This window comes from Zootoca vivipara, chromosome 7 (genome assembly GCF_965207765.1).
Source record: "Zootoca vivipara chromosome 7, rZooViv2.hap1.1, whole genome shotgun sequence".
Lineage (NCBI taxonomy): Eukaryota > Metazoa > Chordata > Lepidosauria > Squamata > Lacertidae > Zootoca > Zootoca vivipara.
This window is the reverse complement of record NC_142590.1, coordinates 8537477-8677700: the sequence shown is the minus strand read 5'-3', so window position 1 is coordinate 8677700 and position 140224 is coordinate 8537477. Positions and strand designations below refer to the sequence as shown.

Sequence of the window (140224 nt, the reverse complement as noted above, 5' to 3'; positions counted from 1 at the left end):
GCTGCCTTCAGATGTCTTCTAAAAGTCTGGTGGTAGTTTTCTTTTTTGACATCTGTTGGGAGGGCGTTCCACAGGGCAGGCGCCACCACCGAGAAGGCCCTCTGCCTAGTTCCCTGCAACTTGGCTTCTCGCAATGAGGGAACCGCCAGAAGGCCCTCGGTGCTGGACCTCGGTGTCCGGGCAGAATGATGGAGGTGGAGACGCTCTTTCAGGTATACTGGACCGAGGCCATTTAGGGCTTTAAAGGTCAGCACCAACACTTTGAATTGTGCTCGGAAACGTACTGGGAGCCAATGTAGATCTTTCAAGACCGGTGTTATGTGGTCTTGGCGGCCGCTCCCAGTCACCAGTCTAGCTGCCGCATTCTGGATTAGTTGTAGTTTCCGAGTCACCTTCAAAGGTAGCCCCATGTAGAGCACATTGCAGTAGTCCAAGCGGGAGATAACTAGAGCATGCACCACTCTGGCTAGACAGTCTGCAGGCAGGTAGGGTCTCAGCCTGCGTACCAGACATCAAAGGTATCTTCACAACACAGAACAAGGGATGCTTGAGGGATGTGATCTCTGCGAATTCCAACACACCTGGTCCTGACCTGACCCACATCTCACAGACTAGTGGTGAATGGGTGGGTGGATCAAAACATACCCATCCGTTGAATTTTGCACTTCTTGGGATGTTGTGACGTAGTTCGTGATTTAAAATACGCAGGAATATATGCGCACCTTGAGAGAAGATGCAGTTAAATAATATGCATTTTGAAAGAAAAGGCAATGAGGGCGCAATTGTTGGAGGAACTGAATGTGGCTCAGCTGCCATACCCAAAGTCAACTTTGCATTCCTTCATCCAGCTGTTGCTGTTGCTTTAATTTATTTTGTGATTAGTATTATTTTTTTATTTGCTTGGTTGTGCATAGAGCAACCCAAAGCAACTTGCAACCAAACAGACAATAAACCTTACAGAAAGGTAAAGGTAAAGGGACCCCTGACCATTAGGTCCAGTCGTGACAGACTCTGGGGTTGCGCGCTCATCTCGCATTATTGGCCGAGGGAGCCGGCGTATAGCTTCCAGGTCATGTGGCCAGCATGACAAAGCCGCTTCTGGCAAACCAGAGCAGCACATGGAAACGCCATTTACCTTCCCGCTGTAGTGGTTCCTATTTATCTACTTGCATTTTGATGTGCTTTCAAACTGCTAGGTTGGCAGGAGCTGGGACCGAGCAACGGGAGCTCATCCCGTCATAGGGATTTGAACCGCCGACCTTCTGATCAGCAAGCCCTAGGCTCTGTGGTTTAACTCACAGTGCCACCTGGGTCCCTTACATAGGTACAACCAATAATAATAATAATAAATAAATAAATAATAATAATAATAATAATAATAATAATAATATATTTTTATTTATACCCCGCCCTCCCCAGTCCACAGACCAGGCTCAGGGCAGCTGACAAGAAATATAAAATATTGATTAAAACAACTTAAAAACAGCTTAAAAGCAACATAAAGTACAACATAAATATCGCATCACCAGGGCTAACTAGCCAAGTTAGTCGTGCTAAGGCCAGCAAGGAGACCAGGGAAGTATTTAAGTGTGGGTACCCAGAAAGGTTTCTGCATAGAAAAAGGGAAAGGAAAAAGGGAATGGAGGATCAGGCTAAATTGAAGGCCAGGCAGAATAGCTCTGTCTTACAGGCCCTGCGGAAGGAGAAAGAAAAGTGCATTTAAAAATGTCCCACCCACTTCTACAAGGCCACAGTTAATTTGCATTATTTTCCTTCCTATTCAAGACCATGGTAGGGAAAGGAGAGGGAGAGATTTAGGCATATTGAGGACACATCTCAATTCCTCCTTATCCTTTTTAGAGGGAGGAGTGTCGGGTCACTGCGGAAATTGTGGTCCTCCTGTACCATATCGGCAAACCACCCTTGACACGCTCTTTTTGGGCCATTGATGTCAAAACACCAACATCTGTTGGCAAGGGAGGCTTCAGCGGTGGTGGGGAGGGGAGTTCTGATATCAGATCTGACATAGGACTGCACCATTAGGAATTCATATTACGAGAGACAATGAATTCAGAAATGCATTTTAAGATTATGTGTTTTATGCAGATTAAAAATGCAGATTAATGTGGAATTGGAATGAAAGGGATTCATTAGTGAATACATATAAAAGTGACATGGATTGGAAATTATTATTATTATTATTATTATTATTATTATTATCATCATCATCATACCCTGACCATCTGGCTGGGTTTCCCCAGCCACTCTGGGCTGCTCACAGCATATATCAGAACATACTAAAACATCAAACATTAAAAACTTCCCAATACAGGGCTGCCTTCAGATTCAGATGTCTTCTAAAAGTTAGTTGTTTATTTCCTTGACATCTGATGGGAGGGCGTTCCACAGGGCAGGTGCCACTACCGAGAAGGTCCTCTGCCTGGTTCTCTGTAACCTCACTTCTCACAGTGAGTGAACAGCCCTCAGCACTGGACCTCAGTGTCCGGGCTGAATGATGGGGGTGGAGACGCTCCTTCAGGTATACTGGACCGAGGCCGCTTAGGGCTTTAAAGGTCAGCACCTACACTTTGAATTGTGCTCGGAAAGGTACTGGGAGCCAATGTAGGTCTTTCAGAGCCAGTGTTATATTGTCTTGGCGGCCATTCCCAGTCACCAGTCTAGCTGCCACATTCTGGATTAGTTGTAGTTTCCAGGTCACCTTCAAAGGCAGCCCCACATAGAGGGCATTGCAGTAGTCCAAGCGGGAGATAACCAGAGCATGCACCACTCTGGTGAGACAGTCCGCAGGCAGGTAGGGTCTCAGCTGGCATACCAGGTGGAGGTAACTCATCTGCCCATCCTTACACTGAGATACGTCTCCGAAATCTCTAAGCTGTCCTATCAACATAAAACAACAAAGAACGTGTCCCATTGTTGAAGGCTCCTCAAAATGAATGCTCACAGGAAAAGAAAATAAATCTTAAGGTCAGGTAGTAATCTTCAACCTCTGTTGTTCCAGGTTTCGTAGCATCCAGAAAGACAAAATGAACTCCCTATGTAGAGCCAGGATCTTTTCCTTCTTGCACAGTGGGGAAACAGGAAGAGAAGCATCTTTTATCATTCTCTTAGGTGTATAGTAGAGGAGCTATACCTTCAAACGTAAAGCTGTGTTTTGCAATCTTTACACGATATGTGGCCTAAAGAAATCACACAAATGTGCACAAATACAAAACAAGTGAATAAACAAAAGAAAACACTCTTGCGTTGAAAAGCAATTTGCCTTTGATAGCAAGATGTCTTTAATAGCAAGAGGATACACAGGTATTGGTTCAGATTTCGGGGCATAGAATACCAAGGATATAATTGTGCATTTGGATGTAATTCTAGCTTCCTCTAGTGGCCCAAGAGCAGAACTGACACCGTTCTATTGCACTCTGTCCAAATCTTCGACACACCAGGCACATTCAGAATTAGGCCACAAGTGCTTCCTGGTGGAAGTGTTTGCACATGTCCTGAGCTGGTCCTCCAGATGATTGTTTTTGCTCCCAATGGCCTGGCCAGGTCAGCACAGGGGGCAGAGGAACCATGGGTCTAACTCAGTGACAGTAATGCTAAACCCCTGGGTTCCTAGGTGCCACTTTTTTTGAGGCATTCCATTTTTTGGTTGTTGCCATTACTGGGTACCCATGGATTCTCTTCTGATCTGTGCCCAAGCTGGACTGTCCCTTTGTGCTGTTTAGAGACACAAAGTCTCCAAAGATCATGATCCTTCCAGTCTGCTGCTAGTGTCGCTTCAAAGCAGCGAGAAGCATTCACAAGAGAGTGACTTCGACAAATACGCCCTTGTGAGAGCCTAACTGCTGGGTTTTGCCTTTTCAGAGGGTTAGGGTTTACTGCCGAAGAATAGATTCTTTTGAATTATGGTGCTGGAGGAGACTCTTGAGAGTCCCATGGACTGCAAGAAGATCAAACCTCTCCATTCTGAAGGAAATCAGCCCTGAGTGCTCACTGGAAGGACAGATCCTGAAGCTGAGGCTCCAATACTTTGGCCTACCTCATGAGAAGAGAAGACTCCCTGGAAAAGATCCTGATGTTGGGAAAGATTGAGGGCACAAGGAGAAGGGGATGACAGAGGACGAGATGGTTGGACAGCGTTCTCGAAGCTACGAACATGAGTTTGACCAAACTGCAGGAGGCAGTGGAGGACAGGAAGGAAGTGGGGTCACGAAGAGTCGGACACGACTAAACAACTAAACAACAACAACAACAACAAGGGTTTGCTGCTCTGATTTCTTTTGTTAATAGATCGCTTTCGCAATGCACAAATTCTCATTTGATTATGGTGCTTTCACTCGGCGGGGGGGGGGGGGGATTAATTTGCAAATGGATTGTTGAGATGTCACAAGTGCGATGTTGGCAACAGGTTTTGTTTTTTACTTATTGGATCCTCCCTGAAAATTGGCAGATGTGAAGTTAATGGGGGAGGGATACAGAGAACAATTGGATGCCATTGTCTTGCCTGCATGAGGAGTGCTCATCTCACAATAAACACCTATCTGGAAGCACCCTAAGCGTGTAAGAACTTCATCTGAAGACTGGAAGAAACTGAAGGAAGCAGAACACCCTTTCTTCCAGGAAGATGATCATTCCAGGGATACAAGTGTGTATAGCCACTAATTGGGGGGGGGGTTAAAATGGGGGGGTACCTAAATGACAGTGGGGGTTTTTTTAAGAAGAGTGGTGAGAAAGGCAAAGGAATGAGCCACCCTATGCCCTGATGGTATCCCTCTCCCTCAAACAATTTTTGTGATACTCAGTTCAAAATATTCATTTTGGTGCAATTTGGAATACACGTTAACAGCACAATATTGTATATGTCTACTCAGAAGTTGGCCCCATTCAGTTCAGTGGGACTTCGGTAGGCAATTGTAGCCTTGAGGAGTGATCCTGTGCTCTTTTGGGGATGGTGGGTGAGGAGTCATTGGATGATGTGGACCTCCTGCCCTGCAGTCAGAGAGGGAGGGCCACCATAGGCTACCCCTCAGTGGGGCTGAAAAGTCTCCATTGCTATCTCTATTGATCCACTGGCAGTGTTCTGGAAAGGGGCATGTGAAGGGTCTTAAGACTCCATGTTATACTGACAAACCCCTCCCCTCAAAAAAGTCCGGAAAACCATGCCAGTCCTGAAGCTCATGAAGTTAATTCTCCACCCCATCAGTGTCATCGGGAGGGAAGATCTTTAAAAATGGAAAGGGTGGGAGGAAGAAAAGCTACCCCCACCTCCTGGCCTAGCTGCAACTAGCCAGCAGAGCACAAGAAGTGGCAGTAGTTCTGCCACAGATTCTCCCACCATGAATTCCTCTCCCAACCAGCCATCTTCATTGGATTGCTCTGTAAGAAATTTACATCTCGGAATTTAAATATGATCGTCCAGAAAGTGGCGGAGAGCAGACGTGCGGCCGCAGGGCGCATTCTGGGGGCGGGGCGGCCATGTGCAGGGGCAGGGCGCATGTTCTGTGGGTGGGGCGTGTTGCATGCAGGGGCGGGGCACATGTTTTGGGGGCGGGGCACACTGCACACAGGGGCGGGACGCGCATTTGAGGATGCGGGGGGCAGCCGCGATGGCGCCCCTGGGATCGCGCTGCCTGGGGTGGCACGCCCTCACCGCCCCCATCTTCCTACGCTACTGCGTCCAGAATATCAAAGTGTGCCCTAGCAAAGTTGTGAGAGCATCAGTCCCTGCAATTGATGTTTTTGCCACATGGGGGTGCTTTTACACAATTTTAAATGACAAAAATGCTGGCTGCTGAAGGTCATGATTGAATGAACTGGAGTATGAACTGGGTATGGGGTTGGCAACCTCAACAGTTTTCACCTTACTTTGTCCTCTTCCTTACAAGTGCTTGTTTAATCAATGAAATATTTCAGGTTTTGTCTACCGTGTTTCTCCAAAAATAAGACACCATCTTATATTTATTTTTCCTCAAAAAAAAACACGGTGGCTTATTTTCAGGTGATTTTATTAAGGTTTTATTTATTAGGTTTTTTTTATTAAGTATGGCACAAGGTTAAACTGCCTATCACTATGGCTTATTTTCGGGGTATGGCTTATTTTCGGGGTATGGCTTATTTTCGGAGAACGGTAGTACATTAACTACACACTGCCAGCCGAAACATACCCTTGCCGCCAATAATTATTCAGTGACTACGGCCAGATATAGGCAAAATTTAGCACAGAAGTATAAATTTACTATTTAGCTTGGATCTACTTGTTTTATACTGTACATGTTGTTATTATTTATTGTTTGTAAGCCGCTTGGGGATTCATTTGAATGAAAAGTTGTATAGAAATATAATGCATAAATAAATCAAATTCAATCATTGCTGCAAGTCTGACAGCAGCAAAGCATTGGAAAACTCTCTCCGGTGATAAGCCAATGGAACGGACATCTCAAATCCAGCATCTCGCGCTGGTGGAAAAATGGATTCAGGAAATTAGAGCAAGAAGCACAAAACAACACAGCAAATGGCTTTTACAAAGTTTGGGAGGACTTTATTTCACACACAATGTCAGCAGAACGTGGCTTTCAACCAACTGCCAATCATGGAAATGTATGGAAAAGTACTTTGGAATATGAGTTTGAACAAACTGCGGGAGGCAGTGGAAGACAGGAGTGCCTGGCGTGTTTTGATCCATGGGGTCATGAAGAGTTGGACACGACTAAATGACTAAACAACAACAACAACAACACCACTTTGGAATAAGAGAATAATAATATAAAAATAATAATTTATTATTTATACCCCGCCCATCCGGCTGGGTTTCCCCAGCCACTCTGGGCAGCTTCCAACAGAAATATTAAAATACACTAATTTCTTAAAGATTAAAAGCTTCCCTAAACAGGGCTGCCTTCAGATGTCCTCTAAACGTCTGGTAATTATTTTTCTTTTTGACATCTGGTGGCAGGGCAGGTGCCACTACTTTCTGTCCCGAGCTTGGGAAGACAACTTAGGGGACAAATATATTTGTATTGTTTTGGATATTAATGAAAACATTGTGGCAGGAGAACAATGATGCTTCTGTGCTCTACAAAAATTTGGCCCGCAAATCTTAAATTTGCTCAGTTTGACAAGGAATGTATGAAACAGTCCTTGGGTATCCCTCCCATCCACGGCTGAATCTACTTGCCTTGTCTATTTCTTAGTATCAGTATCTTTGGTTGTCTGTGATGCATAGCAGGCAGACTCTTTCTTCTTTCCACTTTGCTGGCAAACGAGATCTTGTTTGTGCTGGAGAGACAATCTCAGCTACCTCAGCATAGCTTTGTGCATTATCCCCCCTGACAGATCATTGCGCTTCTGCTCGCAATGCCTTTTGTCAGTCACCTTGCTTGTTTCCGCCTTGGATCTTGCCATTATCCAAGGAGACTTTCCCTCCTCTGTCCCTTCCACCTCTCCACAAGTGCAATGACATCCACTGGCAGTCTCTGGGACACTCCTCCGATGGCCAAGGCTTTTGTGAGCTATCTCTTTTATGACATGACACCCAGCATCAGGGCAGTCATTAAGCATAAGCTTTCTGGATACGCTTCTTAACAAGGCTGATACAAAGTGATCACTGGTGTCCAATATGCAGACAAACAGAAAATTGGATAACATGGCAAACAATAGGATAATGGCTGTGGTGAGGATGCCCAGAAATATACCATGGCTTTATATACTGATCAGTGCTTATCCTTAGTTGCTCAGAGACACACAAATGGCAGTCACCAGCTGCACCAGAAATCTGTGCCAACTGGGCAAGTTGGCAGTAAATATAATGTCAGAATGGGAGATCAGCAATCTATGGCACAGACCTACCAGAAAGGTGCTATTGTTTATATGATTAATTTATTGCATTCCTTGCTTAGGCTGAGAGGCAGTTTTCAGAACCACACTCACAGAATCTCACAGAGTCTCTTTAGATAGTCATATGATGGGAGGGACCTCAAATGTCATCAACCCCGTGCAACACAGGAATCTCAACGAAAGCATCCATGACAGATGGCCATCCAACCTTTGCCTGGAAACCTCCATGGAAGGAGAGTCCGCCAGCTCCTAACGGAGACCGTTCTACTGTCAAACAGCTCTTACTGTCAGAAAGGTATTCCTGATGTTCGGTCAGAATCTCCTTTCTTGTAACTTGAAGCCATTGGTTCGAGTCCTACTCTCCAGGTGCCCCCCCCCTCAAACTTATATTTGTGCAGCTGGTTTTTCCATTCTAAGTGCAGGACCAACTATATTGACTAGTCTACAGTTTTCATTTTTGGGTAGAGTCATGCCATTGTGGGGAGACTCCCCCGCAGCAAAAAAACCCCATCAATGTGTGCAATTATTCACCTTTTTTATTTTGCTAACTCCCATTATTTCCCCATTGGTGAGCCTACCCAATCAAGGATCATGTAATGAATGGGATGAAAGGCTGAAACAGCTGCATAGCCAATTAGAGTTGGCTTTGTGATGACATCGCTGAGGGCCATTAGGAGGACAACTGAGGTCTTACTCAAACAAATGTGGAAAAATGTATAGGAAAATGTTTGTGAGACTGGAATAATTAAAGCTCAATCCCGCTTTTGACTGAACTATGCCCTTGTGAGGAACTTAAATCCGCAGAATTAATATACGGCATTTGTGTATTTCATTGACAAATAGAAGTTACATGCCTTCTATATTTAAAATTAACTAGCTGCCTCCTATCCGTCATTGCCTGGGAATTACTATTTTTTAATAAAAAAAGACCAGTGCAGTTTTGTAAGGTCCAGTCCACCATTTTGATTCAAAATGGCATCCAATTGTATCCAAACATAGATCCAAGCATAGATGTCCCTTGATCCCAGGAACCATTATACAAAATGTTGTTAAAATTAGTGCAGTTTTGAAAGATTCAGTCCACCCTCTTCTTTCAAAAGGCTCTTCGGTTCTATCTAGACACAGGCAAAAATATGCTTATTTACCCCTGTGTTGCCCACTACTTTTCATTGCTGCTGCTGGTAAAGGTAAAGGTAAAGGTAAAGGTAAAGGGACCCCTGACCATTAGGTCCAGTCGTGACCGACTCTGGGGTTGCACACTCATCTCGCATTATTGGCCGAGGGAGCCGGCGTACAGCTTCCAGGTCATGTGGCCAGCATGACAAAGCTGCTTCTGGCAAACCAGAGCAGCACATGGAAACGCCGTTTACCTTCCCGCTGTAGCGGTTCCTATTTATCTACTTGCATTTACAAGCAACGGGAGCTCACCCCGTCACAGGGATTCGAACCGCCGACCTTCTGATCAGCAAGCCCTAGGCTCAGTGGTTTAACCACAGCACCACCTGGGTCCCTATACTGCTGGTGGTACCTAATACAGAAAGACATCTGCCTCCTGTCCTGCATGCTATCTTCATGAGGAATGAATGAGGATACTTTTTTAAAAAATAAATAAATTATAGAACCACCATGCAATATTTGGCTATCTTTGGACACCTGCTGTGTTCAGATGCATAGTGAATAGATAGCAATAACAACTTTCCAAAATATAATATAGTACAGGGAGTCCCAAACTGTGACAGCTAGCCCCAAACTCCGATCTGTGGACCAACAGCAGCAGTCCACAAACTTGATTCAGGAGGTCTGCACTATGTCTTCGGATTTGTGGTTGAAGACAGGAGATGGCACTTCCATTGCATCAATTCATTGACAGTGGAACCTCGGTTTATGAACACCTCAGTTTACGAATTTTCGGTTTACGAATGCCGCGGACCCATCTGGAATGGATTAATTCCCTTTCCATTACTTTCAATGGGAAGGTTCGCTTCAGTTTATGAACGCTTCAGTTTATGAACAGACTTCCGGAACCAATTACACCCATGCTTCGGGTTAAGTACGCTTCAGGCTGAGTACTCCGTGGACCCGTCTGGAACGGATTAATCCACTTTCCATTACTTTCAATGGGAAAGTTTGCTTCAGTTTATGAACGCTTCAGTTTATGAACAGACTTCCGGAATCAATTACACCAGGCATCCCCAAACCTCGGCCCTCCAGATGTTTTGGACTACATTTCCCATCATTCCCGACCATTGGTCCTGTTAGCTAGGGATCATGGGAGTTGTAGGCCAAAACATCTGGAGGGCCGCAGTTTGGGGATGCCTGAATTACACCCATGCTTCAGGTTAAGTACACTTCAGGTTGAGTACTCCGTGGACCTGTCTGGAACAGATTAATCCACTTTCCATTACTTTCAATGGGAAAGTTCCCTTCAGTTTATGAACGCTTCAGTTTATGAACAGACTTCCGGAACCAATTGTGTTCATAAACCGAGGTACAGTGGTACCTCTACTTACGAATAACTCTACTTACGAATGTTTCTACTTACGAATGGAGCTCCGTCCGCCATCTTGGATGCGGTTTAGATAGGATTTTTTCTACTTACGAATTTTTAGATAGGGTTGCTTCAACTTACGATTTTTTTCTCCCAATGCATTCCTATGGGATTAGACTTACAAATGTGCGTTCGGAACGCATTAAATTCGTAAGTAGAGGTACCACTGTACTTCTTTCATCAGTCATATTTTATTGTATTGCAATTTGAATTCTGTGGAATTAAAACTGCAAAACAATAAAGTGCAATGTACAGGGTGGCGCTGTGGGTTAAACTACAGAGCCTGGAGCTTGCCGATCAGAAGGTCGGCGGTTCAAATCCCCGCAGCAGCTCCTGCCAACCTAGCAGTTCGAAAGCACAAAGTGCAAGTAGATAAATAGGTACTGCTCCAGCGGGAAGGTAAACGGCGTTTCCGTGTGATGCTCTGGTTCGCCAGAAGCGGCTTAGTCATGCTGGCCACATGACCCAGAAGCTGTACGCCAGCTCCCTTGGCCAGCAAAGCGAGATGAGCGCTGCAACCCCAGAGTCGTCCACGACAGGACCTAACGGTCAGGGGTCCCTTTACCTTTAAAGGAACTAAAAGAAGCAGCAAATTGCATTTAAACCCATAAAACCATCTAGCATGTTGCGTTCCAATCACGATAAAGGGGCCTGCCGAGATCCTCAGCAATTTTCAAGCTCTCTGCAGCCCGGGGAGGGGTAGTTTGGGAACCGCTTACCTAGTACTGTAGATGAAATTTGGTTCACAATTAGATATTGGAGCTGCTGTTCATGTATTGGCCTCTAGATGGAGGCTTCTCCATTGAAACCAGAAAGCTTACTCTATTCTGGGAGGGGGAAATAGTTTCTGCTTCTGAAGGTGACTTTTGCTATGAGGAAAGGTACCAGTGTGTTTTCCAGCGAAAATGCAGGCAGCCATACATTACTTCTCCCCCTGCAAGGCTACAAAAGGACCGTATTTGGGTGTGATTTTGCCATAATTTTCTGAAAGCAGGTTAGCATTTCCTTATCAAATTCTCAATATCTGCACAGAGAACATTTTTTTGGTGGGGAGGGGGGTTGTAATTCTTGGGAAATCTGGACAGCAAATGCCCATGAAAATAGCTGCTGACATAATTGCTGTAGTTTCTATAGGTTAAGGAGACGACACTTAAGTTGCACAGCTTTCTCTTATTTGAAATAGAGATGTGTCAAAAATTTCTCTTTCATCTCTCATAGGGTTGCCATGTTTCAAAAAGTGAAAATCCGGACACAAAGGTTGTTGCAAAATCTTGAGTTATTTTTTAGGAGATTCGCCTGGGCTGCTAGACGTCTGGGTTTTCCTCTACATTTTTACCGATTTTAGGAAATTCCACCTGGATGCTGTTTGCGATGGAGGAATCCTGGATATATCAGGGAAATTTATTTTATTATATATTTACAAAAGCTCAACAACTTTGGGGTAAAAAAAAAAAAGCCCAACAAGTTCAATTCTAAAAAAAGTGTCAACAACTTTGGTCACTTCATCAAATCTGGCCCTCTTTGGAAAAAGTTTGGACACCACTGCATTAGAGGGAGAATTTTCTCTGAAATTTTAAAGCAGTCATTGCCGCTCACTTAACTCAACCTTATGAAATAGCCAATGAAATCTCCCCTTTTTTCCTTGCCTTTTTAACTTCTGGGGACAGGTGTGTCCCACACCACTCACAATGGCTCAAGGCTCACCACTCACAATGGCTCAAGGCTCACTCCGCTGCTTCTCACCGGTCGCAACTTCCTGAAGTGCCTTAGGATTGATGCCTCGTCACATTGGACAGCATTGAACCCCTGACATTTATGGAAGTGTGCAGCTTCCCCCACAGCTTCCTAACTTTCTGCAATTCCTGGTATCCCATTAGATTCAGCGACAACCCTATTCCCAAAACATCTGAAAAATCTTCCCCTTCTCAGGAAGCTGGGTTAGCCCAGACTTATTTAAACTTGACTATATCTCTGGGAGAAGAAAATGCTCAGGAGTAAACCCTACACAAATCTGGAGTGGAGTCCCTGTGGAAATGTTCAGCGTGGCAGGGGAGGATATATTGTTTATTAATATCCTTCCTTACTTGCGCTAGCAAGTTCCTTTATGTAGCAGAGTTACATTCCCCCTTTTTATATGCGCAGCAGATAGCTGGTTGCAGGCTCGTGTGAGCCTCTCACTATTATACGACTCAATCTGTCTCAGATTGACTTGTACATTCCTGGCAAGTTCCCTTGAATCCCTCTTAAAAGAATAAAGATGTGACAATCTTATTCAAAGTCAAGAAAATAACTTTACTCACATCACTTCACACTTGGATTCCTGAAGGCAGACTTAGTTACAAATATGTACATGTGGATCTACCCCATATGGGGGAATAATCCCAGTGCTTCTGCTAGCTGAGAGCTAACAGAGCAGTCCTGGCTAAAAGCTGGTCAAACGAAGAAGGAAATCAAAAAGAGAGAGGTGTGCTGCGGGACTCGTCCTTTTGTTACCTGAACAGGTTAAGTCACGCCCATCTTCTATCATATGCAAAAGGAAGGATGACCAGCCAGGAGGAACAGGAAGTTTCATGTCTTCTCTAGCATTACAAGGAATGTTGTACTTGACTGCCTGTCATGGATCACATCCCATAGTCCTTAAGATGGTTGGATGGCATCTTGTATTCCTCCTTCCAGCAACTCCTGCAGCCAAGCTGGTGCCCAACGTCTTTCCTTTGGGCCACACCAGTGACACTGACAGTGGGTTGATTCTTATTGTTTGAGCAGCCCAGATTCCATACACACTGCCCGGGTTTGCACCCCGGAGAGGCCACTTTGGCGCTGCTAACGCAACAAAAACAGCACAGGAGCATAGCTGCCAAGTCTCCCGTATTCCCCGGGAAACCCCCATTTTTCCAGCTGTCCCCAGCCGAAAAATGATTTTTTTGTTTTTCCCCGGTTTATTCTGGCGCGACGGCCATTTTGGAACTGGGCAGAGCATGCTCAGAAGTGACTTTTGATGCTGCTCTGCCCAGTTCCAAAATGGCTGCAGCGCGACTTCTGGTGCAGTGGCCATTTTGGAACCGGGCACAGCAGCATCAAAAGTCACTTCTGAGCATGCTCCGCCCAGTTCCAAAATGGCGACAGCGCTACTTCCGGTATGCTACTTCCGGTCCGGTCCCTTATTTTTCAGAGAGGAACTTGGCAGGTATGCACAGGAGGCAGGCAGCAGTTACGAGTTATCCGTCTCTGCAGACACAGTGGGTGCTGTGATTCTCCCGCGATTCTTTCGAGACAGATGGATGCAGACAACAATAATATCCACGAGCTGATCTTTGAACATTGTTTAAATCTTGCCCCTCGCTGGTCTCATAGACTTCTCCACGGAGAGAAGCCTGTTTGGTTTTCCTGCCACGCAGTGAAATTTCCCATACAAATGGAAGGGAAATCCAATTCGCATGGGCCAAACCGGACATGCATGTGACCTAAAATATTTTTCCTCAGACATTTTATTAGAAAGGCATTTTGAAGCTGCAAGCTCCAATGGAGGAAGGGGAAAGGAGGCTGCAAAACGCTTTTGGCAATTTTCCCGCTAAAGGACACATGCGCTGTGGACAGGGCCAGATTTAGGTTTGATGAGGCCCCAAGCTACTGAAGGTAACGGGGCCCTTTATATGTCCAGCTGTCCTTTGTCAACAACAAATTGTCACTGTGTGTGTGTGTGTGTGTGTTGAATATATGCTACATGGTAATTTATGGACCTAAGGTAAAGGTAAAGGGACCCCTGAACATTAGGTCCAGTCGTGACCGACTCTGGGGTTGCGCGCTCATCTCGCATTATTGGCCGAGGGAGCCGGCGTATAACTTCCAGGTCATGTGGCCAGCATGACAAAGCCGCTTCTGGCAAACCAGAGCAGCACATGGAAACGCCGTTTACCTTCCCGTTGTAGCGGTACCTATTTATCTACTTGCACTTCGACGTGCTTTCGAACTGCTAGGTTGGCAGGAGCTGGGACCAAGCATCGGGAGCTCACCCCATCACAGGGATTCGAACCACCGACCTTCTGATCAGCAAGCCCTAGGCTCAGTGGTTTAACCCACAGCGCCACCTGGGTCCCTTAATTTATGGACCTAATAGGTATCTAAAGCCATAATGGGATCAAAATAAATAAATTATGTATTCCATGAAATCAATCATTAGGCATAAGACTGATATCCTTAGTCGATGTTGCCCGACCATCAGTCTACAATCACTCTTTAATATTAGATAACAGGTACAACAGCTTGACCTACAGTCAACTGGGCTGTACTGCAGTCTGCAGCTGTATGCTACTTGTTGCCATGCAACCTGTCCATGCAGAATGTAGGCACCCTATATATAGATATGAGCAAACCAAATATTTTAGGAAGCAGGCTAGCAGGCGGTGTCCATTACTTACATCATAGGCACCTACACAGCACACAAACAGTGTTGCTGTATGTAGGTTTTGTTTTATTTGTTTTTTTATCTTATATTTTGGAAATGTACATCCATGTATTTTTTCCTTTAAATTTTTTGGGGGCGCCCAAGAGGGTGGGGACCTAAGCTATAGTTTGTTTAGCTTGTACATAAATCCGGCACTGGCTGGGGGAGTGGTGAAAGGCTTGTGGTGGGAAAGCAGTCGTGTGTTACATGCTTTGGGCCTTACCTCCCAACTTTGCCTCTGCTGCTTCTGCTGGTACAACTGCATGGGTGTCTGCAAGGAAAACTCAACGCGCAATCTGCTAGTTGCATGTCAGGGCTCCGCAAAATCAGAGTACCTGCATAAACAAGACAACCAATCACGTGGAGCCCCTATATGTGAGCATGAGCTTGTGGGCTGGGGTTTCTTTAACCTATATTCTGTGAAACATAAAGCCAAGGGCCCCATATAGTGGGTCTAAGATTGTCATGCTTTGTGTTATATGGCATGTGTGAAAGAGATACCGTGATACCTTGGTTTATGAACACAATTGGTTCCGGAAGTCTGTTCATAAACTGAAGCGTCCATAAACTGAAGCGAACTTTCCCATTGAAAGTAATGGAAAGTGGATTAATCCGTTCCAGACGGGTCCGTGGAGTACTCAACCTGAAGCGTACTTAACCCGAAGCATGGGTGTAATTGGTTCCGGAAGTCTGTTCATAAACTGAAGCGTTCATAAACTGAAGCGAACCTTCCTGTTGAAAGTAATGGAAAGTGAATTAATCCATTCCAGATGGGTCCGCGGCGTTCGTAAACCGAATATTCGTAAACCGAGGTGTTCATAAACCGAGGTTCCACTGTAAATGTACGGGGGTTAGTGTACATGTATGTGCATGAGAAGTGTGCAAGGTGTGAACTTTTGTATTTTGTTGTCACATTCACTGTTCATGGGCACTCTACGATATTGCAGTGATTGCTGCTGGAGGACTTACAACTACAAGGCCTCACAGCCCGCTACATGGCTCTACATATAATTGCTCCAATGTGCTCTTGTTGCATTTGATGTGCCGTGGCTGAGCCTTTGCTCTGAACACAGCCCTGGGGGATTCGTAGTACCATGTTCAAATTGAACCCAGTTCCTACGACCTGAGGTCAGTAGTTCTATGTTTCTGCTGGGCACAGGTTGGCTAACAAGCTTGGTCAATAGATAGGCCATCCTAAAACAGAAATAATGCCAAGAAGGACTTTAGTCTTGCATGGTGCTATACGCTATTTTTGATAGCGCATGTTGAGAATGTGCGTGCTGACATTTCATGGCACAGCCTCGTTCTCCGGTCTACCTTTGTCCTTTCTTGGAATCGGCTTGGTCCCAGATAACCGCAGCCATTTCAGAGCAGACCCTGGCTGCTGCCTCAGCTTAGTCAGACCACATAGAAAGAGATGGGGGAGCAATAACCTTACCGACTAGAGGAAGCTAAGGCTACTTCAACGTACAGGCAGATGGAGGGACGGTGCTCCATGTTGAGAGAGACAAAAGCCAGCTCAGATCTTCTTTCCTGTCCAAGTCTCTGACTCGCCTTCTGCTCCTTTGCCTTGTGACGCTCCTCGCTTTAGGTGAGAGATTGTCACGACTTTGTGGCTGAGGTGATTAATTAGAGGCATCATAGGGTTGGGGAACATGTGTCGGACTCCACATCTGCCCCACGACAGCAGGGCTCAATAAGTGAAGTGTCATATTCTCCTACTCTCCACTTTGCCACTCTAATCAGCTGTGACACATAGACCAGCTGTTCAGAGATGCAACCCCCCCTCCCCTGTTCCCAAAACTGTTCCAGAGAGGGAAAGATGGGGCCATGCCAAAATATGGACATAAGATATTGCCATCATACCAACAAGGCTTGAAAGATCAAATGGAACGCATAGGGGCGTATTCCACGAAATAAGGGCATTTAAGCCTGCAACCTTGGTTTACCTATTGTCCCTTGCAAATAGATCAACAAATTGCATAAATCTGCTTAGTTTATGCAAGATGAGTAGATATATCTACAGTGGTACCTCTACTTATGAATTTAATGCGTTCCGAATGCACATTCGTATGTCGAAAAAAATTGTAAGTCGAATCCCATAGGAATGCATTGGGAGAAAAAAATTCATAAGTAGAAGCAACCCTATCTAAAAATTCGTAAGTAGAAAAAGCCTATCTAAACCGCAACCAAGATGGCGGACGGAGCTCCATTCGTAAGTAGAAACATTCGTAAGTAGAGTTATTCGTAAGTAGAGGTACCACTGTATATCCTTATTGGGGGTTGGGAACCTAAATATCTTCGGGTGATATTCTATTCTTCGGATGATATTCTATTATTTATTTATTTTGTTGTAGAGTACAAATACTTTGAGCTTTGTGCACAGGGCTGGAGTGATTTATTAGCTCCTCGGTAAAACTGTGTGGACGATGCTGCTTCGATTGCTCCTGTTCATTGTTTTATTGGCTCTTATGGGGGGTGGGGTGGGTAAAAAGAGCTTCAACCTTTGAACAACTTTGTGAACTTATGTGTGAGGAGGAGTAATCGTCTAATATGTGGCCTACGATAGTAATGAGTTGCTGGTAGGAGTATAGCATCTAGATCAAGGGAAGTAATAGTATCACTGTATTCTGCTCTGGTCAGACCTCACCTGGAGTACTGTGTCCAGTTCTGGGCACCACAGTTCAAGAAGGATACTGACAGGCTGGAACGTGTCCAGAAGAGGGCAACCAAAATGGTCAAAAGCCTGGAAACGATGCCTTATGAGGAACGGCTTAGGGAGCTAGGTATGTTTAGCCTGGAAAAGAGAAGGTTAAGGGCTGATATGATAGCCATGTTCAAATATATAAAAGGATGTCATCTAGAGGAGGGAGAAAGGTTGTTTTCTGCTGCTCCAGAGAAGCGGACACGGAGCAATGGATTCAAACTACAAGAAAGAAGATTAAACCTAAACATTAGGAAGAACTTCCTGACAGTAATAGCTGTTCGGCAGTGGAATTTGCTACCAAGGAGTGGGGTGGAGTCTCCTTCTTTGGAGGTCTTTAAGCAGAGGCTTGACAGGCATATGTCAACAAGAGTGGCAACAGAGACTGGCATGGACGAGAAGACCTTCACCACCAAAGCTTCAGAAGCTGCAAATAGACGTCCTGTCGCAGGAGAGGAAGGCTTCCACCTTAGTCCAGAGGTTGTAACAGATCCTAGGGCAGACATACTCTGTGTTGGGCTGTCATCACAGGGTCAATAATGTTCATTTAAAACCCCTCTCATTCCCTTTGAACCTGGGCACCATGGGAGTAATAGATTTGGAGAGCAGCATTCATATCTATACAGTGGAACCTCGGTTTATGAACACCTGGGTTTACGAATTTTCGGTTTACGAACGCCGCAGACCCATCTGGAATAGATTAATTACCTTTCCATTACTTTCAATGGGAAAGTTCGCTTCAGTTTATGAACGCTTCAGTTTATGAACAGACTACCGGAACCAATTACACCCATGCTTTGGGTTAAGTACGCTTCAGGTTGAGTACTCCGCGGACCCGTCTGGAACGGATTAATCCACTTTCTATTACTTTCAATGGGAAAGTTCGCTTCAGTTCATGAACGCTTCAGTTTAAGTACTCTGCGGACCGTCTGGAACAGATTAATCCACTTTCCATTACTTTCAATGGGAAAGTTTGCTTCAGTTTATGAACACTTCAGTTTATGAACAGACTTCCGGAACCAATTGTGTCCATAAACCGAGGTACCACTGTAGTTACATAGCTATCGATTGTATATTGGAATTCAGACTTAAACAATGCTATTGCGAGGAGGGTGTGCCACACATAATTGGCGTGTGTCAGGTCACTAGTTCAGTCCCTGGCCTCTCCAAGTTGGGGGGAGATTTATTAGGACAGTTGCAGCCCCTGTAGAAAATGCTGGTCTTGACAAATCTTTGGTCTGCCTCAATAAAGGGTACTTGCTCCTATTCAGTGGTGATGGTTGCTGAATAGTTATAACTAGTTTTTCTTTTCTTAAGTATTCCATACTCTTAGCCATAAACTAACTTCTTCTTTTTCGTCCTCCTCCTCTTCCTTTTCTAACTACTCTCAAACCCTGGGGATATTATAGGTAAAGATAAACAAGGATAAAGGATCCCTGGATGGTTAAATCCGGTCAATGGGGTTGCAGCGCTCGTCTTGCTTCCAGGCCGAGGGAGCCGTCGTTTGTCCACAGACGGCTTTCCGGGTCATGTGGCCAGGGGGACTAAACTGCTTTTGGCACAATGGGACACTGTGACAGAAACCAGAGAGCACGCAAATCAGGGGCGTACCCAGGATCAAAATTAGGGGGACAAGGGGAGGGGCCACAGTGGGAATGTGGGCGGGGCTACGTGGCCTGCGCCCTCCCAGCTCTTCCGAGGAGGCGGCCCCACGCGCCGGGAGCAGAGCTCCAGAGGCGTGCGGGAAACGCGAGCCTATGGCTGCCTCCTCCGCGCCTCCCAGGTCTTCTGAAGAGGCAGCCCCAGGCTCCCGTTCCCGGCGCGAAGCTCCAGAGGCGCGCAGGGAACGCAAGCCTGGGGCTGCCTCCTCCGCTTATGCTCCCCGCTCCCGCTTAGCACTCCTCCGCTTACGCTCCCCGCGCGCCTCTGGAGCTTCGCGCCGGGAGCGGGAGCCTGGGGCTGCCACGCTGCGCCCCTCAGCCTTTTGCTTCTAGGGGGGGCAATTGCCCCCTCCTGCCCCCCTGCCTACGCCCATGACGAAAATGCTGTTTACTTTTCCACCACAGCGGTACCCATTTATCTACTTGCACTGGCGTGCTTTTGAACTGCTAGGTTGGCAGGAGCTGGGACAGAGCAACGGGGGCTCACCCCGTCACGGGGATTCGAACCGCCGACCTTCCGATCGGCAAGCCCAACAGGCTCAGTGGTTTAGAGTCTAGACCACAGTGTCGCCCACTGAGGGATATTATATACCTAACAGTAAAACCAAACACAAAAAACCCTCCCCACCAAATTGGTTAGTCATCTTTTAATAGGGCAAGGTTAAACGAATCAAGAGATAATATATATTCATTTATGGGATGTGGGTGGCACTGTGGTTCACTGAGCCTCTTGGGCTTGCCGGTTGGAAGGTCGGTGGTTCGAATTCCCATAACGGGTTGAGCTCCCATGGCTCTGTCCCAGCTCCTGCCAACCTAGCAGTTCGAAAGCATGCCAGTGCATGTAGGTAAATAGGTACCATTGTGGCAGGAAGATAAACTGCATTTCTGTGCGCTCTGGTTTCCGTCACGGTGTCCTTTTGCACCAGAAGCTCACTTCATCTTCCCCTACATTCAAATCTCTGTTTTTTCTGTTCAAATCTCTGAATTTTCTGTTCAAAGGCAGGGATGACTGGCACCAGTGCGGACAGTTTCAGAACACTGGGGGCTATGTCATAAGCCACGCTACACGTTACAGGGGATGTGCCTTTCCAGCTCAAAGGGATGGAGTTGGAGTATAACATTGATCCTGAAGTTTAATAGTTAAGAGCATTTCTAAGTTACATATAGTCTCCAACACGGGCATTGTACAGGGCCTTCCTGTCAGTTTGCATTTCTTGCTACAGAAAGTATTGATTTGATGTGTAGAGATCTTTCCTATTCTAATTAAATCAAGAGAAGCTTCTCTGTGTGAAAGAAACAAGCAGAAGGTTCATGATGTTTGGGTTATACTTTCAGAGAAGCTGAGCACAGCTGGGTTTAAACTGGTTCTGTTATCTCTTTCTGTCAAGGTCATGATGACTATAATAGTAAGGCCAGAAGGAGCCCGTGTTTCACTCTTTTCCTTCTCTCTGCATTTGGTGTTCTGGCTGCGAGTTAAACCACAGAGTCTAGGGCTTGCTGATCAGAAGGTCGGCGGTTCAAATCCCTGCAATGGGGTGAGCTCCCGTTGCTCTGTCCCAGCTCCTGCCCACCTAGCAGTTCGAAAGCACATCAAAGTGCAAGTAGATAAATACCTTCCAGCGGGAAGGTAAACGGCGTTTCCGTGCGCTGCTCTGGTTCACCAGAAGCAGCCTTGTCATGCTGGCCACATGACCCGGAAGCTGTCTGCGGACAAACACCGGCTCCCTCGGCCTATAGAGCGAGATGAGCGCCGCAACTCCAGAGTCGGACACGACTGGACCTGATGGTCAGGGGCCCCTTTACCTTTACCTTTATAAAGTTTGCTCAGTGTTAAGGTTTTGACTTACTGTATTATAAGTGATTGTAAGTTTAAGCTAAGTCTGCTGCAACTGGATTTCTTAGGGACAGTGCCAATCCTGAACGAATCGGATTTGTGACCATGATGCTCATTTGCCTTCAGGAGCAGTAAAGCTCTGCTGGATGAAATACAATTGCCCCTGGTCAATTTTTGGGGAATCCTGCAACATGTTTAAGTATTTACTCCGCTAACTATACATTGGAATCTACTCTGGATCAATGCTGAGTAGAATACATGACCCTTCCTTCCTGAAAACAAAGCAATGTGTCTGCATCCATTAAACAGCACCCTGTGACAGCTGTTGGCAGACCATCCTTTGTAGAGTTGATTCCTTACTTGTAGTCCAGAACGTTTGGCTGATTGCCTCGTCAGTCAACGACCAAGTCTCCAGATTGCTCAGAATAATTTTCCAGCTTTTGGAATCAGACTGGAGAAGGTGACAACCTCCAGCTAAAGGGCCGAAGCAGAGAAACAGGAAAAAGCAGTCTGAATTGAGATAAAATAATAATAATAATAATAATAATAATAATAATAATAATAATTTATTTATACCCCGCCCATCTGGCTGGGTTTCCCCACCCACTCTGGGCGGCTTGCAACAGAAAAATAAAACACAATAATCTATTAAACATTAAAAGCCTCCCTGAACAGGGCTGCCTTCAGATGTCTTCTAAAAGTCTGGTAGTTGTTTTCCTCTTTGACATCTGTTGGGAGGGCGTTCCACAGGGCAGGCGCCACCACCGAGAAGGCCCTCCGCCTAGTTCCCTGCAACTTGGCTTCTCGCAATGAGGGAACCGCCAGAAGGCCCTCGGTGCTGGACCTCAGTGTCCGGGCAGAATGATGGAGGTGGAGACGCTCCTTCAGGTATACTGGACCGAGGCCATTTAGGGCTTTAAAGGTCAGCACCAACACTTTGAATTGTGCTCAGAAACGTACTGGGAGTCCATGTAGATCTTTCACAGACCGAAACGGAGAGCTTCTAGCTTCTAGGTGCTTGCTCCCTCCCTGCTGGAGGGAAGCCTAAATTGGTCTTGCGAGGGGCTGTTGCCCTGCTTGCCTCCACTTAGGTTCCCTTGTATTTATTTCTTTAAATACAATAATTTGTGGCAAAGTGCAGCGCTAGCCCTGGAATGTCTCACCAGCACTTGGAAGTAGGAAGCATCTAAGAATACTTACCGAGAATCTTTCCCACCAAAGTCAAGAGGACTTTCTGAGAGAGAGAGAGAGAGAGAGAGAGAGAGAGAGAGAGAGAGAGAGAGAGAGAGAGAGAGAGAGAGAGAGAGAGAGAAGGTTTCTGCCACCCAACCTCTGTGTAGGAACTGGGAAATGAGTAAGCTGAGGCTGGTGTTGGCTGTCAAACAGCAGGGCAGTAATATCCTCATTATTACCTCAGAGATGCCAGGGCTGCCGACACAGCAGCCCTTCTGCTGACCACACTCAGCTGCTTGACAGTTTGCAATGCCTGTAATTGCAAGAGAGGCTCCGGCTTCACACCTTGCTTCTCATTAGCTCCCTGCTGCTCTGCCACATGGGCAGATGAGGAGGAGGGCTTGTTGAGCCCCTGCCCACCCCTACCCCCTTCCCTCCCGCCCCCCACATAGTGCCGAGAACTGGTCCAAGGCAAGCATGACGGTGAACCTCAATGCAATGCCCAGATTGGTAGCCATGCACCAGCAGGTGCCACAAGATCCTTTGTTATTGTTACTGCTAGGAACTATCCTAGCAGCAAAAATAACAAAGGATCTTGTGGCACCTGGAAAGCTTATTTATAATGTAGTTTTCATGGTTTACCAGTTGCTGCAAACGGCAGGAGGGGAGAGTGCTGATCTGCTTAGGTCAGCCATCCCCAAACTGCGGCCCTCCAGATGTTTTGGCCTACAACTCCCATGATCCCTAGCTAACAGGACCAGAGGTCGGGGAAGATGGGAATCGTAGTCCAAAACATCTGGAGGGCCGAAGTTTGGGGATGCCTGGATTAAGGTCTTGTTTGTAGGATTCCCATGGACATCAGGTTAGCTAATGTGAGAACAGGATGCTGGACCATAGTGGACTTAATGTTCATAAGTTCTTTAAGGTGCCACGAGGCTTTTTGCTCAGTTTAATCTTCTGTGTTTGTCTCTAAAGCGGCAGCCTGGTGCTGTTACAAGCAAAAGCAGCTCTCAGTTTACTATATATTACCTTGGCTTACAAGGCTCAGCAAACTTTTTCAGTAGGGGACAGGTCAGCAGGTAATACTATATATTATCTTGGCTTACAAGGCTCAGCAAACTTTTTCAGACCTTGTGGGGGGCACTGATCCTGATGCAGCTCCTTGAGGAATTCACTAATTCTTACTGTTATGTACTAAGCTTGGATCCTAGAACAATATGCAAGTAGGATTCTAGAATGCAACAACTGATTGGCTTGTAGGGGAAGCCCAATCAGGCTCCAGGAAGAAGTTAATCAGCCTATTAGGCTGGTAGGATCATAGAATGCAACAACAGATTGGCCTGCAGGAAAAGACCAATCAGGCTCCAGGAGGGAAGCAGAATCAGCCAATCAGACGGGACTCATTGTGTAAATAATGTACCTGTATATAAAAGCATGAGGTTGGGGGGGGGGCATCTCATTCACTGTTTTACAAGTTGCAATAAAGAGTGTGAAGTCGCTACAGGACTCCGAGTATATTTCACTTACCTTTCACTATTTTCTTCCTAATTTCTGCATTGTATTCTTTAATCAGTTACTGATCGACAAGAAGGCCTGTCCTGCTACCTGATGTCTGCTAAATTGATTCAGGACAGGATCCAGATTTGTTTTACCAAATTCAGGAGGTGGTTGTGCAGAAAGTGCTTCAAACCTGCTCCCATACGTGATGAATGGTCATTAGTTAAATGTCAAGGAAGATGTCATTGTGTGACGTACGAAACCAGAAGCCTCGTCAGCAGGTAAAATAACAAACCACGAATGTAGTGACAAACCAAGAGCTTTTTCCATATAGCAAGACCCTTGGCTGAATCCCTCCTCTCCAGGCCACTATTTAGTTCCACATTTTTCCTCCCAAAAAGCCTTCAGGGTTTTTTTATCTCTGTTTTCTGCAGCACGTGGTATATTAAGAATCAAGTGGTTTAGAGACCCAGCAGTTTGCAGTAGCCTGCAGGCAAGTCAGCCTCTTCCCTTGTTAGGAATAATTTAGCAGAGTTTAATATGCTTGTGGAAACACCCCAAAGTCCTATAACAACTATGGCATTTGTTTCCTGTTTATGTCACAGCCTCCAAAGGAAGAGAAATCAGCAGATGATGAGCTTTGATAGGTGCAGTGGTGCCTCGCTAGACGAAATTAATTCGTTCCACGGGTCTTTTCTTATAGCGAAAAAATTCGTCTAGTGAATTCCATAGGAATGCATTGAATTATTATTTTTTTGCCCATAGGAACGCATTAATTGAATTTCAATGCATTCCTATGGAAAACCGCAATTCACTAGATGAATTTTTCGTAAAACGCATTCGTCTAGCGAGGCAAGCTCCGCTTGAAAAATCCTTTCGTTAAGCAGAATTTTCGTTAAGCAGGGCATTCGTTAAGCGAGGCACCACTGTAGTGTGTAAGAGACAGAGCTTTACTTTAAAAATAATTCATGGCTGGAGGCTTCGCACGTGACAAAGAGGAATGGATTTCTTTAAATAAAATGTTGCAACAACACGAGAACACATATCCCATGTTTTCAGGAATGCATGCATATGCGTTTTGGGATTTCAAAAAATGTTTTAACACTCTTCAGCATGGGAGCATATAGCATAGCCTCAGTAATTAAAATTGTTCACTCAGATATTAGTTGTCACATTGTGTTAAAGGAATCTCCAGCATATTCCCTTGAAAGGGTTGGGCTGCCCGCCGGCCTGTCATCTGTTCATGTGCCTTGAATATACCCAGCCAGAATGCCTCATTGGCAGGTTTTGTGGAGTTTCAACTGCTTTGTTACCCCCCAACCCTTAAAACACACACACACACACACACACACACACACAACTTCCCTTGGTGAGAAAGATGAGTGCTGGCTGGGGTGGGGAGATGGAAGCCAGCTATAGGACATAGATAGACTAGTATATTTTCCAGGGTGGTGAGAGGGAGACATTCAAAACTGGTTTGGGTGTGGTTTGCTGAGTAAAAAAAAGAAAGAAAAGGAAAGAATTGAACTGAACTCAACAACGAAAACAAGGTCAAGGACACCAGTTGTAAGAACAGCAGACGATGCTCTACTGGTGATTCCTCCAATTATTATTTATTTATTTATTTATTTATACTCCTCCCCAGTTTAAAAACCGGGCTCAGGCTGGCTAACAGCAAATATAAAACATTGATTAAAATGTGACTTAAAAACAGCATAAACACAACATAAAATGCAGCATCAATATCAATAAACTTCAAAAATTCAGGGGTCATTGGGGGTGGGGGGAATCAGTCAGTAGACATCAAATCTATGTCACCAGGACTAACTGGCCAAGTTGGTCCTACTAGGGCCACCAAGGAGACCAGGGAAGAATTTAAATGTGGGCTCCCAGAAAGGGTTTCTTCATAGAAGAGGAAAGGGGAAACGGAATAGAGGATCAGGCTAATTCAAATTGAAGGCCAGGCAGAATAGCTCTGTCTTACAGGCCCTGCGGAAGGAGATCAAGTCTTGCAGGGCTCTAGTCTCGTGGGACAGAGCATTCCACCAGGTTGGAGCCATCACTGAAAAGGCCCTGGCCCTGGTGGAGGATAGTCTGGCTTCCTTAGGGCCCGGGACCTTTAAGCTATTATTATTCATGGACCTTAGGGTCCTCTGCGGGACATACCAGGAGAGGCGGTCCCGTAATTACGAGGGTCCTAGGCCGCATAGGGTTTGGTTTGGGGCCCCAGGAAAGGACTTTCCCATGGTATTTCCTCATGTGTTGAATTCCTTCCCTACTGAGGTATGTCCGGCCTCAACCCTTAATGTTTTCCTGCAGGTGTCTGAGGGAGTGAGGACCTGACTACTGTACTGCTACTATTAGTAACTGGGCTGGTTGCTTTTGTTTCTTTTTAAGCAATTCGTTATGTGTTTTTAAGGATTGTGTTATTTTATGGATTTTTAAAAATCTATCTGCCTGTTGTGCACTACCCTGTGGGCTGTGCAAAAGGCAATACAGTGGTACCTCTACTTATGAATTTAATGCGTTCCAAACGCACATTCATAAGTCGAAAAAATTTGTAAGTCGAAGCAACCCTATCTAAAAATTCGCAAGTAGAAAAAATCCTATCTAAACCGCATCCAAGATGGCGGATGGAGCTCCGTTTGTAAGTAGAAACATTCATAAGAAGAGTTATAAGTAGAGATATTCGTAGGTAACGTAGAGGTACCACTGTATATAAAAATTATCTTAAAAATTGTTCCTTTAAGTTGTCTCTTTGAAGCTACTTAATGCACAAGTCCCTTTGAGTCTCCTTTCTTTGGGAATCCCATATCCGGTCAACGGTCAATATAAGTGCCTCTGCTATTTAGCTTATATAGCTGCAGACTCATTTCCACAGCGCAAACAGGACTGACACAATCCCAAACCCCAGCCTTTTAACACTGGTTGCAAACTTAGAAGAGGAGCTCACTCTACAGATTTATAATGGTTTATGCCAGATGAAGCTAATGGAATATATGGAACTGTCTGAACTGACTGGGAGAATCCATGACCAGGGAAAGAAGACGGTGGAGGAAGAATGGAGGAAGTTTAAGAAATATTTGGAAAAGAACTATAAGATTAAAAATGGATAATAAGGGAAGTGGAAGTACAAAGAGGCTATAGATGCAATAGTTTATAATGAGAAAGGAATTAGTTTTAAAGATCGAAAAATATTAGATTTATAGTTTATTATTATAGACTTAATATAAGTATTTTGTTATTAATAATGATAATGAGTTTTGTTTTAGAGAAAGTGAAGAGTTAAGAAGGAGAAAGTGCTGTATTAGTTATTAATAGAAGCGTGGAAGGGGGGGGGAGGGAGGAAGTCACCAGATTAAGAATTATATTAGTAAATGGCTAAAGAATGTTTTTTTTCTTTTTGTATCTTTTTTATCTTTGTTAATCTTTGTTTCTGTTTTGTATTTTTCCTTTTTGTAATTTTTTTGTATTTACTATAAAATTAATAAAAAATAATTTAAAAAATAATAATGGTTTATGCCAGCTGTCGTGGCTTCCTGCAAGGAATCCTGGGAATTGTTTAGTGGCAACCGTAAAAGCTCAAAGCAACGTTCATGGAATTTAGTTGCAAGACCTCAGAAAGATGTAATTACTATTAAGACAGTTTAAAAACATAGCACCGTTTAATTTATTCACTTGGAGAACCCTGAACAATACTTTCTGATAAGAGGGGTTCTTGGGCATTCCCCTTTAATTCGTCCTCGTACTTCAAGGAATTTGATGAAGGGTCAGAACAGACACTATTTGGGCTTGAGAATACCACAGGCTGTGTGTTGGTATGAGTTATTAGAATTGCGAAAACTGGGCTCCCAGCTACCAGGCCTCTTAAAGCTACATCTTCAAGTGAGAAATGGATTTATCTCAGACCCTCCAAGTGTCCCTATTTTTCAGGGACAGTCCCGGATTTATAGAAGCCGTCCCGGTTTCTGATTTGATCACGGAATGTCCCGCTTTTCCTTGGGGCATCACTCTTTTCATTGGATAAATGTTGGAGGGTATGAATTTCTGTGACTCCCCCAGCCAAGGAGATAAGCATATAACCTTTAGAAGACATCTGAAGGCAGCCTTGTATGGGGAATTTTAAAAATGCTTAATGTTTTTATATGTTGGAAGCTGACCAGAGTGGTTGGGGCAACCCAATCAGATGGGCGGGGTATAAATATTATTATTAAGGACATCCCTATTTTCATTGGAGAAATGTTGGAGGGTCTTTTATCATCTATTTAATCTACAAGTGTATCAATGAAAAAGCATAAATATTAACAGCACTATCTGAAATATGCCTAATTAGTAGTAAGTTCCCTTGAGTTCAACATTACACAACATTACACAGTCTACCGCAAGAGTTCTGTAGAAAGTAGGAGACCGCTGTCTATATGAGCAGTGCTCAGCCATTGATTCTTCTTGTGGGAAGAGTTGGGGGGGGCAAACATTGGAGCCCCCCAATAAAATATTTGAGGGGACCAGGTCCCCCCAAGCTGATGGGAATTGCCATTCTAATAATGTGTGCATGCCACGTCATGTGATCAATTATGTGGGGCGGGGCTTACTTGGGCTCCCCAATATTTTATTCAAGTTGGCACCCCTGGGTGCAAAAATTGTGTCTCTATTGTCTCTATTTTCACATGGGAAACAGTGGGGGGGGGGGCAGGGAGTATGCCATCTCACCCCCATCGTTCAGCCCGGACGCTGAGATCCAGCGCCGAGGGCCTTCTGGCACTTCCCTCACTGCAAGAAGCAAAGCTACAGGGAACCAGGCAGAGGGCCTTCTCGGTAGTGGCACCCGCCCTGTGGAACACCCTCCCATCAGAGGTCAGAGAGATAAACAACTACCTGACATTTAGAAAATACCTAAAGGCAGCCCTGTTTAGGGAAGTTTTTAGTCTGTGATATTTTAATGTATTTTGATGTGTGTTGGAAGCCGCCCAGAGTGGCAGGGGAGACCCGGCCAGATGGGCGGGGTATAAATAATAAATATATTATTATTATTATTATTATTATTATTATTATTATTATTATTATTATATTATATCTCCTTCCTATAGCAGAGGGGTTGTACGCTTCCCATTCATTTTGGAAAAGTGGCTTTATCTGTCTTATTTATTGTATTTTTATGTTGTACCTGGCTAGGATATTTGATAACCTTTAGTAGTGCATACGAGACCCAGGTGGCGCTGTGGGTTAAACCACAGAGTCTAGGGCTTACTGATCAGAAGGTCAAGTAGATAAAGTAGATAAATAGGGACCGCTCCGGCAGGAAGGTAAACGGCGTTTCCGTGCACTGCTCTGGTTCGCCAGAAGCAGCTTTGTCATGCTGGCCACATGACCCGGAAGCTGTCTGTGGAGCTTTACCTTTAGTAGTGCAAACATTTCTCGAATAAATATATAACCATCAATGCAGCTTATGCCGAAGAATCTTATGGTAAAGCAAGGCAACACACACACACACAAACCTGATATTGGTGTGCATTAAATTCCTCACACAGACAAGGCCTCTCTCTGTTTTGTGATTCTTGCAAATCCCTCTCTCTATCCAGAGATATCTGTTCCTTTCAGTGTGTGCCCAACTCTCTTCCCTCATGCGCCGCAGAAAAATGCGAGGCATGAGTTGGCCAGAGCTTTCAGTGGGCAGGAGTCCATAGCAAAGCACTTGGACTATGCATGGTATTTTCCAACCTGTGCCAAGGCAAGAGATTCACCTGCGTGGGGCAGACAGTGAGGAATTGTTCAAAGCAAAACACTGTGCAATCAAGTGGAGATAGTGGAGGCAATGGGGTCAGGCAGGCTGCCCAGGACGTCTTTCATCTCGGACTTATATTGGTGGCTTGTAAAGGGTGTTCTCGATGGCCTGGTGGGCAGGTGAAAGGCAGGCTTGTTTCTGCTGTCTATCTGCCATCTCACTGAGGTCACAGGTTTCGTTCAGGTAACTCACTTCAAAGACACTTTGGTGGGGCTTGATTTTTTTTTTAAGTTGGAGGATAATAGCAAAGCTTTTCAGAAGCATTTTGCTGCGCAATAAAATCAAATATGTTTAAATGCAGCAAGGGAGGGCTGACCCTGTTCGAGCAAAGCAGCTTTACAACGGAAGCCAGGAGGGAGATTTGGAGGCAAATCTGCAGGGGAGCCGTGGGGTATAAACTTCTCTCTGTGTAGCGCTCATTAGGCTGCAAGATGTTGACCAGGGAGGGAAGGGAAAATTGATTTAAAGGTGAATCTACCAAGTTTGCACTTTCTGAAACAAAAGTGGACCAAAACACACCCATCCTTTGAAATCTGCACTTATCTGAATTTTGTGGCGCGATTCTCCTACCACGCCACGTTTACAAAAGTGCATGTGTTAGTTAAAATAGCATGCAAAAATATTCTACCACCACATCATACTGCTGATTCTTGTTTAGCTTGTGGTGTAGATCCTTTTCTACTGTACTACTGTCAAGTCAGGTGTCTCCCATACTTTATTTGTGCATCTGATTCTTCCTGCCTAAAATGCAGAGCTTTACCTCTGTTGAAATTTATTTTGTTAGTGTTGGCCAAGTGCTCTACCCTGTCTAGGTCATATTGAATCCTGTTTCTGTCTTCTAAGGTATTAGCTACCCCACACAATCTGGAATCATCTGCATAGTTGATGGGCATCCTTAATCAAAGTCATTTATAAATATGTCAAACAATGGCAGCCCCAGGACACTATGCCCAGGACGTTCTTCTCCAGACTGAGAACCAGGCAGAGGGCCTTCTCGGTAGTGGCCCCCACCTGTGGAACACCCTCCCATCAGATGTCAAGGAAATAAACAACTACCTGACTTTTAGAAGACATCTGAAGGCAGCCCTGTTTAGGGAAGTTTTTAATGTTTGATGTTTTATTGTGTTTTTAATATATTTTGTTGGGAGCCGCCCAGAGAGGCTGGGGAAACCCAGCCAGATGGGTGGGGTATAAATGTTGTTGTTGTTGTTGTTGTTGTCGTCATCATCATCATCATCATCATCACTCTTTAGTTGAATGGACCATCAACCAGCTACACGTTCACCGGACAGAAGCATCATCTAGACCACATTTTACTAGCTTGCTAATAAGAATATTGCATGAGAAATTGTCAAAAGCCTGGCTGATACCATGATGTTCTATGTCCACAGCATTCCTCCGATCTGCATTGATACGGTTCTTTAAAAGTGTTTCTCCCCCCCCCCAAAGAAAGCAGATACCAGATTTTTTTAATTTCCATGTCTGCGTACAGCCACATTTCACATGAGCATTTATGACACAAACACACATTTGAATAAGGTGCATTTGAAACGCTGGTCCAAGCTTTATAAAAGTGCATTTGTCTGTCTGCCTGCCTGTCAGTCTTTTCCAACAGGTGGACCAGAGTTTAAAGGGGAACCAACTCAGTGCACCTGTGCTCGCTTGAGCAGAGGTAAAAATGTTCTGCGCTTTCCAGTAGTTGTCCACTAGCGATGAAAGAGGTTGAGGCGATACGGCTTTGATGCAGAATTTTCCCCTTATCCTTCTGTACAATAATTTGAGTTCTGCTAGCTAGTTTCCATAGAAACTTCTCATCCACAAGCCTCTGTAATCTAAACACATCCAGTACAACTAGTTAGATGAATTTTGTATTTAAAAAACAGCACACCATGGCCCGCATTAAGCATGAATTCTTCCTATTCGTACCTAGACTAACAACACTAACAAGAAGGTCTTCATTTGAACTTGCTGCGTCCCAGCTTTGAATGATTCAAGGAAAAACCAGGGAAACCCCTTTTCATCAGGAATTGCAAAGAACTTGATGAGTAATAAATCTTTCTGGGTCTGTTCCTCTCATATCATTGCTTTGGAAGCTTACTTTATCAAAAAGATTCTTAATTTAATTGAAGATTGTTCCATTATTAAATCATAGAATTGTAGAGTTGGAAGGGATCCTAAAGGTCATCTAGTCCAACCCCTGCAAAGCACGGAAGCATCCATGACAGATGGCCATCCAACCTCCAACAAAGGAGAGTTCACAACCTTCCGAGAGAGACCATTCCACTATCAACCAGCTCTGACCAACAGAAAGTTCTCCATGATGTTTAGTTAAAATCTCCTTTCTTGTATCTTGAAGCCTTGGTCCGAGTCTCCAGAGCAGGAGAAAACCATTTTGCTCCATCTTCCTTGTGACAGCCCTTGAGATATTTGAAGGTGGCTATCAAATCTCCTCTCACTTTCCTCTCTTCCAGGTTAAACATACCCACCTCCTTCAATCGTTCCTCATAAGGCTTGGTTTCCAGACGCTACATCATCTTGGCTGCAAACGTTCCAGCTTATCAGTATTCTACTTGAATTGTGGCACCCAGAACGGGACAGGGTATTCCAGCTGTGATCACAGAATAGAGTAGTACTATTACTTCCCTTGATCTGCACACTATACTTCTATTGATGCAGCCTAGAATAGCAACCTGCCAACCTAGCAGTTCGAAAGCACGTCAAAGTGCAAGTAGATAAATAGGTACCGCTACAGCGGGAAGGTAAACGGCGTTTCCATGTGCTGCTCTGGTTCGCCAGAAGAGGCTTTGTCATGCTGGCCACATGACCTGGAAGCTGTACGCCGGCTCCCTCGGCCAATAACGAGAGATGAGCACCGCAACCCCAGATTCAGTCACGACTGGACCTAATGGTCAGGGGTCCCTTTACCTTTACCTAGAATAGCATTAGGTTTTTTGCTGCTGCATCACACTGTTGACATGTGAAGTTTGTGGTCTACTGAGACCCCTAGATCCTTTTCACATGTTCTACTGGCAAGCCAGGTGTTCCCCATCTTATATTTATGCAGTTGGTCCTTCCTGTATAGAAGCTTACATATGTCCCTATTGGAATTTACTTTGCTAGTTTGGGCCAGTACTCCAATCTGTTACGGTCATCTTGAATCCCGATTCTGTCTTCTGCGGAATTAGCTACTCCTCCCAGTGTGGTGTCATCTGCAAATTTGATGAACATCCCCTCAATTCCTTCATCCAAGTGATTTATAAAGACGTTGAACAACAACGGGCCCACGGCAGAACCCTGTCGCCTTTTTCCAGGATGATGAGAAACCATTAATGAGCACTCTTTGGGCTTGGTCAGTCAACCAGTTACAAATCCACCTAACAGTTGCTTATGCAGCCCACATTTCACCAGCTTCCTCACAACAATATCATGGGGGACTTTGTCAAAAGCCTTACAGAAAGGGAAAAAAAACATCAAAAAAAGAAATGAGATTTTTCCTGACATAACTTGCTTTTGAGAAACCCATGCTGGGTCTTGGTAATCACAGCATCCTTATTTAAGGATTGTTGAATTATACGTTCTAGGACCTTTCTAGGTATTGATGTCAAGCTCATTGGGTGGTAGTTACCTGATTCTTCTTCTTTCCCCCCATTTTGAAGATGGGGACAACATTTGCCCACCTCCAGTCTGCAGGGACCTGTGTTCTCCAAGAATTCTCAAAGATCATAGGCAAAGGCTCTGAGATTCCATCCACAAGCCCCTTGAGTGCATCTCATCAGGCCATGGAGATTTGAATTCATTTAAAGTAGCTAGGTGACCTCTTTTCCTATCTCGGACTGTAGCTCTCTCCTTGCATCATTTATTTTGTTATCACCAGGTTGGGCATGGCTTTCCTTTTGGGTGAAGACAGAGGCATATTAGGTGTTAAGTAGTTCCGCCTTCTCTCTGTGGCGCTGTGGGCTAAACCACTGAGCCTAGGGCTTGCTGATCAGAAGGTCGGCGGTTCGAATCCCTGTGACGGGGTGAGCTCCCGTTGCTTGGTCCCAGCTCCTGCCAACCTAGCAGTTCGAAAGCACGTCAAAATGCAAGTAGATAAATAGGAACCACTACAGCGGGAAGGTAAACGGCGTTTCCATGTGCTGCTCTGGTTTGCCAGAAGCGGCTTTGTCATGCTGGCCACATGACCTGGAAGCTATACGCCGGCTCCCTCGGCCAATAATGCGAGATGAACGTGCAACCCCAGAGTCGGTCACGACTGGACCTAATGGTCAGGGGTCCCTTTACCTTTACCTTAGTTCCGCCTTCTCTCTGTCACCCAATAGCATTTCTCTGTCTTCTCCACGTAGAGGACCTACCACTTGCTTGTTCTTCCTCTTGCTTTAAACATAACCAAATAAACCTTTATTTATTATTATTATTAAACCTCTCTTGCAAGCCTGAGCTCATTCTGCCCTGCAACTGCTGGCTACTTGTGTATATTCCTCCTTTGTGATTTCCCTGTTCTTCCAATTCTTATACATGCCCTTTTTAAAATCTCAGCTCATCTGCAAGCCCCTTATGTAGTCATACCAGTTTCCTTAGATGCCTGTTCTTTCCTGTTGGAATTGTCTGCATTTGGGCCTTCAATATTTCTCCTTGAAGAAACTCCCATCCATCTCGGACTCCCTTTTCTTCGTGTGTGTCATTGAGAGTGCTTTATGTATCAAATTGGCTATATTCGTGAATCTATATTCATGAATCTCAGCAGTTAGTATATACAGTATATACATATGTAAAATATTGTTTCGTTTTACAAATTCTTTCCCTTGTTTTATTTGTTATTATTTGTGCATGTGGACCTGGTGGTGCATTGCAATTAAAGGTCACCACTGAAAAATAGTAAAGAGAGTTGGCCTGTTGATTCCATTGCATCTTAAATTAATTTTATAAAAATTATTATCAGACCACAGGTAATCTGCGGAACAAATCCTCCAGTTTGGTTGGACTCTGCTTGGGCTGCAGTTGACCCCTGGCTTCCACCCAGTGTGGCCAGGGACTGAGAGAGCACACTTAAGAGAAAGGAACAATTTCCACGCCCGGTGTGTCAACCTTCTGCGGACAGAAGCCTTGAACCACCCAGGAGGGAGACTTTGAAATCAATTGGGCACTAGGACACTGGCTAAGGACTGGGCATGATGGCTAGGAATCACTGCAAGGACAAGTGACGAAAGAGGCATATAAGATTTCGAGTCCATTCTTATTTAATGCGGTCTTTACTTACCCCTTGCTTTGTTCTTGCCATTTTGCACTCTGCCTCCGCTGACATTTTCCCAAGAAACAGGATCCTCGCAGACATACAATGCTTCTTCTGTACCGGGGGATGATGTTATCGGAGCGAGCTTGGCCTGGAGCACACAGTCAGACAGCCGCTAAGCTGGGGTGGCCAAGGCTGACAGACTGAAACAGGACTCCTGATCCCCCGTCTAATACACTCTGGGCTTTGTGAGGTCTTTTGGGAGCCAAACACATTTCTGCTTGTGTGTTGTTGGTATTTAGGGTCACCAGCTCGCCCCAGAGAGAGTAAAATATTTTTTTTGTTCGGTGTGTGTGTGTATACATACATGTGTGATAACCACTAATGGCTGCACTGCGCATGTTGATCAATTTAAGCCTTTGCACATGGAACAGGGGCCATTGCCCCCAAATTAAGCTACTCCACACACTCCACTGGGGGGGGGGAACCACTAGCGAGATTAATATAGCATTAGTCAATTTCATTTAGTCGTTAAAGCTCTTTTGTTCTAGATCCCCGCCCCCCAATCTGTTTGTGTTACATATATTGCATTTTATCACCCATCAGCAGACAAATGTTAACACTGGCGGAGGAAGAGGGGGGTGGGGCAAGTGCACCGCCCCCGGCACCACAATCCCGGTGGGGTGCCATCGCGGCTGGGGGGCCCCCTGCGCTGGGTGCCACAACCCCGCAGACGGCACATCATGCCCCCAGGATGCGTGCCACACCCCCAGGACGCATGCAATGCCCCCAGGATGCGCGCCAGCCATGCCCCCGCCTGCTCTCTGCCCCCAGTGCCGGAACATGAAGCTCCGCCACTGAACGTTAAATCTGTCTTTTTCCTCACTTACTACACATGCTCGATAAACGCAATTACTTCTGTTTACACCATCTCAATCCTCTCTGTGTTTTCTGTTTCTCATTGGCCCGGCTCAGATATAAAGGGAAGCCAAGACTTCTCATTCCCCTCCTTTGTACATGCGAAGTAAGGATAAGAGCTGTTTAGACTGTGGAATATTTGGTGCTTTTTTCTGCTTCTAGAGAAGGGTTTCCCATAGTGCTCAATATTGACCCCCTGAGGTCTATGGGACTGTGCAGGGAGTGAATAAAGACCTAGGGACTGAATGGGGGTTGAAAACAGCCTGGAGGTAAAAAGAAGTTTACGAGGTACGGCGTGAAAAATGTAATTAGGTACTATGAGATTCAGAAATTAAGGGCATTCGCAGGTACTGAATGGACCTCTTTTTCCAATGAAGAACATCTGTAATTAATAAGAAGATTCCACAATACAACAGTATCCTTATTTTTTATGATTCCTAGTTATGGCAACTGATGATTAATAAATGTTGATTGTACATGGATTTTTCTTGATTATTTTACTATTTCATTTTAAAGGCTACTCAGCTTGGTTTGTCTGCTCCTTTGGCAAAATCAAAGCGATGCTAGCTTGTAGCTCCATTTGTAGCAAAAACGTTAAATAATAAATTTAATTATTGACTGAATAACCTGTACTTTTAATACAGCTGACATTATAATTTAATGCAAAAGCAAACGTAATGCATTTCCCCCAAAGTAAATTTTCTGGAATAATTGCTTCTCTGCATCAGAGATTAGTTTTTAGGATTGACACCTAGGCTTTATTGAATTGTGTATTGAATTATGGGCAAGGAAACAATCACACACACACACACACACACACACACACCACAACTGAGAATTATGAGAATTAATACAACAACAACAACAACAAAACCGTTTATTGTGAGGACCATGCCTGTACACAAATATCAACACCACAATAATTAAAAATCTTAAAATTCATTACATACTATCCCAACAAAACCTTCATCCCACAAAACAGGAAGAGAAGGAAAACAAGCAACGAGTTAAACAGACAATGAAGGGGTCTTTACTTTATCATCCATAAATCTTTCCCTGGCTTTCATGGCCTTCATCACAAAGACCGCTACCACATGGGTTAATTCGTGGGTTAGCATCAACTAACAAAAATGTTACTCTATCTTCAGGATTGATTATAGAGTTGGGTATAATTTGCAGCATCGCGTCTCTAAAGCCCGAGTAAATGGGGCAATACAGGAGGTAATGTATAAGAACCTATTTAATTTTCATGAAGCAAGGGCATAAACGGTGTTCTGCTGGGATTTTTCTAAATCTACCGGTCAGGTATGCAGTTGGCAATGTTTGAAACCGGGCCATAGTGAAAGCTCTCCGAAGGGTGGGATCAGTGATATCCACCTGGTAGTTGGCACAGATTTTGACTGCTTTTACTCTGGGAAAACCATCACAACTGATATGTTAATTCAGAATTGTTGATCCCATTCACACCTGAAGACAGAATTTTACCTGTTTTGAAAATGAACTTCTCTTGCTGTAAGCCACCCAGAGTGGTTGGGGAAGCGCAGTCAGATGGGGGGGATATAAATAATAAAGAATATATTTACTATTATTATTAAGATTTCTAAGAATTTGGAGTCAATGATGACATATAAGCTCATCAAAGGGACCCAGGTGGCGCTGTAGGTTAAACCACTGAGCCTAGGGCTTGCTGATCAGAAGGTCGGCGGTTCGAATCCCTGTGACGGGGTGAGCTCCCGTTGCTTGGTCCCAGCTCTTGCCAACCTAGCAGTTTGAAAGCACATCAAAATGCAAGTAGATAAATAGGAACCGCTACAGCAGGAAGGTAAACGGCATTTCCGTGTGCTGCTCTGGTTTGCCAGAAGCGGCTTTGTCATGCTGGCCACATGACCTGGAAACTATACGCCGGCTCCCTCGGCCAATAATGCGAGATGAGCGCGCAACCCCAGAGTCGGTCACGACTGGACCTAAAGGTCAGGGGTCCCTTTACCCTTTACCTTTTTTAAGCTCATCAAGGAAGGGGTCAATGAACTCAGAAGTTTGAGAAGCCCTGATCCAGACCATCTCCCTGGCCTGGTGCACATATAATGGGAAGCTGTGGTTTTCCATGATGAAGGCATCATGCCCCGAACCCTTTCAGCCTTCGGTGTCCACGGTTTCCTATTACACCTGGACCAAGCCTCCGAAGAGCTGGATGAGTTGGCTGCACCTGCCAAAGGCTATCGGCTATCCACCCAACAGCTGAAACGAACAGTACAAACAGACAGTCTTGCCTCAAAAGCCGGCAGCACTGACCCATATGGCCAGCACTATAAAAACTGGCCATTAAAAGGACAAAATTATTCACAGGGGGGAAGGCAATGTCATCCAACAAGCAGTAACGCGTAAGAGCAATCATGATCAGATATCGCATCTGAAGTTATGCTCTTAAACAATGGGAACAAATTGTGCATGTGAATCAATTCGAATAAAATATCTGGGGGAGGTAAGCCCCGCCCCACATAATCAATCACAAGACACGAGGCACACACACCATTTGAATGGCAATGCCCCCCAACTATTTTATGGGGAAGGGGAGAGAGAGAAAGAGCCTGGGAGTTGGCACCTATGAATTGTGACTTGTGCATCAAGCTTGTGAAAGGATCTGTCAGCGCAGTGGAAAGGAAGATGTTCAAAAGCTGAGCAAAGGAGTGTGAGACTGGGGAGTCCCTTGGTGCAGATATAGACGTCAGGGGGGTTGGGGGGCTGCCACCCGATATTTTGAAGAAGGGGGTGGCCCCCCCCAAAAGATCTGCAGTGATCCTTAAAAGGACATACCACAATGAAGATGCTAGGCCCTATACAGGATGGGAGACACCTGGCTTGAGAAAAAGGATCTACGAGTTCGAACTTTATTGTTAACAAGACTTGAAGAATGCAGCCAGCTTGTTAAAATGGAGTCGAGAAAATAAACTGTGATCATATTCCACCCCACGTGATAAGTTTTGACCTTGGCAGGACTGAAATATGTCAACAAAAAAGTGTTCCCCTGAGTTCCAGCGGTCTGTTTTGACCTTAATGTGGGAAACAAGAATAGAGTTATGTCAAGAGGAGACACGACGACAGGAGTTACAGCAGAAATTTCAGGAGGTGATGGCGGAATATGATTTTTTAGGAGATGAAGCTTTTGACACTGAAAAAGAGGAATGTGAGAATGACAATGATGGGGAAGGAAAAGATGAAGATGAGGACTGTGATGATTCAACACAAAATGAAACACACCATGAAAAAAATGATGACTCTACTCTACAAAAAGTTGGATGGAGTGCCCTGCCTTTGAGGGGGGCACGATTGGTATTATTGGAACTCCAGAACGCCCACAGGGAAGAAGGAAAAAATATGCAGAGAAGAGAAGAAATCCAGGGGTCCTGTATGGTGGCCTGGAGGGCAAGAGACTGTAAACAGGGGGTGGGGTGAAGGGAAAGTGATGTTGTGATTATAAGGATGGATTAACAGGTTTATAACTGGTCTGCTGATTTTGGAATTTGCTGGATTGGGGGGGGTGGAGCCGGTAATCGGGGATGTAAGGTTAAATTGAGAATAGTTATAGTTTTAAAAGTGAATGGATTTTGGAAAATGTGAAAATATGGAGGCTTATAGAGGGAGAAAAAAATTAGGCACGGGAAGAGAAAATGGGAGTTTGAATTTTCAGTGATTTGAATATTAGATGAAAATGTTAACAATTGATTTATAAGTTGTATAAGATACAAAGGTGTATTTTTATAAAGTAAGAAACTGTTGCAGATGATAAAAAAGGGATGAAAACCGGGGAAGGGGGGGAGGGGAAGCCCATAAAATATGGTTTTTCAACTATGAATGCAAGAAAAATTTTTCTGTTTTGTATTGTTTTTTTCTTTTTCTTTTTTTTTCGCCCTTTCTTTTTCCCCTTTTTTTCCTATTTCTATTTTTCTCTTTTTTTGGTATAACAATAGATGGTTGGATGGATGTCCTCCTGCGTACTGCCCTGGTTTGCTGGAGCTCCCTGGTGGCAGGGGGGGGCTTTGGGGTCAGGGGAGGGGGAGGAGGACAGAAATCCAAGCATAAAATGGACCATTTCTGACTGTTCACAAACATGGGATACTTCTGTGGCAGGGGAGGACCCATGTGGGTGGGTAGGAAGGAGGTGGAAAAGGGGTTTAAGTATGTACCGTTTTTTTGTTTTTTTGTATTTTGTAAAATTAATAAAAAGTATGTTAAAAAAAAAAAAGAGAAAAAGGATCTAGGAGTCCTGGTAGATGTGAAAAGGATCTAGGAGTCCTGGTAGACCACAAACTTGACATGAGTCAACAGTGTGATGCAGCAGCTAAAAAAGCCAATGCAATTCTGGGCTGCATCAATAGGAGTATAGCGTCTAGATCAAGGGAAGTAATAGTACCACTGTATTCTGCTCTGGTCAGACCTCACCTGGAGTACTGTGTCCAGTTCTGGGCACCACAGTTCAAGAAGGATACTGACAAGCTGGAACGTGTCCAGAAGAGGGCAACCAAAATGGTCAAAGGCCTGGAAACGATGCCTTATGAGGAACGGCTTAGGGAGCTGGGTATGTTTAGCCTGGAGAAGAGAAGGTTAAGGAGTGATATGATAGCCATGTTCAAATATATAAAAGGATGTCATATAGAGGAGGGAGAAAGGTTGTTTTCTGCTGCTCCAGAGAAGCGGACACGGAGCAATGGATTCAAACCACAAGAAAGAAGATTCCACCTAAACATTAGGAAGAACTTCCTGACAGTAAGAGCTGTTCGACAGTGGAATTTGCTGCCAAGGAGTGTGGTGGAGTCTCCTTCTTTGGAGGTCTTTAAGGGGAGGCTTGACAGGCATTGTATGTGGGGGGCATTGTATGTGTGACATCATGCACATGGGATGTGCCCCCCCCCAAAAAAAGTTGGGCACAGCTTGGCGCACCTGGTAGCCATGCATCTCCCCATGTACAACCTTTCGCTTCAACCACCCACCCCACATCAATCAGGCATCAAAATAAGCATTTGCTAGCTCCTTGCAAGTGCTGGCCTGAGGTGACTGGGGCTGTGTGAGAGCTGGTACTCAAGAGAAACAGATGTGAAACTGCAGGAGCAATTAATTAAGTGATAGCCCCATCTTCTTTAATAGGCCTGTTTGCGTTTAAAAGCATTCTGGAATAAGCGATAATTACTTGATTGATGGTAATTTCTCCTGCTAAGGGATGCTAGGATATGGTACCCTGAAGAATATTTTGCTAAGTAAATGGTTGCCAGCCTGAGCTATGGCTATCATGCACATTATGTTATTTATCTGGGCTTATTAGCTGTCGTTACATTAAAAAAAAATGTACAAAGTAGCTACAAGAGCACTGGCGGAAAAGAGTGCCATAGAACATTGGCACAGGAATAGAAGAGAAAGATGCCCTGATGTAATAGGATGCTACACATGACCTCATATGACCTTCAAGAGGCCACGTGCCAGGTAAGAAATCAAATCAATCAATCAATCAATTGTATGTGTGAAAGAATTCTATTTGAGAAAGCATTTTAAGCCTAGCCGAATTTCAAATGATGCCTTACACTGTGTGAGAAAAGACCTGTACAATGTACATTTATATTATCATGGCAGCTACCAAACTTGGAGATTCTTCCTTATCAGCTGAGCAGGAATACTTTGTGGGCATTTTTAGGGAATGTGACACCTGGTCCGTCCTTCAAAAGACGGATTTAATTATTTTATTGTTTTTACTCGTCGTTTTAAAGGTACCAAGCAGAGTTGCTACAAATGTACTGGCACTGGAGCGAGCTTTGCTAAACCAAGTGTAATAGTTGTATCACAAATATTTGATGGCGTTATTATTTTATTGCTTAACTGTAAAAAAAAATGTTGTGTGTGTGTGTTTTATTTGAGTTTTCTTTGGCTTAACTGTAAAAATCTATCTCTGTGCGTGTGTTCTATCACAGCTAATGCCTAAAAACAATAAAATGAGCTGAAGTTTGAAATTCTCATAATGTTATATAATAATATGTAATGCAAACAATCCTCACCTCTCTTTGTGGTGAATGCAAGTGAAGTGACTTGTCTGATTCTGTTTTTATGTGTTCCCATCCATTTTAACCACTGCAACAACCCTGTGTATTTGTGTGGGCATGCGTACCCTTTTCCTGATTAAACAAACAAACAAACTTAAAAGTGAAAAATCACTATTAGAGTTGGAAACTGAAAGCTAATGGTGAAGGGAGCCTTTCTAGGAGGTGGAGCTCTGCTATAGTGAAAAGATGCTAACTTTATTCATATATACCTGGAGGGAAGAGGCACATTTATCTCTGACCCCAAGGTCACACAACAATCTGAGCCCCTCTTGTGATGAGTGTGAACTTCTGTAGCAAGGAGCCTTTTGAATCCAAGGCAGCTCCCTGCATGACTAGGTATCCCAGAAGACAAGGTCAGGCTTTAAAGATCAAGACCCCCACCTTAAATTGTTCCCAGTAACTAGTGAGGTGATGTTGCTGCGAAACTGGAACTTCCAGGTGAGAATGTCCTGGACCGACTGAGTATGTTTTAAATACAGTCACACTTAAAGCAAGTTGCCGTAACCTTAGGCAGGCATGCCCAAAGTCGATTTCGCGGGCCTAATGCAGCCCCTGTGGCAGTTTATTTCCTGGGGTAAAATCCTAAAGAAAACCTCAACTTCAATCCTACAAAAAGCTGAACAACTTTGGGGTAAAATATATTTTAAAAAGGTCAACAATTTCGGTCAGCAATCACAACCCTTCACGTCATCAAATCTGGCCTCCTTTGAAATAATAATAATAATAATAATAATAATAATTATTATTATTATTATTATTATTATTATTATTATTATTATTATTATTATTATATACCCCGCCCATCTGGCTGGGTTTCCCCAGCCACTCTGGGTGGCTTCCAACAGAAAAATAAAACACAGTAATCTATTAAACATTAAAAGCCTCCCTAAACAGGGCTGCCTTCAGATGTCTTCTAAAAGTCTGATAGTTGTTTTCCTCTTTGACATCTGTTGGGAGGGCGTTCCACAGGGCAGGCGCCACCACCGAGAAGGCCCTCTGCCTAGTTCCTTGCAACTTGGCTTCTCGCAACGAGGGAACCGCCAGAAGGCCCTCGGTGCTGGACCTGAGTGTCCGGGCAGAATGATGGAGGTGGAGAAGCTCCTTCAGGTATACTGGACCGAGGCCATTTAGGGCTTTAAAGGTCAGCACCAACACTTTGAATTGTGCTCGGAAACGTACTGGGAGCCAGTGTAGATCTTTCAAGACTGGTGTTATGTGGTCTCGGCGGCTGCTCCCAGTCACCAGTCTAGCTGCCGCATTCTGGATTAGTTGTAGTTTCCGAGTCACCTTCAAAGATAGCCCCACGTAGAGCGCATTGCAGTAGTCCAAGCGGGAAATAACTAGAGCATGCACCACTCTGGCGAGACAGTCTGCAGGCAGGTAAGGTCTCAGCCTGCGTACCAGATGGAGCTGATAGACAGCTGCCCTGGACACAGAATTGACCTGCGCCTCCATGGACAGCTGTGAGTCCAAAATGACTCCCAGGCTGCACACCTGGTCCTTCAGGGGCACAGTTACCCCAACTTTGAAAGAAGTTTGGACATCACTGACCTGAAGACATATGCTCGTATGTTACCAATGCATGAGTAAACGTAGACAGACGAGTGCCATTTGCATCTTCCAGGTTACAGAATGAACTGCCGAGAGGTTGGAGAGACAGGGAAGCAGAGGGCCCAGCTCAAAAGAAGAGGTGCGCACACAGTCAAATATTACATCACTACCAGCAACACTTGAGAGGAGCAGAGTAATGATAGGAATTCACAACAGGCTTATGGCATCCAGAGCTCTGATCTCCACCAGAAGTGAATGGCCACAGGACTTGGGGGGGGGGGTGGCTGGAGGTGGGCTGTTGCCATCGCTTGCTCCCAGGAGCTGCCACCTGGGGTGTTTGCCTCACTCTAATGGCAGGACTGCCCCTGCGTTGAAGTATGTTCAGAAAAGGGCAGCCAGGTGTTTCAAATCAAGCAGTTTCTGCACTTCAAGGAGTCCCAAAGCAGGGAACTGACACAGGGGGCAGGTAGCTTAGCTCTTTGCCTTGTTTTGCCTTTCCTACTACATACTTGGGCAAAAGGATTTGAATAGGATAGGATGGGCAATGACAATGTAGCTATGGTATGTGTTATGTACTGAGCTGAATCCTAGAACAATAGGATTCAGAATCAGCAGTCTGATTGGTCCGCAGGAGCTACCCAATCCAACTCCAGGTGGAAGTGAATCCGCAACCTGATTGGCCTGCAGGAGCAGCCAATCAGGCGGCTGCCAGAAGTGAATCTGCAACCTGATTGGCCTGTAGGAGCAGCCAATCAAGCTGCAGGCAGAAGTCAATCCACAACCTGATTGGCCCACAGGTGTAGCCCTGAAGTAGCCAATCACGCAAGGCCCATTGTGTAAATAATGTATATAAGCAGATGGTTTTGGGAAAAGAGCCATTCTTCTCTTCTTCTCCTTGATGACTATGAGCTGAATTAAGAGCATGAAATTCACTCTCGACTCCGAGTATATTTCAGTATGCAAGGAAACGGAAGGTGTCCTGGCAAAGGTGAGGCACCTTAAAAGGTCCGATGTTCCTTTTCTGAGGTTTCAAACCCTCTAAAAAGGTAAAGGACCCCTGACAGTTAAGTCCAGTTGCAGACGACTCTGGGGTTGTGGCGCTCATCTCGCTTTACAGGCCGAGGGAGCTGGTGTTTGTCTGCAGACAGTTTTTCCGGGTCATGTGGCCAGCAGGAATAAGCCACTTGGAGGCTTAAAATACAAAGCTTTGGCCTGAAACTACTTGAACATACATATATAGTTTTACATCTAGGGAAGCTTTTAATGTTTAACAGAACATTGTATTTTAATATTTTGTTGGAAGCCGCCCACAGTGGCTGGGGAAACCCAGCCAGATGGGCGGGGTATAAATAATAAATTACTTCTACTACTACTACTACTACTACTACTACTACATTTTTTTCAGAGTTTTGGCACATCCACATCATAGTAGTATGTTAAGTGTATTGGGAATTGTAGCTCCATGAGAGGTAAACTACAGTTCCCATGATTCTTTGGGTGTAAACTACAGTTCCCATGATTCTTTGGGTGACGCCATTATCCTTTAAATATACAGTGGAGGGGCTGAATTTACACAGTCTCTGGCAAACCCAATGCAAGGTGAGCAGGAAGGTCTCTAGCTTAATTTGATTTAGAATATATATATATATATATATATATATATATATATATATATATATATATATATATATATATAATGTGTGTGTGTGTGTGTGTGTGTGTGTGTATAATTGCTGGGAAGATTCTAAATCAAATTAAGCTAGGGAAAGGCTTCCCAACCATATATATATATATATATATGGTTGCGAAGCCTTTCTTCCAACCATTCCTCTCTTTCGTAATTAACTATCCTAATGTCAGCCCATGTCAGTGGTTGACTTTGGCCCAGTCTCGATTTCCAGGTTCTTTCTCTTCTGCCTCTTGCCAAGATGTGGCATAATCTCTTTTGCTGGAAGCAACTTAAAATTAACATAATATTAGTTAGAGCAAGCTTGTTCCTCCCTATCAATAGCATCTAATCGGCATCCTTACCTGAAAGGTAATCTCTGCTGATCTCCTGTTGGCCATCACACAGCTTCTGGGAATAATGGACGCTTTGTTTATTCAATGTTACAGCTGATACAGGAAGGTCAGATCCCCCAGGGGCCCCCCTTCCTTGTCCTTGAATGCAGCAGCAAAGCAAGCAATGTCCAGGTATCTGCAAAGATACGGCCCATGCCACCCCCACAGTTCCCAGTACGGACCCATGGACGATACCCTTGCAGGGAAAACGAGAGCAGATGATGTACATCACAGAAGTTTTCCAATATAGTGCCACTCCTTTTATTGAGGCTTCTATTTTAGAGCCCATTTTTTTCCAGCTTCTTGTGGAACAGGAGAGGGGCATGAGCTTTCCTGAATCTATTACCGGTATTTGTTTTCCTTTGGGCCCTGCTGCTCAGCGCCTGGTAAATGGCTCCCTGAGCTCTATTACAGATGAACTAATGTTTCTCTTGCGTTTGTCGCGGCCCCCCCCAACCATTCTGCATCAATTTATGAGAAAAGAAATTGCATCCACAAATTCTGAAAGAGGAGAGCATTTGTGTGTTGGTGTGAAGTTCTCAAGCTGGGGTGTTACGGGGCTTGTTTTACTTTCAAGGTTGTTGTTGTTGTTGTTTAGTCGTTTAGTCGTGTCCGACTCTTAGTGACCCCATGGACCATAGCACGCCAGGCACTCCTGTCTTGCACTGCCTCCCGCAGTTTGGTCAAACTCATGTTTGTAGCTTCGATAACACTGTCCAACCATCTCGTCCTCTGTCGTCCCCTTCTCCTTGTGCCCTCAGTCTTTCCCAACATCAGGGTCTTTTCCAGGGAGTCTTCTCTTCTCATGAGGTGGCCAAAGTATTGGAGTCTCAGCTCAGATACTTTCAAGGTATCTAAGGGTACAGTATTTCATAGAATCATAGGATTGTAGAGATGGAAGGGAACCTGAGGGTCATAACCCCCTGCAGTGAAGGAATCTCAACACGCAGCCCCCCGTCCTATTTGAAACTACACTGGACTCTACTTAGCTTTGCAAATGTGCTAGCAGTTTTACACCGTGAGTATCCTTAAAATTAAAAACCCACAGATAATCTCTCTCCAGCAGTCTGCACTCTTCTTTGGTGTCTGCATTTCCTTAAGAATCCTACAATGATCTCAGCCAGGCTTTCATGCAAACACAAGAAGTTGCAGTAGATGTCTACCCTTGTCCCCGATAACGAAAAACAAAAATGGAGACCACTCCACTCTCAAGTTCTCAGTAGCCAGCTTCCCTGGATTCTCGTTTCAATCAAAGTTCAGGGAAAGTCATCCTGAGTTGTCTTACCCCATGAGACTTTTTTTTTTCCAGATCAGGAAGTGCAGGCAGCTGGGGAGACTACAGAGCAATAGAGCAAATGTTTTATGAGAAGAAAAGCATGCACACATCGCCCATAGCCATAGTAACAAGGTAAAGGCCACCCCACACCCGCTAGAGTTAGAAAGAATTTCTAACGTGCTCTTTAGAAAGAGGCCAAAAAATGAAATAGTGTATTTTTCTGTGCATAAGACTATATTTTTCCCTAAATTTTTGAAGTTTGAAATAGGGGGTCGTCTTATAGGACGTGGATGGTGCTGTGGTCTAAACCACAGAGTCTAGGGCTTGCCGATCAGAAGGTTGGCGGTTCGAATCCCCACAATGGGGTGAGCTCCCATTGTTCAGTCCCTGCTCCTGCCAACCTTGCAGTTCAAAAGCACGTCAAGGGCAAGTAGATAAATAGGTACCGCTCCGGCGGGAAGGTAAACGGCGTTTCCGTGTGCTGCTCTGGTTCGCCAGAAGTGGCTTAGTTATGCTGGCCACATGACCTGGCAAAACTGTCTGAGGACAAGTGCTGGCTCCCTCGGCCTATAGAGCGAGATGAGCGCTACAACCCCAGAGTCGTCCGCGACTGGACCTAATGGTCACGGGTACCTTTACCTTTATCTTATACACGGATAGTGCATAGTGCATTTTCTTAATTTTGGGTTTAAAAAATAGGGGTCGTCTTATACACGGAAAAATAGGGTATCACTCAGGGGAACAAAGCTTCCAGGAAACTGGGCTGCCAGTACCAACACTTTTTGTTCATCTGGTCTACATAGCCTTATCTCCTCATCAGGACAAAAAAGGGGGGGGAGTTGTGGGGTCTTCCTTGTTTCCTCAAGAGATCTAAAATTATGATATTAGTTCTACCGAGATCTCAGAGAATCTTGAAGTAGAGCTATCATGGCCAGAGGAAATGTTGGAAGAGTCTGGGGCAAGCAGATGAGTTTCAAGAAAGTTTGGGAGTGTGGAGTCAAATATTGCTTGTTAGCATCTGCCACCAGTAGGCTTGAGAGTTGTGCTGTTATATAGTGTGTTGCTGCTCCCAGTTCACACAACTCTGTATCCCATTATATAAAACTTCCCAAAGACCAAACATAAAAAGTAAGACATTTATATTCCACCAAGTGTCCGTTTCTTTAAATGCAGCTTTTACATAATGTATGCTATACCGAATGAGGACAGTGTTCTTGAAGCTAAAAACGTGAGTTTGACCAAACTGCGGGAGGCAGTGGAAGACAGGAGTGCCTGGCATGCTATGGTCCTTGGGGTCACGAAGAGTTGGACACGACTAAACAACAACAATTCCGAAATTATATTCAAGTACAATACAGGATGTCTCAAAGCCAAAGTTCCATCCAAACATTTCTTCGTTCAATAAAGGGAAAAGCATCTCTACAAGTATACTTGTTGCTAAAGGATAAACTACAGTCCAGGGGGTGGGGGTTGTGGGAGATGTCCAATCCCTGGGAGTGTTTGCTCTCAATCACTCAAACCACCTTGCCAGCTGTGTGACTCCAAGAACGAGATCACCGGATGCAAATCTCTGCTTCAAATGCCTTCCTCCAGTCGGCCTGCAATGGAATGATATGAAAGCAAAACACATGCTCAGATAGAAAAGTTAGCTCCATAAAATTGAAAAGGCACTCTGTGCCACTGAGGTTTGCGTGATTGAGAGCAAAGCTACAACACTCCTGGGGTGTGGTCAGTTTTCCCGGTCTGTGGATTATCCTTTAGCAACAAGTAGCAACATGAGATTCTCCAGAAACAGTTTTCAGCAGCACAAGTATTCATGTTTCCTATGTAATATCAGCATTCACTGAGACTTCCTCCTCGGAGCTGTGGGCTTGCTAGAGAGACATGTACGTCTGGCAATTTGCAGAATGCTTTTGTTTCACCACTGAATACTGAGTAGCCATTTTTGTTTAAAGCATTGGATGCTGTAACACATCTGATGTAATGTGCAAACTGGCACATAAACCACCTAGATAATTCTTGCCGATGTGAACTTTGAATCGGGGACTTCTGGGCTCAGAATCTTAGCTACTATTCTACACCAACTGTTCTACAAACTTTCACGACAGATCAGTCTTTTTTTCATATTGTTTCCCCTTATTTATTCTCACAATCTTACTTCCATTGATGCAGCAGTTTCAACAACTTGTCGCAGTCTGTTACATTCAGTGTATAATCTTGAGCATGGCCAAAACCTATAGCATCACAACTACTTTTCATTCAGTTTCTTTTCTTTACATAATTTATTAATGAAGAGCATAGTATTTTTATACAACACAAACTATGATAGGGACAAGGCTTTGTCCGCAACTACCCTCGGCAAAGGCTTTAAAGGAACATGACTCATGAGTTCAATACGAAATTTCTCTTTTAAGAGAAGACAATATCCATGTATGTATGGCTTTGTGTGGACAAATGTTTGTAGATTCGTTTTGTGTGGTTCCAAAAAATTACCACTACTGAGCAATAATAGATTTTTCATGTATGCTTTCACAGTGTTCACAGTAATTTCCCTAAGTTAGTGTTCATGGACTGGGCAGAGGAGAAATAGTGGAGACCACCTCCCCATCTTGACCCTTCCAGGGAAGAGGAAGAGGAAGACAGTATAGATTTACAACAGGGGTTTGAGGGATGAAGAGAAAAGTTGGGAAATCATGGGAGAGGAGGAGGCAGAACTAGGGCAGTAGCTGCCTGACAGTGTCATTAGAAAGCATTCCAGACCCATCTCCCAGAACCCGGCAAGTCTTAAAAGTAGGAGAGCAAAGAGCTCAAAGACAGAGGGCATGTAGCAGCACCCGTAGAAGGGACGAATGAGAAAGTGGGAGAGACGGGGGCTGGAGATTCACTCGGGACAATGCCACTATCCAAGAGGCTGGGTTCTATAGCCTCTGTCTTCTGAAGATTGAAATAAAAAAGGATGGTAAGAAACTTTTCATTGTTTTTATACTTTCCTGGGCAACCAGCCGGAAGCTGCTGACAGGATCCTGAAAAGGGCTGCAACCCTCTTGTCCCTACATGGGTAGAAAAGTAAAGAGAGACACCCCACACCAAAGTAGTAGAGTCCTTTGGTCTCCTACCAGGCCAGCCCCATGCAGCTGGGCATGGCAGTGAACCTGTACATTCATTTCTAACTTCCTCTGAACTGCGTTCAGTGGCTCATTCTTCCTCAGGGGCTGTGTCCGACTCTTCTCCTGCTTCCACCAGGAGACACATCTTTGAACTAGGGCTCCGAGGAAGAAAAAGCTGCTGGATGCAAGACCTCACCTTTGAGAGCACAGGGAGGTTGCAATACTGCATGCCTAGCAGCACGATGGCCAGCAGAGAGGTAATCTGGTGAGGAAGGGAGAGCTATACCATTTTTTATGGGGTGCCTTGGCATTTTTCAAGATAGCCTGCCTTGTCATTCTGAAAATGGACTTACCATGTGAGCGCTGCAATCATTACTTGAGAAACATAATGATGAGAATCCATGCTAGGTCTTTGTCCCTTTAATTATCCCAGTCTCAAAGTTGAGAGTTGCTAACTCAACTATCGATATACCTCTAGCCATTCTTGGTCATTCCAGTGGACCACCAGTGTGGCCTCAGGATCACAGTGGAGATATCATTTCCTGTAGCTGGATCCTGAGATCTGGTAATCATTGACAGACCTGTCCCCACATGTTCATCCAATCTGTTGGAGGGTGGGAGTAACCTTAATACTCATCTGCATCATAACATCTTGTGAAGAACTACTTTCTTTTAGCCTGGAGATAGACCATTATTTTTCAAGAGCTGAAAGTGATCTCATAGAATCATAGAATTGTGGAGTTGGAAGAGACCACAAGGGCCATCCAGTCCAACCCCCTGCCAAGCAGGAAACACCATCAAAGCATTCTTGACATATGCCTGTCAAGCCTCTGCTTAAAGACCTCCAAAGAAGGAGACTCCACCACACTCCTTGGTAGCAAATTCCACTGCCGAACAGCTCTTACTGTCAGGAAGTTCTTCCTAATGTTTAGGTGGAATCTTCTTTCTTGAAGTTTGAATTCATTGCTCCTTGTCCGCTTCTCTGGAGCAGCAGAAAACAATCTTTCTCCCTCCTCCATATGACATTCTTTCATATCATCTGAGAGAAGCTTCATTTCTCATAGTATTACTTTTGTTCTATTGTTGACATGGATCAAGCAGGTTTTTGAAGCAATACCTAAACTTGCAAGACATGTATCAGTAGAGGAAAAAGAAGGGCCAGGGCACATATTATGGGCAGTGCGCCCTCTTAACATGATCAACTCTGAAATATTGTCTGTCTCCAGTTTTAGACAAACTGAATATTACTGATCACCATGTTTTGGGGAAGCTGGGGGAGAAATGTTACGTGCTTCCTACTACCGTGTTTCTCATATTATAAGACATGTCTTATATTTATTTTTTCCTCAAAAAAACACACTATGGCTTATTTTCAAGGGATGTCTTATTTTTTTCCTCCTCCTCCTGCCACGGTCGGCATTGCTGCTGCGCCTATCACTATGTCTTATTTTCGGGGTATGGCTTATATTCATTGAATGCTTAAAAATCCTGCTATGGCTTATTTTATGGGTATGTCTTAAAATATGAGAAACAGGGTACTAAATAGAGGAGCATGGTCAGCTTCTCAGGCTGCTGCACCATCAACACAGAAGGACGTCAGGCCCACCAACAGAGACAGGGAAGAAGAGCAGGAAGCTGGATTCCTACAGCTCCATGTCAGAGGAATGTCCTCTCCATGCCCTCTCCAGTTCCCTCTCAGGCAGCCCATTATGAGTCTCCTCTAAATGGGAGGTGGACTCAGCATCTTAAAGACAAATACTGTATGTAGCAATCCTTCACTCCGGCCAGTTCAACAGAAGATTTCTGGGTTACACTGGAAGACTCCATTATTTAAGTGGCAGAAGAATGAGCTAGTCTAGCTCATCGGGAAGTACTAGTTACAGGTAGGTAGCTGTGTTGGTCTGACGCAGTCCAAAAAATAAATAAATCCTTCCAGTAGCACCTTAGAGACCAACTAGGTTTGTCATAGGTGTGAGCTTTCGTGTGCATGCACACTTCTTCAGGTACATCTGCATCTGACGAAGTGTGCATGCACATGAAAGCTCATACCTATGACAAACCTAGTTGGTCTCTAAGGTGCTACTGGAAGGATTTTTTATTTTGTTTCATCTGGAAGGCACATGAAGACCAATGTCCATTGCCTATGGAGTTCACCGGGAGTCCTTTCTATTGCAACAAAGGACTGTAGAATGGATACACACGACAATTGCTGATGTTATTTTGTCAAATTCTTTGTGGTGTTTTGTAGATCTATCCACACTGCATAATCACCAACAGCAATGGAGGTTCTGGTTTCTGAAAGGAGTCAACCATTTAGTTTCTTAAGTGTTCCTACATCATCCCCTTGCGAATCCTGATAGTGGGATTCTTAAACTCTCCACAGCCCATGATGTACTCTGGAAATGTTAGAAACTCCAAAGGCAGCTTTTCCATTGTTTTGAAAGATGCCTTCATAAGGGCTTTCTCTGCATGTATGTATAAGGCTAACCTCTGTGCTGCTGATGGGATACGAAGCATGATAAGATCTGTCTCTTTCTTGGGATGACAATTCTCTTGCATAGAACTAATGCTGGCTGCAACCCGAATTGCACTGAAGTCAACAGCAGAGTTTTCCTTTATTTTAATGGAACTGGATTGCATGCAGAAGGGAGGGTTGGTAACCCTGATATTTTCAGGCGTGGGTTTCCATTTGAAAATAAATGAAGAAATGGAAAGCATCAAATTGCCTCCAGCTGAGACTGCTACTCTAACTCTGCTTTTCTGTCTTTGCAAACCAAATGCGGTATTTTAGAAAAACCCAGTTCTTTTGTTTCGTAACTTAAGTGCATTGAGCAAATTTCTTAAATATAGTTCACTCAGAAAATAAAGTTATTTTTTTGCTGTACAGTACAGAACTTTTCTATCATTAGGGATAAACCTGATGCAATATTAGGTGCACTTGAATCTTGTATATAAATGCACACATCCTGACATGAACACACTCAAACACCTTGACACACATGCTTGCCAGGCACCAAGAGCTTACAGCTTTCTAAATAGATAGCTATATGAACAAACCATGAACATTCCCACCCACCAATATATTTTTGGCAGTGTCGAAAATGCCTCCCATGTCAATTATTTATAGTCACTCATTGCAAAATAAAATAATTATGTTCATTTATTAGTTTAAATTGCTCTCACTCTCACATGCCCAGATCTAGTTGACTTCATTCCGATGTCATCCTGTTCACTTGTGTGATTCTGATACCGTGTTTCTCATAAAATAAGACACCGTCTTATATTTATTTTACTCAAGAAAATAAGCCTATGGCTTATTTTCGGGGGTGTCTTATTTTTTAAAAAATTACCTCCTCTTCCTGTCATGGCTCAGCGCCTGGAATTGGCTGCTGCTGCTGCCGCGCTAATGGGCGCTTTGTCAGCGCTTCAGCAGGGCACACTGCTAGGTCCCGCCGGGTCCGGGCTCCACGCGGCGCGCACTGCGGCTCTTGCCGCGTCCCGCCGCCAGGTCGGCGCTCGGCATGGCGCACGCTGCTGGGCATTTTGGAGGGGCAGCAGCATCCCGTTCCAGGCGCTGAGAGGCATCTTCCTCTTCCATGGCGCCATCCAGGCCTGCTCCCACCACTATGGCTTATTTTTGGGGTATGTCTTATATTTTTTCAACCCAGGAAAATCCTGCCATGGCTTATTTTCTAGGTGCGTCTTATTTTATGAGAAACACAGTAGGGTGGGTTCACTTACGTGATTAATCCAGGAAGGAGAAAGAAATAGCAACCAAGGAAGAAATGATAGCAATGCACAAAGCACAGAAGCCACCAGGAGCAACCATGTTGCCAAAAAGGATTGCAAAATGCGCAAATAATTGAAAATGATCTAAGTCCCCCCCCCCCGAAGGGTAGTCCACCCAAATAAGGAACTTTTGTTTCAACCCCAAGTTCAAAGTGGGAAATATTGCTTGCCTATCTAGTCTAAGCCTAAAGTACTGCTTTTTGCATCTTGCCTTCAAGACAGCCTTAAATAAAACATTTTTTGGGGGGGGATAAGTTTTTGTCTTCTTTCATGCATTCCTTGACACTTCAACATTTAAAACTCAGTTTTGAAAAGTCGTTCCGTAAACGGGCTAGCAAAAGGAGAACAGAGTTTTGAATTCTTCCTTCACAAATGTTCCTGATTTCTGCCGAATTTTTCAAATGGGAAACGAAGCTGGCCATTTCAAAATCCTTGCCTCTTCTTCTCTCCAGTTGGCACCTGCAAGGGAGCCCAGCCCTGCATCTGTTCAGAGCCTCAAATGCCTCAAGAGGTGAAGTAGGAGCTCTGCATGGAGTACAGCTGGTCAATGGGGTTCCCCACTCTTGACTGCAAGGGCCCAGGTTCCACAGTTGTTAAGAAACAATCGCCCAGGTTGCTGAGGGAGGTGTCGTCACTGTCCATCTCACACAAAAGATGCTCAGAACCTTCAGAACAGAGAAAAAGATTTGTTCCGCTCAGGCACAATCCACTCACACAACACTGAAATGAACGGGAGCTGCTCAGGCGCAGAGCCGAGCTCTTGCGCCATTCTTTTTAATGGCGCTTGCGCATGAGAACTTCTTTCAGAAGTGCCATCAGAATGTTGACTAAGCCACTCTCATGTGTTTGAGGTAGCTAAACAGACATACAGTACCATCTGAATCAAGGATCTAGACCAGGCCTTGGCAGATGTTTAGAACTACAACTCCCATGATCCCTAGCTAACAGGACCAGTGGTCAGGGATGATGGGAATTGTAGTCCCAGACATCTGCAGGGCCAGAGTTTGCCTAGGCCTGATCTAGACGGAAACCAGACACATTTAAAATCTCAAGCTCTGCTAGCTTAAGCCTGGAAGCCCAAACCCAGCACAGATATTGTCTTAGAGGGCTACGGGCTCCTGACATCCTAAATTCACGTTGTTAAGGGGTTCCTCTTAGTCCGTCTGAGATGTTGCAATGGGACATATAGAAAAAAGCCGCTTCAGGCTCTGACTCAATTTACAGCTCCCTCAAAATGTGCAATAGGCAGGCCTTCCGGTCTTACCATAAGGGTGCATGTGGTCCCCTGGCATTTGTGGCGGAGTGAGTCCTTGCCGGAAGGGGTCTGAGCTGTAAACACTTTGATCAATGACCAATACTTGTTGTGGAGGTGGTTGCAAGGTGGTATAAGAGTTCATGATTCCTTCAAGGCCTGTGTTGTTGCCACTGTTTGTCTGAGCTGGAAGACAATGGCAAATAAAATGCATGAATTCATAAGATCAGTCTCCCGATACTTTATTATTTCACCTATGTCAGCAAGACTCTATACTGGTGCCTTTTTTCTTAATGAACTTTTTTCTTGAATTTCCAGTCCCAGGAGGTGTGAACTCTTTCCCAGCTCCCCTATTTTCCAAAGCCTTACCCAACCAACCCATATATGACTTCTCCTTTTTTTCTGTCTCGGAATAAATGAGTTAAACCATCCGTCGACTCAAATATGTGAGCTGCTTAAAGCCAGACCTACATATTATCGAGTTCATGAAAAATATAACTATAAGCTCCTTTGGAACTGGGATGCCAAGTTCACTGTAAGACAGGACTCATGTGTTTAATAATAATAATAATAATAATAATAATAATAATAATAATAATAATAATACCCCGCTCATCTGGCTGGGTTTCCCCAGCCACTCTGGGCGGCTTACAGCACATAAAAAATGGTCAGACATTAGACATTAAAAACTTCTGTAAACAGATGTCTTCTAAAAGTCAGATATCTGTTTATTTCCTTGACATCTGATGGGAGGGCATTCCACAGGGCGGGTGCCACTACTGAGAAGGCCCTCTGTTGCACAGAATGGAAAAACTTTTCCCATGTTCAACCCCCTTCTCTCCCCCCCCTCTCTTTCTCTCTCTTTTTCCATTCTTTGACATGCAAAAGAATCCTCAACATGTTCAGTCTTAGAGTCAGTCCAGAAAAGATGCTGAAAGATAAATGTCTGAATCTCAGACTGGAAACTCCTCTGCTTTTTCCACCACTGCTTTTCCAATTCATGTCCCCTCACCCACTCTGTGGCTGCTTTGAACCAGAGAGAGAGAGAGAGGGAGAGAGGGAGAGAGGGAGAGAGGGAGAGAGAGAGAAGACCCAGACATAATCTCCCAGTGCCTTGTTTTCATTGGCCCTTAATTCTTCTTATCATTAAACTAGATGTGTTCAGTGTTCAGGGTGGGAGTTGAGTAGCATCATACAAAAGAGGGGCCGTTGTGCTAGAAGAGTGACCTAAGCGTGGAAAGAAGAGTTGAGATGGGAAGCATGTTTCGCTATGTATAGTAAGGGGAAATTGGGAAGCAAAGCTAAGGGCCGAAAAAGCTATGGAGATTACAGTAGAAAACCCACGACAATCTGAGGAGAGTTCCCAGGTAGGACATGGCAGCCGAGAAGTCCTAGGAGCCAAGGAGAAGTGAATCATAACTTCTCCGTATCAATAGATTCTAGTTTTTCAAGGTACAGTGGTGCCTCGCTAGACGAATGCCCTGCTAGACGAATTTTTCGCTAGACGAATGGGTTTTGCAATCAGAGGTTGCCTCGCAAGACGAATTCATTTTGCAGAAAATTCGTCTAGCGAATCGCGGTTTCCCATAGGAATGCATTGAAATTCAATTAATGCGTTCCTATGGGCAATTTTTTTAAAAAAAATTCAATGCATTCCTATGGGATTCACAAGACGAATTTTTCGCAAAACGAATTGACTCACAGAACGAATTAAATTCGTCTAGCAAGGCACCACTGTAACAGTGGCAAGCATGGCACCCAAGAACTGAGTGTTGACGAAACCATGGGATAAGTCAAATCGATATTGTAGGGAGGACCATAGCTGTTCATGGCATGCTATTAAAGTCTCTGAGGAAATGAAATCTTGCCCATTGCTGGGGACTGGTTCACTGGCCCCCGAATGTTGTTGATGCCCTCCCTCCTACAGCGTGGCATATTCTGCCTTCTGGCTCAAGTAGGAGGCACAGAACAGAACCTGCATTTGAAAGGAGGGGAGCTAGGAAAGTATTCAGTCCTCCTGTCCAGCAACTCCGAGCGTCTCCGTGAAAAGAGAATCCACTTTCCATTTTCAGAATCCTGGCTGTCAGTGGTGGAGTTTAAAGGGAGAGGGAACAGGCAGGTCCCCTGGCAGAAGGGGGTTGGGGGGCAGACTTACCAGAAGTGAGTCTCTGTGTTGTTTGCTGATCTTGCTGTTGTTGCTGCTGTCGCCTTGCTAATTTCTTCATCTGTTACAAAAAGGGAGGGAAGGTTAGAACAAGCCAATATCCCCTCCTCTTCTTTTCTTAAATGGTGAGAGCTATTCTAGGTGTATGTGTGCATACACACACACACACACACACACACACACACACACACACACACCGCCTTTGTCTTGGCCTTGCCCACAACTGCTGTTGAGCTGCCCACAGCCACTCTGTCCTTGTCTATTTATTTATATTATACAATAGGTCTGGTTTCCTATACCCTTCAAGGGCTTCTGCCAGTGTGGTGTAGTGGTTAGAAGCGGTAGACTCGCAATCTGGGGAACCGGGTTCGCGTCTCCGCTCCTCCACATGCAGCTGCTGGGTGACCTTGGGCTTGTCACACTTCTCTGAAGTCTCTGAAGGGTATAGGAAACCAGACCCACTAACCTCACAGAGTGTTTGTTGTGGGAGAGGAAGGGAAAGGAGAATGTTAGCTGCTTTGAGACTCCTTCGGGTAGTGATAAAGTGGGATATCAAATCCAAACTCCTCCTCTTCTTCTTCTTCTTCTTCTTCTTCTTCTTCTTCTTCTTCTTCTTCTTCTTCTTCTTCTTCTTCTTCTTCTTCTTCTTCTTCTTTGCAGCTCAGCGCAACTATGCTAGACAGACCAATGGTCTGAAAGGCAGCTTCCCAAATCCAAGAATGCAGTCTGCAATTTGCCTATTCCTAGGACTACATTTCCTATTTCAGTGATGGCGAACCTATGACACGTGTGTCAGCACTGACACGCATAGCCATTTTCGGTGACACGTGGCCGCATGCTGAGACCTTACTTCTGGCTGGTGGCGGAATGTCGCAGGCGACGCACCTCTGGGGGCCTTGTGGACTTCCGGTGAGGCAAGATGGTGGCCAGCATGGAGCTGCGGAGCTCCTGAAAGTGACCAGCGCTGCAGGAGCTGCTGGACGGGTGCTTGAGACACTGAAACCGCCACCGCCCGGACACTGGGGACCACCAGTGCAGCAACCGGGGAGCTGCCGGACCCTACCCCCACCCCGTGAACCTGACGGACAGCCTTGAGGCACTCCGGAGGCGGAAAAAAGAAGCCCCTGCACAGGCCCAACCTGAGCCCACCTCCCCAGCGGCAGACCCATTGGAGGACGGCCCGAGCCCAGAGTCCCACTAGGAAAGACCTCTGGGTTTTGCCTTATTTTCCCCCCCTTTTAAATATTTTTTTAAAAATTATTTTCTTAAAAAAACTTTAATATTTTTTTCCTCCCCTTTTTCTTTTGTTTTTAAGGGGAAACAATTATACATTTTTGTTATTTGAACTATAAATATCGCGAAATTGTGTTTCCCCCCCCCCCCTCGAAGTGACACACCACTCGAGTTATGCTCGGGTTTTTTTGGCGAATTCTGACACACCAGGCTCACAAGGTTGCCCATCCCTGTCCTATTTAGATAGGTAGCCCTCCTATCTAAAAATGGATGAAAGGCCCCAGCGTCATTATGTAGTAAGTGATTCAAGGAGAAATGTTGTTACCTTAGCTCTTTGATTCTGGAACCAGACCTGAACAACTCGGACACTCAGACCCGTCTCGGCTGCTAAGGTTTCCCTTACCTTCAGGAAATGTCAGAACAGCAGACATGATTATTCGTTTAAACAGAGGCAAAAGGATCAGCAAAATACGAAATGTGTAGGACTTTCAACACAAATTTTCAACGTTTTCATAAAGGTTTTTTTCGTTGCAGAACAAAATCTCAACGTTTGCAGTTGCTCCCTAGACTTCTCACCAAAATTCAAAACCTTAAGAACTGGAAGTTTTTCGAGTTCGGCAGTCAGATTTCAAGCATGTGTCTCCAAACAGGGGAGCTGTGAAAACACATGGAATACTCTGCACAGTTCTGATCAGTGTGCACTAAAAGTGATGACGGGGATGAAGCAACTCCCCTAGGAGGAAAAGTTACAGCATTTGGGACTTGTTGGTTTAGAGCAAAGGCTAGTAGCAGGTTAAGTACGCTTCAGGTTAAGTACAGACTTCCAGAACCAATTGTGTACTTAAACCGAGGTACCACTGTAATTAAACAATATATCCTCTCCTGCCTCCCTGAACATTCCCACAGGGCACCTCACTGGTCATTGTGAGAACAGGATCCGGGAATAGCTGGGTTCTTATGTTCTAATGTAGGAATCTTTTTTCTAAACTAAACAACCCACAACTCTTTAGTTTTCCCTGCAGGTAAGGTGCTCTCAGGCTTGAGTAGGGCTACACAACTTGGAGTCCATCAGCACGTCATCTCCATACAGTGGCTCACGCCTGGGTCATTAAATCTCTCTTGTCCTTTTGCTGACTGCTCAGGAGTGATGGTCAAGTGCCTGGGAAATCACAAGTCTTGTCTGCCGGGCTGCATTCTGTTTAGTAGACCACATGCCTGAATCTGACTGCCACCAACAGAGCACAATGGCTAGGAATTATTAAGACAGGAGTCACTCTACTACGGCCATGGGATTCAACAACATCTTAGGCAGTGTAAACTGGCTACCTCTGGTGATTCCAGTGTTCATGGTGCCAGTTCCTTCTTATGATCAAACTGTACCTTCCTGCATGGTTTAGAAGACACTTCAAACGATGCCTTGAATGCCCGGCGCTGCTGGGTCGTCAAGATGGTCCGGGGTCGCTTCGGCCGCTTGTGGTCCTTGCTCTCCTCGGCTGTTTTCCCAGTGCCATCTCCCATTTTGCACAGGCTCCCTTCATCATCACTTTTACCTTAAAAGATTGGGAGAGGGGATAAAATCCCACACAGTGCGATTCATAGGCCAGCCTTTGCTTAAAATGAAACCCCCCCAAATTGCTTACCTTCCAAGTTCCGGACTGCAGAATCCGGGACCGGCAGCCATTTGACACCGGAAGTTGCGTCGATGTAACTTCCGGTGTCGCTTTGCCCTTTTATGGGCACCCAAAATGGCTGCCGCCGGCTTCAAAAATCGCTTGTGCGCATGTCAGGAAGTGCTCCGACGCAACTTCCAGTGACGCTCCGCCCATCTATGGGCACCAAAATGGCCGCCGCCAACACCGGAAGTGACGTCTATGCACTTCCGGACATGCGTACATGCGGCTTTTGAAGCTGGCGGCGGCCATTTTTGGTGCCCATAGAAGGGCAAATCGGAAAGAAAAAAATGGCCGCCGGCAGGAGAAAATAACGGAGAAAAATGGGAGACGAAGTGATACGGGGGACCACCGGGAAAAGGTAAGTAAAAAAGGGGTTTTCCCGGGGAAAACGGGAGACTTGGCAGCTATGCCAAATTGAGAAGCTGCATGGAAAAGCTTCATACGAACAGGAAGATGCTCAAAAATCCTTTCAGAATTTGCACAAGTAGGGCTACAAACCGCTCAGAAGCATTTGGTAAGGAAAGGAAAGACAGTGAAGAGAAGCCAGGGGTCCTGTGTTGCGATTTTTACAGGGGTGTGGCTGGGGTGGTTGTAAGGAAATAACAAAGCAGTCAAAAGAGGATTATGAGCTCAACTCAAATCTGGTTACACAACAAGTCAGCAGCCATCTCCCAGTGGCATAAATGGCTTCCTAAAGAAGGATATTTAAACATCCTTCTGCAAACTAGAAACAAGATGTTCAGACAGGCTGCTCTGGGCAAAGGTTTCAAAGCGGGAATGAGCCTTGCTCCAGTTGCCACTAATGGAACCTCAAACAGCCTAACCCTAACCCTAGATCCAGACCATTTCAAACTTTTAAAGTCAACAGTAACACTTGGAATGGCGAAAGGCTGGACTAGATGAATCCCAAACCGGAATTAAGATTGCCGGAAGAAATATCAACAACCTCAGATATGCAGATGACACAACCTTGATGGCAGAAAGTGAGGAGGAATTAAAGAACCTTTTAATGAGAGTGAAACAGGAGAGCGCAAAATATGGTCTTAAGCTCAACATCAAAAAAACCAAGATCATGGCCACTGGTCCCATCACCTCCTGGCAAATAGAAGGGGAAGAAATGGAGGCAGTGAGAGATTTTACTTTCTTGGGCTCCTTGATCACTGTAGATGGTGACAGCAGTCACGAAATTAAAAGACGCCTGCTTCTTGGGAGAAAAGCAATGACAAACCTAGACTGCATCTTAAAAAGCAGAGACATCACCTTGCCTACAAAGGTCCGTATAGTTAAAGCTATGGTTTTCCCAGCAGTGATGTATGGAAGTGAGAGCTGGACCATAAAGAAGGCTGATCGCCGAAGAATTGATGCTGGAGGAGACTCTTGAGAGTCCCATGGACTGCAAGAAGATCAAACCTATCCATTCTGAAGGAAATCAGCCCTGAGTGCTCACTGGAGGGACAGATCGTGAAGCTGAGGCTCCAATACTTTGGCCACCTCATGAGAAGAGAAGACTCCTTGAAAAAGACCCTGATGTTGGGAAAGATTGAGGGCACTAGGAGAAGGGGACGACAGAGGACGAGATGGCTGGACAGTGTTCTCGAAGCTATGAACATGAGTTTGACCAAACTGCGGGAGGCAGTGCAGGACAGGAGTGCCTGGCGTGCTCTGGTCCATGGGGTCACGAAGAGTCGGACACGACTAAACGACTAAACAACAACAACACTTGGAATTAAGCCCAGAGATTAACTGTTACCAAGTGGTTCTATATGTACAGGTTACAGTATCATGTGGTGATTTTTAGCTAACACTCAACCTATAGCTCAACTCCAAATGCTCTTTAAAAAATGTCCCCATTGCACCGGAGAAATCTCACCTCAAGGCTCTCAAAGCATGCATCATGGCAGCCAGAACTCCACTGAAGAGTAATTAAGCAGGCTTTTCCATGTGTGTGGAATGCCGGGACACTTTGCTTGGGAGAGGTGGAAGCTCTTAAGCCATCGGCCTCTATTACTGTAAGTAAATGTCTGGAATAAGGTAGTCATAATTTGGCAAGGTTGGCCTTTCAGTAAAATGTTTGGCACTAGAGTGTTTGTCTTCAATACTATGCCTCTTCAGGCTGCACATTGAGGGTGTGTGTGTGTTGCACTATTAAAAAAAAAAAGTTCCCTCATATTAACAGTTCCTTGCAAACAGAAAATGAGCACGGCAACGGAGAATGGTTCTGGCCCCAAACCCAGACCCAGCTGTGATAATTTTCAACTTGCACCGAGCATTTAAAAACGACAACAAATCTGCGGAGTGGTAAAAAACTTTCTGGGAAAGGATATATAATGAGCTAAAGAAACTGTTTAAGAAAACTTCTGTTAAAATACCAGAAGGCCTTTTGTTAGGTATACAGTGGTACTTGTAGTTATGAACTTATTTCATTCTGGAGGTCCGTTCTTAACCTGAAACTGGTCTTAACTAGAGGTGTGCTTTTGCTAATGGGGCCTCTTGCTGCCGCTGTGCTGCTGGCACACAATTTCCATTCTCATCCTGGGGCAAAGTTCTCAACTTGAGGTAACTCTTCCAGGTTAGTGGAGTTTGTAACCTGAAGCATTTGTAACCTGAGGCGTTTGTAACTCGAGGTACCACTGTAATAGGTGAAGAGATACCAAAAGAAGACAAAATACTTTTTATGTACACAACGATGGCAGCAAGAACGCTACTAGACCAGAGATGGAAGGAGGGAAAGGGCCGACTAGAGAGGAACGGCAGACTAAACTGATGGAGTACAGAGATGGCAATACAGACGGGAAAGATCAGAAACCAGGAAGACCAAGTGTTTCTGAACGACTGGAATAAAATTTTAATGTATTTAAAAGACCACTGTAAACCGTTAAAATCATTGGCGGGGATACAATGACCCTTGTAATGTGAAATGAACTTTGGTAACTATGAATATATAACAGATAGATAACAGTAAAAGATGCAGAATATTTTTCTTTGAATATGGAACTTTTGGAGGGAGGGAAGGGGGTCCAGAGGTTTGAAAGAACCTTTTGCTTTAATGTTTTGAAATGGTTAAAGTTAAAATGTATAAAAGTATGTAAAACCAATAATTTGTTTTATTAATCAAATAAAATTAAAATAACAACTCCTCACTTGCAGTCTGGACTAAGAATGGTCCATACTTTCACCTCAGTCCCAACTCCTGATGTGTTACATGTATGGAATAGGCCTGAGTAGAGTTCAAAATAGTAGCATTTTATTAATAAATAGTATTTGAAAACATCACCCATCACCTCCTGGCAAATAGAAGGGGAAGAAATGGAGGCAGTGAGAGATTTTACTTTCTTGGGCTCCTTGATCACTGCAGATGGTGACAGCAGTCATGAAATTAAAAGACGCCTGCTTCTTGGGAGAAAAGCAATGACAAAACTAGACAGCATCTTAAAAAGCAGAGACATCACCTTGCCTACAAAGGTCTATATAGTTAAAGCTATGGTTTTCCCAGTAGCGATGTATGGAAATGAGAGCTGGACCATAAAGAAGGCTGATCGCCGAAGAATTGATGCTTTTGAATTATGGTGCTGGAGGAGACTCTTGAGAGTCCCATGGACTGCAAGAAGATCAAACCTATCCATTCTGAAGGAAACCAGCCCTGAGTGCTCACTGGAAGGACAGATTGTGAAGCTGAGGCTCCAATACTTTGGCCACCTCATGAGAAGAGAAGACTCCTTGAAAAAGACCCTGATGTTGGGAAAGATTGAGGGCACTAGGAGAAGGGGACGACAGAGGACGAGATGGTTGGACAGTGTTTAGTCGGACACGACTAAACGACTAAACAACAACAACATTTGAAAACAATGAGTCCATTGCTCTAATAAAGTCAGTGTATGAAAGACCTATAGCTCCTGATTCTGAATATCTTTTTTAAAAGGAACCTCACACTGTGTTGCGTGTGTGCTTTCAAACATTCAACCATTTATTGTACAGTGCAGATTATGGGAAACTGGAGGCAATGAGACAAAAAGGAGTCAAGTTTGTGTCGTGCAAACACATGTTGTGCATTCCCACATATTTCAGAAACTAGGCAGACTCCTAGTTTGGACCAACTTCTGAAAATGCTCTGTATTTTGCAACTTTTAATTGAAAGGGCATCAAGTCTCAAGACTTGGACTCTATTCAGAATTGAACATATTTTTTAGCTGCTGGCAAATCACTGTCTCATTTTTACTACTGGATGATATTTTCTTAAAATATAGTGTGAATATTGTGTTATTGTTCAGGATTTCATTCCTTCCACAGAGTCTTAAAATTCCAAGTGGGCAACAGTGAATGTATCTTGTCCCTGTGTTTGCTGCAGGAAACAGCACAAGTGCTCGATAAACACACCTGATTGTGGTATGTAGTGTGACGCTGTTCCTAGACAAAGGTGCTTAAGATTTTTTCTGACTCTTCTAGCATTTTACAACAACAGGTTCCTCAGCAGCTAAATTTGCAATAAATTGATGATTCAAGAAAATGGAAGCCTATTGGATTTTTCAAATTCTGATATCCCACGTTGGGCTTCAAATTATTACGTTGGCCACTCTGAAATCAATCCCATTGGCGAAGTGACAATTGGTTGGTTTGTGTTTGGGGGCCAATCATTTGGGTAAGCATGAGAGTCCAGAACTTGGCACGGTCTCCATGCGCCTTGTCTGGTCTCCTGTCTGGGCTCGTAGTTCAGTGTCTACAATGCTGCCAGATTCTTAACTAGAGCAGAACACCTCCCTGGTGCTGTGTTTGCCCCTCGGCACATTATTGCTAGTAGGCGTTCCTGTTTCTCTTTCGCAGGATGACTAGAGAAACGGGCTGATCAAATATTTCCCACATCTGTCCATTGAGGTGAATGAAATAGGGAAATGCTTTGAAATGGATGGGGAAGGGGGGGGGGAGAACGGTGCAGAGAAGTCTGGGGGAATCCCAGAAAGAAAAGTGGCCGTGTTCCCCCACCACCCCAAACACCTGCTCGCCAAATCCCTCCAAATGATGGAAAGTTGATTCTGCTTTAACGTGGCAATGCTTTTAATTAACTCTGCCTTTCAAGCCTTCCTCGAACAGGGTAGGAATTAATTAATCTTTAAGACTCCTCCTGGTCACATGGGAAAGGACTACAGGCGGTTTATATTGTCTGCCGTGACCTCTGCGCAACCCCAAGGCTCACTGGGGGCGGCGGGGGGGGGGAATGATGAAGAACCGGCTTCGTGTATGAAGATGAAGAAATTCTTTGGTTAGAGGGAATTAGGGAAAAGGAGGGATGTTAGTACACTTTTAATTGGAAAGTGGGCTCCTCTTTCACAGGCGCCTGTTTACTTAGGCTTGGACGCTGGGGCTCAAGGGAAGGAGTCATTGAACTGAGGGCTTTGCAGATTATGGGCAGCATATGGCTTCCAGTGCTTTGCTCTTTATTTTCATTTTCTCATAAAGTAGTCCTAAGTTTGCATTGTGCTCCTTGTTCCCTTATGTTTCTGGCTGGGTCTTTAAAGACACCTATATGCTGACTGGTCAAGAATATGCCATAATCTCGTAGCCTTACAATTAAATGTCTATCTTCCTCTTAGACACGGAATGATAGAATCATAGAATTGTAGAGTTGGAAGGGACCACGAGGGTCATCTAGTCCAACCCCCTGCAATGCAGGAATCTTTTGCCCAACGTGGGGCTCGAACCCACGGCCCTGAGATTAAGAGTCTAATGCTCTACTGACTGAGCTATGGAGTGCTCCACATTTCTTTTGCTTTTTAGAAAACTTACATTCTGCCAGTCAACTCAAACAGGTTCTCAGGCCGGCTTGTAGCAAATCAGGACAGCCCTTTGAGAAGTTAAACTGAGAGGGTTACACTGAAATATAGAAAATATACTGGTGCTTTTAGTTTACATGTGAGAGCTTAATAGCCCAATCCTGCTTATGACTAGACTCTACTAAAGATAAAAGGGTAAAGGGGCCCCTGACCATTAGGTCCAGTCGTGACTGACTCTGGGGTTGCGCGCTCATCTCGCATTATTGGCCGAGGGAGCCGGCATACAGCTTCCAGGTCATGTGGCCAGCATGACAAAGCCGCTTCTGGCAAACCAGAGCAGCACATGGAAATGCCGTTTACCTTCCCGCTGTAGCGGTTCCTATTTATCTACTTGCATTTTGACGTGCTTTCAAACTGCTAGGTTGGCAGGAGCTGGGACCAAGCAACGGGAGCTCACCCCGTCACAGGGATTCGAACCGCTGACCTTCTGATCAGCAAGCCCTAGGCTCAGTGGTTTAACCACAGCGCCACCTGGGTCCCACTAAAGATAGTGAGACTTATTTTTGAGTAAATGTGGTTTAGGGTTGGTTTACACAACTTTGTTGTTTATCATCAGCATCTACATTTTAAAAAACCAACAACCACCCCAGTCTCTATTCAGGCCCAAATAAACAGAATTGATTAATTGTAATTCTGCAGCTTCACACCAGAAAACCCTTTAGAATGTCTTTGTTCAAGTATGACTACCTTAAGAGTGCTCTGGTTTCTGGATACTGCCATTTCTCATGTCAGATTTGGGTTCATTTATTCCAGAGGTAGTCCCATTTATTCCAGAGGTAGTCCCTTTCTGTTCCAATGGGACGGGTCTTCCCACACCACCACAAGCCAACTTTGACAGGCAGGCAGGGCCACCTAGCTCTCAACCAACTGAAGCCACAAGGTTGCCAGGTGATTCACAGGTAGGTCACTCACCTGCCAAAAGTAGTCCATGGGGGTGGGGAAGAGAGGCTTTAAAGCACCGTACAAGGCTTGCAAAGAGCACTGCGCAGTGCTTTTAAGCGCCAGTGATCAGCAGGCTTGAATTCCCTACTCTTCAGCAAATGGGCAGGAAGTTCAAGTCTGCAGGGATCGGCTGTGTGCAAGCTGCGCATGAGGAACTCAGCCGCACAGCCAAACCAAGCATTCTTGAACTGATGGGTGAGAGGTCCAAGCCTGTTTTCTGCACAGATCAGCTGTGCAGAACTTGCTCTTGCAGCCAAATTATCCACGCCTCTACCTGGCCAATTTTGCTCCACTGGTCTGTCGCATGAAGACTGGTCTTGTTTCTCCATTCCTGGCAGGTGATCAGACATATCACAGCGGAAGATGAGCAAGGGAAGCAATCTGTGATGTTGTGGCTGACACTGTTAGGTCCCGTAATAGTGTTGCCCGGGGAGATATGGGAGCAAACATGGCATCTTGCTTTGTGGTGGGGTTTGGTCTCTGTGTTTGTGCCTTTGTTATGTTGTCTGTACAGTATGTGGTCCAACTAGCAATGGAAAGTGTCTGAGGCTCAAGGGGCACTAGCTGCCTGCGAGCAAGTACAGGTCTACGAGCCAAGACCTGCAAGAGGGAAGTGTCATTGGCAAGGATTGGCTATAGACCACTGGAAGTATGTTGGAGAAGCTTTGGCTTTGAGCTGTAGATGACATCAAGTGGTGCTCCATTATCTTCTCTTCTAGGTCTGTAGTGTAGTAGAGCATAGCTGCCAAGTTCCGGCCTGAGAAATAAGGGACTGGACCGGAAGTAGCAGACCGGAAGTAGCGCTGCCGCCATTTTGGAACTGGGCAAAGCATGCTCAGAAGCTACTTTTGATGCTGCTCTGCCCTGTTCCAAAATGGCTGCCGCACCAGAAGTCACGCTGCAGCCATTTTGGAACTGGGCAAAGCAGCATCAAAAGTCGCTTCTGAGCATGCTCCGCCCAGTTCCAAAATGGCCGCCACGCCAGAATAAACCGGGGGAAAACAAAAAAATCCGTTTTTTCGGCTGGGGACAGCTGGAAAAACGGGGGTTTCCCGGGGAATACGGGAGACTTGGCAGCTATGTAGTAGAGATCTAGGTTTGCGCAATGAAAGAGGATTAAAGCAAATTTTTGATCCTTTGGGGGGGTGGGGAGGTCAGATTGTCCTTAGGAAAGAGACAGGTACGTGCACAGAAAAATGTGTGATAATGACACCTCCAGGCAGATAAATCAAAATAAATGCTCGTTGTCACATGATCTCCTCACTAACAAATCAGAAGCAATGCTCAGTAGAGAGTGGGCACCACAAAACCTCCACATGAAGCGTTGTGCAAGCAAATCAGGACAAATGCTCCATGAACCGGTCATCTGGAGAAGCCCTCAATGTCTATTCTTTTTGCATTCCATTTCCATGTGGCCTCCCTCCTTTACTTTTTCAGCCACTATATCTTTCCAATTTAGAATTACAATACACGGATCTGATGAAATGGGCTGTGGCCCACAAAGGTTTCTGCCACAATCCATTTCTGCCACAAGACTCTTTATTGCTTTTGCCTTATTCGCAGTGCTTGGCGTGACATCAGAGTTGGGGGCGTTGTGTTTAATTTCAGGAAATATTCCTGGAAGAAACCTGTGAATGGTAAACTCTAAGGGGCAATAAAAGACGCATGACAACCTGGCAACTAGCCGTGGAATGGGCCTGAGGCTCAATAGGCCAAGTCTGGCAGTCTCGGTCTTCTGCTCCACTGAGCCCAGTCTCCTTCGCAAAGAACGTGATGCAACTGCTCTCACTTCTGAAAACTCTCTGGGCAGAGCAATTGTGTCTCTTCAATCAAACCTGGCTCTTTCTCATTGCGTATCTAGTTACTTCACTCTATTTTACCACCCATCTGCCAGTAGATGGCAGCATTTTGCTGGTTTTTGTTCTACATGGCCGCTGTATTTTCTAATGTCACCTCTCTGTCAAAACTGTCATTATCAAAGCCATCACGGTGCTGTAATCCACCTGAAAAGTTTGGGATGTGGGCGAGTGTGAAAGAGAGAATCCGGTCCGTCCTACAATCCTAACCTTTCTCTGAAAAAGTTCTCATCCCCACTCTTGCCCCACAGCTGGCAAAAGAAGAAAACTTTTCCTATGTACATCCTTACTCGTTCCTGCTTTCTGTCTCTTATCTCTCTCGTTGTTCCAACCAGAGCCAAGACTCTGACATGGAGGGAGAGGAATGCCAGGAGGGCCAGTGGCAGAAACTGCACAAGTGTTAAGCCCCCAAGCAAACAGTCAGAAGCCTTTCAAACCAGAGACTGGTATCTCTGAAGGCAGCACCCGCTGAATCAGGTTCTCCCAAGGGATTGGCACCCTCAGAACCACAGGGGGTATGGAAAAGCTCAGAAGCTGCTGGAATTGCCTGTTCCTTGTGCTCTGTCCAGGGTACTGAAGGACCAGTTGCTAACTTCCTTTCAATGTTTCTTGGTTTCTGATTGGACATGCATTCCCTGCCCACTGCTCAGCACTGCCTGTCCTTGACCCCGACCAAAGATTTGGAAGGTGATCTTGAGATGGAAGAAGAAAACAAGGAGACAACCCAAGGATTAAAGTGTTGTAACAACGAATCTCACACTGAACGGATAGATGCATGCTTGAGTCATGACAAAGAAACGAAGGAAATCGTAAGAGGCAAGAAGGCTTCCTTTCGGAAAGTGGGAATCTTGACCAAATGAGAGCAAAAGGGGGGGGGACAAACTCAAGGAAAACATATATCAGCTGAAAATAAGACAAGCAAATAAAAAGAATGAGGAGGATATTGATAAAAACACTAAGATCAATATTTTAAAAATATTTAAATACATGAGAAGTAGGAAACAGGTCAAGGAGACCATTGGGGCATTAGATAACAAGGGGCTGCAGACCCAGTAGATCCCCGAGATCTTCCCAAGAGGCTTTGTTGATTGTGCCGCAACTTGGGGAACATCATCTGGTCACCCTATAAAAGTGAGTGTTCTCCGTAGTTGTGCCTGTCCTCCGAGATACCTTCCATCCTTGGACTCAGGAGGCATCAACTGTTGGGTGTTTTGTTTCTGGCATTCATGATAAGCTGGCTTGCCTTGAATGGTATGAGATATCTGTACTATTTTAAAAATTGAAATGGTGTTGAATGCATTTTTATTTACTTCTTTATAAACTGATTCAATATTTATTCGCAATGATAAGTGGGGGGGGGGGTAAATTGGGCAGTTCAAGACAATGCACGGGACTTGACAGAGTCCAAGACCTAGTTTTAACTGAGTTTACAAAACTACCTTTGGGCTGGGGCTGGGCTGCTTCAGTTTGTGGCTGTTGGGCCACAATATTTATTGCTCCTCCTTGCAAAGCAATTCCCTGCGCACGGAAAACTAACATGCTGGGGAGAACTCGGACACAGTCCAGAAACAGGTTACCTGCTTGTGAGGGAACATTCTGCACAGAGTTTTTTTATGGATTAAGTAGATATGGAGTTATTTTAATCAGATACAGGTTGGTTGGTTCGTTGGTTCGTTGGTTCGTTGTTTGTTTGTTTGTTTTAAAGTTAGGTGTATGTTATTCTATTGCTTTTAAGTATTGCTCCCTTCCCCTGGGGTTGGTGTGAATCAGAAATAAATAACAGATATTTTGCAGCCCAGAGGATTTCGAATTATAAAACTAAGAACAGACTGAGGAATGTCACCGGGGAACATTTGATACCCTGACCCCCAAATATCGCAACAAGAGCCCTTCTGCGGCACACAGTAACCAGCGGCACCCTTAAGACCCCCTTACCAGAATCAGACGCCGTTGGGCTCACTAGGCTGAGGAGTTCGCGCTCCTTCTCATAGTCGCTCTTGCAAAGCAGCTGGTCCTCCTTCAGGACAAACTCATCCCCCTTCTGAAGCTGCTTCTCGCAGACGCAACAGCAGAAGCAGCCCACGTGGTACACGCTTTTTTGGGCTCGCATGACGAACTCGCTGGGGGCAATTGCTCCGAAGCAGCTGCTGCACTTCACTGCAAAGAGTCTGCCATGCAAAAGACCCAAAGCAGAGTGTTAGGTTTAGGCCTCGGTTGGGGTGGTCAGCTCAGCAGTGGGTTTTGGAACAGACCCCATTACTCCCTTACGTTGCCTCCCCCCCCCCCCAAAGTTAAGGCTATCTTGTGCTGGCAACGGAAGGCAGAAATTGCTTGTTTTTCTTTCTCCGCGTTGACATTGCCCCAAGCTTGTGCTTTAATCTTGCTTTTACTGACAATTTTGTTGTGTCATTGAATTTCAGTTCAGGGCAACTAGGGTGCCCTCTGGATTTCTGAGGAAAATCTCATTCTAGAACACAACTAGCCAAACACCCACCAGTTTGTAGCCCTTATGCCATGGGTTGGAGGGAATATCAACCTTTGAGCTTCTTGGACCTTGCCATAGCCATGGGGCAAGGTGGCAAAGCCTTGAACTAATCTGAACTAAGGCGTTAAAATATATCCTGGACTGTGTGCTGCTCCAGATTGTGGCGGGAGCAGAAGGGGTGGGGAAGGACCCAAAGTTTCTCCACCTTAAATAACACACTGCTTTCTCCTAAAAGGCAAGCAGGCCACAGAGAAGAGCAGATCTCGTCTTTCAGAAACAGGGTTGCCATTGCAAACTTTTGATTTTGAAAATTCTGGCAAGTGGGCTGCACCTGTGACAGGTTAAGGGTTGAGGCCACATGAAGAAACAGGTGTGAGAGTAATCCCTTTAATCTACTGCTGCCAGATCACCATATAGCTCTGCCCTCCCAACACAACAAACACACATGTAGTGCATGGATCTGACAGCTCACGAGAGCCAGGGGGGATCACAAACCCAGACTTCAGTCTCACATGCAGCAATGCGGGAAAGTGAGCTCAGAAACCTGAAGGTAGGGTTGCCAGACTCACCAGAGGACAGGACTTCTGTGCCTTTAATTGCCCTGCTCTCTTTTGAGTCTGGAAACCTTAAAGAGAAACCAGCAGACCCCTTGCTTGGAAATTAAACAAAGGGTCTGCTGGTTTCTCTTTAAGGTTTCCAGACTCAAAAGAGAGCAGGGCAATTAAAGGCACAGAAGTCCTGTCCTCTGGTGAGTCTGGCAACCCTACCTGAAGGGGCAGTAACATGTCAATCCAGAAGCAAAAGGTTGCAGCAAAGACGGGAGTTCATGACTGACTGTTGGACCTGTACTGATAACATTGCAGAAATTATTATGAAGTATAAATAAAGAGCACAACAAACATTCTTAAAATACACTGCTTGCCTTCCAGTTAGATCTTGAATTTATCCAGACCTGGGCACCTAAACACTGGTTGCCGCAAATCTCTGCTGACTTAAAACACTTCCCTGTCATCTGAAATATTGCACATGATCTTGTACTGGATTGCCAGCCTAAGATCAACTGATGAAAGACCTACAGTACAACTCGTTTAAGACTCAAGAAACTTGAATTCTTGACATGGTTTAAGGTTGCCATGGCAAGAGAGCAGGGCTCTTGTTTCTTTAACAGCTGCGTAACTGGCAGAAATTCAACTGGTTGGCCCTTTTTCTAGATTTTCTTTATGGGTTCGCCTATAGACATGCTGTGCCTATCAATCATATTGCTCATGTTCAGCTCCTGGTTGATCCCCTCCAGCCCATGAGTCAACGACCCTTTATGGGGTGGGAAGTGGGGGCGGCTTCCAATCCCTGCCTTATGCTTACTGAAACAAAGAGGGGATTAGAGGGGATCTCACCTGGTTACGGCCTCCTCCACTATGCTGAGGTGTATGTTTTTCTTTCTAATTTTGCATCTATAAATACAGTATAAATAAGCATATGCAAATTTTCATGCAAATTGTGCCCTCCTTTGTGGCTCCAATCCACATACAGTGAACATGCACAGCAAAAAGTAAAAGGTAAAGGACCCCTGGACGGTTAAGTCCAGTCAAAGATGACTATGGGGTTGCAGCATTCATCTTGCTTTCAGGTGGAGGGAGCCAGCGTTTGTCCACAGACACTTTTCTGAGTCATGTGGTCAGCAGGACTAAACCGCTTCTAGCACAACAGGACACCGTGAAAGAAACCAGAGCGCACGGAAATGCCATTTACCTTCCAGCCAGAGCGGTACCTATTTATCTACTTGCACTGGTGTGCTTTTGAACTACTAGGTTGGCAGAAGCTGGGACAGAGCAACCGGAGCTCACCCCGTCATGGGGATTCGAACCGCCAACCTTCCAATCAGCAAGCCCGAGAGGCTCAGTGGTTTACACCACACTGCCACCCGTGTCCCATCTTGCTGGCATCCCTGTTGTCCAGGGAGGAAGTTTACTACCTCATCTGCTGTTTGAATGAACTAGGCCTAGTCCTAGGGATGTTGCTCCAGAACACAGAAGCTGCTATGACAAATCTTCTATGCCCCCAAGATGCCCATTTTAAAGGTCAATTCATGTCTCTCTATCTCAATCATTTGGATCTCTTAAGCATTCCTATTAGTGACCATTACGGCAAAACTCTGCAAGAGCTAGGCTTGTTTAGCTAGAGATATGACAACTTTAATAGGGCACTGTGGGTTAAACCACAGAACCTAGGGATTGCCGATCAGAAGGTCAGCGGTTCGAATCCTCGTGATGGGGTGAGCTCCCGTTGCTTGGTCCCTGCTCCTGCCAACCTAGCAGTTCGAAAGCAGTTCAGCAAGCCCTAGGCTCAGTGGTTTAACCCACAGAGCCACCTGGGTCCCTTTATTTATTGTAATTATTGTAAGCTCTTTCCTTCCCGATGATTATTTGTGCTGAGCTGAACATAGCATGCACAAACTTTTGTGGAGCCATTTCCAGCAACTTGGGGAGGATGGGGCTTAGCAAATGCTTACACTTTTCTATTGGGTGGGGTCTTACCATCATTGAAGCAGCAGAAGTCCCCACCCCCACCCCAGTAAAAATGCTTTCCTGCTACTTCAAGCTGTGGCAGAGCAGAGCAGCACAGCAGACTGTCCTTAATTTTGATGGCAATGTCCAAGAGGGGAGAAGAGTAGACATAGACGGTAATGTTTTCATTGTGGAAAAGCAAATCGAAAATCACGGCAGCCTTGTCAATAATGCCACCCGCCCCTGAAAAGTACAGTGGTGCCTCGCTAGACAAATTTAATTCGTTCCATGGGTCTTTTCTTATAACGAAAAAATCGTCTAGCGAATCCCATAGGAATGCATTGAATTTTTTTTGAATTTTTTTTGCCCATAGGAACGCATTAATTGAATTTCAATGCATTCCTATGGGAAACCGCAATTCGCTAGACGAATTTTTCATAAAACGAATTCGTCTAGCGAGGCAACCTCCGCTCGAAAAATCCTTTCGTTAAGCGGAAATTTCGTTAAGCAGGGCATTCGTTAAGCGAGGCACCACTGTATTTGAATTCACCAAGCTCTCCAAAATCATTCCAGTCTCAGGTTGCATTTTCAGCCTACCCACCAAAACAGCCTAGGCCAAATACTCCAGCTTTACCCCAAGGTATATACAGTGGTACCTTGGCAGGGCCGCCCCTAAGGCAAGGCTGGGTAGCGCAATGCACCAGGGCACCGGGCCGCCAGGGGGCGCCACGCTGTTGTGCCCGCGGCAGCCGCGCAGCGCTCACCAGACAGCCCAGCCGCCCTCCCGCTCACCCTGCTCCTTGCCTCCCGCCTGCCCGCCCGCCACGGGATCGGGTCCCAGCCTCAGCCTGGCGGGTCGGGTTGGGGGCATGTGGAGGACAAGAGGCCTGGCGCTGCGCAGCACCACCACCACCCCCAGCAGAGGCCTCCGCGCAGGAGGAGGAGGCACCGGCGACCCAGAGGACAACCAGGCAGCCCGGCCCTCCCGCTGCGGCGCCCCTGAGCCCGGCCCACCCTCAGCACCCAGCCCGCCCATGCCATGTCACTCCTCTGCATCCGTGGTGAGTTGGGGGGGCAGAGGGACCTTTGCGCCACGGCGCCCAATGTGGTTAAGACAGGCCTGTACCTTGGTTGACCAACTTAATCTGTTCCGGATTCTTAAACCAAGGTGTGCTTTTCCATAGCAGCGAGGGGGGGGGGACTCAATTTACAAATGGAACACACTCAACAGGAAGCGAAACATGTTCTTATTCCAAGGCAAAGTTCACAAACCAAAACACCTACTTCGGGGTTTGCAGCGTTCTTAATCCAAGTTGTTCATAAACTAAGCTGTTCTCAAACCAAGGTACCACTGTATCTGCTTTTTCATATTTAAAGTGCCCCCCCCAGACCTTCATTTCATGTATTATTTATTGTTCCAAATATTGAAAAATCAAAATAAATTACTGATCGAAACAACAGCAAAAGAAGCCAGGCTGATTAAGAAAGGGGGCTTCTTGCCCCTGCAAAATGGACCACCAGTGGTTGTTGCTGGAAGAAATGAACAATGAAAATGCAGACAGACAGCGTCAAGGCGCTGCACCACCACATCATATCTCAAATTCAGCCCAGGGAGGAAGAAAAGATAATCTTGTACTCCTGGCCAGGGATAGCAAGAGGAGGTACGATCCTGTGGTAGACACTGCACTGAGCTGCCTGGTAACAGGAGACATGAGAATGAGCTTGACCCACTGACGGATGGGAGATTCCTTCGCTGACTTTCTGAAGCACCACTTAACTCTGACAAGCCTGTGGTTTTTGTAAGATGAGCTAACACCACACTGGATATTGTGCTATGCCAGATATTTGGCTCTCATTCTGCCGAGAAGATGCAGAAAACAAAATCCACCATATGGTGAAGCTAATTGCAAACACTTGCTGCTCTTACTGAGGGTCCTATTTTTCAAAGTCTGCTGAGATCTAGCAACAGCAGCAGTGAGAGCACCCAGCAAACATGTGTGCTCTTTTCATGCAGCCAGGGCCCTGCCACACTAGAGGCAGAGATCAGCACTCCAAATGGTTCGTAAGGACAAAACGTATCTCCTTTCCCTCCCTCGCCCTCTCAAACCGCGGGTGGACAAGTGCTGCCACACAATCTCCACTAATGGTGACGTCACAAATTACACGAGGATGAGATGAGAAGTCAACTAGCCTATTCCTCTCCACCCGCCCGCCCCCCACCCCTCGTTTTCATTTCATTATTTCATTACTTGATAGGGTAGAGGCCACAGGCTATCACCAAATCTAACACCTGATATAAAACTATCCAGGGCAACTGAAGGAGTTACAATCAGCTACAATTGATGATACATTTGCCTTCTTTAACTGACTTTCCTTGGCAAGGAGCATTAATTGTGAAGCTATCACAGATGGAACGGGGCGGGGGGGGGAATAGATGGGATTTGCAAGGCTGCCCCTCCCAATGAACAACATTTTCCTGACATGACAAAACAGACAAGAACGTGATTGACGGGGGCTTCTAGATTGTTGTTTGTTACCATGATAGTTGTGTGTGCCGCATTTGAAGAATGACCTTCAAATCCCTCCAGAACAGGCCGTGGAGAGTCAGAAATTCCATGATAAATACTGGATGGACACAACTCAAGAACTCCCTCCATCTCCTTATCCCGCAGCTTTAGCTGCCATAAATGTGCATAATGCGTTTTCCCCATTTAAAAGGAAATGGAAACCCGGGGGGGGGGAGAAGGAGAAACAAACTGCTCCCCCCAAATTAGGTTGCTTGGAGGGTGGTCCCCCTGCCCCCGCCAGTGCAGTGCTTAGAAAAACACAGAAGGGGCAGTTGGAGGGTGATCCTATCCTGTGGGCTCTCGGCAGCTTATAGCAATTGCATCAGAATCCATTGCTGTCTCCAAAGGACTCACCATTTATTAAGTTTGAAGGCTTGAGGAAACAAAGACGGGCAAAGAGAAAACAATAAATTCCATCCACACCCTATTCCTTTCCTTGCTGTGCTTATTCTCTCCTAAGTTTCTTTCAAAACACAAAATTTCTTCTACGGTAGTTTCATTTCCCCATCTAATTTTTTTTTTTTACCACAAATGCACAATTAAAAGGAAATGAAATAATGACAAAACTTTGGTTCGTTTAGGCTTCTTTTACCATGTTGGAATGATCAATGATGTGGATATACCGTAAACCAATGCTGTCAACCTTTCTTTCTGATATTTGGTAAGTCTTGAGGAGACTCTGAGTTTGAGATAATAACAGATTGCGTTGGTTGGTTTTCTGGGTTGTGGATTGGAGGTGCTGTTTTCCAGTTCCGTTCCTCCTGGAGGATTGGTCGCAGAGGGTGTTGATATTGGGCAACTTCGGTTCTGCCCCTTGATATTGACATTATGGGATCCCTCAAGTATCCATCGTGTTCAACTTTCAAATGAAGTCAGAGGATATGGAGACTGGTGTCAGCGATACACCGATAGCGCCCAGCTCTATCCGTCTTCCCAAGCTGAGCCAAGTGTGGCACAGAATGGGGACATGTTTGGAAGCAAAAATGCCCCAGAGGAGAGTAAAAAAATACTGAAACTCAATCTTGACCAGGCAGAGGGGCTGTTGGTTGGTGGCTTGTCTGGCCAGAGACGTGATATTCAACCAACTTTCAAAGGGCCTGTACTTTCCTTGAATAATAAGGGGTGCATTCTGGGAGTGCTGTTAGGTTAGAAAACCACTCCTGTTCCACAAATTTGTCAAATCCTCTTTTAAACATTCTAAGTCAGGATCAACCCAATGTCTTTTTGGCAATTAATTCTGAAAGTTAATTATGCACCATGTGATGAAGCATATTATCTCGTCCATCTGGAATTTACTGTGACTGTTCTTTCCCTCCCTCTCCTAATACTGGAATTTGGTGACTGTGAGTTCCAGTATTAAGAGAGGAAGGGAGAGAGCATCACTCTGCCACTTTTTTTTGCACTTCATGCCTAATGCTGGGACCTTATGAATACTATTTATTATTTTTCTGTACCCCACCTTTCCACCAAATGGTGCTCAAGGTAAAACCAAAGAAGGCAAAACTCCACTAAAATCAATTTTAAAAATCAATTGCAACCTCTTTTTCAGGTCAGCCTACGGGCCAAAGTCCTGTCTAAATAAAAGCATGTTTATTCTGCCAGCAGAAGGTCACCAAAGATGTGGCCATCCTTCCTTGCAAAGCTGATAACAACACAAACAACATAACAGGCTGTATGTAACTATATAAATTCTTTTAAAATGTGATTCATCATATCATATCAAAATATATGGTTCTATAGACCAACTTATCATATAAATGAAACAAATTATGAGAAATTAAAGTCCAGCAGATATATCAGGAAATACAATCTATTCAGTTCTTAGGTTGGCAATATCCACGGTGTGGAATTCTTATATCAATCTTGTAATGTTCCTTGCAAAGCTGGCAATGGAGGCAACCAAACCAAAATTTCAGTCTTGTCTGAATTTATTTAAGGGGGAGGTTTAAAGGTCTAAATGGCCTCGGTCCAGTATACCTGAAGGAGCGTCTCCACCTCCATCATTCTGCCCGGACACTGAGGTCCAGCGGTGAGGGCCTTCTGGTGGTTCCCTCACTGCAAGAAGCCAGGCAGAGGGCCTTCTTGGTAGTGGCACCTGCCCTGTGGAACACCCTCCCACCAGATGTCAAAGAGAAAAACATCTACCAGACTTTTAGGAGACATCTGAAGGCAGCCCTGTTTAGGGAAGCTTTTCGTGCTTAACAGACCATTGTATTTTAATATATATATTTTTAATTTTTTTTTAATAAAAAAGAAGGGGGAAAGAAGAAGAAAAATAAAATGAAGGATATAAGATAAGATTATGGAAAATAGTAACACAACTGAAGAAGAGAAAGTAGAATATTGAACGAACAAAATCACGCATAGGAGAGGGGGAGTGTGGGGGAGGGATAACGAGATTGGAAAGGGGTTTGATAAATGTCATGTATGTAATGGATGTTTGGTTTTATTCTGTGTAAAAAAATTGAAATTGTGTATTTTAAAATTTTGTTGGAAGCTGCCCAGAGTGGCTGGGGAAACCCAGCCAGATGGGTGGGGTATAAATACATTATTATTATTATTATTATTATTATTATTATTATTATTATTAACAACACACAACTGAGGGTTACCATGGTCAGTCCTTTATATCTTTGTAGTGTTCTCTTTCTGTAAATAAAATATCGCCATTGTCAAGTAAACAGATTGAAGTGGGACAATTTCTGAGGTTGCTAGCACAACCCTTATCTCTCTCTGCCTCTCCTACCTCCTCCCCCCCCCCCATGCCCCTGTGGTGGACAAACGTCCATTTTACTGCCTGGCAACGGGGTAGGGGCTAAGCCTGCAAAAATATGAGTGTTTTTTGGCTGGAGTACCGGAGGGCCTGCAGCCCTACCGAGAGAGAAAAATTAAACACCCCATGCCATGGCTCCAGAAAGGGGAAGAATTAGGTTTCATACCGTGAAGGCTGGACCATGGCATTCTTTAGCTAATGCTTAACAAACCCTTCAACAAAAGGAGCCAACTTAGCTGCATGTTTGTAAAATGTATTCTCAGCAGAATCAGGTTTATTGGAGAATTTTGTGGTCCCCAACCCCACCCCCTTTTCTCTGCATCCCTTCCTTGACTAAATTCATGCCCATTCATGCCAACAGCGCAACATTTCATGCTCTGAGAGGTTTAGCTACCAGGGCAAAAATTAGGTATATCGGAAAAACTCCATTAATTTCAGCTATAGCACAAATGCCCCTAGCACATGAATGCGCGGCAAAGAAGACAAGAAATAACGCCCGTATAAAATATATATAAAAAACCACTTTATGTTTCCCTACTAGCGGCTTGAAATAATGAATGAAGAAATATCAGAAAGCAAATCGCACTATTGCTGCTATTAGGCCACGTTACACTGGGAAGAACTCCTGCTCTAACCACACTGGGAAATAAACAGAATACAGTACAGTATATGTGTGTGGTGTTTGTCGGAGGGCAGGTATCGAAACCTTCCATCCCCAAATCAAAGACATAAAATGTGCACCAGTTGGAGACAGACAATAGATTTTAAGGGAGAGGACAATATTACAATAAAGCTGCCATTGCCTGGGTTATACCTACTCATTTGTGTGTACTGTATGCCCATGTCCTATGAGTCTCTCTAGCAAAACAAGTCCTGCAGGTTTGTACGACGATAGGGAAACCCAAGGAACCTATCGAAACCATAGCAAGGCAAAACAAACATTCAGGAAAACTTCCTAGAAAGTTACAGGTAGGTAGCCGTGTTGGTCTGAGTCGAAGAAAAAAAAAATCCTTCAGTAGCACCTTAAAGACCAACTAAGTTTTTATTTTGGTATGAGCTTTCGTGTGCATGCACACTTCTTCAGATTTTGAAAGTTACAGGTAGGTAGCCGTGTTGGTCTGAGTCGAAGCAAAATAAAAAAAATTCCTTCAGTAGCACCTTAAAGACCAACTAAGTTTTTATTTTGGTATGAGCTTTCGTGTGCATGCACACTGAAGAAGTGTGCATGCACACGAAAGCTCATACCAAAATAAAAACTTAGTTGGTCTTTAAGGTGCTACTGAAGGATTTTTTTAAATTTTACTTCCTAGAAAGATTATGGTTCTTCATTTGCGTTCACTGTGCTAAAGCTGTTCTCGTTTAGTTCAGACTGAAGTCCTGGCTTGCCCCTAAATAGTATCCAAGCTTTCCCCCACACACACCCACACACCATCCCTGCTACAGTAAGAAGGAGGTAAGTTTCAAGCCCCCTTAATTTAATGGGGGAAATGAAAGATAACTGGAAAATATAACATCGCTAGTCAAATTTATTATCAGAAAACAGAGAAGAAGCTAGCGGTCAGAATTAATTACTCTGAGGCAATTTGCAACATAGCACAGCATAAACGTGCCCCTCCGGGGTGGCATTGGGGGGTCCAAGAGCCTACAAAGGGGGTCCAACAGACCTTGCTAATTATTAAGTCCTAGTTTAAACGTATCCCCAGAAGCTTTTGAATGCTCTGCTTCTGCTGAGATTTATGATTAGACAGAAGATATAATCGAAGTGGCCCATTTAGGAGGCTGAGCGTCCCTTCATTCGGATCCTAGAATCACAGAACTGTAGACTTTGAGGAGACCCTAAGAGTCCTTTGGTCCAGCCCCCTGCCATGCAGGAATCTCAACTAAAGCATCCATGACAGATGGTCACCCAACCACTGCTTAAAAACCTCCAAGGAAGCAGATCCCATAACCTCCAAAAGGGGGGAGAAGTTGCTTTGGGGGGAAAGAAGGCACACAAGAGTTACACACAGAACTATGTTTAGAGCAGCCTTGGCATTACAGCCTTTAACAAATTACAAATAATTGGAATAAATAACCTTTGTGAGGAATTTGAGTGAAAGTGTTTTGATAACTTTTTAAAAATAAAAATATATGCAACCACTCACTTTCTGTAATCAATAAAGTTGTGGCCTAAATTCTGCCAAAAAAACCCAAACCACACCAAATCGTATGTGAATTTATTTAGCGGGGAGGTTTCTGGGTCTGAACACGCAAACCTGGATCTAGTGGGAAATCTGGGTGATTTGCAGTAGTTCAGCCAGGATTTCTGATAATAGCAGCAGCAAAATAGCTACCTCTCGACTAAATTATAGTGCTAAAACGAAGAAAGTTTGGGATAACCACGAGTAGATTCACGTACAGAAGGGCCGGCAGTTCAGTTCTGGTACACAAAGTAAATTGCTGGGCTCAGAATTCTTGAGAGATATGCTTTGGTAGGTGTGTGTTTTAATTTCATTCATTTATAAATTTTTAAATTTCTATTTCTGTATCAAAAGATGCACATTTGATAAAGGAGAAACATTCATTTACCAACCAGACAAGACAAATTTAATAAAAACATTAACAGCCAGATGACACGCAGAAATATAAAAGGTAGTGCGAGGTTGGGGGAAGGGTACGCAGCTGGGGGGGGGTTACACATGCCAAAATTTCCTCTTTTACATTGCTGTTAAATGAACAGGAGCGCAGCCTTCCTTAAGATCTAAAGGAGATGCCGGGGGAGGGGGGAGTGGCCATAAGTGATTAAAAAATAAACAAGAGTGAGCCCATGCTCAGTATGGGGTTGCAGATGAGTCCGACATCTGAAAGGATTGAAAATTTATTCAAATCACAGTATAATCATGAGTCAAATCACTTTTTTAAAGATATGAAATATGGTGCAGGAAGAAAGTTCACTGATGCCCAATGGTGGTCGCAGTCCCTCATGACCCTATACAACAATTTAAGTTTTCAGTGTGGGTTTGTTAGATGGAGATGTTGCTCAAATGCAGGGGTTGCCCTGAAAATAAATTGGGCATTTTCAAGGGTTTATGTCAATCGCTCAGGAAGCCTTGCAGACCCAGGCTGGGCACTCCATCGTCCTCTGTTCAGACACCACGCCATCAAATGGGGTCAAATCAGGCCACAACTGACTACAAATGAAGAGAATTGGCATAGGCAATGGGTAAGCATTTAATTTCCGGCCAGCCTGCCAGAAATGTCATCAGGTGTCAACCCGGCAGCAGGGATTCCTAGGACTTACATCAAATGGGGGATCCTTCAGGCCCAAGCCCCCCCTTTAATGGGATACCCTATTTCTGGAGGGGATGGCAAGGGTACTGCCACCCCCCCTCCATCCAAGACTATGGCTACCCAATCCCTAAACAGCCCAAGTTGTGACGATTGCAAAATCCTCAGGCCATAAGCCAATTCACCTGATAGGCAAATTCCTACCTGGTCCAGAACACAGCGACCACCGTTGCTACAGCAAGGCCAAATCAATATGTGAAATGCAATCATGATGCAGTGGTTCGGTGGGTTGATCTGATGAATGAGAGCTGGGTGACGGGGCAAGAAGCTTTAAACCCCCTGGGAGTGGACCAGAGGGAAACCTGATTCCTGTGGGAAACCCCAGGAGTGTGCCCTGCCCTCTGAGCCAGTCTAACATTGGCCAATTCGGCAGGCTGGCGCTCTGCTGAGGAAAGCCGCCAGCATCCAGCTCTCCAGTGTTGGCTGGGGGGGGGGGGCGCTGGCTGTCTCGCAACACTGCCGCACCCAAAAATGGATAATTAACGTTTTGAGCGATAGGTGTGCCCTTAAAAACACCTCTGCTCTTTCTCCATTGCCGCCTTCCTTACCTTGGGGAAGTGGAAGGAGAGAGCTCAAGAGGATACATTTTTTTGAGTGAGTGAGTGTGTGTGTACCTTGGAAGTCGAACGGAATCCGTTCCTAAAGTCCGTTTGGCTTCCAAAGCGTTTGAAAACCAAAGCGCAGCTTCCGATTGGCTGCAGGAAGCTCCTGCAGCCAATCGGAAGCCATGGAAGCCCCATTGGATGTTCGGCTTCCAAAAATAGTTTGAAAACCGGAACCTTCGCTTCTGGTTTTCAATCGTTTGGGAGCCAAGGCGTTCAAAAACCAAGGTACAACTGTACAATCAAGCAGTGTATAAATTTTATGAAATAAATAAGAGCAGCCCTTGCTTATCATAGAATCATAAAAATGAAGAGTTGGAAGGGACCCCAAGGGTAATCTAGTACAACCCCCTGCAATGCAGGAATCCTGCCCACAGCCGTCCTAGTGGGGCTCAAACCACCAACCTTCTGGTTAGCAGCCAAATGCAATGGGCAAAATGAAGACTTCAGGCATGGTGAAAACACCCATTTCAATGTGGCACTTAAAAAAGAAAGAAAGTTTGAAACAATGTAACATTTAAAACAACGTGAAACATTTTTTGAACAGTTTTAAAATGTTTGCGAAAGATTGGTATTTAGCTCTGTATACTGGTACCTCTGGTTGCAAACTTAATTCGTTCCGGAGGTCCGTTCTTAACCTGAAACCGTTCTTAACCTGAGGTACCACTTTAGCTAATGGGGCCTCCCGTTGCCACCACGCGATTTCTGTTCTCATCCTGAGGTAAAGTTCTTAACCCGAGGTACTACTTCCAGGTTTGCGGAGTCTGTAACCCGAAATATTTGTAACCCGAGGTACCACTGTAGAGTACTGAAATTCTGATACAGAGGTCTTGCACGGGACCTTTGCATTATAATTTTTTTTAAAGTCCAGGTGGTTGTACTGTGATTCCTATCTCCAAGGTAACCCTCCACAAATGCGGACATCTTGAAAGAATAGCTTCACTGGGTTCAAACACACCTCCAGCAGCATGTAGTCAGTGGAATTGGGCACACTCACGTTGTTTGGGCTGCCACAAAGCACTGAGGTTGTGCTCGAGTGAGGAGCAAAGGGAATGAAGGGTGTGGAAATAGCGGCTACCCACTAGAACAGGCATCCCCAAACTTCGGCCCTCCAGATGTTTTGGACTACAATTCCCATCATGCCTGACCACTGGTCCTGTTAGCTAGGGATCATGGGAGTTGTAGGCCAAAACATCTGGAGGGCCGCAGTTTGGGGGTGCCTGCACTAGAATCACCACCGCACATGGCAAAAAGAAAAATGCTCTATGAGCTGCCACACCAGTGGTGACTGCAGATGTATAATTGACTCTTTTTACTTAGCAGCTTTTCTGTGGTAAGAGGAAATCTGAATTAAGTGGTGTTGTGGTTTAATTATTAAACATTTTCATGAATTACAAAAGAGCGTGCAACGTCTCATTTTGTCGTTGTTCAGATTATAAAGTCTTTTGGTTGCTTTCGATGTAAGACAATGCGGTTGAATTAAATGTTTTTAAAAAGCAGCCTGACATTTTGGCGACAACGATGTCGTGTAGGCAGCACACGAGCAGCACCGATTCCGCAAGAAAACTCCCATCCGGAAGCCCCCAACAGAGGTGGCAGGTGGCTGTATCGTTTTTTGATTAAGCAATGCAAACTGTATTATTTGCTGCATATATTGTTCGAGGGATTAGGCGGAGATAACTTTGAGCGAGTGGCTAGTAGGGAACAGATATATTGGAGCAGATCAGTCCTCCAACTGGGGTCTAAACGGTTCTTTGTCTCCTCAGCCGCAGTCAAGGACTCCCATTTCACTTCCTTGTGACAGGAAGCCAGTTGCGTAGGGCTGGGAGAGGACATAGCACTTTGCAGATGCTTAGTCTCCGTACAGGTGTGCCAATAAAGAAGCTGTCAGGTGCATTCAAGGTGCAGGTTCCTTGTCAATCCGAGTCTCCCATCACTGATAAATCTAAGTAGCCCAAAGGCAATATCCTTTTAGGACAAGGCATGGTTTGTTATATTTCCGTAGGAACTAGCTGCCATAAAAATCAGTGGGCAATATAACATTGAATCAGAGTAAACTATAGTCCATGAACAAAGCGGCTGACAAACAGAGTTGCGGGGGGGAAAGCCTGAGATTGTAAAATGGAGTTATCCATTTCCAGCTAGACTCTGACTTCATGATCTAATCTTTCATCTTTTCATTTATCAGCTCATTCCCCTGTGGCAGGTGGGAAATTATTTTTGTTGATCCTCCTCCTCATTTGTTTTTTTTAAAGCTCTATAGCTGAAACGTGCAATCCACTGGTTTTCGAAATCTAATTTATAAAATGAAAAACAGCTGTTGTGGTATCAGTTACAAGTCAGATGAGAATCTCCCAAACCCCAACCGGACAGTGGATCTAAGTGTCTCAAAAGAGGCATTCTTCATTCACACAACCGTGTGCTCCCTCATCTATAGGCATGCCCTTTCTCTATCCTGCTCAGCAGCAGCTCACTTGCCGAAGAAATGTATCTTGAACGAGCAGGAAATGCTCAGCCAAAAGGAAACGGCCTTTGTATTTTTACTCAGGAGGAAGCCCCACTGAACCGAGTGAGCATGCTTAGTTATGGAGCGGAAAGATTTCCACATAATATTGCCATTGTTGTCTACCTATGTTACTTGGCTGTATTCTTTGGTATAGATCGGGTCCTCCCTAACAAGAGGGTGGGACCTGGCAACCAGACCCTCTGTTGTGGGTGGGAAGGTTTGGATAGCCACAACACCCTATTGGTGCTCCCTTGATCTGGGGAGCAATTGGGCAAGAGGGATACCAGTCAATGTGATTGAGGGACCTCTATTTAAGCCCATGCATGCGTCCCTGAGCTTCCTCTTTTGGGCTCAATGCATCGGAACACCCGCCCACCTCTCCCTATATTTAAGGCTTGCGCTTGACCCTGCTATGCAGCCATGTGTTGCCTGTCTTTGGGACAGGGGCACGGCAGGAATTTTCCCCACTTGGCTCATTGGCTGTTGCCATTTGGGTTTCGCCTGCTGCGTAGCAAATCGTCACGACTTGTAAAGTTGCGGATAGGCTCTGGTTCAGGTGGATAGGGATGGCAGGATGCCTAACCATTCCTATGCATTGGGTATTCCTCTAAAAGGAATCTACGGACTCATGGTTGGTCTTCCCTGTGAGGGGTTGTGCCTGGAGCCTGAGCATAGCTGCCAAGTACCCCGTTTTCCCCGGGAAACCCCCGTTTTTACTTACCTTTTCCCAGTGGCCCCCTGTATCACTTCATCTCCTGTTTTTCTCCGTTATTTTCTCCTGCCGGTGGCCTTTTTTTTCTGATTTCCCCTTCTATGGGCACCAAAAATGGCCACCGCCGGCTTCAAAAGTCGCATCTACGCATGTCCGGAAGTGCATAGAAGCGACTTCCGGTGTCGGTGTCGGCCATTTTTGGTGCCCATAGATGGGCGGAGCGACACCAGAAGTTGCATCAACGCACTTCCTGACATGCGTACAAGCGATTTTCGAAGCCGGCGGCGGCCATTTTTGGTGCCCATAGAAGGGCAAAGCAACACTGGAAGTTACGTCGACGCAGCTTCCGGTGTCACACGGCTGCCGGTCCCGTATTCTGCAGTCTGGGACTTGGAAGGTAAGAGCCTGAGTCCAGGGGACATGTGGGTGGAGGCCTAGCAGACCCCCTTGCTTGCCACTGTCCCAGGTGTTCACCCATGGGCTGACCTATGGCTGGTGCCCAGGGTCAGCACTGCCTATGCAACCACTCACTTGATTGTAATCAATAAAGTTGTGGCCTAAATTCTGCCAAAATCCAAACCTAAAATTTGAGTATTGTCTGAATTTAATTTTGGGGGGTGGTAAAAGGTCTCCACACGCAAAGAGATTTTCATCCAAACAAAGTCAGGTAGTCTCGCAATAAGTTTACTGTCACATGCATAACTGTACTTCATTGGAAGAATGATGCTAGTGGTACATATTGCACAAAACTCAAAAGTGGCCAAATAATGTAAGGGTGTCACATATCATTTGCAGAACAGTTGTTGGTTCTGACTCAGATGCGTTGGTATTGCCTCATGCCCATAGCGAAGACTAGAGATGCAACAAGGTTATATTTCTTAAATGATAACAGCTTAGAGGATCTGATTTTTTTAAAAAAAAAACACAGTTGAAAAAAAAACAGCCAAATTAGTCAAATCAAAATAGTCCAGGAAGCAGAGTTATCCAGGAAAGTGTGTTCTGTGTCAGGGGGCGGGGGGGGGGGAGAGAGAGAGAGCAATCATATGGGTTTTTTTTCTCTTTTCTTTAAAGACACTTTGTCCTGATTCAATCCACGTGTGACGGAACAGGGGATGGATTAGACCATGGGTAGGCAAACTAAGGCCCGGGGGCCGGATCCGGCCCAATCGCCTTCTAAATCCAGCCCGCGGACGGTCTGGGAATCAGCATGTCTTTACATGAGTAGAATGTGTGCTTTTATTTAAAATGCCCCTCTGGGTTATTTGTGGGGCATAGGAATTCATTCTTCTTCTTTTTCAAAATATAGTCTGGCCCCCCACAAGGGCTGAGGGACAGTGGACCGGCCCCCTGATGAAAATATTTGCTGACCCCTGGTGTACAGTTTAGGTGGTTTTGTTTGGGGGGGGGCAGGTCATTGCTGCTGCTAATTTATTGTACCTTTATCTTTTTTGTACCTTTATCTTATGATTTATGTAGAAATTGTTCCAATTGGTTGTGTCCTCTTTGATGTATGCTATGTTTGTCTTTCCTTAATACTGTATGTTGCGAGCTGCCTTGAATATGGTTTTAACTTTGGAAAGGCAGCATGCAAATAAAATGACTGATCGTCTGATCATGATGTCATATAATTATTCATTTCTATCATCTGTAGCTCGAATCAGAAAAAGATGTTTGTTTTTTAATTCAATCATACTCTGTGTATGTAAATTAGCTTACCAATGCCTGGATGTCATCGAAAACTGTTCTGTGAATGACTGCTAATAATAAAATTATACCAGTATGTACTTTATGTATTTCATTTCCCCCGACCTTGTTGTTTATAATTCCCACCAATCATGGGTTATGCTGAAACTCAGGATAACACTTCATGTATCTCATGAAATGGACTGTTATCCATGGAAACCTACCACAGAACAGATCCCTTAATCTTTGATGTAGCACAATCCTTCACTATTTTTCATTGAAAATTTGGGATCTGTGATTGTGTGTACAGAATATGGAAAGCCCTATTTTATAGCTGTTCAAAGCCAGAGCAGAGGCTAGCAACTTGCCCCAGTGATGAGCAGCATGAGTTTGTCTATGCCACCAGGATGAAGAATCTGGTCCATTTATTGTTGCGTGAGTTGCAGAGGCTGTTCATACAAGCAACTCAGAGAAAGGATATTACCTTTAAACCTATTCGTTTTATTGCATCTGCTCTGCAAATATTTGGGCAGCAAAGGAAAGGTTTCTTTCCATGGTATCTGTGTCAAAACAGGTCCGATTAATTTCTGATTCCCTTAAATCTTTCTTTCCCACAATTTCGCTTACAAGGCAAATATTGATCATACCAATTAACTGCTAGCTAAATAATGTAAAGTTGCTTAATGTTTTCCATCCTGCCTCACAAACACATCTGGTGCAATGAAGGACTGCCTTGTTCACGTCAGGAAAAGATGCCCTTAGAAGATGCCTAGCAACCCTTTCCTGCCCAACACCAGGAAGAGTTTATCTCTGACAAAGGCAAATGTATCCTTCCATTCTTTCACTCGCGTACTGTAACTGCATGCAGGGGAAAACTGAGCCTACTATACTACTGTTGAGCACAGCTTCTCAAAGAGCGGGAGCATCATATAGAGCAGAGATGGCAACTTCTGCATTCTCAAAAGCTGCAATATTTTCTAGGTAGGAAACCCTGGCCTGTGAGGCTCACAGATCAACCACATCATGCAAGGTCAAGACTGTTATGAAGCTGATGCCATCTAGCAGTGTTTTATAACTGTGAACCACACAAGTGCAGGCATGTTATTTACAAATAACCTCGTCCCCTGGGTTTGAACTTGAAGTCTTTGATTTGAGTCCTACCCAATTCCTCCTTGAATTGTTTCCAGGATCTTGAGCATTTTGGTTGCCCTCCTCTGCACATGTTCCAGCTGGTAAAAAAGCCAATGCAATTCTGCCCTGCATCAATAGGAGTATAGCATCTAGATCAAGGGAAGTAATAGTACCACTGTATTCTGCTCTGGTCAGACCTCACCTGGAGTACTGTGTCCAGTTCTGGGCACCACAGTTCAAGAAGGATACTGACAAGCTGGAACGTGTCCAGAAGAGGGCAACCAAAATGGTCAAAGGCCTGGAAACGATGCCTTATGAGGAATGGCTTAGGGAGCTGGGTATGTTTAGCCTGGAGAAGAGAAGGTTAAGGGGTGATATGATAGCCATGTTCAAATATATAAAAGGATGTCATATAGAGGAGGGAGAAAGGTTGTTTTCTGCTGCTCCAGAGAAGCGAACACGGAGCAATGGATTCAAACTACAAGAAAGAAGATTCCACCTAAACATTAGGAAGAACTTCCTGACAGTAAGAGCTGTTCGGCAGTGGAATTTGCTACCAAGGAGTGTGGTGGAGTCTCCTTCTTTGGAGGTCTTTAAGCAGAGGCTTGACAGACATATGTCAAGAATGCTTTGATGGTGTTTCCTGCTTGGCAGGGGGTTGGACTGGATGGCCCTTGTGGTCTCTTCCAACTCTATGATTCTATGGTCAACATCCTTCTTAAATTGTGGTGCCCATAATTGGACACAGTATTCCCATTGGGCTCTGATCAAGGCAGAATAGAGTGGCCCTATTACTTCCCTTGAACTGGACACCAGACTTCTGGAAATAGGGACGTGGGTGGCACTGTGGTCTAAACCACCGCACCTCTTGGGCTTGCCGATCAGAAGGCCGACAGTTCAAATCCGCCTGACGGGGTGAGCTCCTATTGCTCTGTCCCAGCTCCTGCCAACCTAGCAGTTTGAAAGCAGGCCAGTGCAAGTAGATAAATAGGTACCGCTGTGGCAGGAAGGTAAACGGTGTTTCCGTACACTCTGGTTTCCGTCACTGTGTTCCGTTGTTCCAGAAGCGGTTTAGTCCTGCTGGCCACATGACCCAGAAAACTCTGCAGACAAATGCCGGCTCCCTCAGCCTGAAAGCAAGATGCAACCCCAGAGTCACCTTTGACTGGACTTAACCATCCAGGGGTCCTTTGGTTTTACCTTTTACTTCTGTTGATGCAGCCTAGAATAGCATTAGCCTTTTTTCAATGCTGCATCACACTATTGATTCATGTGAAGTTTGTGGTCCACCAAGACCCCTAGATCCTTTTCACATGTACTACTGGTAAGCCAGGTGTTCCCCATCTTATTTTTGTGCAGCTGGTTATTCCTGCCTAAATGTATAACCTTGCTTATAATCTATCTCATCCACGCTTACATTTTGCTCTGCGCTTTCTTGGCACAGGTACACACTTTAAACCGCTGTGTCCGAACACTTTTGGGGTTTGTTTTTTGTTTTGTTTTTTTTGCCACAATGCTTTCCCCCTTCTCTTTAATGCCAAATTGGAACAAACAGCAATTTGTGTTTTCCTCATATTTGCTCCAATTTGCCATTAGCTCTAGTTGAGTTGTAAAGAGTGGGTTTTCATAGGGAAAGCATTGCGGGGCGGTGTGTGTGTGTGTGTGTGTGTGTGTGTGTGTGTGTGTGCGTGGACATGGCCCTATAAAGCATGGACCTGTGCCTAGAAACACACCACAAATTGTAGCCTGGATGGACCATATCAGGCAACTTTGTGTGCTCACTGTTGGATGTAAGCAACCTTGCATGTTTCCATTTAGTAGAGGGCAGGGTTGAGACTAACAGATAAAGCTCATTAACCCCATAGGCATAGAGAGAAGATGATTGGAGAGCTAAGTGTTGCTGGGGTAAATTGCATGTATCCATTCCTTGATTGACAGGGCGAGTGCTTAAGTACTCAGCGTTTTTTGTATTAAGCTCATTCCTGGCTAGTGATTTGAATCTCCCTCCCACCCACCTCCTTTTCTTTGCAGGTTTAGACTGACCTTGCTATGGCGCCGCCTGTATTCAGGGGCCAGTAGGAATTTTTTCCATTTGGCTGATTGGCGGTTGCCATCTGGTTTTTCGCCTACTGCTTAGCAATAGTCACAACTTGTTAGGTTGGCGGGTTAGGATTTGGTTGATGAGTTTGGGAGGGGCATCGCATGGAGGTGCATGCCCCTCAGTGGTTGCTCTTATAGAAGTATTCCGTTAAAGGAATCCTGGGGCTCCGGGGCTCTAGTCTTTACACCCCCGCAATGGTGCGGGGCTGGGGTCAATACAGAGCACGAGCCTTGGGGGACATTTCTGGTGGGGGAGATGGCCTGCTCTCAGCTATCTCCTCCACCTTGGGGTGTTTACCTGGCTTTCCTACCGTAGGAAGTCAGAGCTGGTCCTGTCCCACCGTGGGGCAGAAGATTAACCAAAGCCTAAGGCCAACACTCAAATTAATTTGTAATTATGAATAAAGTTGTGGCCAAAATTATGCCAAAAACAAAACCTAAAATAATGTGTCTGTCTGAGTTATTGGTGGGAATTTTCTGGGGGTCTTGGTACGCAACCCCCAAGCTTGCTCTCGCCCTCTCTTTCTTGCATGAGGCAGTTATGAAACCAGCTTCTCTCATGTAGGCTTAGAATCCAAAGCCATCCTTGTAAATATTAAGAAACTGCAAGTATAGAACCTTTTTAAAAAAAATTTAAGGACCTACGGTATATGTGTTTTATTTACCTTTTCAAGCAAGCAGTGGTGGGCCTAGTCCAGGTTCCAAGCTTTTTAATGCTGCTATTTAAACTATAAAACCAACCGATTTTATTTCTAAGAACACAAGAATCACAAGGGAAAGAGCCAAGATAGAACGAGGCGTGCATTTGGGATTTTGCATTTGGAAGTCAAACCTACTTGTTGCTACTGCTCTGCTCAAATAGAACTGTTGTTGTTGTTGTTTAGTCGTTTAGTCGTGTCTGACTCTTCATGACCCCATGGACCAGAGCACGCCAGGCACTCCTGTCTTGCACTGCCTCCCGCAGTTTGGTCAAACTCATGTTCGTAGCTTCGAGAACACTGTCCAACCATCTCGTCCTCTGTCGTCCCCTTCTCCTAGTGCCCTCAATCTTTCCCAGCATCAGGGTCTTTTCCAGGGAGTCTTCTCTTCTCATGAGGTGGTCAAAGTATTGGAGCCTCAGCTTCACAATCTGTCCTTCCAGTGAGCACTCAGGGCTGATTTCCTTAAGAATGGATAGATTTGATCTTCTTGCAGTCCATGGGACTCTCAAGAGTCTCAAATAGAACTACCAATTTAAAATGGTGCTCCTTCCACTAAAGGGGTGCTTTGAGACATAAAATATGCCAGGTCTGAAATTATCTAGGTGGAATTTAGAAGGGAAAAAATGAAACAAAGAATAGGAATACACTGTTAAATATGCACAACTAGTGTCAAAACTCACAGCAGAATTCAAAGGTGTCCTTGGAAGGTTTTTTTTTAAAAAAAATCACTAAATTCATCTCCAGAAGCAGAGGTGGTGAAAAGCAAAATGTTAAGCACTATTATACCTGTTACAAGATCACTACAGAGTATTTCTCCCTCTGCCAGACTCAGTCAGCAAAATGATAATGGTGTCGACTCCCAGTGAAAAGTAGGTAGTCTGCCCACCCAGAACACCACTGAACAGCCAGCTTGGGCAGATATCCTATGTGGGTTGACCTTGCAAGAACAACAGCTGATTACAAGAGTTGAAGCCAAAATATACTCATTTTGCAAGACACTGGTTTCATTCAGACAACACATTTCTAGCCTTCCAGTCCAAACCACGGTTTGCAGGATTAGGAACAAGCTCTGAGTTTTCCTAACCCCGTCTCGTTCCATGTGCCCTCACATATTTATTCTATTCTATTATTATTATTATTATTAATATTGTTGTTGTTGTTATTTGCAGTATTTATAGCCCACTCTTCATTGAATGTTTTCAGTCCCAGAGTGTGGAACAAAGTAATAAAGATAAAGGCAGAAAGACAATATACAAAAAGTCACACAAGCAGGTCTAATAAACATCTTAATAATTCTATCATAAGATAAACGAGCAATAACAGATAACAGATTGGCAGATTCTCATGATAGAATACCTACAATCAGCCAAACTGTCGGGAAAAATTAGAGGAGTGTCAAATCAGAAAGTATATGGAGAATGGAAAATATTTAAAGAATACTTGCAGAACTAGATTGATACTTGTAAGCAAAAAATGTATTAGATACCGTTCTGGATTATATATACTTATAAAAAAAATGAAACAACATAAATCTGTGCAAGAGAATACAGTTAATATAAGCAGTATAATGAGAATGATTGGAAGTTATAGATTTTAATTTGTTAGTCGATTGTAATATGTCATAAGTTTTATGTTATTTTTATTTCATTTGTTTTTTATTGTATTATTTTTGTTTTGTACGATTTGTTATTTATGTATATATGTTTGTACGGGAAATCAATAAAGATTTATTTTTAAAAAACTACAGCAACAAAAATATTTCAATTTCACCAGCTTATCTTAATCAGTTTTATTTTAGCTTCATGGAACACTTCCAGTTTGCTCAAACCACAGTTTACTCTTACATCTGAGCTTGCAAACTGTAGTTTGAGTGAGTTGTCCAAACTGAGATTTGCAATCCTAGTTCACAGGATTTCCTTGGACATAATAGCAAACTTTGGTATGATCAAATTGGGAAGAATTTCTGTAACCAATGCATGGTGGAAGCAGGTAAGGGATATGGAAGGAGGGAAGAAACAAACACAGAGCTCGTTCCTGATCCTGGTTTGGGGGTTCAAAAATATGAAACATAAATGCAACCAGTCTCCACGTATGCCTGTCTCATGGGGTGTACGTCTGCAATGCATCTCGAAGCGCATTGCAATATGCAATATGTAGACCCTCAGCGCATAGCACACCCATAATAAATGAGTGATGTTTCAGTAGTCTAAAACAAACCAGAATGTGATTCTATTTTTTGTATTATGTTTTCCAAAGTTTAGCTAGATTCTGTATCAATCCTAAATCGGGTCCTCCCTAAGAAAAGGGCACGTGTTGCAGTGTGACCTGGGGACCAAACCCTGTGTTGTGGGTGGGAACGTTTGGATGGCGCAACACCCCATTGGAGGTCCCTCGATGCCGGGTGCAATTAGACCAGTGGGATGCCTGCTAAATGCTATTCGAAGGACCTCTATTTAAGCCCATGCGCGTGCATAGCTGCCAAGTCCCCCGTTTTCCCCGGGAAATCCCCGTTTTTCCAGCTGTTCCTCGCTGAAAAAACGAATTTTTTTGTTTTTTCCTGGTTTATTCTGGCGCGGTGGCCATTTTGGAACTGGGCGGAGCATGCTCAGAAGCGACTTTTGATGCTGCTCTGCCCAGTTCCAAAATGGCTGCAGTGCTACTTCCGGTCTGCTATTTCCGGCTCGGTCCCTTATTTCTCCGACAGCAACTTGGCAGGTATGTGCGCGTGTCCCTGAGCTTCCTCTTTGGAGCCAGTGCTTCAGAACACCTGCCCACCTCTCCCTATATTTAGGGCTTGCATGCATAATAATAATAATAATAATAATAATAATAATAATAATAATAATTTATTATTTGTACCCCGCCCATCTGGCTTGGTTTCCCCAGCCACTCTGGGCGGCTTCCAACAAGGATTAAAATACATTAAAATGTCACACATTAAAAACTTCCCTAAACAGGGCTGCCTTGAGATGTTTTCTAAATGTCAGGTAGTTGTTTATCTCCTTGACCTCTGATGGGAGGGCATGCCACAGGACGGGCGCCACTACCGAGAAGGCCCTCTGCCTGGTTCCCTGTAGCTTTGCATCTCGCAGTGAGGGAACCGCCAGAAGGCCCTCGGCGCTGGACCTCAGTGTCTGGGCAGAACGATGGGGATGGAGACGCTCCTTCAGGTAAACTGGGCCGAAGTCGTTTAGGGCTTTAAAGGTCAGCACCAACACTTTGAATTGTGCTCGGAAACCTTGCTATGCCATTGTGTGTCATCTGTCGTTGGGACAGGGGCACGGCAGGAATTTTCCCCACTTGGCTGATTGGCTGGTGCCATTTGGGTTTCACCTGCTGTGTAGCAAATCATCACAACTTGTAAGTTTGCGGATAGGCTCTGGTTCAGGTGATAGGGGTGGCAGAACGGTTTGGCCATCCCTATGCGATGGGTATTCCATTAAAGGAATCCTGGGACTCTTTGGTTGGACAACCCTGAGAGGGGTTGTGCCCTGAGCCTGAGTCCAGGGGGGCATCTGGCTGGTGGACTGGTTTGACACTGCCTTCCACTATGCTGGGTGTTCGCCCAAGGCTGACCTATGGTGTGCCCTGCATCAGCGCTGCCTGCAAGGGTGCAGGGAGCTAGTCGAACCAGAGCCTATGCAACCACTCACTTGATTGTAATGAATAAAGTTGTGGCCTAAATTCTGCCAAAAACCAAACCATAAATTTGAGCCTTGTCTGAATTTATTTGGGGGTGGTTAAAGGGTCTACACGGGAGGGACCCAGGTGGCACTGTGGGTTAAACCACAGAGTCTAGGGCTTGCTGATCAGAAGGTCGGTGGTTTGAATCCCTGCAACGGGGTGAGCTCCCGTTGCTCGGTCCCAGCTCCTGCCCACCTAGCAGTTCGAAAGCACATCAAAGTGCAAGTAGATAAATAGGGACCGCTCCGGCGGGAAGGTAAACGGCATTTCCGTGCGCTGGTTCACGAGAAGCAGCTTTGTCATGCTGGCCACATGACCCGGAACCTGTCCACGGATAAACGCTGGCTCCCTCGGCCTATAGAGCGAGATGAGCGCCACAACCCCAGAGTCGGACACGACTGGACCTGATGGTCAGGGGCCCCTTTACCTTTACCTTTGAAGGGTCTACACACACAAAGTGATTTTTTAAAAAATGAAGTAAAAGGGAAGAAATAGGGATACCAGGGATACTTTAGGCTGCTGTTGACACTGTCTGGCAATCTCCTTTTAATCTGTAACTTGATTAGGTATGGTTGTTATATTATATGTGACGTTAACTGATGCTCCCCAATATCCTGTATGCTACAGTATTCCAAAATCTGGCTTGGAACTGTAAATTCTCTTTAACTATTGAGCAGCCCGGCCAAATGTAGCACTTCCTCAGATTTCTAGGAGCAGCAGAACCATTTGGAAACGATTAGTGCTACACTATAACTAAAGAATGATAGGAAAATATTAATCTGGACAATGACGAGTGATCACAAGACGCAACACGTGCCCTTGCTTTCACAACTGTTGTGTTTGCATTTTCCCTATTGTATTCAACAATGGCACGCATATGGGGAATCTGGCTAAGTTTTTGAATTTATAATACTGTATCCATTCAGTAGCTATTTCTGACCATGTGCAGTTGCAAGGTTTTTCCTGGGTGTTTATGTTGCCTGACTCAAATAGTTGCTCAGCAGGATGAAGACAAAGGAAGAAACTGGAGAGAAAGGATAGAAAAGAAATAAAAAAATAAGTTATGAGAAAGAGGGGAAACAAGAAAGTGGTGTTACCTAGCTTGTGGAAGTGGGTTAAAAAAATTTAAGGTCAAAATCAGAGTCAAGATACAGAAGTTTGTAAGACTCTTGTGTATTGTAAACCAGCCATTTTTAAATTCTACCTTGTTCTACCTTGAGGAAGAAGCTCCCAAGTTAACCCAATCACTTAAATACCCCTGTGGCAAACCAGGAATATCAGCACATGCATCACCAGAGTGGAGTGTGGCAGATGGGGCCAGAGAAGCAGAGTGGCAGATGGTGATGCCAACTTGGGCCTCCCTGATTTTGCCACCACCTTACCCTGCCCATCCAATGCCCTGAGCCAAGAGTATGCCATAGAACACACCCAACACTCTCCGACAGTTCCTCGGAAAGTTCCTCCTGCCATTTGTGAACTTCCCGTTGAAGGACCATCCGATGAGCTTACAAGTTTTTTGGAACACAGTTGAAAATTGTTGTGGTAGAATGTATGAACTGGCCGGTACGTATTTTTTCTTGGAAACCAAACTTCTTGGTCTTATGTGGAGATACATTTGACAATGTGAAAAAAGCATCTTTCAAGATACTTTTGGGTTTAGTCACTGCATCCTGCATTTCCTTTTTTTAAAAAAAAAATATTTATTACGATTTTAAAGACATTTAGAAAATACAAAACAAAGAAAATACAAAACACACAAAATACAACAGTATAAAAACTATAAAAAAGAAAAAATTCTAACTTATAATCCTTATTGTCAATCTAATGACTTCCTCCTTCCTCCTCCTTCTGCGATTCTTTATATATCCTCTGTAGTAAATTCTAAATCCTTTACACTTTCTAGTTATTACTTTAATATTACCATATTTCTATATCTTTTACCTCTTGACCTATTATATTCTATCCAAATCTTTCTTCTTGATTAATTTCTCATCAATTTCTAACGAATTTTATTTTACACCATTGTCTTATCTACAACCTCTATTTTATCTCCCTCACTTCCACTATTTTCTGATCTATTATATGCTTATTCTTTAAATAAGTTTTGAATGCATCCTGCATTTTCCCCTCCAAGGTGGCCTTCAAACCGTCATGATGCTGGGGTCAGAGGTTCCCTTTTTCTTCCAGGAATGGATGGGGCTGGTACTCCCCAAAATGATACTCCCACAAAAAAAGCAGTTTGTGATTTTAAGGCAAGCAGTGTTGTGACTCCCCGCCAATCATTCCAAGCCGTAGATCCTTACAAACGGCTGGAAACATACTGTTCTGATCTCTGCCTGGTTTGAAATTCATAGCTACCTGCCAAGTATCTTCCCAAACACCCCGAACCCTTGTTACTCTGCACACCTTCATGTCAATGTTCTCAGCTCCTTATGATTTGAAAGGCTGCTCAACATTCTCCAGTGCACATGGCAATGCTCTTCTAAACTCTTCACTGCACACTGAAAAGTGGCTGCCAGTCTAGCTGTATCCCTGACATGCAATTCCCTTCTATATACTCCCCGTTCTATAGAACATATAAATAAAACACCCAAACTTTTATCTGTGGGCACAACGTTAAGATCACCAGTGTAAAAGTAATGATTCTTCAACAGCCATTTCGTTGGGCTGGTCATGTTGTTCGGATGCTTAATTATCGTCTTCCAAAGCAGCTACGCCATTCCTAATTTTAAAATGGAAAGCGTAATGCTGGTGGTCAACAAAAGAGGTTTAAAGACTCTCTCAAGGCAAATCTAAAAAATGTAATAGAAACACCGACAACTGGGAAACACTGGCCTGCGAGCGCTCCAGTTGGAGAACAGCCTTTACCAAAGATGTCATGGGCTTTGAAGATGCTCGAACTCAGGACGAAAGGGAGAAATGAGCTAAGAGGAAGGCATGATTGGCAAACATTCACCGTGATCAACTCCCACCCGGAAACCTACATCCCCACTGTGGAAGGATGTGTGGATCCGGAATTGGCCTCCACAGTCACTTACAGAATTACTGTTAGGACTGTGTTCATAGGAGACAATCTTACTCAGCTATGAGGGATTGCCAAAGAAGAAGGAGGACCAAAGGGAGTGGGGGTTGGAGGTTTTCCTTTTAGATAGGGAGAAAAACTGAAAAGGCTACGGCTACTTCCAGCACAACTCTGCAGCAACAAGAGAAGCAACAGACCAGGAGTGTCTAGATCAAGAGAAGTAACAGCACCACTCTATTCTGCCTTGGTCAGACCACAACTGTGTGGGAATGTTCAGGGATGCAGGAGAGGATATATTGTTTGATTATATCCTTTCCAACTTGCTTTAACAAGTTCTACAGTTTAGCAGAGTAACATTCCAATTTTTAAACTTGAACAGCGGATGTGTTGGCGCAGGCTCACTAAAGCCTCTAAAATAAGTTTCATTGGTAATTTCCCCTTTAAAAAAGGTAAAGGGACCCCTGACTGTTAGGTCCAGTTGCGGACGACTCTGGGGTTGCGGTGCTCATCTCACTTTATTGGCCGAGGGAGCCAGTGTACAGCTTCCGGGTCATGTGGCCAGCATGACAAAGCCGCTTCTGGAGAAACCAAAGCAGCACACGGAAATGCCCGTTTACCTTCCCGCCAGAGCAGTACCTATTTATCTACTTGCACTTTGATGTGCTTTCGAACTGCTAGGTTGGCAGGAGCTGGGACCGAACAATGGGAGCTCCCCCCATCGCGGGAATTCGAACCGCCGACCTTCTGATCGGCAAGCCCTAGGTGCTGTAGTTTAACCCACAGCGTCACCCACGTCTCCAATTTCCCCTTTAGTTCCTCATAAAAAGACATGACACAGTCTTCTATAAAAGTATAAAAAGAGTTTACTCACTCATATTCATATTCCGGAAGTTGTGTCGACCTAACTTCCGGTGTCACCCCGCCCATCTATGGGCACAAAAAATGGCCACCGCTGACACTGGAAGTCGCGTCTATGCACTTCCGGTCATGCGTAGATGCGACTTTTGAAGCCGGCGGTGGCCATTTTTTCTGCCCATAGAAGGGCAAATCAGAAAGAAAGAAAATGGCTGCCGGCAGGAGAAAATAACGGAGAAAAACGGGAGACGAAGTGATACGGGGGACCACCGGGAAAAGGTAAGTAAAAACTGGGGTTTCCCAGGGAAAACGGGGTACTTGGCAGCATTCGTCTTCTCTTCTCCTCCTTGATGACTATGAGCTGAATAAAGAGCATGAAATTCACTCTTGACTCTGAGTATATTTCAGCAGCTATGCTCACTGTCTGTGGAGAGGAGAAGGAAAAGGAGCACCCCCACCCAAAATGTGATGCGACATTGTGTGTCATGCATGTGACGTCACACGCATTCCATGCAGGCATGTGTGTGTGATGTTGTAAGTCCTCGTTACAGCAGCAGGGACCCACAATCCTGAGGGTGAGATGGCGCCTCTGCAAGATTTTAACTAAACAAAATGGATAACTTTTTGTCGGTAAGAGCTGTTTGACAGTGGGCATGACAGTGGGGGCTATCTTTCACTGGAGGTTTTTAAGCAGAGGTTGGGTGGCCATCTGTCATGGATGCATTGCTGGGGGTTGGACTAGATGTCCTTTGGGGTCACCTCCAACTCTTCAATTCTATGATTCTATGAACAACTGCTGAAACCATTTTCGCCACACAGCAATGGAAGGCACAGGCACCCTCCTCAAGTTACGCAGGGTCAGGAAATGTTCACAATTTTAGCTTGTTAAACTACTGCTCGTTGTTAAAAGAATTGGCTCGGGTTTGCTTTTCATTGTGGCATTAAATTAACATACCTTGGCTTCAAATAGTAAATAAGCCTCGGCTCTAGCGAATCAAATTTGTTTCTATCAATTAAAAATTGCTCCCACCAATCAATCAAGGTTTGGCTGTTTAATCTACCAGTTACACTGATGAACATGTTAAGCCCTACGATGGATTCAATTAAGTTAAAATGCTTTTGTGTGTCAACCTCCCAAATTACACATGTTGGGGGCAGAGAAGCAATGGGAGGACTTTCCCCTGGAAATGTCAAGCTGATAGAAAAGAATCTCTCTCTGTCTCATGCACAGCTGGGAGCCATTGTATTCCACTCTCTCTCTCCCGGACACAGATACTATTGGGTCAGTCATTTTCCTCTCCATTTTTAGGCATGGTAATGGTTCGCTCGACTGCTGCTGCATCACATGTTCATTGCGTTCACTCTGGGAAATGGTAGCCAAAGTTGAAGTTATTGGGAGTGTGAAAGAGGAGCAGGTAACAGCAAACCATCAGATTTGGTGAGCAAGCAGAGGGGGATTTCTGCTGGCGGCAAACAGAACCACACGCCAGCACCCACCTGTGAAATAACTCCGTAGCAAGTTGGCGGCGGTAGTGGGTGCCAGAGATAGCAATGAAATGAGAGCATATACTTCAGACTTGCTAAAGACGTTTCAGGTAACAGATGACAGGGCAAAATAGTTGTGCCCCAAGTTAATTGAATCACAGGACCCAAAGGCATCAGATGTTAAATTTACTATTTTAAGATGGGATCTGACTAGAGCCGCTTTTCAGCTGCAAGTTCCTCAAAGTATAGTTCGCAACAAAATTGCGTTATAATAGCAATTATAATATAATACTATTCTACAGCAGCAGTTTTTAAAAGTTGGTTTTAATGGAATAAAAGCATATTTACAGCAGTCTTCAAGATCTCAATCAACTGTGCTTGCTGGATATTCCCGAGAAAAAAAACCCACAGCATAGATATCAGCAAAGTGAATTCACTACAGCTGAAACAAATAATCACAAATAATTGAAATATGAACTAACATTCCAGTTTCATGGCCTGGATTTTGATTGTGACCATTTCAAAATCAAAATCTGAATTCACATCTTGTATGTGAATGTTTGCCTTAAAAATAAATAAATCAAAATGCTGATGTTTTAGGATTGTAGACATTCTTGGTTGTTTCTGCAAATATACACTGAACCACCATGGGGAATAGTAGGTAGAATGTTGGACTTGGAAAGCTTTCAAATTGTTACTCAGCCATGTAGCTCACTCAATGACCTTGGGCCAGACATGCTCACTCAGAGAAACCCACCTCAAACAGCTGTCATGGATAAACTATGTACAACATCCAAGAAGCTTATTGGAGGGGTGCTGGATTAAAATGAATGAAATCTACCATTTTCCAATACGTTACATTTCAGCTTTCAGATACAAATCCACTTCCGCGCCTGCGACGGAGGTGGCGTTGTGGGCAGGCCCCAACCAACTCTTGAGAGGGGGGCTGAGATCTCAGCCCCCTCGCGATGGGCCGTTCCCGCCTCCGTTAGTCCCACGCCAACCAATTAGGTAGGCCGGGGGGGCAGGGCTTGACCCCTTTTAAACTGCTCGGAGGCGGGAACTCGGCCTCTTTGCCCCCGCTCGCCAGCTGATCCAGTTCACCCGCCTACCCACCCTCTAGGTTAGGCTGACGCCGCTATGGACTCCGGTCGGTCGCCTGGTTGGCCAGGGGCCGGGTAGGACTTTTCCCACATGGGGTAGCCATGATGTTTTTTTTCCCGCCTACCTTGTAGCAATTCGTCACAACTTTGGTTTGGCGGTAGGCATTGGAAATTTGCATAGAAAGATGAGGGGCAGCTTGCGTCATCACCTGCCCAGCAAATGGAGAAATATCCCGTTAAAGGTTTCCGGGGGCGGAGCTTGGAGAGGTCAGGGCTGTAAGGCACGCCCCAATGGTGGCCACAGGAGGAGTTCTGGTAGATTTACATCACTGGGCTCCTTTCTGGTGGCTAATTTCTCCCAGACTCCAACACACGGGTTGGTGTCAGATATAGTCGGTTAGGTTCCAATGCCTAAGCCAATACCGCTCAACATCCGTAACCAATAATGTTGTGGCCTTATTCGCCCACTTAAAATCTATCATATGTCTCTTGTGTCTTATTTCTCACGGGGGGGGGGGGCATTGCCACACAATCAGATACTAAATGCTATTGCATGCCAGCCATGATATGCTGTGATTACAGTGGAACCTCGGTTTATGAACACCTCGGTTTATGAATTTTCGGTTTATGAACACCGCGGACCCATCTGGAACGGATTAATTCATTTTCCATTACTTTCAATGGGAAAGTTCGCTTCAGTTTATGAACGCTTCAGTTTATGAACAGACTTCCGGAACCAATTACACCCATGCTTCAGTTTATGAACGCTTCAGTTTAAGTACTCCGCGGACCCATCTGGAATGGATTAATCCACTTTCCATTACTTTCAATGGGAAAGTTCGCTTCAGTTTATGAACGCTTCAGTTTAAGTACCCCGCGGACCGTCTGGAACAGATTAATCCACTATCCATTACTTTCAATGGGAAAGTTCGCTTCATTTTATGAACGCTTCAGTTTATGAACAGACTTCCGGAACCAATTGTGTTCATAAACCGAGGTACCACTGTACTGTACTGGAGGGTATTGAACTAGATGATCTTTGGAGTCACCTCTAACTCTAAAATTCTACGATTCAATATTCCATCAAATACTAAAGCACAGTCCTTCAGATGCTGTTGGACCCAACTCCCATCAGTCCAGCATGGCCACAAGCCAGAAATGGGGAGAGATGTGGTCGAGAAAGATCTGGACAGGCCAAAGGTTAGTCACCCCAGCTATATGCTTGGAAGGAAGTCCCACTGGAATGAGAGGGACTAGTTACTTTGAAGTACATATGGTTTGAGGTGAAAAAAACAGCACGACAAATATTCAGCGTAGTCAAATACTAAGTACGGTGTCTGTCATTTATGTAATACTGCCAGATACTATATCTATGTATCAGCAGGCGTGGACCTTGGTGTTCTGCCAAATGCAGTGGTTCTTTTTAAAGATATTGGGACAAAAGGAATGAGGAGGTGGAAGGTGAACCAAATAACCTTTATTACAGCAAACAAAACATACATACCCAATGTCCCCAATCTGCTCCCCCGAGCCCCTCAACTGGGTAGCGAGGGAATGCAACCTATCTCGGTTCTCCTCCAGGCAGGCTCTCTTCCCAACCCAAATGCCAGCCTTTTATAGAGAGCCTTCTCTTAATTGGCAACACCTGTGGTCAACAAGCTCTCTTCCCTTAAAGAAACATCCACACAGAAGCAAAGTTTGGGGCGCGGCGCGGCTATGGGGAGACCTCCAAGATATGCCATCCTATCTCCTCGTCACAATGTCTTCCGCGTTGCTTCCCATACACTTGGTAATGTGGGAATGTTCAGGGAGGCAGGAGAGGATTTATAGTTTATTAATATCTTTCCTAACTTGCGCTAGCAAGTTCCTTTACAGTGGACGCTCGGGTTGCGAACGTGATCCGTGCGGGAGGCACGCTCACAACACGCAGCGTTCACAACCCGCTGGTCGCGATTCAGCACTTCTGCAATATAAAACAATAAAAACCCAAAACAGTAAAAGTTACAAACACACCAAAATTAAACAACTTCCCACACCCGACTTCCCACCCCCACACACACACCCGAGGCCTCCTTGGAGCCTTATAAGCTATGCTGGTGAGTATGGGGCCCGTCCCAAGGTGGAAAATGGGCTTCAGGGGGAGCGGTCCTCCCCAATACTCACAGGCAGAGCAGCAGGAGGAATGTTGTACTTGACTGCTACTTACGTATCACATCTCACAGGTAATTTGCCACCCTGTGTGAGGCCATTTGATGCCCTTCCTCTCCCCTCCCCCCCCAAGTCCTTGCAGCAATGGCTTAAGCCAGGCTTTGGGAAGGAGGGGGTGAGGCTCTGGCAGGGTCCGAAAGCTCTCCTACCTCCTTCCCAAACAAGGCACCTTCCGCTCATGCTGCCCTAAATCCACTTCTGCATACCAGATATTACATATTACTGATTATGTACTAGAATTACATGCCAAATGCTACTAAAGATCAAATATTGAAACCCAGTATAAGTGGATATCAAACACATATATATATAACCCTTAGGTCAGCCAATGTCTAGAGGCTATTTCCCTGTTGTGATGTGGGGTTTGTGATTTCAGTTCTCTTGACATACAGCAGCTTAAATGAACCAATAGTAGCTGTACCTTCTGGAACCAAAAGGCAGTTACTTTACCCTAATGCAAATACAGACAATAGTAATACAGATATAAAATCCTTTGACTCAATACACAACATTCCCTATTCTGTATACATTCAATTGCAGCCCCCTTGAACCCCTAACCAGGAAACTGCATGCTGTAGCAATCCCCACACATACCTGCTTAAGATATGCTCAAATAGTATTGATCCAAGTGGACGAACAGTAGCAACAACAAGAGATCAATATGGACTCCAAAAAAAAAAGTTCAAAACTTCCTACTTTCTCCCACAGTCCGCAAGTGCCAAGGAAAGCCGGTGTCATTGGCCTAATGCCCTACACCAGGAAGTGACAGCACCGAAAACATGGAAGACGGGCAGTTCACATGGGCGTACCCAGCACAGGGCAGAGGGGGGCAGCTGCCCCCTAGAAGCAAAAAGCTGAGGGGTGCAGCGTGGCGGCCATAGGCTTGCGCTCCCCGTGCACCTCCGGAGCTTTGCGCGGGGAGTGAGAGCCTGGGGCCGCCTCCTCGGAACAGCTGGGAGGCGCGGAGGAGGCAGCCACAGGCTCGCGCTCCCTGCGGACCTCCAGAGCTTTGTGCAGGAAGCGGGAGCCTGGGGCCGCTTCCTCTGAACAGCTGAAAGGTGCAGGCCACGTAGCCCTGCCCACATTCCCACTGTGGCCCCTCCCCTCCCATACCTTGGCCCCACCCCTTGCCCCCCTATTTTTGATCCTGGGTACGCCCCTGGCAGTTCGCCCACTCAAATGTGGCAGGAAGAAAGCTCATTTGGGTCTCTGTATCTAAGTGCAAAGAAAGTCCAGACTGCTAGCATAGCTCACAATGCTCCCTTCGCAGCTGTCCTTTCAACCCGGAAAGATAAGCCTGCTTATTAGCATTCAGCACATTAATAGTTCAGCTCTTATGGGTCAGATCTGTGCCATATTTGAAGTACCGTTATACTACTTTAACAGTCACAAATTCCTCACAAAGAATTCCAGGGAGTGTAGTTTGCTGTTCCCCTCGCAGAGCTACAGTGGAAGGGTTGATTGCTAAACTACCATACTTTTCTGTGTATGAGTTTTTTTCTTTAAAAATTGGGGGTCGTCTTATACACGGATAGTGCATAGGGGAGACGTGGGATTGATTGCTGCCACGAGCCGGAGATTGTCAGCGACTATTGGTGGCTGCAGCAAGGCCTGGTGTTTACTGGCTGTTGCTGTGGCAATTGGGTGGGCGGCTGGTGGCTTCTGCTGGTGAGGGGACAGACAAAAGTTGACTTTTGCGATGCATGCAAGTGGCTTCGTAGGTGAGTCGGGTGAGCGGTTTTAGGAAATCCCCCCCCCAAAAAAGCTCAACAAGTCTGGGTCACCCCACCCACCAAAAGCTCAACAACTCTGGGCAATCTCCCCCTATTTTCTTAATTTTGAGTCCCCTAAAATAGGGGGCATCTTATACATGGGGGTGTGTTATACACAGAGCAATACACGACTCTGGAAACTGTAGCTCTGCAATGGGAAGAGGGATCTCCTATCAACTCTCAGCACCCTTAGCAAGCTATACTTCCCAAAATTCTTTTGGGAAAGCCTTGACGATAAAAGTGGCATAATATTGTTTTATATGAATGGTAGAGATATGGTTTATCTATCTATGTATCTATCTGTTTCATATATACAGCTTGATTGTAGGGGGGGAAACCCTCAACGTTTACAACGGAATCTGACAGCTCTTCGTGCCTAGAGATGGTACCCTCTTGTGCTCTTGTTGACCCAATATCCAGTCTCTTATTGAGATCAGCTGGGGAGAAGACACAAGCGCTCCAGCCAAGCACCAATTAAATGGTTAACATGCAGTGCAACAGTAACAATTAAGCATATGCTGCAACTCCCCCCCAAAAAAATGCAAATCAGGCTCATCTGGAGAATATTTGACACCAAAATTTGCACCGCGCAAAATTCAGAGAATTGCTTTGGGGAGTCCTAGAATACATCTTCCTGTGGTGAGATAATGTATTTTTATCAGGTTATAGCAAGAGCAATCAAAGATTTGTTGGGGTTAAAAAGGGGGGGGAAAGGTAAAGGATCCCTGGGTGGTTAAGTCCAGTCAAAGACGAATATGGGGTTGCGACGCTCATCTTGCTTTCAGGCTGAGGGAGCCAGCATTTGTCCGCAGACAGCTTTCTGGGTCATGTGGCCAGCAGGACTAAACCGCTTCTGGCACAATGGGACAAGTGCCAGAGTGCACGGAAACACCGTTTACTTTCCCGCCACAGAGGTACCTACCATATTGGCCCAAATATAAGCTGCACCCGAATATAAGCCACACTTTTTAAATTCAAGGGCGGGGGAGAGAAAAAAGACAATACCCGAATATAAGCCGCTCCCTTAAAATTCTGCAGGCACTCACACCCATTCCGTTTTACCGTATATCTGTTGCAGCAGTGATATTGTAAAAGCCTATTTTTGTAAGGTCGCGAATTTAAGCTGCACTTTAACTCTTCATGGTCAGAATTTGGGGGGAAAGTGATGCTTATATTCAGGCCGATACGGTATTTATCTACTTCCACTGGTGTGCTTTCGAACTGCTAGGTTGGCAGGAGCTGGGACAGAGCAATGGGAGCTCACCCCATTGCAGGGATTCGAACTGCCAACCTTCTGATCGGCAATCCCAAGAGGCTCAATAGTTTAGACCACAGTGCTACCGGCAAGCTAAGCACCAAAACTCACTACATAAATCATTCTTCGGTGAATTCACTACACCTAAAAGTAATGAAGGAAAGAATTGGGGGTGGAAAGGTGATAAAATTGTTGCAGGATTGGTGTAGCCATCAGTCTGGAAAGCTGAGGAGTACTGCCCATTTAAGATTTTCCATTCCAAAGAATGGAATGTTTATACAGTGTGCATCCCTTAGTGCATAAAATCCACTGTGAGTTTCTGGTGAACACCACAGGCAAAAAAAACACAGTATCACAATGCCACATTGTGAAAGGTTTTCAGAAAGGATTTGTGCCCAGAAGGTTTACTGCAAACTATTATCTAATCCACTTTCACGCATCAAATTACTTAAAGATTTACAGTGTGCACCTCTTGCTGGAAAGCTTTCTGGTAAATCAGTTGAGAGAGCTCTGTTACATCCACAAAGTTCAGGGTCAACAATGCATTAACAACAGCAAAGTATTCAGTGACTGGCTAACAAGTTCCCATACAAACTATTTTATTCATGTGTTTTAACTTCAGGAAGCAATTAATCGTTGCCACAAAGATAGCATGCACCTCTGGAAAGAGAAGAGATGGAGGCAGATAGGAGAGCAATGCAGCCATCGCTTTGGCCTAGGAGTGAGCAAAAAGAGCAGAGAGATTTGGAAAGGGCTTCTTCTGAAAATTACATCATTCACAGTTTATCCCTAGACATCCTTACTCAGAAGAAATACCAGCTGAGTTCAGTGAGACTTACTCTGAAATGAGTAAGTCCTTGCAACCAGGATGTGGGAGCAAGATGGTATCTATTCAAAGATTATGACAATTCTTTATCTCATTAACCATTACACATCACCCCAGCTCACAGTTTGTGTTTCTCCAATTAAACAAATTAAGAAACTGAGAGGGTGCGACTTGTCACCTCATGAAAGGTGCAGTCCCCACTCAGCTATGATTGTGGAAGGAGAACTTGAAAGCAGGCCTTCTTAGGTAAAAAGGTAAAGGTAAAGGACCCCTGGATGGTTAAGTCCAGTCAAAGGCAACTATGGGGTTGCGGCCCTCATCTCACTTCAGGCCAAGGGAGCCAGCATTTGTCCGCAGACAGCATGACTAAACTGCTTCTGGCGCAACGGAACACTGTGACAGAAACCAGAGCGCACAGAAACATCGTTTACCTTCCCACCGGAGCAGTACCTATTTATCTAGAATCATAGAATCATAGAGTTGGAAGAGACCACAAGGGCCATCCAGTCCAACCCCCTGCCAAGCAGGAAACACCATCAAAGCATTCCCGACAGACGGCTGTCAAGCCTCCACTTAAAGACCTCCAAAGACTCCGCCACACTTCTTAGCAGCAAATTCCACTGTCGAACAGCTCTTATTGTCAGTCAGGAAGTTCTTCCTAATGTTTAGGTGGAATCTTCTTTCTTATAGCTTGAATCCATTGCTCCGTGTCTGCTTCTCTGGAGCAGCAGAAAACAACCGTTCTCCCTCCTCTATATGACATCCTTTTATATATTTGAACATGGCTATCATACCACCCCTTAACCTTCTCTTCTCCAGGCTAAACATACCCAGCTCCCTAAGCCGTTCCTCATAAGGCATTGTTTCCAGGCCTTTGACCATTTTGGTTGCCCTCCTCTGGACACGTTCCAGCTTGTTAGTATCTTTCTTGAACTGTGGTGCCCAGAACTGGACACAGTACTCCAGGTGAGGTCTGACCAGAGCAGAATACAGTGGTACTATTACTTCCCTTGATCTAGATGCTATACTCCTATTGATGCAACTTGCACTTGACATGCTTTCGAACTGCAAGGTTGGCAGGAGCTGGGACAGAGCAACGGGAGCTCACCCCGTCGCGGGGATTCGAACCGCCGACCTTCTGATCGGCAAGCCCAAGAGGCTCAGTGGTTTAGACCACAGTGCCACCCACGACCCTTCTTAGAGTGCATTCAACACACTGTGTGCTAGCAATGAGCAACCTGCAGTGTGTATCACACTGGGTATGTATCAACAAGTGGAAAATCACAGCTAATATGTTGATGGATGACCTTCATCATAAAATGCCCAGAAGGATTGAAGTAGATTAAGTTAAATAGGCTGAATCCGAATCCAGAATTGACCGGTGTCCTATTCTGTGTTCAACACCCACATAACATGAGGGAGAGCAGAAATTTCCTGACTGGCCCTGCCCCTCCCATCTTTTCAGGATTCAGATTCGGACCGTTCAGACTCATCTATTTGACTGAGGCCTTCACAATTTGGGTTTATAACTGAGATGTCTTCTCCTAAGGGTGTAGTAAATGGCATATAAAGCTGGGTGTTTTCAACCGTGAGATGTTAGCGAATACTGTCACTATCACAAGTATTTTTGACAGAAGGGACCATGGCTCACCAAATAACACCTGCGTGCACATGTGCACATGCAATTACACGCAGAATATCATTGTGCCGTCAAATGTTCCTTGAAGAGATCTTTCTTCATTCTCGAAGTGAACTGCACTTTCTTTAGAGCTCCCTAACTCTGCCGGCCAACCTCTCTCCCATTACTTCCTCCAGCCATCTGTCTCTATGATCCAAGCCCTCATTGAGCAACCATTTGTGGCTTCCCTGCAGGTAATGTGTGGGTGTATACGATAAAAAACTCTTTCCTTTCCTTCTGGTTAACCAGCATTCTCAGGGCCAGATCAGAAACAAGACCGCTCCTAATAGTATAAGCATTTTAAAGCGTCATTAAACTTTTAAGCTGGTCCATCGAGATCGTCCCGTAAGCTTCTAATTATTATGGATGGAAGCGGAGAAGAGAGAGCATTTACCTGAGCTTGTCTTAAGTAGATTTGCCCCCTAATGGTTTTCATACCAACGTACCGTGTCCATGTTGCTGCTTAAAAGGACGTCTCCATTTCATACGCGCCCCCCCTCCCAAGCTCTTTAACTGTCCGCGGAGAATTCAAAAGATATAAATAATTAAATCTTTCCTCTCTTCCCCCAAGCGTTGAGTATTCTTAGTATTCCTATCAGCTGAGTAGCTTTACACTGCGGAGTAAAATAAAAAAGGTAAGTTGCATCTGCAATGTGTTGGAGAGCTTTGCAGACATGCAACTCTGCTAGAAGGTAAGAAAAAAAGACTAGAGTTCTAGGCAGAGTGATCACACGCCCTGCTTTGTAAAAGACAGTCCTCTATTTGACAAAGTCCTGTATTTGTTCCAAGACAGATTTAAACCTAAAGCACCAAAAGATGGCAGCAGGCGAGCAGGTCAGCTGACCACAGCTTCCCCCACTAGGATGGGTGGGTTGTATTGCATTGAGCCTAGGGCTTGCCGATCAGAAGGTCGGCGGTTCGAATCCCTGTGACGGGGTGAGCTCCCGTTGCTCGGTCCCAGCTCCTGCCAACCTAGCAGTTCGAAAGCACGTCAAAATGCAAGTAGATAAATAGGAACCGCTATAGCGGGAAGGTAAACAGCGTTTCCATGTGCTGCTCTGGTTTGCCAGAAGCGGCTTTGTCATGCTGGCCACATGACCTGGAAGCTATACGCCGGCTCCCTCAGCCAATAATGCGAGATGAGCGTGCAACCCCAGAGTCGGTCACGACTGGACCTAATGGTCAGGGGTCCCTTTATCTTTATCTTTATAGCAATTGTTTCAACGTTTGCATCTATTCAGACAAAAAGAATCAGGGAACCCCCCACCCACACAAAGAGTCTTCAGAGAGAAAAACGAAAGCAAGTAATGCACAAAAATTATTGGAGGTGGGTGGAAGGAGTGCAGTTTGGATTGTGGCAGCAGTCCCAGAACAATGGAATGTTTAAACCACATGTGCACAGACAAAATTCCCTGGAACGAACCCATACCGCCAAAGCTTCTATCAGTGCTACTTGGGTGGAAAATCAGCTAACCCTTATTGTACTTGCCTACAGTTTGTGCAAGGGACCCAGGTGGCGCTGTGGGTTAAATCACCGAGTCTAGGGCTTGCTGATCAGAAGGTCGGCGGTTCGAATCCCTGCAACGGGGTGAGCTCCCGTTGCTCGGTCCCAGCTCCTGCCCACCTAGCAGTTCGAAAGCACATCAAAGTGCAAGTAGATAAATAGGGACCGCTCCGGCGGGAAGCTAAACAGCGTTTGCGTGCGCTGCTCTGGTTCGCTAGAAGAAGCTTTGTTATGCTGGCCACATGACCCGGAAGCTGTTTGCGGACAAACGCCGGCTCCCTTGGCCTATAGAGCGAGATGAGCGCCGCAACCCCAGAGTCGGACACGACTGGACCTGATGGTCAGGGGCCCCTTTACCTTTACCTTTACAGTTTGTGCATGATGAACAGCTAACAGACCACACCCAAGGCAATCCTATGATCAAGCAGCCATAAAACAAGCAGTGTGATGTTCTTCAAAATTATTTGAAATATGGGAGAGAAAAAAGTGGCCATACAATCATAGAATTGTAGAGCTGGGAAGATGCATCTAAACCACCAAGCCTCTTGCTGATCAGAAGGTCAGCGGTTCGAATCTCCACGACGGAGTGAGCTCCCGTTGCTTTGTCCCAGCTCCTGCCAACCTAGCAGTTTGAAAGCACACCAGTGAGAGTAGATAAATAGGTACCACTGCGACGGGAAGGTCAAAGTTGTCTGTGAACAAACCGCCACTCCCTTGACCTGAAATCAAGATGAGTGCCACAACCCCATAGTCATCTTTGACTGGACTTAACCGTCCAGGAGTCCCTTACCTTTTTACTTTTGCCAGGCAACAGTGGCTAGTTTTGGCCAGAGGGGTCTGTCTGCTTTTGGAGACAGGTATTGCTCAACTGAAGGGACGCGGGTGGCGCTGTGGGTTAAACCACAGAGCCTAGGGCTTGCCGATCAGAAGGTCGCTGGTTCGAATCCCTGCAATGGGGTGAGCTCCCGTTGTTCGGTCACAGCTCCTGCCAACCTAGCAGTTCGAAAGCACAAAGTGCAAGTAGATAAATCGCTCCGGCAGGAAGGTAAACGGTGTTTCTGTGCGCTGCTCTGGTTCGCCAGAAACGGCTTTGTCATGCTGGCCACATGACCCGGAAGCTGTACACTGGCTCCCTCGGCCAATAAAGCAGGATGAGCGCCACAACCCCACAGTCGTCCGCGACTGGACCTAATGGTCAGGGGTCCCTTTACCTTTACCTATTGCTCAACTGAGAGGATTTGTGGTCCTGCTTTTTTTCAGTAAATGTGGGTATAGCACTCTGGAGCGAGCTTCTGCCATGGGAGTAAACAGACAGACAGACAGGCTTGATTTTCATGGCTATCACCGAGGGTGAGGGAGAAGGGATAGGGAGAGTGGGAAGAGGAATGATGGCTCTGTTCAAAGCGATTTGTTCCGCTGTCGACAAGAGAAAGCTCTCCCTAAGAGTAGCATTAGGAGACAGAGCCCACAGGGGGAAGCCTGGGACAGACAGTGTATAGTCAACCATGACAGGTCAGCAGCTGGGCAGAATCAATACAGGGCCCTGGAGGGCTGCAAGAGTACAATTAGTGTCTTGGGGACAGGCAGCGAACACGCTAAGCTCATCTAGGAATTTGTGCCTTAAAAGTTGCACGGTGACAAACGACAGAGGAACCCAGCAAATCTTTCTCAGAAGAGCACGAAGGAGGATCGATTAGCATACTGCACAGTTCGGGCAAACGTTCTTTCCTCATCAAACTAGTAGCAATCTGCTTTTTCAACTCCAGTAACGAAAGAGAAGAAACTTGGAAAAACAGAGAGTGGGAAAAGGGACCGTGGCATATATTCAAAACGTCAACTGGCTGTAGAATGGTTTTGTAATGCTACCCATATGATATGACTTAATATCACCATATAATATTATGATAGAAGTTTTCCTGAGCAACTAAAATTCACAAAGTGATGAGTAAGCTCTCAGTTCACCACATCCCTTCTTCAGGGAGGAGATTAAACAAACCAAAGAGCAAAACGGAAGGGAGGAGAGAGAAAAGAAACTCTTTCTTGGTGTGATGAAAGCCTTCGTTTTCAGTCTCTAACAAACTTAAAATGGGAGGAGGATTTTTGCTGAATTCATAAGACTGGATCATCTGTGTCTGGCGCGAAAAGATCTCAAGGGGCACCTAGAAACACGTGAGGAACTTGTTCAGCTCGTATCCAGGTATGAATTCACCTGATCTGCATCTCGTGGAATATCATGTACATCAGAACATTCTTGTCCCTCAGTTCCACCCACTGTGGTGGGTGGGTGGTAGGCCTCTTGTGGGATAATAATAATAATAATAATAATAATAATAATAATAATAATAATAATAATTTATTTATACCCCGCCCATCTGGCCAGGTTCCCCCAGCCACTCTGGGCGGCTTCCAACAAAATATTAAAATACAGATGTGAAACAGGTGCAGTCAAGTCACAACAATTCCTAGAGAGTCCACTTGGAGGACTGTGGAGGAACACATGACTAGCTTGGTTTCCTGTTCCTCCACATGCAAATGAGTTGGGGAAGGCGGCTGATAAATTCACTAGCCAGCAGCCATTTCCCTCTCTTGGACCAGATCTCTTGGACCACTTCACTTCAAGGACTCAACATCTAGTGAGGATTCTCTCTCTAGGCTTCCAGCCAAGAGAGAGAGCTGAGATGGAGTCTCACTTCTTATAAGTGAACTTCACATGCATATATTACCTTTACCTAAGCCAGTTTACCTCTTGAGTGTGCTGTATCTCGAGATGCCTGTAAGTAAACTACTTTTATACTTTTAAGAGCATTGTGTCGTGTCTTTTCTTTTAAGAGGGACAAAGGGGATTAAACCAGGAAAATACACTTTATTCTATAGGCTTAAATCAAGCCCGCACAAACGCTTTTCTGCTGTGCATTTGAGAAAGGGAATGTTACTCTGCTAAGTTTGGAGCTTGCTAGCACAAGCTGGGATAGGATATATCTAGCAATATCTCCTCGTCCACATTCCTGAACATTCCCACACCTCTTCCATGGGCTGCCTTTTAAAAATTATTTCCCTTCTTGTTTGATAAGTAATATGCAATACCAACTAGGCAGTTGCTAACTCCAATACTTAGGTGCCCACAGCATATTTGCAAAGGAGGAGGATGGGGAGACGATCAGAACCTGGTGTTGGCCCCATAACCTCCTAGCAGTCCTACCGTTGGTCCAGCCGCCACCAGATGCCACTGGACTTTTCTGTAGAACTCAGCAATACTAAAAGCAATAGAAGGATTTCAGGTAACAACAGACAATTATCCTTCAGGTGGTATGATTGAGTCATCATCGCTTGTGGTGCATAAACTCCTACCTTTTGTCTCTGGTTAAACAGGGATTGGGGGGCAATGCAAAAGCTTTTTGACCTGATGTGATACAGTGGAACCTCGGTTTTCAAACGTCTCAGAAGTAGAAAGTTTCGGCTTTCTAACGCCAAAAACCTGGAAGTAATTGCTTCGGTTTTCAAACGCTTTTCAGAAGCCAAACGTGCCACGTGACTACTGTTTTCTGGACGTAAATGCTTCCGGACATGCCTGCTTCTGTTTCAGAAGTCAAACGGTCTTCTGGAATGGATTACGTGCGGAAACCGAGGTTCCACTGTACTGGGATAAATAGGTAGCTTGTTGTAACTTCTTCAACACTGCAAAGGGAAAAGGGGAAAAGTGATTCCCACACACACAAACACAACCTAACTGTAGCTTAGTACGTCACAACTATCCCATCCAAAGCGACTCTCAGCTCAAGTCCTAGCTGAGTCCTATGCCTGGCAACATGGGAAACAGTTGAGATGTGTGCTTGGCCTGCCTGCCTCATCCATGGGAGTAAGCCAAACAATGAGGCTGCCATATATCCATCATCTCTGCTCCTTCCTATACAATGATAATTGCTAGACACAAATCTAATCAGGGATGAAGTGAATGGCAGGAATCCAGGTCTATCCTTTGCTCTTTCTAAAATAGAGTTCTTAAACTGGGTGAGAGCAGCCCACATTTCATATTCCCTTCAACCAAATGATTTAGAAGCCTGTAACTCCATCCAGATTTTTTGTTTTTGTTTTATAATCTATTTTATTAATTTTCCAATTAAAACACGATTATATCACATTCATTATTTCGAATTATACAAATACATATCAATTAAACCGAATATTATGCCAAATCATATAATATTTTCTGGAGTTCCCATGCTTCAAAAATTTGGGGATTCCTCGCGCCCGTCTACTGCCGTCTTTTTCTAAAGTCCAAATCTTCTCTCAAAATCCAAAATAAGCCCGATCATTCCCCACCAGTCACTAAAATATTTTCTTCATTCATCCGATTTTTCCACAGCTGCTGAAATAAGTATCAAACGAGAGTTCACATATATTCTTTCTCCTGTGTGAGTTTTAATCGTCCTGCCCCCCCCCTCCATCCAGATTTTTTGGAGGGCCTGGAGGGACAGAATTTCACTGAGCCCCTGATAGCAGTGCCCCCTTCTTCTGCTGACCAAGCTCTTTCCCTACTTGACTCCTCCCACCTTTTTCTAACCACGCCTCTTCTCTCTTTAGCCCCTCCCCTTCTCCTCTATAGCCACCACATCTTTCCCACTTTGGTCCCTCCTGAATTCTACACAAGTCTTGCCCAGCATGACTGCTCCCTATTGGCAAAGAAAAACAATATGAGCATTTAGACTTTCTGGCTGCCTCTTTGCAATGTTTTGTAAAAAGATATTAAGTGGGAAATGCAGAAATCAACAGCAGGCATTCAGAATAACTGATGACTGGCAAAAATTGAGGTTTGGTGTTTTTTTCTAGAATAAGAAAAGAACTAAAAGTGGCTAGGAAAGCATCATCCAGTACAATTAAGGATTGTGGACCGGCCTTCCCATCTATAAATGTGAATGACCAGGCCGCCATGTTGACGATTTTGAAAAACTGGTTCCAGGCAGACAGATCTTCAGCACTGGGATTGTACACAATCAGACAAAGAAATAATTAAATCAGAACCCTGCACTGAAACATTGTTCAGTATTTGGAATGAAATTAAAAGGAATCTAACTGTAAAAAAAAAATACAGTGAGGAAATGGAACAAGAAAATTTAATAGGTAATCTTTAACTTCTCTCTAATCATGGACTAATGGGACTTAGAAAGCTATTAAGAGATGACATCTCTAAAACATTTCATTTAACAATGAAATGCAACAGGCTTGCCCACAACTTTCAGTGTTAAAGATAAAGAACATAGCCCATACTCTGATAACAAAACACACCGCTCTTTGTGGAACAGCAGAATTTGAAAATCTGACGTTAAAAGATAATTTGCACACACACACAAAATAAGTAAAATATACAAAATTGCTACAAATATCAGGTTACACACCTAAGATCCTGAGATCAAGAAGGAATGGATGCTCTGAGATATTAAATCTGGTTTGTAACCTATATCTGATGTTGGGAAATATGGACGGCACAAGGAGAAGGGGACGACAGAGGACGAGATGGCTGGACAGTGTTCTTGAAGCTACAAACATGAGTTTGACCAAACTGCAGGAGGCAGTGGAACACAGGAGTGCCTGGCGTGCTATGGTCCATGGGGTCACGAAGAGTCGGACACGACTAAACGACTAAACAACAACAACCTATATCTATTCCAAACCTTAAACATGTAGGTTCCTAGGAAAGGCAAAGAGCAGAAACACCGTATTTTCCTGTATATAAGACTAGGCTTTTTTCCTTTAAAAAAATAATGTCAAAAATTAGGGGGCACCTTATAAACGGATAGTGCCGAGGGTGGACTTGTGATTGGTTGTTGCCATGAGTGGGGGGGGGCGTCTTATACATGGGGGCATCTTATAGACAGAAAAATATGGTATGTTTCATTTATTTCTCAACAAATCTTGATATAGATAGGAATGATTGAATGAAAGGTTGGGGAAAGGTCCTGGATGTAAGACTCTGTGAGGGCTTGTGCATTTGTATGAGGGCATATTTTCAGCTAGAACTCTCCAGAACTTAGTTTCGGCACCTCTCAAGTGGGCACCATTGCCATTCTACAAGAACGAGGGAGACATTCATGGTGAGTTCCAGTACCTCTTTTTCCTAGAAAATTGCACTGATTATGAGTTCTTGTTTGCTTGTGAATCCTTTGGGTGCGTGCTTTCGTATTCGTGAGCTTGTGCGAAGTGTTCCCATGTGTTGGCGTGAAGTTTATGGGTGGGTGTGTTTGTGTGAAGTCATTGCGGTTTTGTGAAGTGCTTTTCAGCTTGGGTTTGTGATGAACTGCTCACCTACTTGGTGTATAAGATGAAAGCCAGAAAGAACATACAGCGTCCTTCAGTGAAAGAACTGGACATGGATGCCTTCAATCTTCTGCTTTACTTGTTCTGTTTTAATTCATTGTATTCTAAGCAGGCACTCAGTTTAAAAAAAAATCTTGGGCAATCATTCATCCGAAGAGCATTCAGAACTGAACCAACAATCATAGCTGCCAAGTCTCCCGTATTGCCCGGGAAATCCCAGTTTTTCCAGCTGTTCCTAGCTGAAAAAAATGGATTTTTTTTGTTTCCCCCCGGTTTATTCTGGCGCGGTAGCCATTTTGGAACTGGGCGGAGCATGCTCAGAAGCGACTTTTGATGCTGCTCTGCCCAGTTCCAAAATGGCTGCAGTGCGACTTCTGGCGCGGTGGCCATTTTGGAACTGGGCAAAGCAGCATCAAAAGTCACTTCTGAGCATGCTCCGCCCAGTTCCAAAATGGCGGCAGCGCTACTTCCGGTCTGCTACTTCCGGTCCGGTCCCTTATTTCTCCGACAGCAACTTGGCAGGTATGCCAACAATGGACTAAACCGGAACTCAGATCCTGCTCTCTACCTTCACAGCATGCTTCATATCGTCTGGAACCTTAGCTACAAGTGAATAAAACTTACAAATGTGGTTTTTATTTTATTTCCTGCCCCCCCCCAATAAAATGGAAGTCTGAGTAAATGACTGTGATTGCGGTTTTGTAAAAAGCAATTCTCGGAAAAGCAGCCACAGCTGTCATTTTGATCTCCAAGTTGGTACCCAAACTTCATTCCTGCTCACGCAAAAACCGACCGCGATGAAACACAGCCCTGTTCCATCTTTGTTCCTTCTGCTGGAAAACGTAAGAGTTGCCAGTGGAGGGTTTGATCGAACAATGTTGGCAAAGTCTGCACTGCACTGCAATGGAATCATTCGTTTATCATGAAACAACATATTACATTTCCCAAACCACTTCTTTGGCAGTTAGCCAGATGAACTCAACAGTAGAGCAGCTCTAAAGTATTTGGTGCAAGAACTGCAGGCGGTGCCAGTCCAGCAACAGGCAAAGAGGCAGCTGTTTCATGTGATCAATGTTGGCCGCCATTAACAAAGTGGCAGCTCCCCACCAAAGTGATGATGACCCAAAGGGTTCATAGCAGCCTATTTTATTTTATTTTATATACAGTGGTACCTTGGTTCCCAAACTTTATCCATTCTGGAAGCATAGCTGCCAAGTCTCCCGTATTCCCCGGGAAATCCCCATTTTTCCCAGCTGTTCCTAACTGAAAAAATTGATATTTGGGGGGGGGTTCGGTTTATTCTGGCACGACGGCCATTTTGGAACTGGGCGAAGCATGCTCAGAAGCGACTTTTGATGCTGCTCTGTCCAGTTCCAAAATGGCTGCAGTGTGACTTCTGGCGTGACGGCCATTTTGGAACTGGGCAAAGCAGCATCAAAAGTCACTTCTGAGCATGCTCCGCCCAGTTCCAAAATGGCGGCAGCGCTACTTCCGGTCTGCTTCTTCCGGCCCAGTCCCTTATTTCTCTGACAGCAACTTGGCAGGTATGTCTGGAAGTCCGTTCCAAAACCAAAGCATTCCAAAACCAAGGCGTGCTTTCCCATAGAAAGCAATGCAAAATGGATTAATCCTTTAAGACTTTTAAAAACAACCCCTAAAACAGCAAAATTTAACATGAATTTTACTATCTACAGAGACCATTGATCCATAAAAGGAAAGCAATAATCAACGTACTGTACTATGAAACAAGACAGTATTGTAGATGATAAAAATGAAAATTAATTCTTTTTCTTACCTGCACTGATGATAGCCATTGTTTGGATTTTATCCACTTCCGCAGTCACACAATCAATCAATCAGTAGCTGAACTGTGTTCCACACAATCACAAAAACTAATTAACCGAAAAAGCCTCAAAAACAAAAATGCAAAAGAAATAGCAAAAACAAAAGCATCAAACTTAATCTGTGCCGGAAGTCAGTTTGACTTCTGAAATGTTCGAAAAACAAGGCACAGCTTCTGATTGGTGCAGGTGCCCCGGAAACAATAGCCAACAACCACATCAGACGTTCGGCTTCTAAAAAATGTTCTAAAACCAGAACACTTACTTCCGGGTTTTCGGCGTTTAAGAACCAAGGTGTTTGAGTACCAAGGCATTTGAGAACCAAGGTACCACTGTGTATGTATATGTATATGTATATATCGTCACAAGATCTAGGCAAGCAAAACATCTGCACAACCAACTTACTTCTTTATCATTAAGACAGTTGGGAGTTTTCACCCTCAAAAGACCCCCTATGGTTCTGCAAAGGTTTTCTCCAACAGACAATGGGGCTATGCAGGTAGGGGCAGACCTGCAGGTGGAGTAGGGGCTTACCTGCCAAGTCTCTCACGGAGAAATCCGGGATCGGCAGCCACGCGACACCAGCAGTTGTGTAGACGCAACCTCCGGTGTTGCTTTGCCCATCGATGGGCCCTGAAAATGGCTGGTGCCGGTGCCAGAAGTCGCGTCTGGGCAAAGCGGCACCAGAAAAATGGCCGCAGACAGGAGCCAAAATAAGGGAGATTAACGGGAGAGGAGCTGAAACGTGAGACCGCCGGGAAATGGTAAGGAAAAACGGGGGTTTCCCGGGAAATACGGGGTACTTGGCAGCTATGAGTAGGGGACAAAGTCCAAAACAGGTACACAGCAATGCTACCATTCTGTTTTTATTGTGTCACTAGGGATGGGAAAGTTTGGGTTGTTTCAAGCATCTGAATGTCTTGCGCCACTTCGTTATTTCAGCAAAAAATCATATCTAAAACAACTTTCTGAAGAAAGTTCTTAAGGAAAGCAACTTCAATTCCGAAACTTTAAATGTATGTTCTAATTCAAATACTTTTTTACCCTTTCTCAGTTACGGAACCCTGGTTTGAGGGGTGAACTATAGAGAGACATGGAATGTTGGAAGAGGGTGTTTGATATCATTTTCTTAGCATTTAAAGCTCAACTTTCAGATATTTTGCTTGTTTACTGAAACACTTAAAGATAATTCTTCTTGCTGTTTCTTCATTAATTGGAGACGATGTACAGCCATGCTAAGTATGAGCAGTACAGCCCCTTCGGTCTTCCTTCGTACATTAAATGCCCTTCTGCTAAGCTGTCGGGAGAAACTCACACTTTCTGATATGAACCATGAAGCTGAAATTCGAGTTCACAGAAAACGCAGAGCCCTGCATTTCCCCAATGTAGTGAAGCCGTCAGAACCCTGTCCCGACTACCACTGTAAACAGTGCCAGATTTACATACAAGCTAAGCAAGTTATAGCTTAGGGCCCCCCTCTCTTGGGGGGCCCAAAAAAATTGAAAGGAAAAAAAACAACTAGATGTACATTTCCAAAATATAAGATAAAAAACAAATAAAATAAAACCTACATACAGCAACAGTGTTTTGTGTTATGTAGGTCCATAAATTACCATATACCCCGCGGAAGACCTTAAGGTCCATAAACAGTAATACCTTAGAGGTCCTGGGCCCAAAAGAAATCACATTTGCCTCAACTAGAACCAAGGCCTTCTCAACACTGGCCCCAACCTGGTGGAACGCTCTGTCTCCTGAGACCAGGGCCCTATGGGACCTGATTTCTTTCCGCAGGGCCTCTAAGACAGAGACCTACCATTTGGCCTGGAGCCAACCTGATCCCCCCCCCCAATTTTCCCTTTCTTTTTCCCTTTTGTATGAGGCTGCATTTTTAATTTTAATTTTAATGTATTTAGTCTTGTTGTTGAGTTGTATTTTAACTAGTTGTTTTATATTTGGTGTTAGCCACTCTGAGCCCAGCTTTGGCTGGGGAGGGCGGGGTATAAATAAAAAAAATTATTGTTATTATTATTATTATAACATATATTCAACACAAAAACAGCGACAATTTCTTGTTGACAAAGGACAGCTGGACATATAAAGGACCCCATGACCTTCAGCAGCTTAGGGCCTCATCAAACCTAAATCCAGCCCTGACCATAAAGTTGAAGGAGGAAGAAGAAGAGCAGGGGTGGAGCTAGGGGGTGTAGGGGGCGGGCCGCCCCGGGTTCCACTATGGGGGGGGTGACAGTCGGCACCCCACCCAGCGACTCCCAAGGTGAGCCTCTCCAGCCTCTCAGTAAAAAGCCTGCTTGGCTCTACCTGGAGCCTGGACGCTCCGTTTAGAAGTCGAGGGGGGTGCGCGATCCCCCTCTACATAGCACACATGCGTCATTACGTAGCAACACATGCATTGTTACGTAGCGGCGACGCCCCCCCCCCCGGGGTGCATGGCAATTTGCTGCCCCGGGTGTCGTTGAAGAAGAGGAGAACTTTCTGCTATTGAGTTTCTGCAATGTGCAGCAGCACGATGCCCGACAAACATATAATACACCCCATAGTCTGATAGGTGGTTTTTGCAGCTCCCGTGGGCCTATGCCCTGACAGGGGCCGGTTTCACCAACCTCACAGCATGACCCAGCCAAAGCTGATTACCTTCAAATAACATTGATTTCAATGGGCATGCCAAACATGCCTTTTAATATGCTTCATTGAAATTGGTGGGACAATAATAATAATAATAATAATAATAATAATAATAATAATAATAATAAAGCTTAACTTCAGCAGAATTTGTATTTGTATTTATTTATTAGTTGATGCTTAGCGCTTTTTATTTCTGGTCTGTGTGTGTTCGTGGCTAAGCCCATTTTCATTCTCTTTTTGCATGAATCTGCAAAGTTTTGTTTTTGTTTTGTTTTTTAAAGAAATTAGTTTAAATGCCATTTAATCACACACTTTTCAACCTATATTGCCCTAAATTTGCCATGTAATTTCTCTCAAAGTCTGCATTTTTAAAGGCAATTTATCCTAAAATATACATTTTTAAAGCAGCTTTTAAGAAATTTAACTTTTTTTGTTTTGTTAGCAAAAATAAAAGTACAAACCTAACAAAAAGAAACAAAATGAAAAATTCCTTCAGTAGCAGCTTAAAGACCAACTAAGTTTTTATTTTGGTATGAGTCTGAAGAAGTGTGCATGCACATGAAAGCTCATACCAAAATAAAAACTTAGTTGGTCTTTAAGGTGCTACTGAAGGAATTTTTTTTATTTTGTTTCGACTCAGACCAACACGGCTACCTACCTGTAACAAAAAGAAAGTAAACAAAAAAATATGAAATTCAAACCATGAAGTGACACTGCCTGGAAGGACCAAAATACAAAGATGCAGCACAATTCCAGATGGATTATAGCAAAGATTCCCTTTACAAATGATACAGATACAGTATATAAAAATAAAAGTATGCCCTGCCTTTATTGAGAATAAAGGTTCTATATAGTCTTAAATGGGCCAGACATTTCCATATACTGGTGTGACCATGTGCCTCGATATATGAGAAATAAAATCACCCAGTATAGGTCACTTGAGCTCTGCCTTTTAGATACTTTTAGTATATGAGGTGGGTTTTTTCCAGGAGGGCAGGCAACCAAACCCTGTTATGCCAGCAATCCAAGCAGCTTTCTGAGTGAAGAAAATGTGCATTGCAATTTGGAGAAGTTTGAAATCTGAAGGATACCTGCAGTATGCTTCAAACCACACTTTCGTCCCAGAGGCCAGCTCAAAGTGGGATTTGGCTAGAACCAATATTTTGAGCATCCCTACAATGGCTGCTTTTATATTTAATTCTGTGGCCTGTGTAATTAATTTCAGCTCAACTGCTTCTTTCAATCTGGCATGTAGCCTTTCTCTAACTCTTGTGCTAATTAATATGCTGTCTTCTACTGTATTACCCATGCATTGTAACCAAATCTGTCTTGTGGAAGGAACCAAAACTTAAATCAGAAAGTTGCTATGAACTAGTTATCTAAACCATACAGCTAAGTCATTAGCAAAGAAACCAAAGGCTACAGAAATCAAAAACCCTTGTGCCGCCTCTGCGACTCAAATGAAACAGATCATTCGCAACAGCAGTTAAACCAAATCTATTTGCAATACTGCTGGGAAGTCAGAAAAGTGGTTCAAACTTTAGAAGACGCCAAGTCGAATCCTGCCACTGTTAAGAGAGTCGAGAAGCCAGCAGAATATCAATCTGGTTTCACCCTGGATAAACTTCATCAATCAGATTATTGCTTGCGTTTTTGTGAAGTAGCTCCCATTCTTATCACATCCCGCCCCCCGCCCCCTTTGCTTAATGGGTGGTAACCGGGCACACAATAAGAAAGGACAATCGGAGAAGAGAGATCCCAAAACAGCTTCACGGTCACAATTGTCTACCTGTTTAATTCTCATGTCCCGCTGTACGCGATAGGAACAGCAGTAGGAACAGAACGTTTTTCCAATTGCTTGAGGGATAGGTTGTTTCTTACTGTAAATATATATATATGAGTAAAAGAAGACATAAAGAAAGAAAAGGCAAATACTCTTTCCTTCACTCTAATAACCAATAGCATAAAATTAACAATATATCATGGGGCAATGTGGGTGTAGGGAGCATAGGATAACCCCTGCAACTGGAAAACTACAGTGGTACCTCGACTTACGAACGACTCGACAACCGAATTTTTTGACTTACGAATGGGGGTAATGGACGCGCACTTACAAATGTCTCGACATCCGGGGGGAAATCGCGGCGGTTTTAGATAGGGATTTTTCAACTTAATTTTTTTTTAGATAGGGTTGCTTTGACTTACGAATTTTTCCGTTTCCAATGCATTCGTACAGGAAATCGCGTTTCCAATGGCATTTTTCAACTTGCGAGTTTTTCGACTTACGAAGGTGCCTTCGGAACGGATTAAATTCGTAAGTCGAGGCACCACTGTATAAGGTTTTTGGGAACCAAAGGCGGTTCTACCAGACAATAAGATTATCTGAGGAAGACACCTCAGCTAGCAGATTCTGGCCTTCAAGGGTGCCAGAACAAAAGAGACAGATCTGACTCAACACTAGGAAGCTGTTGTTTGTTTGTTTGTTTGTTTGTTTGTTTGTTTGTTTGTTTTTGCACAAGCCCTGTAGAAATGGCAGCACTTCCGCAGAGCATTTGCTCGTTTCAATGAAGTTACCACAGGAAAACTTTCTGTCGGTAGATTGTCCCCCAGCATGTCAGTTAGTGGAAGCCAAAGTGCTATCTAGATTTTCTCTTCTCAGATACCAAAATGTCCCAGGCCAGTCAATGGAAGTAATCATAGTGGTATAATTACAGATACGAGATAGGTTAGGGTTTTTTTAATTTATTTTTTTATGATGGAAGCCTCCCAGAGTGGCCACAACAACCCAGTCAAATGGATGGGGTGAAAATAACATTATTATCATTATTATTATTATTATTATTATTATTAGTTTGTTCTGCAGCTAGTAACCATAACTAAGAAAATAAAATAGTGAGAGTTTAGCCAGATGCTGGAGAAGAGAATATTATTCTGTTTTATCATGCAGCACAGAAAGTTGATTCTGCAATCAATGGAAAAAAGTGAAATTTTTAGACAAAAGGAAACAGGCAAAAGTTGTAATAGTACATCTTAACAACATTACCCCTTTGTCTAATTATTTGGTTTTTTGGTTCATACAGAAGGCACACTGCCTTTATTTTTCTCACAAGCATTATGCTTTAATCATCACTTGCAAACGTACCATCTTTTTCCGTGTATAAGACTAGGTTTTTTCCCCTTAAAAATAATGTCAAAAACTAGGGGGTGTCTTATACACGGATAATTCCCCCCTTTTCTTAAATCTGAGTCCCCAGAAATAGGGGGCATCTTATACATGGGGGCCTCTTATATGTCTTATAGATGGGAAAATACTGTATATACCTGCCATGTGACATTTGAAGGACACGCCTAATGGACAGAGAATGTCCCTGAGCAACAACTGTCCGTTACAGTGGCCCTTCAAACGAGTGAACTTTCCCTGCACTCTCAATTAACTGTCTACATTTCCCAGCACCTGCTCAAGGTCTCTTTGCAATGTGGCCCTGCAAAGAAACTCAGGTTGAGAGAGAACAGAACGAGTAACAGTATAACTCTGACCCAACAACATGCCAATTTTCCAGCTTACACGGAGCTCATTCGCAAGCCAAATGGGAACTAAATCTCCCCCTGCACACACAGCAGAGATATTGACAAATGCTATTTTAAACAACCACAGTGACCAGGTATTCACAAAACGTTCGTCCATTCTAATACTTCCAAAGGGGTAGTTATGTCACTCCATTGCAGCAAACACAACATAGAGTATTGTGGCACCAAACTTGCCTATGCCAAATAGTAATGCACATGAACTCACACAGAGCGGCAGGCCATTAATGGAGGCAAGCACCCAGAAATTATGAGTGTTAGGTTCTCCCTCTACCATGCCCACTGCAAATCCAGCCCTTAAACTAACCAGGGGAACTGCTATTTGGATAAGTCTACAAAAAAAAATGGCATGGGCTGGGTTGCGCTATGTCAGGAGAGGGGAAGGGAAGAACAAAATATTTACTTTGTTTTTAAAAAAGAATTCATGTCGACACAGAAGTTATTCATAGCTGTAATTTCATTACAATTAAATGCAAATCGACATTACATATTTATATCAGTTTTATGTCATTTTAATGGTAGTGACTTCCTGCAAAGAATGCTGAGGGTTGTAGTTTGGCGAGGTGTTGAACATTTTCTGCTAGCAATCCCTACATTTCCCCCAGATTCTTTTGGGAGACGATACCACAGTTAAATTCAGTGTATAGTGAAGAGCTTAATGACAAGCCCTCTGGCTAAGATTTAGAGGCCTTCCTAGGCATTACTTTCTCTCTGCAAAGAAAGTCTTCTGCCACAAAAGTGTCTTCTGGGTTAAAATCGGTTTTTACTCCTTTAAAAAAAACAAACACAACCATCATTTTCTTAGCACATAAAACACAAGGTGTTGGGATTACTGGTGCCCCCCCCTTCCTTCTTTTTCAGCTGCCTGCAATTGCATCTGCTCAGCATCACCAAAACAGCCACTGTCTCCTCAGTCTCTTGGGCTTGCTGATCAGAAGGTCAGCAATTCGGTCCCAGCTCCTGCCAACCTAGCAGTTCAAAAGCATGCCAAAAAGTGCAAGGTGATAAATAGGGGGGGGAGGGAAACGGCGTTTCTGTGTGCTGTTCTGGAAAAACTGTCTGTGGACAAACGTCAGCTCCCTCGGCCTGTAAACCGAGATGAGCGCTGCAACCCCAGAGTCATTTGCGACTGGACTTAACAGTCTGGGGTCATTTACCTTTAAAAGGACAATCTCAGGTTGCCTCCAGGCTGTCAATGTTTTGCAGGAGGGATTCAACTGCATACCAGAAAATTTATGTTTGCGCAATTAAAGTGGATTCAAGTGATTTGGCACGACACGTCCACTTTTTTAAGAAAGTGCATTTTGTGGTTAAGAAAGTAGCAAGGGATTGCATTAAAAAGTGTGGGGTAGCAGCAATTTGATGGAAATGCATATTCCTCAAAACAAAAACAAAGAAAAACAAATCAGGATGAATACTGACTGTCATATAACCCCCCCCCACAAACAAATAAGAACGCATGCTCAATAAATACCGGTAGCAGGCATCATATAACCTCAGTGCAAGTAAATCAGGATGAATACCCCGCAAACAGGTAATCTGGAGAAGTCTTAAATCTCTTATTATTACAACCGTTGTGCACATGGTTTGAGTCAGAGCAGACCCATTGAAATAAGTTCACCTAAGCAACTAAAACTTAGTTGAATACTACCCATTCTTGCCAATCCACATTAACTCCTTAAAGCCATGGGAGAAAACCCAGGGTTCTTGTCGGTGTATCTGGGCATTCAGTTCCGCCAGCTGTCTCAACACTATGATATGAGCAAAACACTTCCACAAATCACTGAATGAAACCAGTTAAGGAAATTCTAACACAAACCCTTTCTGATTTAAGACTACAGAATATGATACCAGTTTTGACACAACCCCCACCATTCTGAAAAACTGCTTTGTCTCCCCCAGTTAAATCCATCCTAGAATCATAGGCCTTGGTAGGACAGGCTTGACATAGCTTGAAACTGGGTGCCTCCACTAATGTAAAACTCCACTAATGTATGGAGGGATAGGGGCTTTCTGTTTAAAGCACTTAGCTAAGGTGGGAGGTAATTTGACAGATTAATAGAGAGCTGATATAGAAATAAGCTACCATAGGTAACGGGAACATCCATTTTGGAGACAGTTCTGGGGGAGGGGGAGGGATGTGTGAAGATGATTGCCCCCATCCTCTGCTTGTGGGTTTCCTGGAGGCCTTTGGGTGTAGCAGGACGCTGGAGCACATGACCCAACAGGGCTCTTTTATGGGTTGCAATGAGAGTCACCTCAACACTGAAGTGAGGAACATATTGGGTTCATTCGCCCAGTAGCACTTTGAATGAAGGAAACAGGAAAGAATGTGGCTATATAGGCACGGTTTTAGCTGATCCCTCCCTTTGAGAGTTGCCCACACCTTTGCCTAAATCTGGGCGCTCTCTCCTTCACAAAAGACATGGCTATCACTTCGGTGTGGGTCATCAGAAGCTGCATACAGAGGATAACTTGCAGCAAGATCACACGTCTGCAGTGTGAAGCCATGAGCCAAATTGTGACTCCTGTTTATTCTCAAGTTGCCCTTAATATGAAAGGGCAGCATTCATTCACCAGCGCTCACTCAAACTGCGGGATGGGGGGGAGCTGTTATCTCCACACACACCCCTCAGTTTCAGTGAAAGAGATCCAGATAGTTTTGCCCCATTCTTTGCTGAGGTGTTGTTGAATGGGCACCTGTCTATCTGTAACTGCCAAGTTGGTCCTTGGGCGGGCGGGGGGGGGGGGACTCCAGCCATTACGATAAACTTTTTCCTTCTCTTTAAAGCGAGATGTGCCGCGTTCTACCGGGAGTGCGAAGAGGCCTGCAGGATGCTGGCACCGGCCATCCCCCATCGCACTCCTGGTCTTGCAACTGGCAGACCAAGCTGTGCCCCGAATCTAAGACTGCAATCTCGTGTCTCCTGGCAGCCCAACCCTATTCATCCAGTCCTCCCGCTGCTTTGGCCCGCCAAGTCTCCTAGGACTGCAGCCTTGAGAGGAGACGCGAGCGCTCCGGGCGCACAGGTCCCGGTGCGTCTGGGCCGGGCGCCTGGACCCCACTGGCCGCCCACTCTTCTGCGGGTTTCCTCGACTGCATCCCCGCGCCTTTGCTGCGCTTCGCGCGGGAAGCGTGCCTCGCTCGTGGGAACAGGCTCCGAGGCGCCTTCTGGCGGGTCTTGGGTTAAGGTGAGCGCGGGGCCCAGCTGCCCGCCCCGCCGGCGCGCACTTACTTCTCGTAGTCGAGGCGGCAGTAGAGCTTCTGGTCGCGGAAGAAGCAGGTGCCTCGCAGGGGATCCTGGCAGGCAGCGCAGCGCACGCAGCGCTCGTGCCACAGGCGCTCGTTGAGGCGCAGCAGGAACCGCTCCGCGATGATGCCGCCGCAGCCTTCGCACACCGAGCGCGCCCGCGCCGGGGCTCCCCCTGCAACGAACGCGAGGGCCGTGAGGAGCCGTCCCGGGATAGCCCCATCCCCTCAGCCTCGCCTTCCAAGGCGCACCTCAGCCCGAAGGCCAAGGAGCCCCCCTGCTCCCGCTGCCGTCCCTATCCCCTCGCAGCAAGCACCATTTCCTTGCCCCCGGCGCGAGGGAGCTGAAAAGTGGCGCCCGCGCCTCCGCCGCCGGCTTCCCCTGCGCGGTGCGGACTGGAGAACAAGGAGCGCGGCGGCTGCGGAGGGCCGCTTAGACAGTCTCCGCGCGAACGAACTACTCCAGCCTACGGAAGGGACAACCCTTGGCAGCCGCCATTCGGGGGCTCAAACCCATTTTCTCCGACGGGGCAGAGGCGCTTGCGGTTCCTTGGACGCGCCAGGACGCGCCCCCGCCCCATCTCCCGTGCGCCCTGGCCTTAGTTCCATGGAGCCGGACGGGACTCCCGGCTAAGAACGTGCGTTAGGATCGGGCTGAGGCCGGGTCGAGAAAGCAAGGCTATGTCCTTGAGGTGGGAATCTGCGCAGCCCCAAATGGACTTGCGACGGGGCGCCTTCGCACTGTGATCCCTCTCAACCCACGAGCTTTATCTCGTTTCCCTACATCTCCCAAACTAATCGCGTCACTTGCAAACCCCGACGGGGATTTCTCTCTCCCTAAAGACGTCCCTTTTCAGTAAGGGGCGAGCTGATCTTTAATGTCCTTTCATAACGAAGGCGCGGGATCCTGAGCCGCCGTCGAAACGATCTTTGGTTTAGATGCAAAGCATCCCGCCCGCCATCATGGCGTTATGAAAAGAAAGTTTATTTTAGACAACAAAAAAGGGGCTCTGTGGCTTTCTTTTTTTTTTTTTTTGGTTGGTTTTCCAAAGGGGTGACTAATAAAATCCTATTGCACTTGAAGAAAGGAGGCAAGATTCAGGCTGAGCGAATGTTTGCTGCTCTAGGGCCAAAGCGAAGCGAAAAAGAAAAAGGCTTCGAATTCTAAACGAAAAATTCTTTTCTCTCCTTCTTTAAAGGTGTTTTATTCATATCTGCTTCTCTTTAGAAATACAATGTGAACTATACTTCTGAGACTTGGTCATTTGGTGATTTGAACAAACGATTCAAAGGCGCGCTTCTCCCCGAAGTCCCCTTCAGCCCATTCCAGGTTGGAAAATATTGGGCACCAGGGACTATATATTCGGAAGGGCAAAGATACCGTAGAACCAAGATTTTGCTCCCTGGAAGGGGCGAAATATTCCAGAATTTATCCATGTTTTCTTAGGTACGGAATCGATCATTCCTGCCTAGAATTTGCGGTCCTGTTATATTACCATTTAGAGATGATTCGTCGAGACAAAAGTTGCCTTTTGTCCTCGAGTGGGACAACCGCATCCTGGGACAATCCCGTGTCACCTGTGGTCGCGATGTTCTCCATCTGCCCACTGCGCGACCCTCGAAACTTGTCCAGGACAAAGAGGCTTTCATTGCGCGGCGCTGCTGAGTGAGCCGACGGAGAAGATGCGCCGACGATGAAGACGCAGGAACAACTGCCGTGCAGGGTGCGGGCATACAGAAGCGGAGGAAAGAAGTTCTCCGCTATTCCCTTCCAAGAAACGTTATTAGTCCTGGAACGATGATTATCCGCTCCAGCTCCATGGAGCGTACAGAACAAGATTTCCGTACTAGTTATTACCCTCATAGATCTCTCTGTGTTTGTGGGCTTGGGTAAGTAAACTAATATAAAGACATCGATATTGCTATTTGGACAGGTTTTTTCATAAATTCTATAGGTGATGGTTAAGACGCATGAGGTCCCTTCTCTCTCTCCTTCCTAGCGAAGGCACTTGGGACGCTTATTTTCTTTCCACAACGGAGAAAACCGCTCCCCCCGCCCTCTTTTCCTCCTACCTAAGGCGCACCCCGGAGCTGGTCGTTTGAACCCTGCCGGGCTGGCGAATCTGCAGGCGCCGCCTGTCCTCCGTTTCTTCCTTCGGGATCGGGATGAAACGAGCAGCTCCCGCGGGACAGAAAGGCAGGCGGAGCAACTCCGGCACCCAAAGGGTTTGCTTTGGGAAGGGGCTGCCACGGCGGCGCGCGGGGAACTTTGGCACTCACCCAGCACCGAGGAGAGGGAGGTCGGCTGCGGCGGGGGCGGCTCGAGAGCGTCGTGCAGAGTCTCCTCCATTTTCAGGCCGTCCAACATGGCCCACAGAGGCAGGGTGGCCAGGTGCGCCCGCGACTCCGCTTTAAAAAGGGCCGGAGGGGGGAAAGTCAGGGCCAGGGCGCTTGGGATCTCCTCCTCCTCCGCGCCTCCCGGCAAGCTGGGCCTGCAGCTCCCTCCAGCCGCGCACAGCTTCTTCCCTCTAGCGGTTGCTGGACGCCCACAAGGCACCCGCGGAAACTCGCGGACCCCGCAGCCCGGCAAGCCGCGGAGAGTGACCGGGTTCCGGGTGCCTCCTGGCTTCGCGGGCCTCCCGCCTTCTCCGTGCGCGCGGGGCGCACGCGGCAGAAAGCGCTTACCTGGCTGCTGCAGCGGGCCGAGGCTGCCGTCGGAGCCCGGTTTGGGAAGCCCCCTGCGCCCAGCCTTCACAAGGGCGCCACGTCCTTCGCTGCGCTCCGAGGCGGGAGGTGGGCGCCGCCAGCAAGGGGCGGCGGGCGGCCCTCAGCGGGCCGGAGCTGTGCCCGAGGTAGCCGTAGTGCCATCCCCGGCTTGCTGAAGCCGGGCCAGGCGCGCGGGTTTCCTGCAGGTGGGCTCGGATCAGCTCGGACTGGGCTCTGCCCCCTCCCCGCTGGGCGAGCCCCGCAATCGGAGGGCGGAGGTTTCCTCCCCCCGGTGCGAGGCTCATCCCTGCCCCCCACCTCACCTCAAGCCGGCAAACCCGGCGCTGGAGCAGGACAGGAGCCCGTGCCGCTTGGAGGAGACGCGTTCACACGTCAGGGCGGGGAGGGGTTGTCCTTAGCCGGCCAAAAAGATCGACAGAGGCCCCCAAGTTGAGATGAGGGAGTGACGGAGGGAGGAGGGCAAGGGCGATCTGCAACTTGCAGAAGCCGAAGTATTTCTGAGAACGACGTCGCAAGGCGACTTATTGTTTAGAAAAACGCATACTTTGGCTCAACAGGGTTAGCGCTATATTTGCTTTGTTGTTATTGCTGTTGCTGCCGCTCCTGGGGCAGAGCTATTCTCGTCCGTTCTTCCCTCTAGGGGAAGGCAAGAGTTCTTCGCTGTGCTAAGCACTTTACGCCCGAGGCACGTTTACTCATGAGTAAATGCCGCTGATTTCAGGATGCATCGAATGGGAGCCTTAGCTTCGCTGTGTCTGTGACCCACAGCCCAGTTAAGGCTACATTGGCTTCGACCCCGACCCACGTGCGAAGGAACCGGTATGCGAATACCTCTGCACTAGGGATTCCTGGTTTTTGGGGAGACCCAGCCCTAGGCACCGTAATACAGGCATTTCGCAGGAGAAGAAGAAACCGAGGATGATCAGAATCCCTCCTTCCCTCCCAAAGCAAGCAAAACACCCACACACACCCAAAAAAAGACAAAGAAAGCAGGCAACGTCCGCAGTCCACCGAAAAATCAAGAAACTCCGCCTCAAACTAACAGTGGGAAAAAGTTTAACACCCGTCACCCCTATATCTTTTTACAGATAAAACGGGGCTTTGGCAAGCACCAAGGGTGCCCGACGTTGGTATGGTGCTCGTAGACGCCTCCATGGGCGCAGCCGGGAATTTTGTTGTGGGGGGAAGCCAAAGTGGTTGAGCTTTCTTTTTTCTTTTAAATCAAAGTTGTTGGGCAGTTGCTGCAGGAACGTGGACGCCACCGGGTTTTGCGTCAGTCCAGGAACTTGCACAGCACAAGCCTTTATGCGTACGACCAAGTTCTACCTTGAGGTGCAGTCACGTGTGGATGCGCGAGCCAGGAGCTTTGGCAAGCAACATCCAAAACACCAAAGTGCTGCACCAACAAGTACAAAATAACCCCTCTGCAGCGCCACAAATCCAACTCAGTGGTGTAACGTTGGAAAATGTTGATCACTTCTCCTACCTAGGCAGTTACCTTTCCACAAGGGCCAACAATGATGCTGAAATCCAGCATCGCCTGAGTTCGGCTTTCTCCCAATTGAAGTGCAGAGTGTTTGAGGACCTGGACATTCACAGGGAAACCAAAATGCTTGTTTGCAAAGCTATTGTACTACCAACCTTACTGTATGCTTCTGAAACATGGACCACTTATAAAGGCCATCTCCAACTCCTTGAAAGATTCCATCAATGGTGTCTCCAAAAAAAATTTGCACATTACTTGGGAAGACAGGAGAACGAATATCAGTGTACTGGAAGAAGCAAAAATCCCCAGTGTTGAAGCAATGATTCTTCAACATCAACTTCGTTGGGCTGATCATGTTGTGCGGATGCCTGATGATCGTCTTCCAAAGTAACTAGCCTACTGTATTCCAAACTTTAAAATGGAAAATGTAATGCTGGTGGTCAACAAAAGAGGTTTAAAGACTGTCTCAAGGCAAATCTAAAAAAATGTAGTATAAACACTGACAACTGGGAAACACTGGCTTGTGAGCGCTCCAGTTGGAGAGCAGTCTTTACCAAAGGTGTCATGGGTTTTGAAGACACTCAAACTCAGGACTAAAGGGAGAAACGTGCTAAGAGGAAGGCATGCTTGGCAAACCCTCACCATGATCAACTCCTGCCCGGAAACCTATGTCCCCACTGTGGAAGGACGTGTGGATCCAGAATTGGCCGCCATAGTCACTTACAGACTCAATTGTTAAAACCGTGATTATGGAAGACAATCTTACTGGGCTACGAGTGATCGCCAAAGAAGAAGAAGAATATCGATTCAGAAGGAAGTCCCATTCATTCCCATGGGGCTTCCTTCGTTCCAAATAAGAGCAGGGAATCTAAGTGCGCTCTTGGAAACGCCAAACACCTCAACCAAGAGATGCTAATAATAGCAGTGCATGATGATGATGATCGTGTGATAAAAGCATTATGTTGTTGTTGTTGTTGTTGTTGTTGTTGATTTCTTGCATGTATTTCCTGTCTTCTCCGCACCAGGAGCATGGGCATAAGGGGGCAAGGGGGCAGCTGCCATCCAAAGTCCATCAAAATCAATACAAATCAAGACAAATCTGAGGTTCTGCCGCCCCAAATCTGAGGTTCTGCCCCCCCTAACAAAACCCCTGGCTACGCCCGTGACCAAGGTGACACACATGGTTCTCCCCATCTTCATTTAATCCCCACAACAAACCTGTGAGGTAGGTTTTTTTTTTAAAAAAAAAAGGTAAAGGACCCCTGACAGTTAAGTCTAGTCGTGAACGATTCTGGGGTTGCGGCGCTCATCTCGCTTTATTGGCCAAAGAAGCTGACATTTGTCCGCAGAGAATTTTACCGGGTTTTGTTGCCAGCAGTGACAGGTAGTTTAGGCTGCGGCATTGACTGGCCCAAGGCCGAATGAGGATTCCAACCGTGTGGTCTCCCAGGTCCTAATCCCACGCTTTAACCACTGCCCCCCACTGCCATCGCAGCTTGCCACGATAAATGACTGACACTTGAAATGCTTTGCTTTTTCAGCTCCCATCCTCTCTTCTGCCCCTTCATTTCCCGCTTTGATTGTTCTTGACCAACAAGCTCACAGGAGCCAACTCCTAGGGCGGCCCTCACAATAGGTATTGCCATTCCAGTGGTGCGCGTGGGCCATGTCTTGTGATCCATAATGCGAGGCGGGGCTAATACCTGCCCCCACCCAATATTTCGTTCAAGCTGGCGCCCCTGAACAATATAGACACTTGCTCAGAAGCACGTTCTCACTGGTTGCAATGGGATGTGTTCCCTGTGAAGTGTGCAGAGCAATAGACTCCAAAGCGCTCTGATCAGGGCGTTTTAACAGCAGGTTTGGCCCATCATACGAAGGAGCGATGTGTGCCGGAGCGGGGTTGGGACTGGAGGTGCCTTGTTTCCTCTCGTGTGGCCTTGGAGCAGGGATGGCCACGCTGGCTGGCGGCTGGCGCTTGGAGTCCAGCAACCTGGGGAGGGCACCGCACTGGCTACCTCTGGCCTCGCTTTTGCGTTATAGCTGATTCCAAAGGAGGGAAAGGGAAAGACAGCAGGGGAGTTGAGAAGAGCTCTCCAGCAAGAATTGCGCGATGGAGCGAGAGACCTCAGGAAACTTTGCTCCTCTCCTCCTCTTGGAGGGTGCTCCCAGTCCAGACAACCAAGTCAATCCTCTCTCTTTCGTTCTCTGCTTCCGCATCCTGCCATCTCCAGCGCACGAGGCGGTTTACAAACTGGCAAAAGTAATGTAAAAGTACAGAGCAGAGTTCTGTTATCCGCTGCCCGTGGCTGTGCAGCCGGACGGACCCCGCGCCTGCTTAGTAGCGTGGCGCATGGACCAAGCCACGCCGTTTACGCAGCAGGGCAGCGCAGCTCTAGGGAAAGCAACGCCTCCCCTTCTCCATGCATGGCGTCAAGCATCGACAAAGCATGGGGGGGGGGGGAAGAGATTCTGGGGAAACGTGGGAAGTGGGAACTGAGAAGCAGAGCAGCGCGATTGCACGCAGAGAGTTCTGGCTCTGGCCACCCCAGCTGAAGCGCCTCAGGCAGCAAGTCTTGGGCAGCTCCAAGGGAGCCTCTGCCACGCCAGGCAATGCCGAGCGACAGCCACCAAGTGCAAGGTGACTTGAGGAGTAGCTTTTAGAGCTTTTGAGAAGGAAGAGGCGCTCGAGCCGCTGCTTTGGCTGCCCCTCCTCAGCATCCTGAGGAATGCCCGCAATTCGCTTGCTGACTCATCAGAGGAGTCTTTGGGTGCCTCCATGTGGGCACTGATGGAACTTGGGAAAGGAAGAACCGGCTCTGGACAATTGCGCCGCCACCAGCAGCAGGTGGAGCTACTTTTCAACAAGTGGACATATACCGAAAAGGGTCGAGGTAAAACAAGCCCAACAACAAGCACAACAACAACCACAACAACAACAACAACAAGGGGTGGGGTGGGAATGCATATAATCGGGTAGTCATCAAAAGACACATTCCTATATTGCAACAGGTTCTTTTTTTCTCTCCTCAGCTGTTTCTAGACTGGAAAAGAAAGGGAACCCGGACTTTGAAAAAGTTGCCTGAACCCCGAGAAGGACCGGCTTGGCTGCCTCTTAGGGAAGACCCAGGTCAACAGCCTGAGTTTCCACAGCGGCCACCAAGCACAAACCACCATTGGCAACAAGAGCAGCAGATATGTTCTGTGCCTAAGATAATATTTCATTGTCTTGCTAATTATGCTGTTTTAAAAGTACATTTTATATTTGACTTCCTTTGGTGAAAATGTTTCATTTTGAAGTGTTTGAGTTTTTTAAAAATGAACTTTGCTGCATTAAATGTGCATTCTGCAGTTGGCCTTGGTAATGTTTTATTTTGAAGTCTTTAAGATAATATTGTAGTTTCCTGCTAATTGCACTACTTTGAATGTGTACTTTATATCTCACTTTCCTCTTGTAATGTTTTATGTTGGATTGTTTTATTTGGTGTTTTCATGTAGGTTGCAAACCAATTTGAGATTTCTTTCTTAAAATGTAAAGCAGTATAGAACTGAAATGAATAATAATAATAATAATAATAATAATGAGTTTGGCCATAGTTATAAATTTTCAAACTTTACTAATTCAGTCCCTGTAAGAGGGTGTAACCAAGGACTTCAGTGTGCTTGACCATACAGTTTTGGCTGGGAGAAATACTGCAAAACTTTTTGAGAATATGGCTGTGAACACAATACATTTTGTTCTAGAATCCATGGAGACTGGGCACTTTTTTTCTTACATGGTCCTCACACATTTCAAGATTTATTGTATATTTTTTGCTCCTGGACAGCAGAAAACTGGTCTCATCCCAAAAACAAAAAGCTCACTGCAGTGTGTCCATGGATGACCTAATCAAGGGGAATGTCTAGACTCAATCGAGATGGACACAAACATTTCTGTATTGAGAAAAACTACATTTTTGTGCTGCAGACATGTTAGTGTGTACACAGCCTACAGGGCAAAATGTGGTTTCAAGACGTGTAAGCCACTGATCCCTGAATTTTGGAGTTCTAGGGTGTTTCCATGTAGTCATTTTTGTGGAATTCATGCTGGTCACACGCACAAGTTTTTTGCACTGATCACATAAAACCCTCACCATCAAAAGGCCATGCTGTGCTTTAAAAAATTTAATCTGGATTTTTCCTCTTCCTGCAGGAAGTCCATGGAGTGAAAATAGCCCGTTATACACCTGCAGTCCCCACTGGTGGGGAAACTTGTTTGCACATTTTTATTTTTATTATTTGTCATAAGTATGATGTTTTGGAAGGACACTGCAGTCTGCAATATTTTCTCACCTCTTGCAAGCTCTGTCATCCAAAAAATATTGCACTTATGGGCATTCATGACAGTGTGAAACTACTTGACCACAATGTTTTCCGCATTAAGAGAATATTCCACGGGGATTCTGTTTTGTATTCCCACCAAGGCAATATACCAACTGGGACATCGATTTAAAATTGTGCTTCTTAGAAATTCTTAGAAATTAGTGCTTGAAAGTAAATTCCAAAGGTTTCCCCCCCCCTTAAGCACTCTTTTTCAATCGCTTCTTTTGTATTAATTGTATTTTCCTGATGTGCTTTCATCCCATGGCACTGCTGTGAGACCTAAAGGCTAGCAAGACCAACTAGATGGGTCTTTCCCATCCGATGGTTGTCTACAACCCTAGAAAGATGACAACTGTGCATGTTAAGGACCCAACCTATATGGTGCTTGCCCTTTAAATCTTCCATGGGGTAAAATGATGGGAAGGCTACTTTCATGCCACTGTTGTGATGTACCTTAGGCTGCAATCCTAAACAAACTTAGCAGAGAGTAAGGCCCGTGGACATTTGAAAAAACAGGTAAAGACAGGATTCCCAGTGTAAAGCTGTGGAGAAAAACACAAGCCACCCAGTGGTGGAGGTTGGTAGTGCACTCATTGTAAGAGACCAAAGAAGCATCGCTCAGTTCTATAGGAATGGGAGGGGAAATTGCTAAAGAAGATCAGAGATTGTTTATGTATGCTACAACCGCGGCAAGAACTTTATTGGCCCCAAAATGGAAACTACAGGACTTACCGACAGTTGAGGAGTGGAGGACGAAGATGATGGACTATGCAGAACTAGCCAAGTTGACCTACGGGATCCGATACCAGGGGGAAACAAGGTTCCAAAAAGAATGGAGTAAATTTGTTGACTACATGGAGAGGAACTGTAGAAGTTTAAGGACACTTGCAGGACTAAAATATATCCTACAAACTGACTTTGAATAAGTAGGTAAAAGAAACTGCGGGATAAGAGTGGAAAAACAAAGCCGGAGGATGGGAGGGAGGGAAGTCTTAGCTCGGCGGAGCGAATTTTATTAAGATACGAAGAGTCGGACACGACTAAAAGACTAAACAACAACAACAAGAGTAGAGTATAAGATGCAAGAGGTTGTGTTATGTGTGTATTTCTTTGTGGTGTTTGTTTTATGTTTGTTAATTTGTGTGTTTATGTGGAAACCAATAAAATCTTTTTAAAAAACAAAGAAGCATAGCTAAGACAGAGCCAGAATGTTTGTGTATTATTATTATTATTATTATTATTATTATTATTATTATTTATTAATACCCTGCCCTTCTGGCTGGGTTTCCCCAGCCACTGTGGGCGGCTTCCAACAAAATACTAAAAATACGATAAAACATCAAACATTACAAACTTTCCTAAACAGGGTTGCCTTCAGATGTCTTCTAAAAGTCAGATAGTGGTTTATTTCCTTGACATCTGATGGGACACGACTAAACGACACGACTAAACGACTAAACAACAACAACAATGGAGACCAAAAGGCGCTACAAGCAGCCTTCCATTTTGCTAAAGTTCCTTGAGAAACAAAGCACCCAAATTCACTCTTGCCGCCTGCTGGAGAGTTTACAATATGACACTCTTACATGTTTGCACTATATATTTGTGGGATGTGCACAGGGCCGGATTTAGGTTTGATGAGGCCCTAAGCTACTGAAGGTAATGGCGCCCTTTATATGTCCAGCTGTCCTTTGTCAGCAACAAATTGTCCCTGTTTCCTGTGTTGAATATATGCTATATTAGATACCTAATAGGTATCTAAAGCCATTTGCACATAACAAAAATATGTTTTTTATCAAAGTAATTGATACAGAAATGAGCAAACCAGTGATATTTTAGGGAGAAGGCTAGCAGGTGGGGCCCATGGCTTACATCATAGGAGCCTACACAACACAAAACGTTGCTGTTGTATGTAGGTTTTATTTGTTTTTTTATCTTTTTATAAGGGACCCAGGTGGCGCTGTGGTTAAACCACTGAACCTAGGGCTTGCTGATCAGAAGGTCGGCGGTTCAAATCCCTGTGACGGGGTGAGCTCCCGTTGCTTGGTCCCAGCTCCTGTTCGAAAGCACATCAAAAAAATGCAAGTAGATAAATAGGAACCGCTACAGCGGGAAGGTAAACGGCGTTTCTATGTGCTGCTCTGGTTTGCCGGAAGTGGCTTTGTCATGCTGGCCACATGACCTGGAAGCTGTACGCCGGCTCCCTCGGCCAATAATGCGAGATGAGCGCGCAACCCCAGAGTCGGTCACGACTGGACCTAATGGTCAGGGGTCCCTTTACCTTTATCTTATATTTTGGAAATGTACATCCAGTTTTTTTCCCTTTAGTTTTTTTTTGGGGGGGGCAAGAGAATGGGGCCCTAAGCTATAGCTTGTTTAGCTTATATGTAAATCTGGCACTGGATGTGCAAGGAACAAAACAACCCCAATCAAACCCACAAACCCACACCCCTAAAGCAAAGAAGCAGCAGCAGCTCAATTTTGAAAATGAAAAAAATGGGGTGTGGTGTCTGAGGGTGGGTGCCATAGTGCCTACAGGCACAACTTTAAGGGTGCCATGCTGAATACCAGCCAGAGCCGGCTCAAGACATTTGGGCATCTGAGGCGAACCACAAAATGGTGCCCCCCCCCCGCTAAGGAAAGAAGGGGTGAGTGAATTCTCTTTGGTAATCACTCATAGCTGAGTAAGATTGTCTTCCATAAACACGGTTTTAACAATGAGTCTGTAAGTGACTGTGGAGGCCAATTCTGGATCCACACGTCCTTCCACAGTGGGGACATTGGTTCCCGGGTGAGAGTTGATCACGGTGAATGTTTGCCAAGCATGCCTTCCTCTTAGCACGTTTCTCCCTTTCGTCCTGAGTTCGAGCGTCTTCAAAACCCACGACACCTTTGGTAAAGACTGCTCTCCAACTGGAGTGCTCGCAAGCCAGTGTTTCCCAGTTGTCAGTGTTTATACTACATTTTTTTTACATTTGCCTTGAGACAGTCTTTAAACCTCTTTTGTTGACAACCAGCATTACGCTTTCCATTTTTAAGTTCAGACGGAAGATGATAATCAGGCATCCGCACAACATGACC

At 45.2% G+C, this 140224-nt stretch overlaps 1 protein-coding gene across 2 annotated transcripts; it reads right to left on the bottom strand.

The window, feature by feature from the left end:
- Positions 1-53957: 53957 nt before the first annotated feature.
- LMX1A (LIM homeobox transcription factor 1 alpha) lies at positions 53958-130936 on the bottom strand. 2 transcript variants are annotated; one of them, XM_035123275.2, is made up of 8 exons: positions 130837-130936; positions 128555-128738; positions 70390-70622; positions 59539-59708; positions 58484-58561; positions 56917-56986; positions 54774-54947; positions 53958-54174 (listed from the first exon to the last, which is right to left on the bottom strand). In XM_035123275.2, exons 1-8 carry the CDS (start codon positions 130934-130936, stop codon positions 54014-54016), a joined length of 1170 nt encoding a protein of 389 aa, XP_034979166.1. In that variant the 3' UTR covers positions 53958-54013. The 2 variants fall into 2 exon arrangements, with proteins under 2 accessions (XP_034979166.1, XP_088529844.1); XM_088673718.1 differs by having other exon boundaries at positions 128555-128744; positions 130849-130936.
- Positions 130937-140224: the final 9288 nt, after the last annotated feature.

What these genes read in the sequence shown, in the direction of transcription:
- LMX1A (XM_035123275.2), bottom strand. Translation starts at nt 130,936, where the DNA reads ATGTTGGACGGCCTGAAAATGGAGGAGACTCTGCACGACGCTCTCGAG. An exon ending in GGTGCTGGGTGAGTGCCAAA is followed by an intron (nt 128,739 to 130,836) that starts GTTCCCCGCGCG and finishes TTGCAGGGGGAG; the next exon opens with CCCCGGCGCGGGCGCGCTCG. An exon ending in TCCAGAATCAAAGAGCTAAG is followed by an intron (nt 56,987 to 58,483) that starts GTAACAACATTT and finishes TTTTTGTAACAG; the next exon opens with ATGAAGAAATTAGCAAGGCG.